At 41.3% G+C, this 121,896-nt stretch overlaps 3 protein-coding genes across 3 annotated transcripts; all 3 read right to left on the reverse strand.

The window, feature by feature from the left end:
* Positions 1-1,985: 1,985 nt before the first annotated feature.
* Positions 1,986-115,512, reverse strand: LOC309860940 (protocadherin alpha-13-like). The gene is made up of 5 exons (XM_082723365.1): positions 113,096-115,512; positions 104,926-107,424; positions 37,202-37,260; positions 33,948-34,036; positions 1,986-4,711 (listed from the first exon to the last, which is right to left on the reverse strand). Exons 1-5 carry the CDS (start codon positions 115,463-115,465, stop codon positions 4,401-4,403), a joined length of 5,328 nt encoding a protein of 1,775 aa, XP_082579491.1. The 5' UTR covers positions 115,466-115,512; the 3' UTR covers positions 1,986-4,400.
* On the reverse strand, positions 47,109-50,350 carry LOC309862030 (protocadherin alpha-C2; the record flags this gene model as incomplete). The annotated part of the gene is made up of 1 exon (XM_082725324.1): positions 47,109-50,350. The coding sequence occupies exon 1, from the start codon at positions 49,677-49,679 to the stop codon at positions 47,109-47,111; it is 2,571 nt and encodes an 856-aa protein (XP_082581450.1). The 5' UTR covers positions 49,680-50,350.
* A 2-nt stretch (positions 115,513-115,514) lies between the features above and the next one.
* LOC309860941 (protocadherin alpha-11-like) lies at positions 115,515-121,287 on the reverse strand (the record flags this gene model as incomplete). The annotated part of the gene is made up of 2 exons (XM_082723366.1): positions 115,515-115,547; positions 118,894-121,287. The coding sequence occupies 2 exons, from the start codon at positions 121,285-121,287 to the stop codon at positions 115,515-115,517; spliced, it is 2,427 nt and encodes an 808-aa protein (XP_082579492.1).
* Positions 121,288-121,896: the final 609 nt, after the last annotated feature.

Raw genomic sequence — 121,896 nt, forward strand, 5'->3', positions numbered from 1 at the left:
ACAAACTGGTCCGTTGACCACTTAAAGACCTGATTATTGTTCATGATAGAGGTAGGTAAAGTGTTATGAAACTGACTTGACTGCTTTTTCTTTGGGGGTGAGCAAAATGTAAAGGAGTAAAACTCTTTTTATTGCAGTTTAAGTTGACTTGTAATCCATCACTCACATTTTAATCAGTAGGAAAAGTGTCCTGAATGTAACAGCTACATTTCTGAAAAAGGGTGAGTGGATGGGGCACCAGGGTGGCTCAGTCGGTTGAGCGTGTGACTCTTGATTTGGGCTCAGGTCATGATCTCAGGATTGTGAGATCAAATCTCTCATTTGGCTAGCTCTGGGTGTGATGCATGCTGTCTCACTCTTTCTGGCCCTTCCCCCACCCCCCTTCATCCCACTGCCTACCTTTCATGTACATATGTGCTCTCTCTAAAATAAATAATCTTTTTAAAAAAGGGGGGGTGAAGAGATGGAAGAAAAGGATTATTAAGAATAACAGCTCTTTATTGAGCACTGTGGTGTGCCAGACATTGTGCTAAAACCTTTGTGAGATTGTCTTGCTATGTCTGCCCCACGAATCTGTAAGGTCTGTATCATGATTATTCCTATCTGATAGATGATGATACTGAGGCTGAACTACTGAGAGACACAGGTTTTTTTTTTTTTCAAGTTATTATTTAAATTCCAGTTAGTTAAGACACCTGCGTGACTCAGCGGGTTAAGCCTCTGCCTTCAGCTCAGGTCATGATCTCAGGGTCCTGGGATGGAGCCCCACATCAGGGTCTCTGCTCAGCAGGGAGCCTGCTTCCCCCCTCTCTCTCTGCCTGCCTCTCTGCCTACTTATCATCTCTGTCAAATAAATAAATAAAATCTTTAGGGACGCCTGGGTGGCTCAGTTGGTTAAGCAGCTGCCTTCGGCTCAGGTCATGATTCCAGCGTCGTGGGATTGAGTCCCACATCGGGCTCCTTGCTCCGCAGGAAGCCTGCTTCTCCCTCTGCCTCTGCCTTCCACTCTGTCTGCCTGTGCTCGCTCTCACTCTCTCTCTCTCTCTCTGACAAATAAATAAATAAAATCTTTAAAAAAATAAAATAAAATAAAATCTTTAAATAAAGAAATAAAGAAACTCCAGTTAGTAACATATGGTGTAACATTAGTGTCTCTTTCTTTAAGCAGAGTCACCATACATCTCTGTTTTCCCAGGATAGTCCCAGCTTATATCTTGTGTCCTGATTATTATTTCCATCTCAAAAATGGATTCAACAACAAAATATATGGTCACTCTATCTCTAGGTTTTTCCCCCTTGGTACTATTGACCTTTGGGATTAGAAAATTCTTTGTGGTGGGGTCTGTCTTGTGTATTACAGGGTGTTTAACATAATCCTTGGCCTCTACCCATTAGATGCCAGTAGCATTCCATCCAAGTAACAAAACCCAAAACATATCCCCAGGTGTTGCCAAAAGTCCCCTGAGGAGCAGAACTGCGCCCATTTGAGAACAACTGCTCATAAAATTTAACTACAGAAGGAAAATATAATCTATTTGTTATGGAACATAGGCTGTGAACTGAACCTACCTTGTACTGTGACTAGCATGTGTCCTGTACTCAATAAAGGTTTATTTCCTGGGGGCATTATCTGACTGCCCAATTGTGGAGGGGAGCAAAGGCTAAGCAAGTAATGAATAAAGATGCCCGGAGGGCTCTAGAGATAAAAATCAGTTTGGTGCGATTTTTCCTATTTCCTAGAGAACACCGAAACTGTGTACTGGGAAGTGACCCAGAAGCCTCCTGGCTTCCCATTCTGATCAGATTGTGGGGTGTGAGTCTTGATTCCCCTGAGTGTTTGGCCTTAGTGCTGAACACAAAAGCCCAGGAGGTAGCCAGAAAGTGATACCGTGTAAGTTTCATACTGCAAACCTCTTCAATGACAACAGCTTATGATAATCAGTGTTCTGTTTTTCTCCTACTCTTATACTTAGAAATGACCACCATTTCTTTCATACCACCATTTTCATTTATTAGCAATAACAGAATAAATACCAATAGCACCAATTAAAAATGAATCCACATGACGTGTTTTATCCTTACAGCTGTAATAACTAGTAACTAACATGGACTGGAAAGCACTTTGCAAATGTAAAAAGTGCTGTACAGATACATTATAATTATCATCATTAATAAATTAGCCCGATTCTCCTAGTATTCAAAAGGCACGTAAGGTCAGATACATGGGTTCGATGGGGCAAAATGATCACAACCTACAATGTAGCAATGGTTCACATGTGTTGGCAACAAGTTTTACCCCATGCAATCCTGCAGAGCTGAAGTTACACACCCTTCAAAATATGGGAGAATGAAGCTAAAGTAGACAAAACAGGCTTTTTTTTTGAGATTTAATGTTTTTGTTTTAATAACAGACTCCTATCTCTTTTATGATAACTTTGAAAAGATAATATAATTAAACTTCTAAATTGTACATTTTAACAAAATTAAAATTTCTTATCTAAGGTGACAGTAAATTTTATTCTTCTCTATGAGCTGATATTCCAGATGTCATTAGAATTTCAAAGCATTCTGCGACTTCAGCGAGGTCAGATTGGTAAATTTTGTGCTTGCATACCTTCAGGGAATAACTGTGGTATTCATTCCAGAATTGTTACTAGAAAAAAACAGCTTTATCCATTCTCTTGCCAGCAGGAGTCTTGGCAAGAGACAGCTCTTGGCTGACCATAAATAAAATTCCTTGAATCACCAGTGTCTTGATTTAAGAAAGAAATTTTACTGTGTCTTTAATACACAAAAGCTGATTAAACAATGGTTTAAAAAAACACTACTCCACTTTTTCACAGGTGTACAAAAGGAAATAGGATGGAATTACATTCAACAATAAAGCTTAAAGTTCACTCTAGGTAATAGTTGCATTAACATTCACATACACAAGCACAGAGTAAGTATATTTCAGGAGTCTTATAATAGCATACAGCATACATATGGGAGATTGATTTCAGGTAACATCATAGGTGTTAGCAAGATTAGCAATTCAGAATGTTCTAAAAAAGGCAAACTAAACCAAAGAGGAGGTGTGGGCTAGCACACCAAGACAAAGCACAGAATTCGAGGATTGAAAAGTCGGCTCACTGTGTGTTTGAGAAAACAATGATTTTTCTTCAATTTCAGGGTCTTGATATAGTTGGCTAGAGAAGGTTGTGTATTCAAAGTGCACAGAATTGTTTCTTAGAAAAGAGAGAGAAAGATCTTTTTATTCAGGAATTAATACATGCAAGAGGCAGCCCCAGAGTGACCTGAAAGAGTAAAGCTGTGATTGGCAGGTGGCCAGTATAATACAGATGTTCCAGGCAATTCTCTTAAAGCACTTCTGTAGCAGCAATGGTCATTTAAATGGCTGTAGATTGGATTCTCTTTTGAGGAGAGTTGAGGGGAACTGTAGTCATCATATTTCTCTTTAGAGATTTATAGCTATAGATTTTTCTCTTTTTTTAAATAAATCTATCAAACAACAAACAGCATAAAGTGAGGTGTTGGGGTTTTCTTTTGTCTTTGCTTTTGCATATGTGTTGGAAAAGGACCAGGCCTTTTCATAAACATTGTGTGCAAAAGAATGGGTAAGAAAGTGAGCACAAGGATATCCGAAAACACATCAGATCTGCCCTGGTTGGCCCCGTGCAACACTGAGCTGTTGGTTTGTCGGTGTGATGTGAGTTGTAGGGATCACGACACCACAGCAACAAACTTAAGGCCTCCTAGGGCCTGGTCAGTGGGGGGCAGTTTTGTCTGCGGGAGGGTGGCCATCGCCTCTTGAGTCACAAGGTTTAGAAAGTCTGGTCCCTTTTCATTCCGTGCTTTCCCCCTGGATTGGCAACTCCTGCCATTCTTTTGCCTTTCTTCCCACCAGCCCTCCTCATGCGGGCTAGTCTCATCTGGCCCCGCCCAGCCGAGGTCTGGCGCTCCCTCCCACACCGCCGGCGATCACACCAACCCAGTGGCCCCCGAACCCCAGCTGCTCAATCTCAAAACCTTTGTGCCTGCCCTGCAAGTGTCATCAAGACAGCATCCCCGGAGCACAGGGCAGAGAGTTTCCAACCTCTCACTGGCGGGACTGGGAAGCCTCTCCTTTGCGGCGGAGGAGAAAGGAAACTTGGGTCTGCTTTTTAGGTTCTGAAAACAAGCCAGAGTGGAGAGAAAGAGTTAACACCAGACTTAGTAAAGCTTTCAAGACAAAACCTGTTCAATGGGATCTACATAGACACAGGGAACTTTCTGCAGATTTCTGAGGTCTATAGGAGAGGGCTCATGGAGACAGGAGAAAGGAGTGGGGAGTTGCTACATGGGAGAGATTTGCCATTATTACAAAAACTGGCTAAGTGGCTTGTTTCCATGAGGTGACCTCACTGGTCACTGTTGTCAGTCGTGCTGTTCCCTTTCTCTTTTTTTTCCTGGGTCTTGTTACCCTTCTTCTTTTTCTTCTTTTTCTTGGTCTCCTCCTTTTTGCCGAAGGTTATGAAGTCACTTTTGTCAATTTGGCTGTTAGTAGGCTCCTGCCGGATGGAGATGATTGCAGGAGATCCTGGGATAATGAATTTGTCTGGCAACTCACCGGGACCAGATTGTTTGGGGTTGCCTGGTCCGTATTTAAAGGTCCAGCTGTTGCTGTTGACACCAGCCCCAACTGGAGGGGACACCTCTCCTGCCTCTGGTTCTGAAAGACAGAAGGTCACAAGTCAGTAGGAGTCAACACACGCCCTCCAGGCCACACGAGCCTGGGGGAGACAGGGGAGGCTGCACAGATGAGCCTGACCCCCACCCTGAGAAATCAAGAGTTCTTTCTTCAAGCCTGAGGGAAAGGTCAGTATTTGGAAACAATCAGGAAGGCAGATTTTCTCACCAGAAGGTCTGAAAATCTAATTTTCTAGTGACATACTTTTGGTTTCTTGTGAAGAATTTCCTAAAGAATACGGTTGTGATTCTTTTGCCTGAGAATAAGATGGGAAATGTACTGGGTTAAAGCAGACTAGGCAATAAAAGGAGTGGGAATCCATTTCACCAAGGAGGTGAAAGACCTGTTCTATAAACTCAAGATGTTTATGAAAGAAATTGAAGAAATGACCCAAATAAATGAGAAGATATTCTGTGCTCATGGACTGGAAGAATTAATATTATTACAGAGTCAATGCAATCCTTATCAAAATTCCAATGGCATTTTTCACAGAAATAGGACAAACATCTTAAAATTTGTATAGAACCACAAAGGACCCTATAGAGCCAAAGCAATCATGAGAAAAAAAGAATAAGGCTGGAGGCATCATGCTTCCTGATTTTAAGCTATATCACAAAGCTATAATCATCGAACAGTATAGTGTTGGCATAAAACCAGACACTTAGGTAAATGAAACAGAATAGAGAACGCAGAGGTAAACCAACACAAAGATGGTCAATTAGTTTACAACAAAGGAGGCAAGAATATACAGTGGGGAGAGGAGAGTTTCTTTAGTAAGTGGTGCTGGGAAAACCAGACAGCTACATGCAAAAGAATGAAACTGGACCCCCATTTTACACCACACACACAAATAAATTCAAAACCGATTAAAGCCTTGAATGTGAGACCTGAAAGCATGAAATTCTTAAAAGAAAATATGGGCAATAAGCTCAATCACATTAATCTTTTTTTTTTTAAGGTTTTATTTATTTATTTGACAGACAGAGATCACAAGTAGGCAGAGAGGCAGGCAGAGAGAGAAGGGGAAGCAGGTTCCCTGATGCAGGGCTCGATACCAGGACCCTGAGGTCATGACCTGAGCCAAAGGCAGACACTTAACCCACTGAGCCACCCAGGTGCCGACATTAGTCTTTTTGAATCTGACACTAAAAGTCAAAGAGAAAAAAGCAAAAAGAAGCTATACTACATCTAAAAAGCTGCTGCCCTTGGGTGCCTGGGTGCCTTATAGTGGGTTAAGCTGCTGCCTTTGGCTCAGGTCATGATTTCCGGGTTCTGGGATTGAGTCCTGCATTGGGCTCTCTGCTTGGCAGGGCGCCTGCTTCCCTCTCTCTCTCTCTCTGCCTGCCTCTCTGCCTACTTGTGATCTCTCTCTGTCAAATAAATAAAATCTTTTAATAAATAAATAAATAAAATGCTGCTACCCAACAAACTAAACCATCAAAAAAATTAAAAGGGAAGCTACTGGATGGGAGAAAATATTTGTAAATCGTATATCTTATAAGGGGTTAATATCCAAAATATATGAAGAATTCGTACAACTCAACAGCAAAAATGCATACAATCCGATGGAAAAATAGGCAGAATATTTGAATAGACTTTTTTTCCAAAGAAGACAGACACATGGCCAACAGGTACATGGAAAGGTACCCGACATCCCTAACCATCAGGGAAATGCAAATCAAAACCACAGTGAGAGGGCTCTCTGCTCAGCAGGGAGCCTGCTTCTCTCTCTCTCTCACTCTCTCTCTCTGCCTGCCTCTCCATCTACTTGTGATTTCTCTCTGTCAAATAAAAAAAAAAAAAAAAACACAGTGAGATCTCGGTTCCCGCTTGTCAGTACGGAGATCATCGAAAAGACAAGAAATGACAAGTGCTGGTGAGGACATATAGAAAGGGAACCCTTGTACATTGTCAGTGGGAATCAAACTGGTACAGCCACTCTGGAAAACAGTATGGAGGTCCCCCCCCCCCAATTAAAAATAGAAATACTGGGGCACCTGGGTGGCTCAGTGGATTAAACCTCGGCCTTCGACTGAGGTCATGGTCTCAGGGTACTGGGACTGAGTCCCACATCGGGCTCTCTGCTCAGCAGGGAGCCTGCTTCCCTCTCTCTCTGCCTGCTGTTCTACTTACTTGTGATCTCTCTCTCTCTCTGTCAAATAAATAAATAAAAATCTTTAAAAATAAATAAATAAATAAATAAGGAAATACCATCAATCCAGTGACTGTACTTCTGGGTATTGATCCAAAGGAAATGCTAGCTTGGGAGGTCTGAGTGTTTACAGCCGGCTGAGCCTCTGACTCTTGGTTTCAGTTTAGGTCATGATCTCAGGTGGTTGAGACTGAGCCCCATGTTGGGCTCTGCAATCAACATGGATTCTGCTTAAGAGTCTCTCTCCCAGGATGCCTGGGTGGCTCAGTGCCTTGAGCTGCTGCCTTTGGCTCAGGTCATGATCCCACGGTCCTGGGGTCGAGTCCCGCATCGGGCTCCTTGTTTGGCAGGGAGCCTGCTTCTCTCTCTGCCTCTGCCTGCCTCTCTGCCTGGTTGTGTGCACACTCTCTCTCTCTTTCTCTCCGACAAATAAATAAAATCTTAAAAAAAAAAAAAAAAAGACTCTCTCTCCCTCTCCCCCTGCTCCTCCCCCAGCGCTTTCACTCTCTCTCTCTCTCTCTAATACATAAATCATAAAAAAGTAAAAGAAAATGGTGGGGCGCCTGGGTGGCTCAGTCGTTAAGCATCTGCCTTCAGCTCAGGTCGTGATCCCCGGGTCCTGGAATCGAGCCCCACATCGGGCTCCCTGCATGGCAGGAGGCCTGCTTTCCCTCTCCCACTCCCCCTGCTTATGTTCCTGCTCTCACTGTCTCTCTCTCTGTCAAATAATTTAAAATAATAATAATAATAATTAAATAAAATGAAAACACTAGCTTGAAATTAAAGGTGCATTCCTATGTTTACCGCAGTGTTATTTTACATAGCCAAAATATGCAAACAACCAGAGTGTCCATATATAGATGAATGGATAAAGAAAATGTGGTGTATATTGTAAAAATGAGTAAAGAAAATCTCATTTAAAATGGGGTCAATAAAAATAAAATAAATTAAAAAATAAAAATAAAATAAAATGGGGTCAGGAGGGGAGCCTGGCTCGCTAGTCCCTGGAGCATGAGACTCTCCATCTCCAGGTTGCAGATGGAGCTTACTTTAAAAAAATAAATAAATAGGGACGCCTGGGTGGCTCAGTTGGTTAAGCAGCTGCCTTCGGCTCAGGTCATGATCCCAGCGTCCTGGGATCGAGTCCCATATCGGGCTCCTTGCTCCGCAGGGAGCCTGCTTCTCCGTCTGACTCTACCTTCCACTCTGTCTGCCTGTGCTCGCTCTCGCTCACTCTCTCTGACAAATAAATAAAATCTTTAAAAAAAAAAAAGGATAAAAAAATAAATAAATAAAAATTAAAAATGGGAGTCAGGAAGCCCTAAGAGGAGAGATATCTCACACCTACCACTCCTAGCAGCCTGCATTACCAGCAGAACGAAGAAAGGTGATTCTTACCTTGACAAAAAGAGATACTTTTCACATAGGAATTTTATCTCCTGCTTTTAAGGGGGAAAAAAAAAAAAAAAAAAGACAACCTCTTCCTGTCCCAGCAACAACACCCTAACCACCACCTGAAATCAAAGTGAAACCACCACAATCTCAGACTCTTGTTCTTTTCCAAAGAACTTTTTTTAGGGGCAAAGGAAAAGGGAGTGTGAGAATCTCAAGCAGACTCCCCATAGAGCATGGAACTGGATGCTGAGCTTAATCCCACAACCTTGAGATCATGACCTGAGCGGAAATCAAGAGTCAGACACTTAACTGATTGAATCACCCAGGCACCCCCCCACCCCCACACCCCCATATCCCCACACCCCGACAAAGAACTTTTGTTTGAAACAACCCTCCCCAATTTCCTCCTGAAACCTGTTAAGAGGTTATGTTTCCTTTGTCTCTTTGGACTTGCCTGTGGTTTGCCATAACTTTCTTGTCCCAATTGCAATTCCTCTGCTATTCCCTAATAAATTCATTTCACTGGTAAAATAACTGGCTATTTTATTTTTAGGTTTGACAATTTATATAATGGGATATCATTCGGCCATAAAAAGTACTGAAATCTTGCTATTTGCAACAACATGGATGAACTCTCAGGGCATTATTCTAAGCAAAGTAAGTCAGAAAGAAAAAGACAAACACTATATAATCTCACTTACATGTGATATCTGAAAAAACAAGCACGGTAACAAAACCAAAACCAAAAAGCCAAGCTCACAGATATAAAGGACAGACTGATGGAGGCCAGAGGCAGGAGGGCGACAGGTGTGGACGACATGGATAAAGGAGGTAAAAGGTATAGACTTGAAGTTATAAATAAAGCAGTCATGAGGATGTAACATATAGCATGGTGATGACAGTTAATAATACTGTATTGTATTTTTGAAAACTGCTAAAAGAGTAAATCTTCAAGTTTTCATCACACACACAAAAATTCTTTTGTAACTATATAGTGACAGACATCAACTCCACTTAATGTGATGATCATTTTACAATGTGTACAAATATCAAATCATTATACTGTACACCTGAAACTAATATAATTTTGTATTTCTATATCTCAGTAAAAAGAAAAGCAATATTATTAAAGAGAATCTCTTTCAGAAAAAGAAACAAAAAAACCCAAAAGCTCGGAAGTTCTAAGAGCTGTTGTAAACAGTGCATTCCCTGGAGCAATTAGTGCTGTTAACTTTTTTTTAGCCTTTTCTACAATGAAAGATGCCCTGGGCATTTGTTCTTATAATCATCACTGAAATACCTGAATCTCATTTGGTGTCACCAACTACAACTAAGGCTACTGTTTCTCAAGCCACTTCTAACAGTCTCTGGGGTCTTGAGTTTGCGGTCATAATTTTTAAAATGGAGGTTTCAATAGAGCTGGTAACAGAAGAGGCACCTAACAAAGTAGATTCTGTACTACCAAACGACGTCACCAAACTAAGAACTGCCAAGGGATTGCAGAACAGTTGTCTACAATTATACTCCAAATGCTTTAATGGTCTTCAGGTAATGGGGGAAAAAACCTAGATTAGAGGTACCTGATGCAGTTTCAGATGGGAAAAGAAGGAGAAGAAGAATATGCTAAAATCTTGGCATGTGAATTTTGGCTACACATGTATTTTGACACCTACTCTGTCCAGAACAAAAGATAAATTAGTTGAATCAATGATTTGATCCCTATTCTTTCACCGTGACCTTGATGGGTGGTTGGATGAAGCAGAGAAGCAATGGAAAGATGTGTGGGTGTAGGGGGATACTGACCAGCACAGGAGGAGAGCATCCTGTTGTAAACATGGGTCTACTAGGGTAAAGCACTGGGAGCCAACTGGCTTTCCAAACCCAGTCTCCTACCTCAGTGTGCTCAGAGTCTAGCTGGGACAGACACTCCAGCAATCATAAGGCAATTGGGTAAATGCAATGACCAAGGGACATGTGAAACATCTGAGAAAGTCAAAGGAGATTCCAGAGGAGAGATGAAATTTGGAATAATGAGACTGGGGGAAATTATTATGCATCCACAGGGGTTTTTGATGTAAGACTTTCCCAAGAGCCCAGCTGGAAGACACAATGACTTCTAGAAGAGTAGGGGTCAGAGCTAGAGAGAAAGAATAATGATCTGTCTGGGCAAAGTAATCCCAAAGGCCATGACATTGAAATGCTTTGACATCCCAGTAGTGTTCTTGTATCTGACACTGCTCCTTTGGTGGAATCATGAAAAGTTCTGCCAAGAAAGCATTTGTGTTTGATTGCAGTTTGGGATTCTCTACATCTGCTCTCTCCATCTCCTGACCTATCACTTCCCTGTCTCTTCTCATCTGGCATCCGTAGCACTACTTTTGTAACAGTGCCCATATCAAGCCCACTAATCACATTATTGCTAAAGCCAGTAGTCACAATTTAGTCTGCACTGTCGTGAACCCCTCAGTGGCATTTGTCAGTCCCTTCTGGAGACACTGGTTTTTATGAGTTCCCTGTCCTGACCTTTCTCTTTTGGCCCTAGACCTTCATCTCTTCACTCCTGTTGGGATCTCAGCCAAGTCCATGGGTATCCACAGTGTCCAAAGATGCTGATGAGACACAGATTTCCATGTAGAGCTCTTAGCCCTCTGTGTTCCAGTCTCATGTCTCCAAACGCCTATCCCATATCTCCTCTGAAAGCCTCACTGAGCATCTCAAGCTGAAAGAACTCCTGAGTCCTCTCATCTAGTCCTTTCTGCATCTCTCCGCTCACCTTAGTGCTCAAGCCAGAAACTTCAGAGCCATTCTGCATTCATCATCCATCAATATCTGTCATTCCTGCCTCCTCAGTGTACCTTGACTTTGTCCTCTTCTCCGCATCTGAGCTGTCACTACCCTTTTTTTTTCAGCGCACCATTATCCTGAATGTGAATTACAGCAATAGCCTCTTCCCCTTCAGCCTTCTCTCCAGCCCTCCCCCCAGGAGCCAGAATTCTCTTCATTCCTTAAGTCTGTCCCCTTTTTTAAAAAAAACCTGAGGTAGAGAGGGGGTGCCTAGGTGGCTCATTTGGTTAAGCATCTGTCTTTAGCTCAGGCCATGATCCCGCGGTCCCAGGATTGAGTCCTGCATCGGGCTCGCTGCTCAGTGGGAAGCCTGCTTCTCTCTCTCCCACTCCCCCTGCTTGTGTTCCCTCTCTCACTGTGTCTCTCTCTGCCAAATAAATTAAAAAAAAAAAAACAAAACTGACATATAGGGTACATACAGTAAGATCCTTCAAAATAGAAACCATATTACATCACTTCCCTGCCTAAAATTATTCACAAGCCTTCTATTGCCTTAACAACAACAAAAAAGGCAAACGCCTTAACATAGTATATAAAGTATATCAATAATCTATTATTTTTTTATTCTCCAATTCATCTACAAGTCTCCCTCTTATCACACAGGCCTTCTTTCAGTTCATCAAACACCCTTTGGGACTGTTTTTGCTTCACAGCCACACACAGTTTGTACACACACAGTACAACTGTATACACACAGTTTCCTTTTGTCTAGAATGACCTACCCTCCATTTTTAGCGTGACTTCTCATTCTTCAAGTCTGTGCTTAAACGTAACCCCATGGCCGAGGCGTTTTATGACCCTCCTAGCCAAGCAGCCCCTTCACCTCCATCTGTCACTGCGGCAGAAAACATAGTTGAGTTGTTTTATTCACCACTACACAGCCAACATCTAGCACAGTTCCTGGCCTCAAATAGGTGTTTAATAAATACTTGCGAAGTGGGTGAATGAAAAGACTGTATGAGAAGCGGCAGCCACTCCAGCAGCTCTCAGCTCACTGCACTTCTCCTGTCCCTAAAGACAGTGAAGTCACATGTGGAAAGCGCTAAGCCTGATCACCACCAGCTCGATGTGAGAGCCCAGTAAACCGAATCACATATGGCAACTATATACGGCACAGCTCTCGGGGCGAGGAACGTAGGTTAAGAATATTGCAAATTTAGTCCAAGTACCAGCAAGCAGTAGGGAAATGAAGCAAGAACGTTTCTTCTCTCCCCCAAACATCCTTCCCCTGGTGGAGCTTCCTTGCTAGCTCTCTGGACATAGGGCCATGAATGCCTTTTCTCCAAGACTGAGATTAATTTCTTTGACCCAGCTGAGATAAATCTGCATTTGAGCTCAGCCAGAACCTACCTGCTTACCTTCCAAATGCAGGCCTTGTCCCTGAGAGATGGAAACAAAAGCAAGACTGGGATTTGGGGCACCTGGGTGGCTCAGTGGGTTAAGCCTTTGCCTTCAACTCAGATCATGATCTCAGGGTCCTGGGATGGAGCCCCACATTGAGCCCCCCATCCGGCTCTCTGCTCAGCGGGGAGCCTGCTTCCCCCTCTCCCTCTGCCCACCTCTCTGCCTACTTGTGATCTCTCTCTCTCTTTCTCTGTCAAAAAAAAATAAATAAAATAAAATAAAATCTTAAAAACAAACAAACAAACAAAAAAACCTGGGATTTGACAGCAGGAAAACTGGGTTTCCTACCACTCCAGAGTCCTGGACTTGACCTAAACCAGGATGGAAACTCTTTTCAACCACAGCCAGAACCCCGCAGGAGGCCTCAGGAATGTCATCTGGAGATGCAGAGCTCAGAGATAACTTTATCTTGCAGAATTAAAGGACGTGAATGGCTCTGCGGGTTGGCCAAGCAAGCCCCTCACAGCAGGACTGCTAAGAGTTAATGAGCTGCTTTTACATGTCAGTGAGCTTCTGGGCGTTTGCTGGGAGCCTTGGTTGGTCTGACTCAGCCTTCAACTCCAAGAAGCAATCAGAGAGATCAATTCCCGTGCATCCCCTTCAGATCCAGATTCTGCGGCGCAGAGCGAAAGCTGGTTTCTCAAGTCTCTCACAGACCATCGCGACTGACCTGTTCTAGTTAAAGTGTAAGCAAACATCTCCAGGGTCTCATTCAGGCAAAATAATAGCTTCAGGATCTGACAAACAACATTTACTGACCTCCTAATCTTGGACTAGAGACCATTGGCGGGCTTTGCCCGTAAAATGCTGGGACTTTCCTGGCCAAATCAAGGAGAGACTCCTCTTTCAAGAAGATGAGAGAGGAAGAGAGACCAAGGCCAGCACCAGCAAATAGTCAATTAAGGGAATGTTTCCTCATTTGGTGCTGCTTCCCTTCCCCCTCCCGTGACTTCCCACAAGTCCCTCTTCTCTGGTCCCAGGGGATCTAGCTCACTGGCAAGGACAAGACTAACAGGCAGTTAAGACTGTTAGAGCCCAGGAAGAGGACTTCAGATACACACCAAGCCGGCAGGGGTCTGGATTCTTAGACAGAGCCCTTCCCTGACATTCAGATGACAACCCAATGGGATTTAAAAAGGCTTTAATAACATATAAGCATAATTACAGTAAATGGCTTTGCCCCCCCCCCCCCCGCCCCAGTATTGGCTGATTTCTCCACCATAGGAAGGAATACATTTAAAAATCAGAACAACATACATGTTTTTAAAAATGTGTATAGATCTGCTATTTAAAAAACTGCCTTCTGGAGGTAACTGCCCACAACATTTAACCCTATAAGCCACTTTAGACACCTCCTCCCTTAGGCACTGCCCCGCTTCTTTTTGGCAACATCCCTCCACTCCTTTTTTCTGCTAAAGGAACTCTGGCAGGAGTTTGGCCTCAGGGAATGGGAATGAGAGGGCTGGAGGCTTGGCCAATGCAGATACTGGGGAAGGTCCTGAAAACTGTGAAGCAAATGTCAGACTTGTAAACTCACCCCCAACCCCTATTCTGAATGGCTCCAGACTAGCACAGCGGTTTTTCTGATTGACCTTGATTCTCCCCAAAAGAACAAAACCAAGTCATTCTGACCAAGGATAGGGTTTTCAGGAAAGATCTTGGAGGGGCATAGGCTAGAGAATGCGGGAGGGTGGCTGAATTCTCTTCTCTTCCATTCATCTTGCTTCTGAACTTGAAAGCTTGCCCTGACTCTCTCATCTAATAGCACGCAGTCCTGGGCAACTTACATAAATATTTCTGAACTACAGTTTCTTCATCCATAAAATGGAGATGATCACCTTCCTGTCTACACCACAGGATTATAGATGTATTTTATGTTTACTGGGATCTTCCTATGTGTGTGGCACTGGGCTACGCAGATCTACACGCAATATAATTTTTGCTCCTTACAAGAACCATATGAAGTAAATATTGTCAATGTCCATGTCTGTTTTATAGATATGTCTGTTTTACAGATGAAGAGACTAAGGACCAACAGTCTTGCGGTTAGGAACAGGTAGAGCCTAGGGCTGGATGGACTCTAGGTGGTCTCACTGCACCACATTCTAAGCTGTCTATGAAGACCCTTGCAATTATTTTGATCCTATTTGTTTTGCCACCATCTGGGAGACAGAGATGCAGGCAGAAACCTCAAAGCTAGAATCAGCAGAAAGGGGTGGAGGCTGGGGGAGGGGCACGAATGCAGGAGTGACAAGCTCAGGAAAATCCCAGCCCATTCTGCAGGTTTCAGCCCTCCCATCTCCTCCCCATTCATCCCTTTGTTGCCATCCTTGGGATTTTGGTCCTAAGGTTAATAAAGAGCTTCCAGAAAACCCATCATTTTGATTAAAGCCGGGGCAATCTTGCCAGACAGCACTCTGGAGCCTGCCTCCCGCCTACTCTGCTACGTCCATGCAGCCAGCAAAGGCTATTAAATGATTACAGCCATTTCCGGCCCAGCCAGACAGCTCCCCTGGATTGCTCGCTTGTTATCTGGCTGGGGCTGCTGCTGCTGCCTCTGGCTGCCCAGGGGAAAGTCAAAGCACGGATGATTCTGCCCATTCTGGGTTTGCAGGTGAATGTTCAGGCTTTTTGTGTAGGGACACCCCCCTTCTCGCCATTCCTTGACTCCTCTCCCTACCCAAGCTAGCCACTGCAGCTCAAACAGCTTTGAATTTGTTTGTACCCTCCTGGCTTTGAGCAACCAGTTCATGTGTCTGTATGTCCTGTATGTCTCTCGGGTGTGTGTGTGTGTGTGTGTGTGTATAGCAGAACTTGGGAGACTGTAGAATCATACATGCTCAGCCTGACCAAAAGGCAAAAACCATCCACCACCAAACCTGTGGAAAGACTACGCGGAACAGCGTCCCTAGCTGCGTCCCCACCCCCCACCTCCCATCTGTGGGGCTTGTGGGCTGCTTGAACAAGCTCCGCCTCCTCTTCCTCGCTCAGCCTTTATGAATTGGGCAACGTTAATCTGAGTAATTACAGCCCACAAATCACAGGAGAACTATGGTCTGCAACCCAAATCCTGTCCAGGATTAGAGAGAGAGAGGGCTAGAAATCTCAAGCCACCCTGGGCTAGCATTTCCACCATTTCCGCACTGCTTCTTAGATCTTCAAATGATGGTGGAAAGACTTTTCCATGGAAACAAGACAACGTAAAAATATAATGCCTGTCCTCTAAGATATTAGGCTCTATGATCAGAATAGTAAGTTTAATAAGGCTATACCATAGGGACCCCTGGGTGGCTCAGTTGGTTGGATGACTGCCTTCGGCTCAGGTCATGATCCCGGAGTCTCGGGATCGAGTCCCGCATCGGGATCCCAGCTCCACGGGGAGTCTGCTTCTCCCTCTGACTTTCTCCTTGCTCATGCCCTCTGTCTCTCTCTCAAATAAATAAATAAAATCTTTAAAAAAAAAAATAAGGCTATACCATATAAATAATGTGATGTTTAGCAAATCACTTAATATCTCAGTTTTCATGGGAAAAGGAGATAATATATCTTTATATATTTAAATATATATCTGCATATTTATATGTTTATCTCTATACTTATATATGGAAACCCTTATATATACATAAATCATATATACATATAGCCCTTTTCTATACACACACGTATATAACCCTTTACATATATAGAAAAGAGTTTCCATATTAAAGGTAAGGAAACTGAAAGCTTAATTTGCAACAAGGTGATTTGCTCTAAATCACACAGGGATTTGGTAATAAAGCTGAAAAATTCTTCTCACACGGATTCCCCAGCTTAGTAATCGATTTGTTATATTATTTTACTTCTGTGAAGCCTTGGGGATGAGGGAGGAGAGTAGAGCTCATTCACAGACCTAGCATCCTGACCCTTGGAGTAGCCAGAGGCGGTGGTGTGAGTGTGATGGGAGAAAGGAGGATCTGAATCCAGCCTCCCCCACCGCCAGCCCAGGCTGCCACTCCTGGTTGTCTCTTGTCCTTCGGGGGTGGGGTTGGGGGTGAGGGTCTGCAGGATCTGGAAGGAGATTTTGTGGCTCTTTGTTGCCTCGAGCTACAGCTGGGCTAATTTTCAGTAATCTTGGAGCGGAAGAGATAAATCCAGCAGCGTATTTTTAAAGCCACAGCTCTTGCTTTGTGCCCGAAATAACTTTACCATTTCTAGGTTAAGAGTAGAAAGGCATCATGTGCTGTGAACCTAGATTCAAAAATTGGAATGGCTGGTTTCAAATCTTCTAAGCTCTCCAAAGTCAGCTAGAAAATAAATATATATATTTTTTTCCATGACCCCCTAACCTGGCAGGGCTCAAGCTACAAGGTTCTCTGTACCTTATTCCTGGTTGCTAGAGTCCCCCACAGTCCAGAGGGCAATTTCCCTTTATAGCTTTCTTTTTAAACTGTCCCCAGCCTCAACAGGGCTCTTATAACCTAGGGATAGCAGTAGGCTTAAAATGGAGGTTTGGGGGACACACACACAGCTTGGAGTTGGAATCCCAGCTTTATCACTTATTTGTTGTGCAACCTTGAGCAAGTCACTCCTCCTCCCAGCCTGCATTCTTTCATATGTAAAATAGAGATAACAATATCCACCTAATGGAACTGTGAGCATTAAGAGGACACAATGCTCATAAATCACGCAGAACAATGCCCGGCGTGCAGAAGCCAGAATAGAGGATAGGTATTATTACAACATAGCATCCCTCTGAGGAACCTGACTCCCCACGGACCCCGCCCGCCCCCCCCATTGATTCTTGGATGCAGTACTGCCAGGAACTCTCTTTTCCAGGGGCCCTCTTCCCATCTGGCTCTGCCCCTCCCAGAGATCATTAAAGAACCCTAGCTGTGAAGTTTCCCAGCTTCTGGAACAGGTTACTAGGTAGGGAGCCATTCTCCAGAGCCTTTGGAGGCTGGCGGGGAGGAGGCAGTTTGGACACAGTGGACCGCCCAACAGATGGGGCATCAAAAGCCTTGGGTTCAAATTGCAGCCCTACCATTCCGCCTTCCACTCTTTTTTCCACTACACTGACTTGGGTTTTCTTCACCCACAGGCTGGACACAGCAGCTACCTCCAAGAGGCACTGTTAAGCCATTAAACATATTTATCATGGACAATAAATGCGACATTGCACTAGGAATAAGGGCAGGGATATGAATAATATTAGGACACTGAGCCCTGCTCTCAAAGAGCTAAAGTGCAGGAAAAGGCAAATGAATAAACACAATGTTGTTTTAAGTGAAAGGGGACTTCACTGCCTCTGCTGTGACCTCAGACTGTACTTTCTAACCTATTAGGTTCTTCTTTCCAGCTTATCTTTCCCAGCGGGCAAAGTGGCCCCTGATAGGAACTGAAACTGCCCCCTCAAGCACTAACTAAGGCCCTGACTCCAGTAAGACCCTGAGTCCTTGACCCCCAACACAGTGAGCAGCCTAACCCTTACTGCCCAGCACACACACCCCCCGACCTTGACCCCACACTGGAGACAGCAACATCTTGGAGATGGTATTTGAGACACCAATCCGCTGTCTTGTCTTCACAGTGCTGGCCTCCCTGAAATAAATTCCTTTCTTTTTCCCCACCCCTCGTCTTTCTGCCTTTGGATTCTGTCGGCAGCGAGGAACCACACCTGGTCTGTTTGGGATCCCCGGAGCCAGGTGCCCCTGCACCCTTGGACCCCAGTTGATACATGACTTTTTTTTTTAAGATTTTATTTTTAAGTAATCTTTATACCAAACATGGGGCATAGAGTAATGGGGTGTAGAGTAATCTCTACACCCAAGATCAAGTTTTGCATGCTCTTCCGACTAAGCCAGCCAGGCACCCCCGAATGTTTTTTGCTTATTTAAAAAAATAATAAATAGGTTTTCAAAAGCAAAATAAAGAATAAACAAGGTAGAGAAACTTTGGCAAAGAGATGGCATTAAACTTTCTAGAGACAATGTGTGCAGAGCACTAGTCAAGAAATTAAAGAGGCCTGTTTCGGATCTTGTCCCCACCACTTAACTAGGCAGATATGGGAACTTACTTAACCCTACGTACCTCAACTTCCTAGGCATTAAAATGGGTGTAATAATAGACTCATCTCTGGGAGAGGCTATACTGAGTAAAGGAGATACTACATGTAAGGTGCTTAAGACAGTGCTTGGCTTAAGTAAACAAACGGTTTAAGTACTTAATACTGGTAAGCTATTACTAATATTATTTGCAAGGAAATGCACAAGGAAGTGCACAAGATAAATGTATAGGAATGTACATTGCATTATTTAAAAAACAGAGATACCAATAAGAAACTGGATAAATGAATAATAATACAGGCATACGACACAGTATATCCTTATTTTAAAAAAATGAAGTGGGTCTATATGCACTGACTTGAAAAGGTGTTTATTAAAAAACAAAGCAGTATATTACTATGCATAACATCTCATTTTGCTTTTTAAAAAGCTGTTTGTTTGTAACAAGCAAAAAAACATTCAGGAGTGCCAGACTGGCTTAGTTGAATTAAGTAATTAAAAATTACTTTGAAAAATATTTGGAAGAGGGAATCCTAGTGTGAACGATGGACTCTGGGTGATCATGCCTGTCATCGTGGGTTCCTCGAATGTGCCAAATGGACACTGTGGTCCTGGATATCAGGAGCCGGGAATGCTGTGCACCTGCAGGGACAGGGCCATATGGGAACTCTCTGTCCTCTCCACTCAATTTTCCTGTGAACCTAAAACAGCTCAAAAAAATAAAGTCTTTTGGGGCACTTAGGGGCTCAGTGGGTTGAGCGTCTGTCTTCGGCTCGGGTCATGATTTCTGGGTCCTGGGATGGAAACATGAGACTCCCTACTCAGCAGGGAGCCTGCTTCTCCCTCTGTCTGCCATTCCCTGTGCTTATGCTCGCTCTCTCTCTGACAAATAAATAAATATTAATAAATAAACAAATAAATAGTGTTAACTTAAAAAAATATTTTGAGGATACACACAAAACTGTTAACAGTGGTTGTCTCACTGAAGGGAAGCGGGATTGAGGGAAACGAATATTTTCATGCAAATGATGCTGTACTGTTTAATATTCGTACTAATAATACAATTTACATGCTATTTTATTCTACAGCACTTTGAACTTCATGTTTATCAAAAAGCTGGGGGTACACACTAAACTATTGATAGTGGTGACTTCCTGGGAGCGTGACTGGAGATGGGAGGTAAGGTACTAGTCATTTTACTGCAGTTTTGTATGGTTTTCATTCATCCCAATTTTTGGCCTTATAATTAAATCAGGGAGAGATGAAAAAGATGACTAGCCCAGCCCCTACTTAATCCGCTGCAAATTTCAAAAACTGGCTCAAAAATTAGCTGAAACAAAACATCGCTGCCCTAGACAGTCTGGACCCAGCACCAGCTACATAACTTGCAGGGCCCATAAAAAATTCCCCTAAGTACTCAAAGATGGCAACAGCATAATATTAAACCAAAGAGGCCTTTCTAGGCACAAGGCCCCATGAAGCAGCCCTGGCTGGACCAAAGAACCCCCTGCTGGGTCCCTTCTTCAGCACCACAACTAGACAGGGACCCTTCCTCCATCTTTCCTGCTGCCAGCCCCACCAGAAATTGGGAACCACAGTCCTTTCACCCAACAAAAAAACTGCTTCTGGGTGGGTCTAGCTGGCTTTTCAAACTTTTCTTCTCTCCCCTTCCCCCTCACTTGGTTGCAGTCTGCGCTTCTTAAAATTTGGCAGCAATCCCAGGCCCTGTGTTGCTGTGTCACTTCTCAGCCTTGAGCAACCATTTCTAGACAAGCAGTGATCTCCCTGCACAGAGGGTATAAAATGGAGGTGCCATCAGAACACTATAGGAGAAGGAGGACAAGAGAAGGAGTGTCATCAGGGGAAAACCCTCTGCACCACCATTACTCCACACCTTCCTGCACTTCCTATACCATTTCATTTAATTTAGCAAAACCATTTTGAATCCTGTTTTTACTGTGTGCCAGGCATTGTGCTAAGTTCCAGGAATATTAAATTGCATAAATGATAACATTTTTTGAATGTTAACCATGAGCTAAGCAAGGCACTAAGCATTCTGCCTGCGCTAGCTCATTTAATCCTTATAGCAACAGTCTCTCCCCTTCTACACCCCAATGAATTTGAGGCACAATGACTGAGCAGAACAGGGACCTGAGGCATTGTGCAAGGCTGTGCTGCCTCCCTTAAGAAGCAAACCAAGGCAAAATTTAAACATACTTGGCCTCCCTCTCCCCATTTTCACCGACAAAATCGGATCAAGTGCACCAGCATTAGCTCAAAACATTTCCAAGGCCAGTCCATTTTACAAAAATGCTGTAATCACCTCCCTTTTGGTTCCACATTTCTAAAAAGTTTCCAATCCTACTAGAAATGAAAAAGAAATTTTAAAAATACAAAATCAATACACAGAAATCTGTTGCATTTCTGTACACTAATAATGAAGTAACAGAAAGAGAAATAAAGAAAACAGTCCGGTTCCATTCATGATTGCACCAAAAACAAAAACAACCCCCCCCCACAAATCCCTAGGAATAAACTTAACCAAGGAGTTGAAAGACCTGTACTCTGAAAACCTGGAAGACACTGATGAATGAAATTGTAGATGACACAACAAATGCAAAGATATTTCATGCATATGGAATGGAAGAACAGATATTGTTAAACGTCCATACTACTCAAAGCTATCTACAGATTTAATGCAATCCCTATCAAAATACCAGCAGCATTCTTTTTTTTTTTTTTAATGTTATGTATTTATTTGACAGAGAGAGAGCACAAGCAGGGGGAGCAGCAGGCAGAGGGAAAGGGAGAAGCAGACTTCCCACTGAGCAGGACCCTGAAATCATGACCTGAGCCTAAGGCAGACACTTAACTGAGTCATCACTCAGGTGCCCTTACCAGCAGCATTCTTCACAGAACTAGAGTAATCTTAAAATTTGTATGGAACCACAAAGGACCCTGAATAGCCAAAGCAATCTTGAAAAAAAAAAAAAAAAAAAAGAACAAAACTGGAGATACCATAATCCCAGATTTCAAGATACACTACACAAAGACATAGTAATCAAAACAGTATGGTATTAGCACGACCTTCGCCCCTGTTTGTGATCACTGAGTCTCTCACTCTCAAACAAATAAATAAAATCTTAACCAAAAAAATTTACAACCATTTAAACAGTTAGTATCCTAAATGCAGGGTTGCAACCCTGAGGGAGAGAAGACAAAAGAAGCTCATTTATATCTCAAAACCCCTCAATTTAGAGAGAGCTCACTCTTAAGAAAGAAATTTCCCCAAAGCAAATATTTAGAATCAATTTATACTTGGTCCAACAGAAGGAAACAGACGTGGCACTAACGATTGATTAAACGCAACCCCACTCACTGCAGACCTCAGGGAGGACAACTGGATTAACTTCTTGGTGATGCAATCCCCTGTAGAGGGAATGCTGGCCTCTAGGGAGGCTCTGTCATGGGTCTCAGGCCTAATCACTATCAGAGGCACCGGGAGGGATCTGGTCCCTAGAAATGCTCCTAGAAAACCCACAAACAAATCCTGTGTCCTGTGTATCCACAGACTTGTCCTGTCACCATCCTAACGTTTGCCTCTGACACAGGACGTCACACTCAGGAAAAGCAGATGAATGCCAGCTGAAGTATCTCCTCCCCCGAACCGCCCACAACTCCCAAAGCACACGTGCACACCAATCAGGCTCCCCACTTTCTTCTTCAGGGAAGTCCTGAAGACCTGCTTTCACCTAGACACAGGTGCTAGATACATACACAGGGCAGGCAATATTCACTGTTCCTTATCTCCTGGCATCACCCTGGGGACAGTGACTTTCCTACTAGCTATTGTGCCCTTTAATTGACTCCTTCCAGATCAGGCTGTGGGTGATCCAAAGAGTTCCTGTCTTCTCCTGACTGCTCTAACTCTTGGCAAAATACTTAGGCCTGAGACAGAACAATATCTCTTAGCCTCTAACATAACAATGTACCATCTTCCTCCTCTCTCTCCATTTTCACCTCTGCCCATAGAGAAACACCCAGCAACCAATACTTCCATTCATGGGGAATGGGCTAGGAAATGGGTTCTCACCTTTAGCTCCATTTCCATACTTATTCTTCCCAGGAAGGAAAAGTTATCTGTCCAATTGGGGAGATTTACATAAGTCATATTTCAAATGGATCATGCTTTTTGGTTGGGGAAAGTGAGCACTAACAGTCACTGTTTTTTCACAGTATACCTCTCCTCTGACTCTTTGCTACTCTCTGCTCTAGCTCCATTTGGTAATCGAATCAGGATGGTTCCTCCTCCTCACCAAGAGAGGGGTCTGCCATTCTTGATTTTCCTCCCTTGTGTTTGGGAGGTGGAGGCTCTACCATATTCCCCACACCATCTTTACCAATAATAAATCTGATTCTGAACTTTGATTCCTCAGTTGGCTCTTTGAATCTACTCTTAATTAATTAAGACTTAGAGGGAAAGGGAGGTGATTAATTAGTCTCCAACAAAGTTCAGACAATTAATAATAGCCTCCAAAGCTGTGTAAAGTCTAATCCTCACGGACTCTCGCCACACTTCTTCATGGTCCTGATACGCACTTTATTTTACCTTTATCTCTACTGAAGTTTACAACACACAGACGCACACAGCCACAGCTGCTTGAACATGAAAGACCCTGAGCTAATGGTCCCCTTCAAAATGCTGAAATCCTAATTCCTGAAACCTGTGAATGTGATGTTATATGGCAAAAGGGAATTTGCAGATGTGATTAAACTCAGGATGTTAAGACAGATTATTCTGGATTATCCAAGTAGGCCCAATGTAATCACAAGAGTCCTTCTAAGGGAAAGAGGGAGGCCGGAAAGTCAGAGTCAAAGAGAGTTCTGCAGATGCTATCCTGTTGGCCTGGAAGATAAAGGATTCAGAAACCAGGATATGCAGGCAACCTCTAGAAGCTGGAAAAAGCAAGGAAAGAGCCCCTCCCCTACAGCATCCAGAAGGAATGGAGCCCTGCTGATATCTTGATTTAAATGCAGGGAAATCTATTTTAGATTTTTGATTTCCAGAACTATGAGATAATAAAGTTGTATTGGTGTAAGCCACCTAATGTGTGGTAATTTGGTACAGCAGTCCTGGGAAACTAACACAGATTTTGGTACCTATAAGTGGAGTCTTGCTATTAGAAATAACTAAAAATGTTGATTTGGTTTTGGAATTGAGCAATGGTTGGAGATTGGAAGAATTCTGAGAAGTACGAGATAAAGTGCCTAGCATACTTTGAACAGACTCTTAGTAGAAATGTAGTTACTAAGACACTGCTAGAGAGGATTCAGGAAGAAGTGAGAAAAGTTAGAGAAAACATATCATCATCTTAGGGAATACCTAAATGGTCATGAACAAGATGGTAGTAGAAATATGGACAATTAAAGAGGCTGTCAGTTCTAATACAGCTCTAATGCAAATGAGAAACAGGTTATTAGAAACAGAAGGAAAGTGGATACTTGTTATATAGTAACAGGAATCCACCTTGATTTAAGCCAAGTAAAACTTCTCACCTCCACAACTGTACAACAGTGAATCTGCATTGCTTTAAGCCATGAAGTTTGTGGTAACTTGTTATAATAGTAATGAGAAGGGGCGCCTGGGTGGCTCAGTCGGTTAAGTGTCTGCCTTCAGCTCAGGTCATGATCCCAGAAATCTTGGGATCAGGCACCACATTATGCTTCCTGCTCAGCAGACAGCCAGTTCCTCCTCTCCCTCTCCGCCCCCCCACCTTCAATCCTCACTCCCCACTTCCTACCCCCTGCTCATGCTCTCTCTCTCGTTCTCTAACTCAGATAAATAAATAAAATCTTTAAAAAAAAATAGTAATGTGGGCGCCTGGATGGCTCAGTGGGTTAAGCCGCTGCCTTCAGCTCAGGTCATGATCTCGGGGTCCTGGGATCGAGTCCCACATCAGGCTCTCTGCTCAGCATGGAGCCTGCTTCCCTCTCTCTCTCTCTCTCTCTCTCTCTGCCTGCCTCTCTATCTACTTGTGATCTCTCTCTGTCAAATAATAATAAAAAAAAAAATAGTAATGAGAAACTAATACAGAACTCACAGTCAGCCTGGAGCTCAGACAATGGACAGTGTTGTCCAAGTTACCAAACTATTCCCTTCACCTGGCATGTGGGACAAAGTATCAGTAATGTGTTAGAACAGGGTTCACTAGCAGGCAGACATGGGGGATATCTGCATATATGGGCAGATATGGGTGAGCAAATATTAAACACCACTATGTGCTAGACACCTTGCTTGACACTGGGACTATAACAGTGAGCAAAAAACACTAAATGTGTAAATGTATGGAAATCACTTAATTTCTATGAGTCTCAATTTCCTTATCTAAAACATGGGAATGACAATGTGTTTCTCTCTTGTTTAAGTATCCAATGCATATAAAGTGCTTGTCACAGTTTCAATAAATAATAATTCATTAAATCTTCTTCTCTCTTGTTTTAAAAGATTATTTTATAACAACAGGGGGCAACAACACAGGATTTAAAGATTCTGAAACTTCAACAAAGACCCCTCATCAACATACATACTTCCTTGCTAATAGGTTATCTGTATCCCATGGTTTATCATTAAACACAGATCCAATCTCACAGGCTCAAAGGTGTCCACCTCAGGGCTGTCTACATACCTGGTGATACTCTTTTCCCCCCAAAACTCTCTGACATGTAGTTTGGTTTGCATCATGTAAAGTAAATCATTAATTCACACAGGCTGAGGCTTTGAGCCTTGCTACAGACTTTTGGTTGACCCTAGATGATTATAGGAAAAGAGATGTGACACATGTGTTTTGGGCAAGACAGTATCTATAGTGCAGAGTCAAAAAACATAAAAGAGAAGACTTGGGAAATGCCACCTCACTGCTCAGGTTGGCCCATGATGCTAGCTAGAGCAACAGCTCTGGGCACAGGATTGGTCCAATGTTGGAAGTAAGCATTCTTAGACCATCAACAACAAACGTGTTTATTCAGACTTCCTACATTTTTTAAGTTTGTTTGGTTGTTTATTACATTCACTGGCAGCTATAATCCAGAGGCCAGGTACACTGTTGGGATTCGACAGTTAAGAGCTTCTCTAGTAACTCTAGTAACAATAAGCTTCTCATCATCCCTGTTTTCTTGTAGATACAAATTTGTTTCCTAAAAGTTACCTTTTTATACTCTAACCTTCTAGAGTTACACCTGTGAGTCTAACTTCTTCTTCTTTTTTCTTTTTAAAGGCTCGATCTATTTATTTGACAGAGAGAGAGCAGGAGAGTACAGGCATGAGTGGCAGAAGGAGATGGGGAAGCAGGCTCCCCGCTGAGCAGGGAGCCCAGTGCAGGGCTTGATCACAGGATCCTGGGACCCTGACCCGAGTTGAAGGCAGTTGCTTAACCAACTGAGCAACCCAGACACCCAAAGTTTGACTTCTATAAAGCTCTCAATTTTGTGTTTCCATCCTGGTACAAACATCATTTAAAAAAAATTTTTTTTTTGAGATTTTATTTATTTGAGAGATAGAGAGCTAGAGACCGAGACGGGGGGCGGGGGGGGGGGAGAGCATGAGCAGGGTGAGGGGCAGAAGCACGCTCTCCAATGAATAGGGAGCCCAACGTGGAGCTTGAACTCAGGATTCCAAGATCATGACCCGAGCCAAAGGCAGCACCCAACCGACTAAGCCACCTTGGTGCCCACAAACATCCTTTTTAAAAATTTATTAAGTTTTGGGGCACCTGGGTAGCTCAGTGGTTTAAGCCTCTGTCTTCAGCTCAGACTGCCTTCAGTCTCAGGGTTCTGGGATCAAGGCCCACCCTGGGTGGCTCAGTGGGTTAAGCCTCTGCCTTCAGCTTAGGCCCTGGTCTCAGGGTCCTAGGATCAAGCCCCAAATTGGGCTCTCTGCTCAGTGGGGAGCCTGCTTTCCTCCCCCCTCCTGCCCCCCCCCCCCGCCTGCCTCTCTGCCTTCTTGTGATCTCTATCTCTGTCGGGTGAATAAATAAAATCTTTTAAAAATTTTTTCTTATGTTTTTATTTTAGTTCAAGTGTAGTTAACATTCAGTGTTATATTAGTTTCAGGTGTACTTTTTCACTTTCTTTCTTTCTTTTTTTTTTTTTTTAAGATTTTATTTACTTATTTGACAGACAGAGATCACAAGTAGGCAGGCAGAGACAGACGGGGAAGCAGGCTCCCTGCCAAGCAGAGAGCCCAATGCGGGGCTTGGTCCCAGGACCCTGAGTTCATGACCTGAGCCAAGGTAGAGGCTTAACCCACTGAGCCATCCAGGTGCTCCACTTTATTTCTTTTGGTACTGCCATCCTCAGGACTGCCTTCTCCCATCTTTCACCTGCCCACTCCCTTGGAGATAAACAATTCAAGGCAGGGCCACTGCTGAGGAAACTCTTGGTCTCATTGAGATTAGAGTGGAATGCCATTGATTTTTCCTCCCTCTTCTTTTTCTTTTTTAATTTTTAAAAATTTAGTTACTTATTTAATTTAGTTACTTATTTAGTTACTCTCTGTCTTGTGACAGAGAGAGCACAAGCTGGTGGAGCAGCTGGCAGAGGGAGAGGGAGAAGCAGGCTCCCTGCTGAGCAAGGAGCCCGACCTGGGGCTTGATCCCAGGACTCTGGGATCATGACCCAAGTCAAAGGCAGTTGCCTAACCAACTGAGCCACCCAGGCACCCCTTCTTTTTCTTTTTTAAAAGATTTTATTTATTTATTTGAGAGAGAGTGAGCAAGAGAGACAGCATGAGGGAGAGGAAGAAGCAGACAGCCCTCTGAGCAAGGAGTCCAAGGTGGGGCTCGATCCCAGGACTACGGGATCATGACCTGAGTCAAAGGCAGATGCTTAAGTGAATGAGCCATCAAGGCGCCTCCCCTCTCCTTTTCTGACTGTGGGTAGCAAGCTTTATGTGCAGAGGCAGAAGAGGCATCTCTCCAGTCCACATACTCAAGTCCAGGTCTCCTAGCAATGAACTCTCTTGTGGCCCTTCCCTAAGGGCCCCTGGGCTCTAACCAGTGCTTGACCTGAATATGTTTCTCCAAATTAGGCAATGACCTTTTCAACTTAAATTTGACTGCCTCTGTGGAAATGAACATTTCAAGTACTTTTGGAATCTGGGCTGAGTTTCTTTGAAAATATTTGTCATTAAAGAGCCTTGCTATTGCTGGGGATACGCTTTCATTTCTATTTTACTAGAATCAGTGAGGCTTTAGGCAATGCTTGCTAGGGCTGCAAAGCTTAAAGTAATTACAAGCTATTACCTCTCCTCTGCCCTCAAACCAGGTTATAGGTAGGTCCTTTTTGTCTAAGCATCTCTCAGAGAGGAGTTCTAAGCCCACCAATTCCAAAAAATCCAAGCCAGCTTTCCTCCAGAATGAAGTATAGACTCATGACCACTTTGCCATAGCGCTCTCAGGCTACACAGGGAGCCTGTCATCTTTGAGCCAAGTCAGGTGGCAGACTTGGTGATTGCTGCCTTCCCTTGGTCCTTTGAGACATCAGAATCTTCCCAGTAGAAACCTGAATTTCCCTTTTGATAAGGGGTTTAAAAATTTAGCTACCAACCATGGTGTACATATACAACTAGGAGAGAAGGTAATTAGGAAACTCTACTGTTCCATGCAACACTCTTCAACAAAAGAAGGATAAAAGGGTATTATTTTCCAAAGACACGATTCAAAAGTTGTTTCTCATGATGAAGTTTTCAGGGGCCAGTCTGTATGCTCCAGTGACACATTAAACGGATCAATGATAACCTAAGGAACTATAATGAGTATCCATTGCCTGACCTGCCTTAGCTGCTTCTCTGCCTCTGGGGGATTTGAAGGAAAGTGGAGCCCAAGGTAATAGTTCTTGCTACTCTTCTTTCCTCACTATACCCTCTAAAATGTATGCCCAGAAGCGTAAGCTGGAGTGCAGATGGGACTGGATTTTCAGGAGGCATATAAACTCTGTTGGTGGGTCACTTTTAAGGAAGAAATTTATTTATTTTGTATCATGGTCCCAATCCTCACTGTATTCTGCCCTGAGCTAATCAATCCTGGAAAAAATGGTGTAGAAAAACATGAGGGAGGTGGAGGAAACACAGGGTTGAGGGAAAGAACTATCTCAGAATCCATTTATTAAACAGAAATGTTGAGGGGCACCTGGGTGGCTCAGTTGGTTAAGTGTCTGCCTTTGGCTCAGGTCATAATCTCAGGGTCCTGGGATAGAGCCTTGCGTTGGGCTCTGGGCTCAGCAGGGAGCCTGCTTCTTCCCCTCCTTCTGTGCTCATGCTCTCTCTCTCAAATAAAGAAATAAAATCTTAAAAAAAAAAAAAAAAACCCCAGTAAACAGAAATGTTCAATTGTGGGAAAACCAGGAAATTTTCATGCTAGTTTTTCATTTACATGATCCTTAAAAATGGAAGGTGCAGGGTGTTCTTCTAAAGGAGGAGGCAAAGGTGAATGAATAAAGCAAGTAAAGACTTAAGTTTCATGGTTTCTAATTCCCCATTCCCACACTGTCTTGCTCCTTCCCTCCAGGCCAGGTCAGAACACAAAACACGAGCTACAGAGAGAACTACAGCAGAACTGATGAGCCCCGAACCCCCAGAAAGTAAAAGTGCACCTTCCAAGGACTCACATTCTTCAGCTAGAGGCCTCTCAGCCTGGCCCTGAGCCTCCAGTGGCAGTGGAGGATGTGAATGAGGAAGCCGCCTCACACACACAGATGGCTGATCTCATTTTGTTTCCTAATAAGGATCTGTACACACCTCCCAGGACCGTGATTACCATGACAACAGCAGAAGTTGAGGGTGAGCAGGTTAGTGGAACAGCAGGCTTTCTAAATCCTCAAACGAGGCCCAAGGCTGCACACTCACTCATGAAGTGGGGACATTCGTGTTGGCAGCGCTCCTGAACGGATTCCGAAAAAACTCAAGGATCATGACTTCTTTCGGGAGAAGAGTCAGAGATGGATTCTACATGAAGCCCCTTCATGGAAAGGTGATTTTGCCAGAGAGGTAGGAAACCCTAAGACAAATAAAAGCACAAATCTCACTCCGCACCCCCACCCTGCATAAAACTAGGGCACATAAACTGTGTCCATCATCCACAGAGTAAAGACATCTGGCAAACCAGGGCAAAAATAATCCCCCAGGGAAAAGAAAAAACAAAACCAAAAACAGGTGCATTAAGAAAAATCTTCAGAATAGAGCCTTCCCACAGAGACAGACAACTCAGAACAACTCACCTAAATTGTCAATGTGAAAGATAGACTCATACCTTGGAAAATCACAAAAAGTGCTACCATCTACCAAATATTATTCTCCAGGTTCTGGAGCATGCATGTATTATCTCATTTAATTCTTGTTACAACCTTATTAGGTGGGCGCCACTATTATCTCCCATCTTACAGGGGAACTAGGAATCAAAAACCTTAAATAAGGGACTTAGAACAGCATAGCAGCCAAGCTAGAATTCAAAGAAGGGTTACTCTGACCTGGAGCCTGAACTCTTAGTGATTCTCTCTCTAATGTAGGGAAAGGGCTCCTGCTTCCTGCAAGAATCATGAGTAGATGCCTTCCTTGCACGGTTTCTGAGCCTCCAAAGATACCACACAACCTCAGGAATATTTCCTCTCAATTCTACACCAGTTCTTAAACCTTGGGGTACATTGGGAGAACATGGAGACCTTTTTAAAACACAGACTTCTAGGCCCCAATCTGAGAATTTCTGACTCAGAAGGAATTAGTGTGGCTGCTCCAAGTACTGTACTTTGAGAACCACTGTCCGGTCACTCTAAACTAAGGTCCCCTAGGCCTCCCTGCCTTAGCCATCCAGCCTGCCTAATTAACCTTCCACTGCCTAGTCCCGATCCCCTGGGGTCTTCCTTGACAAGGTATAGTGTTATCTTTGGCAGTGCGGTGTGTTTTTGGAAGTCCCTGAGCGCTTTTGAAAATAGGATCTCCCACTCCAAAAATAATCTGTTGCCTGAGGTAATGAAAAGTAGAAAAGGGGGCCCGGAAGAAGCACTAGGGGATAGCAAAGCAGCCTGGTGCGCTGAAGCCAGACAGGCTCTCTCAAAGTTAGGGGCAGTCTTTTTACAACCTCTCAGGCTTCCCTCTTGGAACTGATCACAAGAGGGCACCCATTAAAACCTCTTCAGAACATTCACATTGAAAAAGTGAGAGTTGTAAATGGGAATTACTGGCCCTTTAAACCACCCCCCCCCACCCCGCCCAAGAAGCTGTAACTGGATGCTCTCCCTCCTCAGCCCATTTTCTTTCCTCTGCTCAGTCTCCCGGGAAGCTGCTAAAGAAGCCCTTGTCCTGGTCTGCTCACATAGAGGTGAGGCTGGAGAAGGCGGCCAGGAATCAGGATTAACCAATTTGATCCCTGACTTGTTTATCCTGCAAGAGACATCACCTGGTGATGTCCCCATGGATCCTTTCGGAGCGTGACATCTTATCCTAGGTTTTTGTGGACTATGAAGATAAATGAACGGTTCAGTGATAAAGCAAAAGAATGCATCAATGGAGGAGAAACAAGGAAGACATGTAAATGAGGATTGAGGCACAGACGGCCCCCTCCTCTTCACAGCCGCAGGCTGCAGCTCTTTTAGGTGTGAAAAGGTAGTGGTTCATGAGGGGGTCTCAGACACACGTGTAAGAAGACCCAGGCAACAAGAGGAAACCTTCTGGAAGCAAATGCACCTTCATCATGAGGCACTAAGGGCAACAGAATCAATGAAAGGCAGGCTCTTCTTGGGATCGGAAATAAACAAGTTTTTGAAGCATTTTCCTTTTCTCTGTGGAGAGCTAATGAAGCCTCCTCATTCCATCTCCTGAAGGGCAGCTGGGGTAGGGATGTGGGGAGAGTGCCTGGACTGTACAGATGTCAGGATGATCCAGACAACCTTAGAGGGTGTGTCTCTGGGTCCAGAAATGAGAATTACTGAATTCTGGCCACCAGGTCATCACCCTAGGCCATGTCATGGGTCATGCAAAACCTTTCCAGAAAAAATAAAATAAAGTTAGGCATTTATTAACACCGCTTGTCAAGCACTATATTCAGTTCTTTCCTCTTTAGTAATCATGGCAATTCATGGGATTATCACCATACCCAGTTTACAGATAAATAACAGTAATTGGAAAACATGAATTTAAGCAATTTGCTTTTGCTCACCCAGCAAGGAAGTCTGGAATTGCAATTTGATTCAGATCTGATTCCAAATCATGATCTTAATCCTTATGCCATATTCCTTACTGACTCAGCAGAACATATATTTGAGTCCTAAAACCTAAAAATGTTGAAAGGACAGTGCAGAAAGCAGAGGGGCATTCCTTTAACTTCAAGTCACTGGTGAGGAGGTGTGTGGAAAAATATGGTGAGGTCACCCGTGGACTACGTGGTGGAAGATGGAAGCTGTGTCCAGTTCAGTCCATGAGGATGGTGACTCGTGCGTCTGGAGCCAGGCACAGTCCTGGACAGAAGGGATTAGACAATACTGAAGGGGAGCAATGGCGACTCCTTCCTTATCTTCTGTCAAGAAAAGGGGTTCCTAACATTCTTTCAGATCTGAAGTAAAGAGATCTGGGCCAGATGCAAATGAAAATACTGGCGGACGGTTCCTACTGCGCATTTGCCTAGGAACGTGCAGCCACCAGCATCATCAATGAAAGGCAGAATGTATTCCGACTTAGTTCCTGGCTCACCAGAGTGACCTACAAAGCCCCGTGAGAACAGGAAAAGCCCTAAAATGAAGGCAGGTGAGCAGGGCGTGGGTGTAGCTGCTTTCAGAAAAGATCTTAACATTCTAGGTGCCTCCCATGCTGCAGTACTGGGCAGCCCAACAGCCCTTCCTCCTCCATCACTTCTTCACTCCATCCCTGGCACTGGGGTTGCAGATTTGTCAATGAACTATTTTATGTTCCTCTTCTTGCCATCTGGCAATATTACTCTCTAATGAATTGCTTTAACTTGTGCATTTTCTGTTGTTGTTTTTTTTTTTTTTTTTTGACAAATGTGACTTTTAGTTGAATCATGCCACATTCATAAATAGCAATTGCTGGCTGATTAGAATCGATGAAAGCCCTTAGAGTTGCCAGCAAAAATGGGCCCTTAGCTGCACATGTTACTCGAATAGCCTAATCATTGAAAGGCACCTGATTATTTTTGGAAAGAATGTTTCACACGCACACTTGTGTCATCTATAATGTATCTGTGTATATATTTGAATTTGGATGGGTTCTTGCAGGCCAGCCATGCTAGGAATATAAGTGCTACACACACTTGGATTTGGAGCTAGACACACTTGGGTGTGAATCCTACTCTGCCACTAACAAACTACATGAACCTGGGTATGTTTCTTATCCTCTCTGTGTCTCCAGTTTCCCATATGTAAAATAGTCATAATAAATCCCTTGCAAGGCTGTCATGGGGGATAAATGAGATCACATGTTTAATGTGCTCAGCACAATGTTTGGGTAGATTATGGCTCAATAATCAGGAACTATTATCATCATCATCATGTTCTATTAATAGAGGATTATGATAGACACCATTTGCAGTCTCTGAAATCCTTCCTTCCTGAAAACTGTCACAGGGATGGGCCTACAAAGCCATATTTTTATTGTATGACACTGTATGATTAGAGGAGAATAAGGAAACTAAGGAATTATGAGCTTAAGGAATTTTTCTATGCTCTCCCAGCCACTGGGTTCTTGATCCAATCTAGCAGATTCTATTTCCTGAAAGTATGGATTAGAATCAGCCCTCACTGGTCCTCTAAACTAAGAAACTGTGAGACAGTCACGTGTGCAAATGTACATGTCAAGGCAGTAAAAGTCAGTCTGCAGAATGATGTAGGTATGCAGAAAGAAGCAGGTCTGACTTTGACCTGGAGTCAAAGAGAGTAGTGCCTTGGTTTTTATACTTTCCACTTCCATGAGAAACTCCACTGCATGTATCTATCTGTAGATCTATGTGTCTCCCTTTTGCTTACCACTCTGAATGGGTTTGCAACATCTTCAACCAAAAGATCTTTGCTAACAGTGTCACCTCTGCACACGAGGCCACCAGATCTTCTCTGTGTGGCTCAGATAGCCTAAGCACATGAAAGACCCCTATTTACTTTACAGTAGAACTTTATATACATGTGTACTCTTCTCTGTTTTTAATTCTTGAAGGACATTAAGTAGAAAATCAAAATAATCATGCAAGAGTATAATGAAGTCATACATGGATGGAAAAGAAGAAAACTAAAAAGAAAACCATTAGCATTCCTGATCTTAAAAAACAAACAAACAAGTCATCTAATTGTCTTCTAGAACCCATCAAGAAGAGAGACCTTGGGTCTTTACCTGGTGTTGCACTGGATACTGTTGGCCACTGCTGATCAGGCCCTCCTGGACCAGCCCGCAGAATGCCAGCCTCCTCCAGGTGCACAGAGCTGAGTAAACACAGAGACCCAAATAATGGTTAGACCATAAATGACTTTCCAGATCTTCTTCCACCCTGAGAAAGCGCATGGCTCTCTGAAGGCAGCGCTACGGCTAACACACTGTACTCATACTTGAAGCAATGACTACTGAGCAGTTACCTTACATAAACTGCAAAAGCATCATTGACTTCCTGCTTGTTATACTATTTGGGCAATAAACATGTTTTATCTTTGAGGCAATTCTGGTTGTCATTAATGACACATGGTGTTCAGTAAATCTAATGGGAAGCCCATCAGAGGGCTAATGCCATTTTAACACCTTATTGCTGAACCAGATGAGGAGAACTTGTTCTCAGAAGCCCCAGGCCTCTCTTGCTGATTCTCTTGTTTCTGAGTCCTCTATAGCAAAGACGAAAATACTTGAAAATTATTTGTTGACTGTAGCATTATTCCAAATTAGTTACCCAATTACTTCTTAATTATTTCATGTTCTACTCTTTCTGTATTTTTTACTTATAGACCACACACCCTATATTTCCTGGGACTTGAGGAAGCCTATCACCATCACTCATGGATCCCAATTTAGAAGAGATTAACTCAGCATGAAATATTGTAGGGAGTGAGGCATGAACTGGGACTCCCTTGGAGGCAAGCAGAGATAGAACATAAACGCTTCAGGTTGGGGCAAACATCATATTCATTTATATATGTTCAATGCTCACACATAGGAGACCCTCATATACTTGTGGGATGGATGAAGGAAGAAAGGAACAAACAGGATCGTAAGAGTAAACATCAACCCAAAGAATCCTCATGAGAATTAGAGGATTCTTTTCTTTTTTTAAGATTTTATTTATTTATTTGACAGAGACCACAAATAGGCAGAGAGGCAGGCAGAGAGAGACAGAGGGAAGCTCTCTGCTGAGCAGAGAGCCTGATTCAGGCTCCATCCCAGGACCCTGAGATCATGACCTGATAGGAAGGCAGAGGCTTAACCCACTGAGCCACCCAGGGGCCCCTAGAGGATTCTTTTCAAAAAGACATTGGTTCATCTTGCAAATTAAGTTACTCAAAATTTACACTACTATTTGAAAGGTTATGAGAGGCGGCGAAGCAGATGAACTATTGTGGGGGAAGCTCATCTATCAATTGAATATTCTTTCACTCTTGACTCTGAATAATATATCTAATCAAAATTCACTCATTAAGCTCTGCCCTACTGCAATTCTTCCCTTCACCTACATTCTAGAATCTTTCCCCCCAAATATTAATATCCTTCATGTGTTCCCAGATTCTTCCAGGAAATTCTATGGGTTCAGTCAGATTCATTCTGGAGATGTAACCACCCTGGAACCAGCTCAACTCAAAGCAGAATTTTCAAAAAAACAGTTACATGAGGTCTGAGGCCAGAACAGCCAAGAAGCCAAGCACATGTGTAAAAAGAGAAGAGTATTCTTTGAGTTTACAACTCTAATATATGTTCAGTATACTGTACTATGAGGAATAAGTTACATTTAACTGCACTTTTTAGTTCATTCCTCATCCTACTTATATCTTAGTTGAAACCTGAATAGGAACACACTTGCCCCCCCCCCTTTGAAAATGGAGTAAGGAAGTGATATGTTTTAGCATTTTATTTCAAATGTAGCTTTAAAGGCACATCTCGTGGCTTTGACACTTTTCAAGTAAAGCACTAGTTAGTTCAGCCAGAAGAGAAAAAGCTGGTATTATAAACCATGCTTTTCCCTACTGCATGGTTTGCAGCAGTAGCTCAGATGCAGGCAAAAGCATAAGCTGGTCACTAACAAACAGGAAGCGCCCTCCTGCCACTAGTATTTGAACATCCGCACAAGTTTTTCTGGGCTAAAATTATGACCCAGGTTCCAATGTGACATCTCGATATGCCCACTACTGATCTTCAGGCCTTCGCTGATTGGTTCTTGGTGAGAAATAGCACCCATTATAATGATCTCTGCTTGACTTATAATGTAATGCTTGAGACTATGTTAATTTATTTCACTTTAATGCATTTCTAAATGGACTTAAAACTAATTTTTCATTGACTTTTTTTTTTTTTTTTAGATTTTATTTACTGGACAGAGAGAGTACAAGCAGGAGGAGCAGCAGGCAGAAGGAGAGGGAGAAGCAGCCCGACCTAGAGCTCGATCCCAGGACCCCGGAATCATGACCTGAGCCAAAGGCAGACGTTTAACCATCTGAGCCACCCAGGCGCTCTAATTTTTCATTAACTTAACACATACTTTGTAAGCTCTCCCTTAAGAGACTGATGTAGGTTTGCTAAAGATCTACTGAACTGTTGCCCAGACATTTTGAGGGGCTTAAGTTTAGAGTTCATTCCTCCCTTGAAACAAAATCCTTTTGCGGGTCGTGATCATTAGTTTCCTGGTTTCCAAAGACACTCAAAAGTAAAGAATCTTTTATTTGGCCCTATGGCACTAAATCAGCTCTGGGGATAATGGTAGTTAATCAATTACTGTCAAAGAGACAAAGTAGAGAAACCAAAATTATATTTAATCTGAGTCTTAGAGTCATACTATTACTCTAGTTTCATTTAAAATAAGATAGATTTGGTCTCCAGATATTCAATAAAGGCCTTTCACATGGCTCATCCACTAAAGAGCCCACGCCATCGATAGGAACAAGAGAGTAACAAGATGGGAAAGATACGGAGATTCTAAAATGGATGAACATGAACAAGAATGACAGCCAGTTATTGCGGTTAATAGGATATAAGAGTCGACGTGTGACAGAAAACTAAGGTAGAAAACACGTACTTATATTCGGATCCAAAATCATCAGGATTAATTTAAATAATTTAAATAATTTCTAGGGGAGGGACAGAAAGTACAGGTGGGGAAGGGATAGAGGAAGTTGTAATTATTTCCCTACAGAACTTTTGATGGGAGAAAGTACCCAGAAGCCTGTCTCTGTAACTTTACAGGGAACTCTGATTTGCCAGCCCTTGATAAGCATTTGGCACTACTTCCAATGTTTCAATTAGAGATGTGGAGATAAAAGGAACTATTTTCTCCTGGAAAAGTATCTAAAACTTCTCAGTTTGACAGCAGTTTCCAGCCCCTGGACACAGAATGTGTCCGAGCCATACAAAGTTAAAGTTCTCCCGACAGAAAGAAAAAGGAAGGAACTACATACCTGTGCATTCCTGCTCGGAGGGAGGCAGAGTAACGCCAGTCAGGGTTGGGCTGTCGAGGCTGCAAAAAATCACAAAGGGAGGTTTTGTTAATAAGGCAGAGTGGTGATTGCCCTGTGACTGATTAGCCTATTTCTGAAATATTTCTCATATCTGAAAAAAGTATCGAAGGAGCCATTTTATGGGCAACTCTAAGATGCTATCCATATATATATAGCACTTCAGGAGAAAATGAGCTCATCGGAGTCCTTCCACAGACTCCATATCATGGAAAAACCAGATTTAATGATGCTGTGAGGACCAGCTGTGGCTTCGCCTTGCTCAAAACAGGTCCATGTTCCTAAAGCAGCCCTAGAGGGAGGGCAGGCTATTTTGAGATGGGGAAAGCTTTCATTGTTTTGCCTTCAAATGCTTCACTAAAGGAAGTTCTCCCATTTGGTATTCTAGCTAGAACAGGGCTCAGACTCCATGAGTTCTGCTGGCCGGCCACACTGCAGAGGACTGCAATCTGCCGCCAGCTTTGCAGACTGCAGCATGTCCCACCCAGGATGAATGGGGCCGCACGCCAGCGACTGAAAACTGCCTCTGCTGCTGCTTGGAGAGGAATCCCAGGGAGAAGAAAACAAACCACAACGGGAGTCTGAACTTGTTTTGCTACACAGTCCTTTTCATAAAATCCCACCCGCTCCCTGCTTTGCAGAGTGTTTGGCCTCCTCCCTCAATTACTGCTGCTCAGCTCTTACTGCTTAACAGGGAGTGCCTAAAATGCAAAAACGGTCTGGCTCAGTCTGCCGCACCTGTGTACGGGAAGGATCTGTCACCCTTTGTCCACAAACTGTCAATTCCAAGCGGAGAGGACGAAAAAGGAAAATATAGGCCCCTGAAGACTGTTGGAGGAGTTATAGGTTGCGTAGAAGGTACTCAGGAATCACTGGGGACAAAACGAACCACCATCACTATCTGGTATGTATTAGCAAAAATTTTGTTATCAAAGAATCCTGTGAGGGGCGCCTGGGTGGCTCAGTCAGGTAAGCATCTGCCTTCAGCTCAGGTCACAATCCCGGGCGGGGTCCACAGGGCCCTGCTCAGTGGGGAGTCTGCTTCTCCTTCTGCCCCTCCCTCTGTGCATGCGTGCTCTCTCTCTCTCTCAAAAATAAATGAAATCTTTACCAAAAAAACCTCTGATGGATGTTCCCCGCAACATGTTTTCATGGGCAGAGATTAAAGTGGGCTCTGTCACTGAATACTGAAGTCTATTTGAGTGGAAAGATGAACAGATGGAGATTGTATTCTAAAAATTCCTCTGGATTATAATGATCATTTTTGTAGATACAAAGCCACAGAAATACCAATAAACTACTTCAAAATGTCAGTAATTCTAGTTCTTATCCTTTTTTTTTTTTAAGATTTTATTTAATTTGACAGAGAGAGATCACAAGTAGATGGAGAAGCAGGCAGAGAGAGAGAGACAGGGAAGCAGGCTCCCTGCTGAGCAGAGAGCCTGATGTGGGACTTGATCCCAGGACCCTGAGATCATGACCTGAGCCGAAGGCAGCGGCTTAACCCACTGAGCCACCCAGGTGCCCCAGTTCTTATCCTTTTTATTGTTATTCAAAGGATGCAGAGTATTTCATAGCCAAGTTTTCCCACAACACCTAGGAAAGGAGTGATCAGCATCTCAACTCCCAGACAAACTTGCGGGTGACTGGAACGTATTCAGAAACTTAGCTGAAGTCAAGGCCCAGAAAAAGCTACAACTCTAAGATACTTCACTGCAAATGTCCCCATACATTAACTGCCCTCTTCGGTCCCTTCCACTCTGCTGGCAAGATAGGAATATCATTCTTGGTGGTCAAATTCACAGCATTCTATGGATGTTCCATCTAAAGTAGCATAAAACTCTACAGATGAAACGAAAGGGTTCTCATTTTCTACTAGTGGTGTTGCAGTGACCAAAAGAGAAACGATTTGCAACTCATTCTGTAAAGCTGGAAAAACAACTAAAATATTTCCTATTAATCCAATTATCACCATCTCTCCCCTTACCATCAGCAGCACTAGTGTCAACGGTGAGAACCTTCCTTTAGTAAAGACTTGGATATCCATTAGGTAAATGTTGCCAATTTTTCTGTGATTGGGTAACATTTGTGATGAAAACTGCTGCGACTTCATCTTTGGACTGAAAGTACCAACCTCGTTTTGCTTAAAAGCACAGTTCTAGTAGGACTGACTGAGAAACTCAGTTCCCGGAGTGCCTGGGTGGCTCAGTTGGTTAGGCGACTGCCTTCAGCTTAGGTCATGATCCTGGAGTCTTGGGATCAAGTCCCGCATCGGGCTCTCTGTTTGGCGGGGAGTCTGTTCTCCCTCTGCCCCTTCCCCATCTTGTGCTTTCTCTCTCTTTCTCATTCTCTCCCACTCAAATAAGTAAATAAATAAATAAAAATCTTGGGAAAAAAAAAAGGAACTCAGTTCACTACACAACCTCACTTCCTCAACTATAACTTGTCATGCTATTTTCTGTAATAGTCCATCAGCAACAAGGTGCTTCTCAGATTCATTTATCAGAATTGTAGTTATGACATATCTTATGGTAGTAAGACTGGGCAGGGAAAAGGAAAGGAAGAATATACAGTGTTTTAAGTTTCCACACGATATTAGGCAATAGGATAAGCACTTTAAACATACTGTTGCATTTACCCTAACACTTTTTTTAGATCATTAATTCTATATAAGGTGTATCTGTTTCGTCCATAAAACATATGAAGATCCTCAGATATTCATAATACAGAGCTATGTCCTCAGAGCTTCACATGGTTCAGGTATTGGGTAGGTTTTAAAAATGTTTCTGAACAAATAAACTATTATGCAAGAGTAACATTAATGTACTTAAATTTATAGAAATAAGAAATCTGAGCTTTAGAAAGATTAAATCACTTGCCTGATTGGTGGGTTTGGCTGATCGTTACATTTAGTTCTCCCTAACACAAAAGTTTGTGCATTTAAAAAAAAGATTTATTTATTTATTTGGGGGAGAGAGAGAGAGAGAAAATGTGAGCCAGGCAGGGGAATGTGGGGGAGTGGGGTAACAGGGACAGAGGGACAAAGAGAGAGAAACTTTCACAGACTCTTCACTGAGGACGGAGTCCATCCCAGGACTCTAAGATCATGACCTGAGCTGAAACCAACAGCCACTTAACCCGAATGAGTCACTCAGGTGTCCCACAAAAGTTTGTGTTTTAGACTAATTTACATGGAATACATATATTGTTGACTCTTGAACGACATAGGTGTGAACTGCACTGGTTCACTTACATGTCGATTTTTTTCAGTAAATACCGTATATAGTACTGTAAATGTATTTTCTCTTCCTTATGGTTCTCTTAATAACATTTTCTTCCCTCTGGCTGACTTTATTGTAAAATAAAGTATATACAATATAAATAACATACAATATATATACAATATATATATAGTATAAATACAAAAATATATTTATATTTTTATATAAATATAAATATAAATATAAATTTTTATAAATATATAATATATTATATATAACATATAAATATATATTATATATTATTATATTATTAAATATATTATATATATTATATAAATATAAATATATATAAATATAAAAATATATTTATGCTATATATATAATATAAAGCATATAAAATATATAAAAATACACCATATAAAATATTTACATAACATATAAAATATGCATTAACCAACTCTTTATATTCTTGGTAAGTCTGCTGGGCAACAGTAGCCTATTAGTAGTTAAGTTTTTGAAGAATCAAAATTTATACTTGGGTCTAGCACCCCTAACCTTGTATTGTTCAAAGGCCAACTATACTTTTTTTTTCTCTTTGTTATATCTGAGTTTCCCAGATACTGGTTTATTTTTAAATGACACAAAATTTCAAGTAATAAATAAATACATGTGTGTTTCACCCAAGCTTGATTAAAATCAGAAAAACTCAAGTTTAAAAGTTGACTACTGATATACCAGACACATTGGTGACATATACTAAGGATTTGAATGAAGTGTGATTGTTTAGTTTTCTAACACTTGATGATAAATTCCAGAACTATGCTTAATTCCTATTGGTGGAAAGCCCTACTACATTCTGTTGTTTCAAAGCTTAGTCCTTCAGGAGACTAATAGCCACAAAACTCCAGATGTGGAAAAACTGATTTAGGTAGTCCATACAGGTGATGTAGCATTAATAAAGAGCAAGAAGCCATTTAAGTTTCTACCAAAATTATAACAAAGATTTAATTTATCCTGTAATGATATTATTTATTATTTACACCATAGAATATCTGAGCTATAGAAGGGTGAACCACCTCTTTCAAGACAAATTTAAAATAAAATAGGTTTAAAATACTTTATCTCCTTCAAAAAGAAAAAAAAAATCATAGGACCACTCAGGAAACGACACTCCTTGTCATGGAAATCCATGCTGATGCTATTGGTAAACCGTCCTCTGAGACATGAAACTACATGCAATGTCTCCTTTTCTTCCTATAGGGACTCTATTAAGGATGTACCCTGCAGATTTTTCACACTGATACTCTGTGATCATTAGTATAAACTATGAGAGGCAGAATCCTAAAATTCCCCCCTCCCCAAGATCCTCACACCTTGATGTATGTGCCTTGCATAATCTCCAAGAATAAATATGATGGCTCTTACTTTGCTTGGATTATATCATATGACACACTTGGCTTTACAACAGGGAAATCATCTGGGCCAGACTGATCTGAGCACATAAGCCCTTTAAATCTGGGTGTAGAGGTCAGAGACAGAGTTGGAGAGATTTGAAGCATGGGAGGGATTCCACAGGAGAGAAGATTCTCCACTGTTAGCTCCAAAGATGGAGGGTATCATGAGGCAAGGACCTGAGCACAACCCCTAGGTAAGTATGGAGTCCACAAAGAAGTAATATCTGCCAACAGCCTGAATGAACTTGAAAGCATATTCTTCCCCAAAGCCTCTAGAAGACAGCTCAGCCAAGGTGCCATATTGACTTCAGCTGTGTGAAAACCTAAGCAGAGAACCCACTCACAACCTGTAGGACTCTGAGATAGTAAATGGGAGTTGTTTTAAACCACTGATTTGTGGCAATTTCTTACAAAGCAATAGAAAATGAATATATAAACTGTTGGGTCAATAAGGCAAGAAGGAGTATAACATTTAAAATAATCACTGTTATATTACATGCTAGTCTTCTAGTAAAGCAATTGAAAAGATGAGAAATACAAGAATTCTAATTGAACTACTTTCCTCTGAAGTCACTTGCTAATCCGTGAAGCAGGAAAGTAAAAAAATATAGTACTGAAACATACTAATGGGTTCTAGTACAACAGAAAAGGCTAGGTTTGCTTAATTCTGGAGGCACAGCCTGCTAGCACAGCAGTTACTTCCTCACTCACAGTTTCACTTCCCTGGAGCCCAAAGTCCTGACCCTGCAAGGCCAGAAAGGAACTGATGTTGTTTGTGTGCCAAGAAACTAACATTTTTCTTCACCTTCGCAATGTCAGATATTTCTTTGCATTTGTCAAGTTCAAATTCCTGAAAGAAAAAAATTGTAATTTTTAGGTGAGCAGATTTGAAATTTTGCTAAGGAATCCTCTTGCCCTTTGATTTTTGAAATCGTGATTATAGGTTATAATGCTAAAAATATGATCATATGGACAAACTAAATTTATATTCATACTTAATATACACAGGAAGTTTGAACCAGGTGAATTCCTAACAAAAGTCACGTTCAAAGACACCTGTAAATCTCCATTAAATTCATCGAAACCTCTGGAATCAGTAATGGCAAGTTTTCCTCAAATATCTGTGAAATGACATCATCCTAACCTCTCATTGAGAGCAGAAATTGGTGGCAAACCAAGGCAAGTATCCAGAACTGACTCTGCTTTTCTGTCAAGCAGACAGCATGCCAATGGGCAATTTATAATATGCCAGGCTGTGTCCCTGCAGTGGTTGGAGGTAGACCAGATGCCCATGTGACAGCTCACCCCTGGGTCAGAGGAAAGGGTAAGCCAATGACATTCAAGCTACAATAAATAGGTTTCATCATCAATCAGAATATTTGCAAGATAAGGAGACAGAGAAGAGCTCAGCCATAATTCCATCTGGCTCAGCAGATCTGCAGAAAAAGCAAGGAAGGAGGTAATTTGAAGAAATTATTACATTACCAGACCAAAGAGAATCTTTTCTCAGAACAGTCCTATAACCAATATGGAAATGGCAAAACAAAGTAGCCCACCACTCAAAAGCAGCCGTGAGAGGATGGAACACTGGAATAGAAATTCACAGATAGAATTTCTTTGCCTATTCTGACCATCACACAGATTTCATGAATTCACCACCATGTCCCTTTGCACTAAGTGTAAATTCTGATACAGGACAGAGTCACCAGATAGAAAGGTTGGTCCTAGGGGAAAAAATTAGGTGCCACTAGAAGAAGAATTAGCTCTTTCAAATCACTGCATCCACAGTTAGGGGTACAAGTGTATAAACAGTGACAGAAATACGGAAGATCCGATGGCTACAAATTGCTTGAAAATAAATGGCAGCAAACTGATTTCTGCTAGTGTTTTGTGATTTCCACATCTTATGCCACCCGCTCCCACAGAAGCACAGTTGGACAGATCTGCCCAGAGCACTCAGAGTGACTCATGAGGAGCCACAGGACCACAAAGGCACAGAATCTACTTTAAGATTTGGTTTCCTTTTCTTGGAGGCTCTGAAAGGGGCGCCAACCACATTCAATATCAGGTTTTCAGAAATCTCCAAAGAGAAATTCTGCCCCATTGCCAAAAAGTTAGTTCAGAGAGCTCATTGCACAAATGGCTCATGAAATCAGCTCACTGGGGGTAAAATCTATCAAAAGATTAGAATCTGATGTTAAATGCTGTTTAATAAGCAAAAAAGAGAAATCAGAAAAAGAACAGAGATGAAAGATCGCCACAGTCTATGCCAAAGTGAAGCAGATAAACAAAAAGATATCAGCTTGATAGTAACATTTTTACACATTGATCCTCCCCACTGTGATCTACTTTTATGCAAGGAATTACTCTTTCTCCTAAAGCAGTCAATTTACCCTACTAGGTGAACCCATACGTAGTAGCCAAAATGCCAGATAATCACATAGCAAAAGGAGTATAAACATTGGGATTTCTGTCTACGCATACTATTTGAAACAGCATAATGTTTGAAATCAGACAGGCAGGACCGAAAATAGACTAACAGAATGACTGTGTGTGTTACTTAACCTCTCTGAGCTTATTTCCTTATATGCTAGATGCTGGTAAGTGTTTCACGTATGATTTACAGGGAATGAAATCACACATATATCACAGAGCAGAACATTTTTATATAGCATAGTGGTCACTGAGCGCAGATTCCCTTACTCATCCTTTATCATCTTCATCTCATTTAACGTGCGCACACAGCATGAAGTTTCCCCGTCATCTGCAATAACTGGGTAGGGAAAAGAGAAAGCCTACCCTGGGAGTTTAACAGGTTGATCTAGCAGTCATGACTTTCAGAGCTGAGTGACTTCTGCTTCCATTCTGCCATGTTGACCTGACTCACTCCCTCCTCCTAACTGTAATAATTTCAGGAGCTAGAGATCTTAGGGCTCTTCACCGGACTTTTGAACGTGGCTGGCAGAAATCTGCCTTGATTAAAATCATGCATTCATTCTCCTGCCAAAATCCCACAGGAACAAGCACTTTTCTGACATACTCTTCTCCCTCAGTTAAAGGTTTGTGTATCAAAGTCCGTATTAACACACAGGTCAGTGTAAGACAGAAATAGTTCATGTATCAAACTGCCCCAAGCTTTGAGCCTGGAGGAGGGGAAAAGTGTCCTTCAGCTGAGCTTCCAGCTCACAGCTGGCGGCAATGCTCTCCCAGCCTTTTCACCACCTGCAGCCCACCCAGGCCCAGAGGGGCTTCACGAGAATATGTTAAGCAAATGTCTACAGCATCCTTATTGAAAGCTGAGCCTTTTTACATGCCTCCAAAAGCGATGATCTAAAGAATTCTGGAAACTCCTTGATTTTGTCCCCCTGTTCTTAATCTGCAATCGGCCTCCAGTGGTTGCTCAATATTGACTAGCAGGCTTCTCTGATACATCCACTTACAATGTACGTGGGAAATACTCTATCCATCTGGGCTTTATTCTGTATTGTATGCATTACTTTCCTCAAGATTAGGAGGATTTAGAATATGAAACTGTGGACATTAAAAAAAAAGATAGCTTTGGAATGTCAATGAAAATACATCACAAAAATATAGGAGGAACAAATATTATTAATTCCTTTTGTAGTACCTCTGAAAGTCCTAGCTACAAAGTAGTTGCTTGGGATGATAACAATTTATCACTATGGATGGAACAAAATTCTGGTTTCTGAAATACAACTTCAAAGTATCACAAAGCAGACCTCTATTTTCTATTTTCAAGCATGCGTATGGAGACACACTACCCAAATGCATCCACACATTCATGCACCATCCAGTAATTTACATACCTTCTTCATAATAATGAGCAAGTGACCTTTGCCTACTTAAAACTTAAGGGGCAGCTAGGTGGCACACTCAGTTAAGTGTCTGACTCTTGGTTTCAGCTCAGGTCATGATCTCAGGGTTGTGAGATCGAGTTCTGAGTCAGGCTCAGTGCTTAGCATGGAGTCAGCTTGGGACTCTCTCTCCCTCTGTTCCTCCCCAACCCCCCACCTTCATGCTCTCTGTCGCTCTCAAATAAATAAATAAATCTTTAAAACACAAAACTTAAAACCTGTGCATTTATCAACACCTGTCTTTGATGTACAGCAAGCCATCCACTTTCCAAGGCTTTTCTAGCCATTGCAAACTAAATCTTAGATCCAGAAAATGAACATGTGCTTTGGAATATGTTGGACTATTCCTTGAAGTTCTGTCATTTAACAAAGATAGAAAGGACTTGAGAGGCTACTTCACATCTCATTAAAACCTTTGAAACTGTCCACAGGAAGTCAGGAGATTACAGATTACATTTAATCTACTGCAGGGACATCATATTACAATGAACGTGCCCTGTGCCAAGAAAGGTGACAAACAGGAGAGTTCTTTTCTCCTTCTCCCCAATTCCAGCTTGTCCTGGTATCCACCACATCCCCACTTCCTCAGTCCACTTGTTCTAATACCTCCGTAGCCCAATCAGACAAATCCGTTCTTGGTCTCTTTGCCTTACCATCCTTCATTTCCTCAGGTAACCCCTACAGTAGAATTACCATATCAATGAGCCAAAGCACACTTGGGCAGCAAGGTGAGATCCATGGTCTACAGGACCTCTGACATGAATTGCCAGAAGATCCTATCACATCAGTTTGGCGCAATTACCAGAAATAGTAACTGGATAATTTTCAAGGTATAAACAAGGACAGCATGCAGAGTCGACCACCACAACCTGTAGAGGTCTCAGAGCTTTTTGAAAACCAACACTCCTAGAGTACTTCCGAAGAGAACTTTTCCTCTAGATGATACAGCAGAGGCCATTTCTCCTTGAATCTCAAAACATTACCCAGTATGGCATAATCTTATTCTCAAGCCTGTTCCAGCCCTCTGCAGAGCTCTGTCTTAACATCAAATATTTAAGACCAATCCTTATTTCTCCAACATTGTTATGGTCAAGGCTTCATACGTCTGGAAAGAAAACAAAGTAAAACAATTCTCTGATGTTACTTTTCTAGCGTGGGAACAACACAGATTATAATCAAGTCACAGGTACTATATATATTCAGTTTAGAAGGTAACCCCGTCACTGTTAGTAACTCAATGAAGCCAATGACACTTGGGGCGTGGGGAGGGGATGTGTGAAAACGCATGACCCCTTGACTGCTATCTCACCTCATTTTGAGAAACAGCATCATTTTTGAGAATAATCAGGTTCCCGGCACTCTGCCCACTTTGGCCTGTGAGGTGCCTGCTGTCACTCGTGGCTGCTTGGGCTCCCCCAGGCCCCAGTCCTGTCTGCGCCCCTGTGTTATAAAACATGAAAGTGTCACTCCCTGAGCCTGCTGTCAGACAGGCCTTGTAGCAGTAGGTCTTGGTGAGGGAGCCATTCCCTCGCACTTCAATGAAGTGAGGCTGCACTTTGAGGCCATGGGGTAACCTGGCATCGATATTGTTATTGGCCTGTTTGTTGAGTTCGGCGGGGCAGCGCTCCCTCACTCCACAGAAGCCCCCACAGCACGCGGTGCCGTATGCCGTGTAGCGGTAGCACTTGATGATGCTCAAAACAATGATTGTCAAAAGAAATATAAAAGACACTGTGCTTAATGCTATTATCAGGTAGAGCGTAATTTCAGAATATGTCCGCGGACTCTTAACATGTCTCTGAGTATCCGGGAGGATTCTGGAGACTCTGTCCACCACAGCCACTGTAATGGCCACGGAGGATGACAGTGATGGCTCTCCATTGTCTCGGACCACCACCGTTAGGTTGAATGTAGTTCCACTCTCATCTCCCATCTTCCTGGTAGTCCTAATCTCTCCTGTGTGTAGCTCGACTTTGAAGAGGTCCACGTCAGAAGTCTGGGCCAGATGGTAAAAGAGCCACGCATTTTGGCCAGAGTCTGAGTCCATGGCTATGACTTTGGTGACCAGATAGCCAGCAGGGGCAGTCCGAGGCACCATCTCAATGGCTGCTGAAGAGTTAGTTGAGGTAGGGTACAGGATGTGGGGGGCATGGTCATTCATGTCCACCACATACACATTGGCGGTCACAGTGCTGCTCAGTGGTGGACTCCCCTTGTCCTGGGCCTCCACGGTCACAAAGAACTCCCGAAACTTCTCATAGTCAAAGGAGTTGACAGCATAAAGGCTGCCACTGGCACTGTTAACGGAGACATAGGAGGTGACTGGCAGCCCTTGAATCTCCCTCTCCAGGAGGGAGTAGGTCACCTCCGCATTCTCCTTCTCATCTGGGTCTGTGGCTTGCACAGTGCAGAGCAACACCCCTGGCAAGTTGTTCTCCTCGATGTAGATGGAGTAGGAGTCCTGGAGGAAGCTTGGTGGGTTGTCATTGATGTCAGAGATCTCAACCCGCAGCGTCCGCTGGGATGTGAGCTGGGGTACTCCCCCATCGGTGGCCGTCACTGTGATGTTGTAGGCGGCCACACGCTCCCGATCCAGCGGACCGCTCACCACCAGTGTGTAGGAGTTTCCAAAGCCGTTCAGTCGGAAAGGCAGAGAGGCCTCCAGGCCCAGACTCACCTTCCGGTTGAGGCCCGAGTCTTGGTCATTGACACTGAGGAGGGCCACGACGGTGTTGGATGCAGCGTCCTCTGGCACTGGGCTGTACAGGTCCGTGAGCACTACCTCTGGTGCATTGTCATTCACATCCACAATGTCCACCAACACTTTGCAGTGACCCACCATGGGCACTGGACCCTGGTCAGTCGCCTGCACATAGATCTGGTAGGAAGAGGCCTCCTCATAATCCAGCGCTCCACTTACCCGCACTTCCCCAGTGCTGGCATCGATGCTGAAGAGCTGCCTCTCCCGGTCCGACGTGTAGCTGCTCAAGGAGTACCTGAGCTCGCCATTGGAACCCTCATCCGGGTCCGAGGCATTCAGCTTCACCACCAGCGTGCCTGGCGGGGCGTCCTCCCGAAGCTGGACGCGGTAAGTGGACTGGTCGAAGGTGGGAGAGTTGTCATTAGTGTCCAGGACACGCACGGAGATCTGTGCCGTGCCCGAGCGGGCTGGACTGCCACCGTCCACAGCTGTGAGAATCAGGTGGTGCAAGACGGCCTGCTCTCGGTCCAGGCCCTTCCGCAGCACCAGCTCCAGCACCTTACTGTTCTCCTGCAGGGGTTTCAGGTCCAGCTCAAAGTGCTCGCTGGGGCTGAGCTCGTAGGTCTGCACCGAGTTGGCGCCCACGTCGGGGTCCTGCGCGCTCTCTATGTGAAAGCGCGCTCCAGGGGCCACCGACTCGCTCACCTGAAGCCGGTAGTCGGGCCGCGGGAAGCGCGGCGAGTTGTCGTTGATGTCCAGCACCTCCACCTCCACGGCGCTCACCGCTACGGGGCTGTGCGCCAGCACCTCCAAGCTGAGCAGGCAGCGAGGCCGCTGCTCACACAGCGCCTCCCGGTCAATGCGCTCGTTGACGAAGAGCGCTCCGCTAGTCAGGTCCAGTTCCAGGTAGCGCGGACTGGGCGCACCCAGATGGTTGATGCGCAGGCAGCCGGGCCCCAAGCGCCGCAGTTCCAACCCCAGCGCGTTAGCCACGTTGCCCACCAGCGCGCCGGGCGCCTGCTCCTCCGGCACCGAGTATCGCAGCTGGGAGGCCGCTGGGCCCGGCAGCAGCAGTAGCAGCAGGAGAGGCGGCGGCGGCAGCAGCCAGGACATGGGCGGCCGGAGTCGGGGATGCTCTGTCGCCCCAGGTCGGGTACCCCCCAGCTCCATAGCCACCGGCCGCGGCGGAGGTGGGAGCCGCGGGGCAGGGCCGGAGGCAGCAGTTTTCCCAGCCGTGCTCCACGCCCGGGCCCCGCCTCCGCCTCCGCTCGTGCCACCCTGCGCCCGCTCCCCCACGGCTCACGCGTTAGCAAACGCCGGGGGCCGCTCCGATCGTAGGCCCTCCGGAGGGCTCCTGGCCCCTCCGCCCCCGCCGACGCCCCATATCCCAGCTCCTCCGCTTGCCTCAGAGCCGCTCAGCCTGGCTCCGCTGCCTGCCTGCCGCCGCCGCCGCTCCTGGGGGAGGGAAAAGGAAGCAGAAGGGGAGGGGGAGGAGCGCTCCGCAAGTCCGGCTCGGATTCCGCACCGAGGTGGCAGACGGCGACCGGGAGCGATCGGTCGCTCCAGCCACTCCAGCCCCGGCTCCCTCAGCCTGGCCCCGCGGGATCCCGGCAGACCGCGGGAACGCGGCCACTCCCTTTCTCCCTGCCCCCCGCTCCCTGCTCAGCCAGTCTCCACGGTCCCTCCGCCGGCTAACGCGTCTCGTAAAGAGATTATTCTAGGACAAGCAGTTCTGTTTCTAGGACTTGGGCTATCACCTTCCCAGGAAAAGATTTCCAAGCGCGACTCAGGAAAATAAACTCGGGGCCTTAGCTTAGTAGGGGCATCTGGGCGGCGGCTCCACATTCAAGAGAAACAAGCGCAAGGGAGGCGCTCTGGGGTTGCTGACCATGGGAATTATTCACCTGATCCCAACGTTTTCCCTACAATACTCCTGAATAGTGCAGAAAGTATTCAACTCCTGGGGCAAAGGGAGGAGGATGGCAAGTGCGGTTCTCTTCTGCGGCGCAAGCCCTAAACATCCTGGGATCCCAATACTCAGTTCTGCTAGTAGCCAAGTGGCGCTAGCTTTCAGCGTGTACCTTGGCAAATAACCAAGAAAACATCCAAAATTTTATTTTAAAAACTGGCTCCATAAAACTGCAGGCGAAGGTCTTATTTGACCCCTTTGTATCATAGTGGGGAAATCTGGTAAAATTTTAAAGAAATTCTTCCCTCAAGTTTTTCCTTCTTTTACTCCAAATCTTTTTAATTTATCCTCCAAGACATTTTCTTTGGTCTTTCAAGAGTGATTTAAAAATTTTTCTTGAACAGATGACAATGTCTTCAAGAGCCTGCAAAACCATTACATCAAGAGGGTGATTCTTGATCTCCCAAGCCAGGCTAGAATTTGGACTCCATGAATGCTTTGCAGTGAAAAATCTGCTGTTATTAAGCAAAATGGGGGACATTGGGATTTATCTTACAACAGTCAGCAGTTTCGATGGCTGCAGCTCCCCTCCCATAAATATGAGGTTCCTTTCCACCTCTGGCCCTCCTTTCTCCTAAGACTCAACCTTGTATTGCTACAGAGACAACCAGTTTCTCTTCAGTGAATGAGAAGGCTAAAGGATCAGAGGAAGTGTCTCTGTGCTGTGTCACTGCCTCTTCTTCTCTGTTCCAGACACCCACTCTTCCCAGGCCATCTCCTCTCTTCCACAGGAATTTAAAATCCATTGCCCCACGTGCAAAAAGCACTCACCAAAAAGTCCTGTCCCTTTCTCATCTCCCAGCATCCTCTCACTCCTCCATCTCCCTCTGTGGGTCATTTTCTAGCTATGGGCTGGAATAACGCCAGAATGAGAGCTGACATTTGGCATTCTTCCCTCCTTGAGGGGATGGCTGAAGGGGCCAAGGCAATGATCCTAACACCCAGATTTCAAAGACCTGAACTAGGACCTCCCTTCCTTCCCACCCACTAAGTGCACTTGCTGACAACACTCCACAACCCAACCAATTTGATTCCAGAGATGCTCCCAGACTCCTCCTATCACTGCTGCTTCTTATTTGTCCTCTTCATTCCTTCAAGGGTGCAGAGTGGGAAGCAATTTCCATCACATACTATTCCTGTCTCTTTTCTTAGGTCTCTGGCTTCTCCTTCTCTGTCTGCTTCCTCCCCAAATGTCCCTACAATAACTCTGTCTCTGTTTGCTGTGGTAATTTGATCTCAGAAAGCCTTAAACTCTCAAGTGCATGAATTGTAGGCCTGGCCTGTGTCTTCACCCATTACTTATTTCTGAAAATAAATGGCTTATAAGTGGAATCAAGTTATAAGTTGTCAGGAAGAGTGACCTTTTCTTTTTTCATCTCCTCCCAGGGCCTGACAGTCACTGCCACCTCTGCCCACAGCTCAGAAACCTGGCCACTGGGTATTGACCATGCATGGATCTGTGCCCCTGAAAAGATCATAGGCACTTAAGGAAGAGTGACACTTAAAGTGACAGAGGCTTTGTAAAGTCTTTAATGGAAGCCCCCAAGTGTCACATCTCTAGAGAAAAAACAAGGCTTGTCTTTTAGCAATTTTGTCATCTTTCAGGAAGGACACCTGCCAGGTTATCCGTTTTGATGTGTCAGGATCATAAGTTTCAACTAGTATTTACACCCTCAGTGATTGAGAAGGCAAACAGAAAGCCAACACAAATCAGTCATCTTTTCAAAGACATTGTCCTAGAGAGATTGTACTATATTTGGCACTACAATGATTTTGTTCCACACTCTACTGTACTAAGCCTCTTGCCAACCTTCCTAGTTGGTGGAATGAGATTGCTCAGATTGCTGGCAAGTGTCCTGTCGACAATATGAATGTTAATGCCTTGACCACTGCTTCCCTTACTTTGTACTCCTTCCCTTGGACCTTCAAGAACCCCTATTAAAAAGCAGAGTAGCACAGTGTTTAGGAACACAGACTTTGGAGTTGGTCATCCACTTGCCAGTGACTAACCATATGGCCTTGGACATGCACTGAAATGTAAGCTTCAGTTTACTCATTTTAATCAGGGAAGACAGACAATATTAAGTAAGGGTAGTTATGATTATACAAGATGTTGTATTTAAAGCAATTTACATAGTGACTGACAAGTATGTTATAACTATTATTATTATTAAAATGCAACAATTTATTATCACATAATACTTGACAGTATCTATATAGCATGGCGGAAGTCAGTGATGATGGGAAGCTGAGTGTGCACCAAAGTTAAGCTTTCCCAATTACTTCTAGAGCTTAGCCTATATTTTGAAAACGAAAACCAGTCCCTTTTTGTATCACTAAGGAAAAGGGACTTCTGTCATGAGAATTCCTTCAAGGGATTTGCTTCCTCACAAGAGATTCACCCTTTTTTTTTAAGATTTCATGTATTAATTTGAGACACAGCATGCGCAAGCGGGGATGAGAGGCAGAGGGAGGGGGGTAAACAGACCCCCCTAAGTGCAGAGCCCAATGTGGGGCTTGATACAGGGCTTCATGTGGCGGTTCGTTCCCAGGACCTGAGGTCATGACATGAGCCGAAGTCAGATACTTAACAACTGAGCCACCCACGTGTCTCCAGAGACTCAACTTTTTAGGATACGTGAAAATACTTGAGCAACAGAGCACAGCAGAGTTCCCAAACATGCTGTAATCTCCAGCACACAGCACAATGCTAGGCACTTAATTAATGTTTTTTGAACAGAACTAAATATATAACTTCTGCAATTCTCTGAAATAGAAACAGCTTCTTCTTTTTGCTCTCCCCAAGTCTTACATACATTCCAAAATCCATCTTAAAACTCATCTAATCCAAGAAACGTCTAGTCTCATAATGGCCTTTTCCCCCCTCTTCCGCAGTCTACCACATATTTCTGAATGCTGACATGTGTCATTCTTCATTCATCCGAATGCTTTAATAGTATCTCTTCACTTGAATTATAAGCAACCTGCAAAAGAAGTCTTTTTCTGTGTATTCTTTTTTTTTTTTTTAAGATTTCATTTATTTATTTGACAGAGAGAGAGAGATCACAAGCAGGCACAGGGGCAGGCAGAGAGAGAGGAGGAAGCAGGCTCCCTGCTGAGCAGAGAGCCTGATGTGGGGCTCTATCCCTGGACCCTGAGATCATGACCTGAGCCAAAGGCAGAGACTTAACCCACTGAGCCACCCAGGCACCCCACTTCTGTGTATACTTCACAGTGTGGGAAACCGTATAAACTTTCAATAAATGATAATTGTGTCATTTTCTTCAGATCCTTTTTGGCAAATTCAAGAGCTGCTACAGTTTGGGCTTGTCCTCTTCGTTGTATATGGACAGACTATGTCTAATGGAGAAGGGGCTCAAGAGTCTGAAATGAGGGCGCCTGGGTGGCTCAGTGGGTTAAGCCCCTGCCTTCAGCTCAGGTCGTGATCTCCGGGTCCTGGGATCGAGGCCCGCATCGGGCTCTCTGCTCAGCAGGGAGCCTGCTTCCCTCCCTCTCTCTCTGCCTGCCTCTCTGTCTACTTGTGATCTCTCTCTGTCAAATAAATAAATAAATAAATCTTTAAAAAAAAAAAAAGAGTCTGAAATGAATTTACTGTGAATTTTTTTCCTTTAAAATTTGATATACTTTGTATTTCATATTTGTATATACCCCTGGAGAACTGAATCCCACTAATAAAGTTGCTGAACTCTAAAAAGACTCTGCCCAAAAGTATTAAGTGATCATCGTTCTACTTTATATTATAATCATAAAGTACAAGTACTTGCTGCTTGTAACTAACAAAAAAAAGTGACAGGTTAAGAGAAGTTCCATGATAGGCAAGGTTTTGTGTCACGGTAGACACAGTTTTGTTTATCCCCATGGTAGACAATAATTTTGAGATAGTATTCCTCAATTATATCCCTTCATTATATTTGTAAAATGAGTCTATCATGAAGTCACTGGACACAAGAGCAAAACCAATCACAACACAACTGAATTAAGGCTATAAGAAAAATACCAGCACTCAGTGAACTCTCCCAATTCACATAAATTTTTCCTTTGTTATTGCATCATTACAAATAATCTCACTTTGAGATGATCAGAACCAAACCATCTGGAGTTTTTTGGCTGTGGGGCAAGGGGACATACTCCATTAGTTTGATCGGGCTTTTTGGGTGGACCATGATGAGAATATCTGCCAAATCAGGAAGGATCTTCATTAGTGCAGCCCCAAAGTTGTTAAAAATTTTCACTTTGTTATAAAGGACCAGGACTTCTGTCTTTATGCATCTCCAGAAGTCAAATACTTCCCTATATGGATACAGCATTCTCTATAGATACACCACCCAATGGATGGGGACATAAAAAAGATTTTTCATGTAACATGACAGCTAAATTTTTTTCACATTCCCTTCCCTCCAGAAGGCATTAGCTTTCAGGGAGAAACCTCTACATTTTTAGTTCTGAGAAACTAATATACTATTGATTCTGAACTGAGGCATATAAAAATTGCTTAGAATAAACAAAGGGACTCAGACTATCTTTGGATGAGTAACAGTAAAAGGAGAGACTAGGTTAAAGGATTGGGGCAGACAGTGCAACATTAACACATAAAACCAAACTGTTCATTTAGTTTCTGGCTCTGCTTCTCTATCAGTATTCTCAATGGAGATAGCCTAACAAAAATTATAGAATGTTAAAGGTAGAAAGATATTTAGAAAATGTATTGCCCAGATTCTTTGTTTTCCATCAAAGGAAATGTTTAAGCAGAACTTAAACCTCAAGATCGGTGCCAGAAGTAAGTCAAGTGTCTTTAACAAGATATATGATCTTCCAGGGTAATGGAAGAATTTACAGATGTGACCAGGGAACTAAATTTCCTATTTTTTTTTAAAGAGTGCCTTTGAATTTGATATAAATTCCTTCAAAACTCTGATATTAATAAAGTGATTGTTTATGAGCATTAGAAATGACGGCATTCATGCTAGGGACTACTAAACCAAACTGGTAACATCAAGCCAACTGCATAGACTTAAAAAAATATTTCACATTGGCATTCTAGATTTTCAGTTACCAGAGTCTTTGATAAGGGAAATTCTACAGGCACAACTTCTCTGAAGTTCACAGAGACAGTTAAACCAAATCTCCCAATATAACCTTGCAGACAAAATGAAGAAAGAAAAGCTGCAAAACAGTATAATTAGGTGATTGCTTAACTGTGTGAAAAACACTGCCAAAGAGTGTTTATTAATGGAATGCTTTAGAAAGTTAAATCTCATTGGGTGAATACAGCAATCCAACTGACTGGTCTTAGCCTATTTAACATTTTATCAACGACTCAGGACAAGGAAGCATCAAGTGTCCAAGCCAATCCAGGAACAAACTGAGTTCTCTGGAATGAAAACAACTGCCTAGGTTAGCCATGTTTGTAACTCACTGAAAATAGCACCAATATTCCATTTGAGATTCAATACCTGCCAGAAATTACCAAGTTTGTATTTAAACTAATTTCTGGCTTCTAGCATTGCCATTAAAACTTGTTCCAAGTTTCCATTCATCACTTGAGGCCTCTTATTTTAATAGAAATCCTTGTCTGGCCCTGTTTCTCCTTGTAATTCTTGGGATTTTAGCCACAGAATGAACTAAGACAGGAATCTGGCACTAACGAACATCTTTGTTCCCAAGTGCATTTTAGCCAAAACATTCATTGATTTGGATGTGTTTTTTTTTTTCTTTCTCAAAAAAAAAAAAAAACAAAAAACAAAAAACCCCACCATACATATTATTGTGGTTCTTTGAATTTAAACTGTTTTCCAAGATATGACTTGGGCTCATTCTAAGTGAAGGCCATAATTTGCTTGCTGCTTAGAAAAAAAACCAAACAAAATTGTACCTCTCAGATATTTCTCAGAAGTATCTGTTCATATATTCAAAGTATGAGGTAATTGTTGGCTTTGGGGATCCCTCTTTCACCCTGATGCCTTAGCACTTAACAGTTATTATTTCTATACGTATTATCTCATTTAATCCTCACAAGAGCACAGTGAGGTTGGTATTGATATAAATACTGGATCAGAATCTCCAGGAAATTTTTTTCCATGCCTCTGTTTCTTGAGATTCTGCTATAATATCTGACCATTACACATGTACTCCTGATTAAGAATTGTATTATTTGGGACACCCAAGTAGATCAGTCAGTTAAGTGTCTGCCTTCAACTTGGGTCATGATCCCAGGGTTCTGGGATCAAGTCCCACATTGGGCTCCCTGCTCAGAGGGAAGCCTGCTTCTCCTGCTTTTGCTGTCTGTCTCTTTCCCTTTCTCTGTCAAATAAATCAATAAAATTGTTTTAAAAATTGTATTATTTGGACTCGAGAGCTATTAATTTCCAAGTATTTCAAATGGGATTCTATTCAATTGTTTCCCTAATTACAAATTTCTTTTTCTTTTTGAGACTTTGATTGGATCTTCTGATTTTTTTAATGATTAGACTTGATAAAATTATGATACAAAATAAATTTTTATTTCCTACCCCAAGCTTTTCTTTATCATCTTCCCACCCATGATATTTTGCTTAAATTTACAAATGAAGTTTTACAAATGATTCTGACTTTTCTGATATAAATCCCACTCATGTATTCCTTGAGATAGATGTTGTTACATAATTCCTTCAGCGGTTATGTATACAATACATTGTAAGTTGGGTAAAATATAAATCCTTTAAATTAGCTAAGTTAATATGTAGTGTGTTTTCAATGAATATTAAAAGATCTTTTAAGGTATTTTGATGAGATCATTAAGGTTATCTAAAAAACTTTCTTCATCAAAGGTCTTTTTGGGGCACCTGGGTGGTGCCCAAAGGATCTGTGTTTGGCTCAAGTCATGATCCCAAGGTCCTGGGATCTAGCACCAAGTTAGGCTCCCTGCTCATTGGGAAGCCTCCCTTGTGCTATCTTTTGCTATCTCTCTCTCTCACAAATAAATAAATAAATAAATAAATAAATAACTTTAAAAAAAAAGCTCTTTTTTTAAAAGTGATTCAGGAAAGACATATAGATTCTTAAATTTGTAGTAACCTCAGAATTTCTAACAAAGCATCTTTAAGATAGTAAGATCTAAGATTCCACTAGCAATTATAAAATTATAAATTATAAAAATTATAAATTCCACTAGCAATTATAGACCCCCCTCCAACAGCTCCTTCAAGGTTTTAAATCACACTGAATGCTAAAATCATGCATCTAGGTAGGGCCCTCTTCTAGTACTCCTGCTTAAAGTAAAATCAAATTCTATGATTCAAGATCTAGCTCTACTGTTTACTAATTACGTGTCCTTAAAAAAGTTGTTTAATTTCCCTAATACTCAGCTTAGTAAAATAAGAAACACATAGTACTTACTATAAATGTTTATTGAGATAAAGCATGTAAAAATTTCAGTATATAAGTTCTCAGTGATTATTAGCCAGAAATAAGAAGGGGTAGCATGGGGATAGAAGTCTCATGAAATTATCCAAATAACCTGAGAAGAAGGGAGTAAAAAAAGGGGGGGGGATCCAACCTTCTGCATTCTCTCTCTTTTTTTATATTACAAGCAAAAAAAATGCTTATTCTACCTAACTGACAGAATAAGGTAGAGTGGAAGAAAATCTAGTACTGGTTCTATTTATACAGCATCTCTGAATTAATGGTCTCAAAAGATCTTAAAATCATTTAAGTTGAGGCATCTATAATTGGCTGATGCCAACTTCAGGTTTTCAGCAATGAACAGGAAAAAATATACATAAAATTCCCCAATCAATCAACACTTTAACCTGTGACTTTTTTTTTTTTAAATCTAAATCTATTGGAGAATTCTCCAATAAATCCAGTGAACCAAAGACAATGGAGTGGTAACTTTAACAAAGATATAAAATTGAGGCAGAGAATAGCTCAATAATTTACTAGAAATACGGAGTTTATTTCAAGAAGACATGGGTAAAAATTGCACTTTCTCTCTTTCCAATTCAATGTTACATCTATTATAACAGAGTTGTCACCCTAGGATTTTCAATATCCTTTACAATTAAAATTTCATCATAACCTCCCATGATTAGTTGTCTATAGTACCCTTAAGCAAGACTAGTATTCCTGTGATCCAATTATTATAAGCTCATTTAAAATCTCAACTCTATATGAAACATTCATGGGTTCATAAATCAATGTATACATAGTATATACTGGACAGCTCTGTCTCTTAGAATATGTGGATTTAGTGCTCCTTAAGCTACAAAGAGTTGAGGAATAAAGAGGATTTTCAAATTACAAAAAGTCATTTTTTCCACAGGTCAATATTGATGTGTTAAGAAAGTAGCAATCACCTCGATAAAGTCGGGCTATGATTTCCTGGGTACAAGAATGAATATTGCATCTCTGGTTGAAAACGCAGTTTATAATTCTGAGAACCTGGCAATTGTAGGTTGCAGACAAACACAAAATTATCATTAATTATTCCCTAATCTTACTTCCCCCAGGGCCAATATATTTTGAAAAAAAAAGAAGGGATTCAGTGGTGTTAAACAAGAAGTGCTAACTTGGAAATACAGGAAGTAGGAAATCACATTTATTTCCATATAACTTTTTCAAAAACTCTTGTATGTTGGTCTAATGAAGCTAGATTTAAATTCAAATTCATCAAGGATTCATAATCTAGTATGTGCCAATCTCATTAAAGAAATATTTTAATATGCATGAAGATTATTGAGTCAACATTAAGTATATGGCATAAATCCTGTAGGCAAGCAGACATTTCATTATTCTCCAACAAACCCTCACTCATCACTAATCTTAAAGGCAGAAAACTTTGAATGTCTAGATGGAGACATTTCTTTTCTTCCTTGATTTAGGTAAGTTTAGTGGCTCTCAATTTTTAGCATCCATGACAATTTCTCAAGGTGGTACCAATACAAGTAGGAACATTATACTTGAAAAATTTATGTGATTTTCAAGCTTACTATTATTTATTTATTTATTTAAAGATTTTTATTTATTTATTTGACAGAGAGAGATCACAAGTAGGCAGAGAGACAGGCAGAGAGAGAGAGGAGGAAGCAGGCTCCCTGCTGAGCAGAGAGCCCGATGTGGGACTCGATCCTGGGACCCTGAGATCATGACCTGAGCCGAAGGCAGCGGCTTAACCCACTGAGCCACCCAGGCGCCCATCAAGCTTACTATTATTTAGATATAATATTCACCATACAGAGTTATTTTGGAACATACCCTTGAGAAATATGTGCATTTCAGTTCCATTTAATTTTACCTTATGTTTATTTTAATTTTTAAATCTCAGAATTTTTAGAGAAAAAAATGGCCTTAAGATAGGGTTTAAGAATCTTTTTTAAAAAATATTTTTAAAATTTATTTATTTGTTTATTTGACAGAGAGAGATCACAAGTAGGCAGAGAGGCAGGCAGAGGGAGGGAAGCAGGCTCCCTGCTGAGCAGAGAGCCAGAAACAGGGCTTGATCCCAGGACCCTGAGACCATGACCTGATCGGAAGGCAGAGGCTTTTATTTTTTTTAAAGATTTTATTTATTTATTTGACAGACAGAGATCACGAGTAGGCAGAGAGGCAGGCAGAGAGAGAGAGAGAGAGAGGGAAGCAGGCTCCCTGCTGAGTAGAGAGCCTGATGCGGGACTCGATCCCAGGACCCTGAGATCATGACCTGAGCCAAAGGCAGCGGCTTAACCCACTGAGCCACCCAGGTTCCCCTAGGGTATAAGAATCTTAATGGCAGAGATAAGTCTGAACAAAACAATCTCACTATATTTTTATTAAAATAAAACATGTCCCAGCTGTCTCTCCAATGCAGATCTTCCATCGAAGAACTTACTTGGGGTGTCCAACGGGCTCAGTCCACAAAGGACGTGACTCTTGATCCTGGGGTTGTGAGTTTGAGTCCCACATTGAGGGTAGAGATTATTTAAAGAAAAGAACTTACTTGATATCTGATAGAATAATGAATTGGAATGAACTGTTAAAGTAGAATAGGAATGCTTTTATTCTATGAGCACACACAGGTGATATTCTTTATTTTCTTACATAGAACAAACATCATTTTAAACAATAGTTTATTCTCCCGATGTTTGGAATATATGCATTAAATACTTGTTTAGATATACACACACACACAAATCATGTCCACCCTCAGATGCTGGGGAACTTTTCATTCATTTGACATTTATTGAACATTAAGTTTGTGGCAAGGACTGAACTAAATAACTATATAACTATATATAGTTAACTATATATATATAATTAAATCTGTATTTAGTTATAGATATATATCTATAACTAAAGTGTTATAACTATAACACTTTCTTGGTACTTCTTATGTACAGTTTTAATTTATATGTCAAATTGAGGTAATACATGTAGATATTTTCCCTGTTCAACATGCTTAAGACACAGAGTTTACTCATTCATGCTACAAATATTGAATGAAAAACCATTACCTATCAGACAATCCGCTGGCTACTGGAGGAACAACGGCAAAAGAAACAGACATGATATTGATCATGGAGTAGTGCAGTAAGGGAGGTAGATGATAAACAAGTGAACAAATAAGTAGGCAAAATGTAAAAATGTCAGAAACAACCAAGAAATTATGATAAAGGATCCCTGAAGGAAATATATTTAGAAATAGCTATCAGCAAAGGCCTTCAGGAGGAGGTGACGTTTAAAAATTGTGACCTGAAGGATAAGAAGAGGCTAGCCAAGCAAAGACTAGTGAGGAGAGCATTCCCTGCTGGGAGAACATCAAGTGTGAAGGTACTAAAGTAGAAAAAGTCAGCCAGACTTGAAGATTAGAAAGACAGATAGTGTGGCTAAAGCATAGGGAGCAATGGGCCTAAGATGGATGGGAAACAACCAGGGGAGGGATCTTACAGTCTTGTACATTACCATAAAGAGTTTGGATTTTATTCCATTTATTCCAAGGTAAAAAGCCATTGTAGGTTTTAAGCAGTACATGAGATGATTCATTGTATATGTATATACATTGTATATACATTATATATATGTATATATTACCATAATTGCTATATGGAGAATGAGATAAGGTGCAGGAAAACTAGTCACAAGGCTATTGCATCCATTCAGGGGAGATAAGATGGTGATGTGGACCAAGGTAGCAGTTGTTGGTCGAAGATGGACACCTGTCAACTAAGTTTCAGAGGTGGAATTTATAGGACTGATTAATTAAAGAGCAATGACAAGATACCCTTTAGAGAGGTAGCTGTCAAGAATGACCCCCCAACTTCCGCCATGAGGAACTGGGTGGACAACGGAACCAGTTTCTAAGGACTATGGGAAGAGATGGTTTGAGCAGGTCTGGAAATCAAGGATTCTATTTTAGACCCGTGTGAACTGCCTGAAAAAAGCCAAGCAGAGATGTTAGGCAATCAGATAGAGTTTGGAACTCAGCAGAAGGGTCTGGGCTGAAGATTTAAAATTATAGGAGCGCCTGGGTGGTTCAGTCAAGCTTAGCTAAGCATCCGCCTTCGGCTCAGGTCATGATCCTAGGGTTCTTGGATTGAGCCCCAAATTTGGGGCTTTCTGCTCAGTGGGGAGCCTGCTTCTCCCTCTCCTCTGTCCCTGCTTGTGCTTTCTCTTTCTCTCTCTCTGCTGAATAAATAAATAAAATCTTTTTTAAAAATAAAATTACAATTGAATAAATATCTTCTGCAGTCAAATGCTCTACCCCTGAGCTATACCCCCAATAAATATCTTCTGAATGAATGTGGACACTGTGGTAAAGGGGCAGAGTTATCCCCTATCCTTTGATAGTTGCTTCCTGTACTGGCCTGACTCTCTTTTTCTGCCATAGCAATACTCCTTATTTCTTATATATAGCTCCCTTTCTGAAATACTTACAAAATTGTACAGAAGACCTACCCAAAGCAAAGTGTACTTGTGTTCTGGATATTCTTAGAAGCAACTAATAGAGGAAAAAATATCTGGGGACCACTAGCCACCAAAATATAGCTTTTATTGCTGTAAAAAAGAGCCTCTATTATACACATGTGCTTTCTGAACAAGTAAATACAACATATCCATATATTTAAGGTTTTTAAAGGACATAACTTTAGTTATACTATGTAATTTATTTTTATTTTTTATTGGTCTTGTATTTACTTGATTTAGGTTCAATAAGAGGTTCTTATACAAAATTCAATTCAAAAAAAAAAATTCAATTCACCCAGAATTGTAAAAAAAATTAAAAAGTGAAAGTCCTTTCAAATCCCATTCTCCTATAGACTACACCTTTAACAGATAATTGTACATCCCTACAGACTTTTTATTTATACACATATAAATATGTACATATATATGTATATATATACATATATATATGGTTACAAAATGTAACCATATGCTATACACTATCATGAAACTTAGGTTTTTTAGTTTTGCTTAACATATATGATGGACAGGGATGCCTGAGTGGCTCAGTCAGTTAAGTGTCTGCCTTCGGCTCAGGTCATGATCCCAGGGTCCAGACAGATCAGAGATGGAGCCCCACTCAGTTTCTCTGCTCAGCGGGGAGCCTGCTACTCCCTCTGCCCCTCCCCCACTCCTGCTTTCTCTCCCTCTCTCTCAAATAAATAAAATCTTTAAAAGAAAACAAAAACCAAACAAAAGATATATGATGGACATCCTTCCATGTCAGTGCCTAAAATTCTGTTTCATTCCTACTAATAGCTAAGGATGGATATTCAGTTATGTATGGATATTTCATAATTTATTTTTATTCCATGATTGAATATTTAGGTACATTTCTGAAAGTATGTGCATGCATATGCCTGTGTGTTTATTCTGAAAGGTACTTAGTTAAAAGTATGCACATTTAATTTTTAATTAGGCCAAAATGCTGCCCTACATTTTTTGTGCCAATTTATACTCTCAATCAATAGTAAACAAGCCAATTCATTGACTTCAGATTTGTCTCCAAAATTCTGAGTTCATGATGTAGTAAAAAAACACAGAATCACATTCACAGCAGTATTTTGTTTTCCTTAATAAAAAGATCTCACATTATAATGTATTTCATATGACTTGCATGAATCCTAAATGTTCACTGAAAAAGTCTGCTTACTTCTTTGAATTTATTTTACTTAAATGGACTGGTTTTATCATAGTGTTTTATATCATCTTTACCCTATATCCAACAGGGTTAAAGTTTATTCCTTTAAGAACATATATTTCTTGATATCTCACTCTCCAAATGCTTTAGCCAAAAATAAAGAAATTATGATATTTAATTATTGGACAAATATGACATTTAACAAAAACTTAAAAACATAAGATCTGAAGCTGAATCCAGTATATCTAAGTAAGGTCACAACAGGCCTTTCACAGAAAACAAATGTAGCCTCTGGACAAATTTATAAAGCAACTCTTTGAGAGCTCCTGAAAATAAGCAAAAGCAGGGAGATTTGAGGGGAAGTGGGATGGAGTCAAAATTTGGAAAAAGGGATTAGCATGGAGTTTCCATTGCTTTGGAATGAAGACAGTCATGATTGTGGCAAAGCTTGAGGAAACTAAAGCACAGATAGCCCTCAGTTTCTCTTGCATAAGGAACAAGAGGAAGGAGCCAGTGGCAACAAGCAAGCAGGGAGGGGAGTAGGGGAGGAGACTTGAGCTAGAGAGAACCAAAAAAGGGATCTTTAAAGTCTGTACCTGAATTCTTCCCATGTCTTTAGAGAGCCCAAACCATACATATAGAAAACAATGCTAAAGCTAAAAGAACTAAACTAAAATTTGAACTATTGCCCATCACAAACAAGAGAGAATTTATATTTCTAATTCAATCAAGTTCTTCCTCTACTAGAAAATATTAACATCCTTCAAAGGAATAAAATAGAATGCAGTCTCCACAAAATATATGTAATATCCAGGACACAATTCAAAATTTCTTAGCATATAAGGAACCAGGAAAATGTGATGTATTCTCAAGGGTAAAGACCGTTTAGAAGTTCATCATCAAACCTGAGATAATGCAGACAATGACTTAAAAGTAGCTACTATATTTAATAAAATAAAGGAAAATGTGCTAGTATGAATGGAAAGAAAGTAAATCTTAACAGAGAAATAGAAAATATAAAAAAGAGCCAAATGGAAATTTAGTACTAAAAAGCAGAATATCTGAAATAAAAATTCACTGGGTGAGCTTAGTAGAAGAATGGAAATAACAAAGGCAAAATGCAGTGAACCTGAAAACAGAGCAATACAAATGATCAAATATGAATTGAGAGAGAAAAAGAAATGAAATAAAATAAACAAAGTCTCAGACACCTATTGGACAAGAAAGGAATATAAGGAATGAATATTATTAAAGACCAAACCTTAACCCTACTATGATAAAACCAATATCAAGATGTATCATATGTAAATAATTGGAATCCAGAGTGGAGAGAGAGAAGAGAACCAAACAATATTTGAAGAAATTAAAATTAAAAATTTTCCAAATTTGGTGAAAAACATAAATTTGTAGATTCAATAAACTCTGTCAATTCCAAACAGGGTGAATATGAAGAAAAGCACAAATGAACATATCACAGTCAAACTTCTGAAACAAAGATAAGTATAAAAAAAAAAAAGCCACCTTGAAATTAGTGCCCTCACCCCCCAGAGGGAGAAACAAAAACAACAATATTACAAAAAGGGAACAATGACTCAAATATCTATAGACTTCTCATCAGAAATCATAGAGGCGGGAAGATAGTGGAATAAAATCTCTGAAATGCTGTAAGAACAGACTCTATCAACCCAGAATTCTATATCATCCAAAATACTTGAGAAATAAATACATTTTCACATAGAGGAAAAGGAAGAGAAATTGTTGCAGCACACATGCATTACAAAAAAATTCTAAATGAAGTTCTTTTGGGTCAAAATGAAAAGATACTATAAGGAAAATCAACTCTAAAGGAACAAATGGCCTTTTGACTGCTTAATCAGAAATTATAATTTTGGGGGCACCTGGGTGACTCAGTGGGTTAAAGCCTCTGCTTTTGACTCAGGTCATGATCCCAGGGTCCTGGGATAGAGCCCCACATCTGGTTTTCTGCTCAGCAGGGAGCCTGCTTCCTCCTCTCTCTCTCTTTGCCTGCCTCTCTGCCTATTTGTGATCTCTGTCTGTCAACTCAATAAATAAAATCTTTTAAAAAAAAGAAATTGTAATTTTGTCTTGTGGGGCTAATACTGTTCGGCATTTAATACAGAAATAATAACATAAGCAATAGCATAGGAAGAACTAAATGGTCTTCCACAGTTGCAAAGTTTCTATATATTTTTAAAGATATTATTTATTTATTTGAAAGAGAGAGAGATCACAAGTAGGCAAGAGGCAGACAGAGAGAGAGGGGGAAGCAGGCTCCCTGCTGAGTGGAGAGCCCAGTGCAGGGCTCAATCCCAGGACCCTGAGATCATGACCCGAGCTGAAGAATTCTGGAACACCGAAAAGAAATTAAAAAAAAATAAATTAAAGAAAAAAACGACAATGGGAGGGATGCCTGGGTGGCTCAGTTGTTAAGCGTCTGCCTTTGGCTCAGGTCATGATTCAAGCATCCTGGAGCCCCACATTGTTCTCCCTGCTCAGCGGGAAGCCTGCTTCTCCCTCTCTCACTCCCCCAGTCTGTGTTCCCTTTCTCCCTGTGTCTCTGTCCAATAATTAAAATCTTAAAAAAAAAAAAAAAAGAAATGATGGGGGAGAAAGGAAGTTATTCCACTCCTTTAACTGCATAGAGTTATGAATCTAAATTTAGGTTACTTAATACCTTGGGGGATTCTTGGGATTTAGTGCAACATTTGTGTATTATTTTAGATGTAAAACAAACTCTATTGATGTTATAACCCGCAAATGAAATCTTCAAGCACAAAAATTGATTTGAGTTTCTCCTCTTCTTGGATTTCTAAAAGCCCCTAAGTAAGCTTTTGAATAGGAGACTATGCAGCCATCGTATAGACAAAAAAGAGAAAAAAGCTCAACATAAGTTTAATCAAACCACTCTAGGATACAACCTTCGGCAGAACATTGCATGAGAACAATAGATAAGTAGATAAAATAGTTTATATAGATAAAATTAATTTGTAAATGATTTATAGAATGAAAATGGACATTGTACTTCAGAGGAGAGGCAAAAGTGAATGAGGCAGATGGCAGCTGAAATATGCCTAAAATACAGATAAGTTTTCACAGCTTATCCCTCTGCTCATTTAAATAGGTTGAATACAGAATATCGTAACTGCAAATATGAACAGGAACTACTTTCAACTCCTCACTACCCAGAGAGTAAGTCTTCTTTTTTTTTTTTTTTTAAAGATTTTATTTATTCATTTGATAGAGACACAGTGAGAAAGGGAACACAAGCAGAGGGAGTGGGAGAGGGAGAAGCAGGCTCCCCACTGAGCAGGGAGCCCAATACGGGGCTCGATCCCAGGACCCTGGGATTATGACCTGAGCCAAAGGCATATGCTTAATGACTGAGCCACCCAGGTGTCCCCAGAGAGTAAATCTTCTTGTTCGGTGGCAAAAATCAGTATGAACAAACTGTGAACCCAAGGGTCACAGATGACGAAGCACAATACGTAAGAACCAAAGTCCTTTGCTCTCCAAGGAGCATCATTATAACTCAGGCCAATCTGATTTTTAGTTCAACAAAAGTTGAGAAGCATCAGAGGTCACCAGGTGTGATTCACCACACACCAGAATGCAGACAGCACAGCTATAATCTTCCCAATACTCTAATCTTTGGTGGTGGAGAATGGGTGCTTGGGAGATGCGTTTTTTCTCAAACACCTTAATAATGAACTACCTTGCTCAGGCTGTTGTTAAGCTTAGGAAGGTATCCTGTAAAAACTTTGAAGGAGATGGAGAATATGTCCTTCTTTTTCAGAGAAGAAGACAAATATAAAATCTTTTTTTTTCCTATTACATGACATTTTCCAAATCAAAAGAACAGGAATGAAAAACAAGCTCTCTTATTAACTTCCTCAGTGTCTATGTTATTTCTGGGTACCGAATTGGGGACTAGAGACAACTTGCCATTAATTATTGGACCTAATGGACTATTTTTAATATTTTCGAAAATAGTCCCAACTCTGGCTAGAAATAGGAACCAAAGAGAATTATGTCTCAGAGAATAATTCATGACCTACAACAATTACAGAAGCAGATCCAGCAGAGAAGTTAAGACAATATTCTTAATCACAATCATCAACAGAAAGAATTAGCCAATATTAGAAGCTGAGAGCATGAACAGATGTTTTTGGAGTGATAGGAACTATACAGTGGAATAGATAATTAAAAGAAACAGAGACAGTTCTAAACTCTCATTTTACAACTAGGAAGAAATGGGCAAAGATCACTATAGAGCTTCAAAAGGCTTATAAACTACAAAAGAGATTTTAGGGGGGAAACCCAGCATTTTTCCCTTTGAGTGTAAACACTCAAGTTGCTCAGGTGTCCTAAAGTAAGATAACCTAATAATTATTATTAAAATGTGTAGGATGCAATTTACAATTATTTTATCTTCCTGACCATCTTATCATATGTAATAGTTAATTTATAACTATTAAGTTTCCTGCCTTAAGGTGTACTATGTCATGTTTGTATAGCAAATACTGTATATAGTTTCCTTTTGATAAGTGTTTGCATGAAATAATCTCTTTCCATCCTTTTACTTTCAACTTCTTTATCCTTCTAATAAAGGTATGTCTCCAATAAGCGACATATGGTTGTTTAATTTCTAACCAGTCTACCTTCATCAATTGGAATGTTTAGCCTGTTAACATTTAATGTAACTACTGATGCACTTCAATTGAAAACTATCATCTTACTACTTATTTTTTTATTCTAGCTGTTCTAATTTGTCTTCCCCCCTTTCCTGCCTTTATATAAATTAATTTAGTATATTTTTATCCTATTGTCTCCCCATTAATAACTTATTTGTCTCATACTCTTTTTTAAAAGATTTTATTTATTTGTTTATTTGTCAGAGACAGAGAAAGAGTGCATGCACACAAGCTGGCAGAGTGGCAGGCAGAGGCAGAGAGAAAGGCAGGCTCCCTGATGAGCAAGGAGCTGGATGCGGAACTCGATCCCAGGACCCTGGGATCATGACGTGAGTTGAAGGCAGTGGCCTGACTGAGCTACCCAGGCATCCAGTCTCATACTGTTTTTTAAAAATATTTTTTATTTATTCATTTGAGAGAGAAAGAGAGTATGTGTTGCATGCCCTCACACACAAGCATGAGCAGGAGGGGTGGGGCAGAAGGAGAGGACCAAGCAGGCTCCCCGCTGAGCAGAGAGCCTGACCTGGGGCTCCATTATGACCTGAGCCTAAGAAAGATACTTAACTGACTGAGCCACCCAGACACCCCCACATATTCTTTTAATATTTTAAATGGATTACCCTACATGCATCCTTGACTTATTAAAGTCTAATGTAAATTTTTACTTTTACCACTTCTAGAATGACACAATGGCCTTAGAATCTTTTAATTGTATTAAATTTTAATTCTATTAAACTCATTAATTCTATTTACCTTTCTTCAAATATGAGAACATTATCATTCTCATATATTTCAGTTCTTTTTATATTTTATTTTATTTATTTTTTAATATATATATATATATATTTGTTTGGTTGTTTATCTGACAGAGCTAGAGAGAGAGCACAAGTAAGCAGAGCGTCAGGGAGAGGGGGAGAGAGAGAAGCAGGCTCTCTTTTGAGCAGGGAGCCCGATGTGGGGCTCGATCCCAGGACCCTGGAACCATGACCCGAGCTGAAGGCAGCCACTTAACCAACTGAGCCACTCGGGTGCCCCTCTTTTTATATTTTAAATCCTACTATGTATTATTGTTGTTTTATTCAGTGACTATTTACCTCCACTACTTCATTCTTTCTCCTCTTCCTCCTTTCCTCCTTCCTCCCTCCTTCCTTATCCTTCCTTCTTTTCCATATTTTTTAAGCTTCTATCTGAAAATATTTTCCATATACCTAAAGAAATCACTGTTTACCTCAGCAAAAATTTGCTTAGGATATATTTCCTCAGTTTTGATTGAAAATATTTTTATTTATTTTCCTTTCTGAAGGATATTTTTGCTGGGCATAAAATTCTAGGCTTGCAGTTGTCTGCTTTAAGTCCTTTAAATATGTCATTTCATTGCTTTCTGGCTTCCATTTTTTTTTTTTCTCGAAGAGTCAGTTGTCAGTATTGCTATTGCTCATTTAAGGGTGATATGTCTGCAGTACTAGTGTGGGGCAGTTGATTAAGCAGTTGACTCTTGATTTCATCTCAGGTTCATGATCTCAGGGTGGTGAAATCGAGCCCTGCCTAAGCTGGGAGTCTACTTGGGATTCTCTCTACCTCTGCCCCTCCACCAAGTTGAGTGCATGTGCACATGCATGCTCTCACTCTCTCATTCTAAAAATATAAATAAATAAATAAATCTTTATATATATATATTCTCTTTCACGCTCTCTCAGCCCCTGCTTACTTGCTCTCTCTCTCTCTCTCTCTCTCTCTCCTTCTCTAAATAAATAAATATAGGTCTTTTATTTTCTGGCCATCAAAAGAAGATCATTAAAAAGGCTATTGAAGTCAATAAATCTTTGGCATAACTTATTCTAAAAAAAAGAAAGCAAAAATACAAATATGAAGAATGTAAAAAAAAAAAAAAAAAACCACCATTGGGATGCCTCGGTTAAGCATCTGTCTTGAACTAGGACATGATCCCAGGTTCCTAGGATCAAGTCCTGTATCAGGCTCCTTGCTTAGCAGGGAGCCTGCTTCTCCCTCTGCCTGTTGCTCCCCCTTCTTGTGCTCTCTCTCTCTCTGACAAATAAAATCTTTTAAAAAAATAAAAAGAAAAAGAAACACCATTATGGTTCCTACTACACTAAAATAATGAGAAATACAATAACATTAAGCCTAAATTTTATAATGTAATATATAGGCTTAATGTTATTGTTGAAAAAAAAACAACTTGCCAAACTGACAGAACTAGAAATATAAAATTTATATAGCTCTATACCTATTGCAGATACTGAATTTATAATTGAAAACATTTTCATGAAAAGAATTTTAATCCAAGAAAGCTTACTTCTGAATTCTCCACATATTTCTGGGAGAAGAAAACACTGATTTACACAAACTTTCCAAAGAATTGAAAAGGAAGTAAAACTTCTTAACTTATTAGGTGAGGCCAGGATAGCTTTGATAACAAACTCTTTCCACCTTACAAGAGTGGAAAATTACAGGCTAATTTCTATCATAGACACAGATTTTCTATCATAGACACACAGATCTTTTTAAAATTCCAAACAAAATGTTGGGAAACTAAATTCAGTCATATAAAGAAGGGTAATACATTAAAACCAACCAAGGTTTATTCCAAGAAAGCAATATTTGTTTATTAATAAATCAACCAATGTGATTAATGATTTGAATAAAAGAATAAAATCATACAATCACTTCAATAAGCAGGGAAATATATGATAAATTTAATATCCTTTCATAATTTTTTAAAGATCTCTTAGTAAATTAGAAAAGGAAGGAAGCTTCCTTAACTTGACAAAGGACCTCTGGGGAAAAAGTCTATCTCATATTAAATACAAGAAACTTTCACTCTGAGATCAGAAATAAAACAAGGCTATCATCACTTCAGCAATGCCACAAAACCATATACAGAAACTATATGATTATAAATTTAAAAAATAAATAAATAAAGCTAAGAATATTGGAAATGGCATAACAGTGTGTTTAGAAAATATAAAATAACATAAAATGTGAGATTTCAAAATTTAGCAAGGACATGATACAAACTTAATATAAAAGTTAGGTTTATATCTATATACCGGTAACAAAAACAATTATAAAATGAAATTTTTAAATGCCATTTACAATAGCCTCAAAATACCAAATATCTAATGAACTTGCACAAAATATCCCTCCACACACATTAATCACACATAAACACTGAGAGGAAAAAATAAAATAAGTAAAAGGACATATAATGTTAGCAGACCAGCTATTTATGGATATATTATTATTATGTTAATAAATCCCATATTTTTTTACACAGCAAATAAAAATCCAATTAAAATTTTGTCAAAAAGTCAATATGCCTCATATTTTCTGCCCATTCAGTGTAATTCCAATTGAAAGAAGAGCAGAGTTTTTTTGTAGGAATTGACAAGTTGATTCTATAATTTCTATAGAAATGCAAAGGACCAAAAAGAGCTAAATTAATGTGGAGGCAGAAGAACAAAGCAGGAGAACTTACACAATAATATATTAATACATATTAATATAGGACAGTATTGGGACAAGAATAGAGGACTAGACCAATGAAACAGAATCAAAGTCTAGAAACTGGCAGAAATATACAGTCACTTGGTTAATGACAAAGATAGCACTGCAGAACAGTAAGAAAGGGTGGTCTTTTTTTATTAAATGGTGCGGTATATGCAGACAATCCAACTGGATTTACACATGGAAACAATCTCAGCTCTGACAACACACAATACTCAAAAATACAATTTCAGATGGATTAAGATTCTTAAGTGTATGTTAAAATAAGAAAGCTGCTGGAACTATGGCAACCACTAAGAAGATACGGCTATTTAAACATAAGCTTGAATTAAATTTAGTAACATTAAATATTCAGTCCCGCAGTTTCACTAGCCACATTTCAAGTGCTCAGTAGCCATATGCCCTATATATGAAGATATAGAAAATTTCCAACATATAGAAAGTTCCATTAGACAGCAATGTTCTAGGAGATAATATAGAAGCATGTTGTCATTACCTTGAAGTAGGCTACGTTTCATTAAAAGGAAGGAAAGAGTACTAAGTAAAAAGAAAATACAAAAAATCGGATCTCATTAAAATTAGGAGTTCCTGGGGCGCCTGGGTGGCTCAGTGGGTTAAGGGTCTGCCTTCAGCTCGGGTCATGATCCCAGCATCCTGGGATCGAGCCCCACATCGGTCTCTCTGCTCAGCGGGGAGCCTGCTTCCTCCTCTCTCTCTCTCTGTCTGCCTCTCTGCCTGTTTGCATCTCTGTCTGTCAAATAAATAAATAAAATCTTTAAAAAAAAATTAGGAGTTCCTGTTAATCAGAAGACATCATTAAGAGACAAAGAGTAAATGGGGCGCTCAGGTGGCTCAGTTGGTTAAAAGACAAAGAGTATCTCTATACACTACTATGGAATGATCACAGGTTTATATTCTAAAGTGAAAAACCAAAGCGGAGAAGAATATGTTTTGTAGTTTATAATTTACCTGAAGAAGCTGAAGACTGACACACATATATATTTGCATATATATATATATATATACACACACACATATATATATATATACACATGCACACATATATATACATACAAAAAGAAATAGTAAAAGGATAAAAATTTGATTACTTATAAGAGGAAAGAAGGACTAAAGTAGAGGAACAAGCATAGCAAATACGAGACTTTTCTAAATATACTTTCTTTTATAAATTTAGTTCAGAACCATTGTAATATTTTACAAACTATAAAAAAATTAAATTTTAAAAAGCAAGTCCTATTTTTTAAAAGATTTTATTTCTTTATTTGACAGAGAGAGATCACAAGTAGGCAGAGAGGCAGGCAGAGAGAGAGGGGGAAGCAGGCTCCCTGCCGAGCAGAAGGCCCAATGTGGGGCTCCATCCCAGGACCCTGGGATCATGACCTGAGCCAAAGGCAGAGGCTTCACCCACTGAGCCACCCAGGTGCCCCAGTAACCCCTATTTTTTACAAATTTTTATTTAAATTCCAGTTAGCTAAAATACAGTGTAGTATTAGTTTCAGGCCTCAATTTGAAAGCAACTTAAAATAAATGAACCTAACTCTGTATGTACTTGGCAGCTTAACTACACAGAGATGAACTATTCCAAGATACTTTAATACACAATAATTTGTTCATACCTAGTGGGATACACCCTACAAATGAAAATAATGACAAAAATACTAAATTGATACTATAATCATATTGTTGGTGTAGTGCTGGGATTGTTTTCTGAGTCTGTTGTTTTAGTATAAGGTAACAAATGAGTAATTAGGTTGATATAAATGAAAACTGGGATTTTTGCTGTGGGAGAAAGGAGACATATATAATACTGAATGAAATTAACCAGACACAAAAACATAATGATACTATATGATTTAATTTTTATGGTGTTGGAACTCATGATAATGGTTAAATCAGAAGAGAATGATGATAGATGGATGGGGTGGGGTGGGTTGCTGGTATTTCTCTACTTCCTTACCTCTGTGGTGGTTACATGATTGGGTTGGCTTTGGATTATTCATAAGCTGTACACTTACGTTACATGAACTTTTATGAATGTTGTGCTTCAGTTAAAGTGAGATTTGTGTGAAGCAGCTAAAACCAAGTTTAGTGGAAATTTAGAGCTTTTTATTTATTTGTTTTTAAATATTCTATTTATTCAATAAAGAGAGAAAAGGTAAGAAACCACGAGCAGGAAAGACCCTGAATCACGAAGGAAGTGTTGAAAAAGAAAAACAAAGGTCGGCCATCACATTGCCTTATTTCAAGCTTTAATACAAAGCTTTAATTACAAAGACAGCATGGTACTCACACAAAAACAGACACATAGACCAGTGGAACAGAGTAGAGAGTCCAGATATGGACCTACAACTCTATGGGCAGGAAAAAATATCCAGTGGAATAAAGGCAGTCTATTCAATAAATGGTGCTGGGAAAACTGGACAGCTATGTATAGAAGAATGAAACACGACCATTTTCTTACACCATACACAAGGATAAACTTGAAATGGATAAAACACTTCAATGTTGGGTAGGAATCTATCGAAATCCTAGAGGAGAACATAGGCAGTAACTTCTTCAACATCAGCCATAGCAACTTCTTTCAAGCCATGTCTCCAAAGGAAAAGGAAACAAAAGCAAAAATGACCTTTTGGGATTTCATCAAGATCAAAAGCTTCTGCACAGCAAAGGAAACAGTCAACAAAACAGAGAGGCAACCCATGGAATGGGAGAAGATACTCACAAATGACACTACAACCAAAGGGCTGATATCCAAGATCTATAAAGAACTCTCAAACTCAACACACACAAAACAGATAATCATGTCAAAAAATGGGCAGAAGACATGAACAGACACTTGTCTCCAAAGAAGACATACAAATGCCTAACATACACATGAAAAAATGTTCATCATCATTAGTCATCAGGTAGATTCAAATCAAAACCACATTGAGATACCATCTTACACTAGTTAGAATGGCCAAAATTAACAAGACAGGAAACAATAAGAGTTGGAGAGGATGTGGAGAAAGGGGAACCTTCTTACACTATTGGTGGGAATGCAAGTTGGTGTAGCCACTTTGGAAAACAGTGTGGTGATTCCTCAAGAAGTTAAAAATAGAGCTACCCTATGACCATGCAATGGCACTACTGGGTATTTACGCCAAAGATACAGATGTAGTGAAAAGAAGGGCCATATGTACCCCAATGTTCATAGCAGCAATGGCCACAATCACTAAACTGTGGAAAGGGCCAACATGCCCTTCAATAGATGAATGGATAAAGAAGATATGGTCCATATATATAGTGGAATATTACACAGCCATCAGAAAGGATGAATACTGAACTTTTGTATCAACATGGACGGGACTGGAAGAGATTATGCTGGGTGAAATAAGTCAAGCAGAGAAAGTCAATTATCATATGGTTTCACTTACTTGTGGAGCATAAGGAATAACATGGAGGACATTAGGAGAAGGAAAGTGAAGTGGGGTAAATTGGTGGGGAGATGAAGCATAAGAGACTGTGGACTATGAGAAACAAACTGAGGGTTTTGGAGGGGAGAGGGTTTAGGGGCATGGGTGAGCCTGGTGGTGGGTATTAAAGAGGGCACAGATTGAGTGGAGCACTGGGTGTGATGCATCAACAATGAATCTTGGAACACTGAAAAAAAAAACTTTAATCTGAAAAAAACTTTAATCTCAATAAATGAATACAAAGAAAATATGAGGAAGGAAATAAAGTTAAGAGCAGAAATTAATAAAATAGAAAGCAAATATACAATAAATGGAATCCCAAAAGTCAAAAGTTAGTTTTTGGAAGAGCCAATGTAATTAATAAACTACTTCCCAGTCTAGTCAGGAAAAATAAGAGGTGACAATAACTAACATCAGGTTTGAAAAGGGGAATAGCACTACAGATCCTACAGATGTTAAAAAGATCACAACAAGACATTATAACAAGATCATAACAAAAAACAGCTTAGATGAAATTAACATAATTTTGGGAAATACAATTTATAAATCAATAAAAATATAAATATAAATAATTCTATTACTGATAAAGAAATATAATTTCATGACTTAAAACTTTCCCACAAAGAAAACTAAAGCACAGAGAACATCACTAGTGATTCCACTAAATAATTAAGAAAGAAATATCACCAATCTAAATAAACATGTTCAAAGAATAGAAAAGAGAGAAAAAAACCTTTGAATTTGTTTAATAACCTTGACCCCAAACCCTTGTAAGAAAAGAAAATGACAAACTTATCTTGAGGGTTAAGTATAAAGGCAAAACCCCACTATGATGATGTCTTAACTGGTTGTTTTTGTTTTGTATGAACATCATTTTTAGACTAAATAAAACAGCTGTAATTTTTGCTTAGAGATTCTAAAGAATAAGCATAATGTGCATGAATTCAGAGAACATTTTTGAGGGTATGTCATTATTACAGCTCTTCTATGAAAACAGTATGTATGTAGATGGCAAACAGATGGTTCTAGAACAGCCAAGAATTTAGGATGAAACAAAAAATTTTTTCCTTTTTCTCTGCAGCACAGGAGAGAGCATATGTGATTGCATATTCATTCCTAGATTCAAAAACAAGTTCCAGATGAATATATAATGATCTTCTGTGTTTTTAGCTTGAGGATGAAATTGTTATCCTAATTCTTTTCTTTTTCATAAATGCAGTATAAAAGAGACATACAATTTATTTGTATCCTGAACCATTCTCATCTTGTCTACTAAAACTGGGAACAAAGTGAGTAACCACTTTTATGATTTAGTTTTTGTTTTTTAAAAAAATCTTTACCCACAAACTCCTTACTTCCCATAATACTTCAGTCAGAACCCTAGGCTATGATCCACATTCACTTGACATTCTTCCAAATGTTAATTCTTTCTGATATTCATATTATATCCATTATATCCAATGTAAAAGCCTGTTCGCAATTTAATCCATCTTCACCCTAACCCTGCAAAATGTATTTAGTCTCTGGGATATTATTGTTTTCCTCTAACTGTAAATATTGAAGGCAACAAACACCAAGACTTCGTTATCAGTCATGTTGTTAAAATTTTATCATTCATATATTTTCCAGGCATTGTTTTTTCCTTCTGTTTACTCAATTATTAAGATCTTTTTCCTTCCCTCTTACCAGTTTGAGGTTTCTCTATTATACAATGAATTCTATTGTACTGTCTAGTTTTTTTAATCCAATGTATTCCTTTTTTTAAAAATATTTTATTTATTTATTTGACAGAGAGATCACAATCAGGCAGAGAGGCAGGCAGAGGGAGAGGGGGAAGCAGGCTCTTCACTGAGCAAAGAGCCCGATGTGGGGCTCGATCCCAGGACCCTGAGATCATGACTTGAACTAAAGGCAGAAGCTTAACTCACTGATCCACCCAGGTGCCCCCCAAATGTATTTCATATGCTCTGCAAGCTTTCTTAATTACAGCACTCTAAGGGTTTTCAAAGTGCAGTTATCAGTTTCAAAGTCAAAACAGATGTGAGAAAATATCTAATTAACCTATGGGAAAGCCTACTAATGGCATATATTTTAACAAATAAAAACACCTGGAAATGTCAAAAACATTCTACCACTGTTAACTAATAACACCGCAAAGGGGAAACATTCTATACCCTACCTATCCTGGCAAAGGGCAAACTGCTTCAACTCCAAAAGAACAATACACTAACATAACATTGATGTGTCCAAACTATAATTTTCACATGGAATACTTAAGTCAGTTGTTCACTGTTGAGCATTTTTGCCACATTAATATATTTATTCTAAAAAATTTGTAATTAATTTTAACATAATTAATTTTAAATGGTAAGCAGGAATTTACATCTCAGAGGTAACATCTTAGATACCAATCTAAACAAAATTAAATTGCCCATCAAAAATCTTAGAAAGAATTAACATGAGACACATGTTGTCTACTGTTGCACAGGACATCAATTTTGTTTCGATCTGTAAAATATTATCAATAGGAAAAGTACAGATAAAACTGCTTTCCTGAATTTCCTAAACTGATAGATTTTACTTTTATAAAATATGCTTGTTTTTATAAGTAAGCTCCACACTGGGCTTGAACTCACAACCCTGAGATCAAGAACTGAGCTGAGATCAACAGCTAGAACACTTATCCAACTGAGCCATCCAAGTGCCCCAGTATTGTAAAATATGTTGATATACACTGTAAACTAACAGAAGGGATTAGTGTCTAGACAGTATAATGTTAAGTGAAATAACATTCACAACAGTCAGAGAAAGACAGATACTATATGGTTTCCTTCACATGTATAATTTAAGAAACAAAACAAATGAGCAAAGCGGGGGAGGGGGGTGGTGGGAAAGGAGAGAGAAACAAACCAAGATATGGACTCTCAACTATAGAGAACACACTGAAGGTTACCAGCGAGGAGGTGGGGGTGGGGTGGGGGTGAAACAGGTAGTGGGGATTAAGGTGTGCACTTGTCCTGATGAGAACCAGGTGATGTACTGAATTGCTGAATCACTATATTGTCCACCCGAAACTAACATAATACTGTATGTTAACTACACTGGAATTAAAAATTTTGAACTTAACTAAAAAAAAGATGGACTTACTATTTGAACAAAATAGAAACACATATACATCAACATGATTCTGCATAACTCAGGCACACAGTTAAAATTGTTAGGAAATTGCACTCTTTCCAAAGGATTTTTGTTTTATAAAATTCAAGCAATAAATATTTCCTTTCTAGAATTATGTAGTCATTATTAAGGCACTCAGTGAACACTATGACAAGCATTCTTTTCTAAAGAATCATGATTGGATCAATATGCAGTTGGAGAGGAAGAAGAAAGTAACAAAGTGCCTGGGTGAATTACAAATATTCCAGCTCTCTAGAAGTTATTTTATTCATGCTCTTATACATCACACTTTATATGTAAGAAATTATCCAGTCCACAAAGTTATTGGCAGACAGTGGACTACCTAAAAAGTAAAATATCAACATTGATAGAAAAAGACTGCTCAAGTGGATGACTGGAATGGTGCAGTATTCCTGCATGTATCAACAGTTCGTCTTTGTTACTGTCACTCATTTAAGTTTAAATATTTGGTGGCTGGAGATATTTTTCTGTGTTATTAGCTATATTTATCCTTTCATTTATATATTTTTAAAAAGATATTATTTATTTATTTGACAGAAAGAGAGATCACAAGTAGGCAGAGCGGCAGACAGAGAGAGAGAGGGATCCCAGGACCCTGAGATCATGAGCTGAGCTGAAGGCAGAGGCTTAACCCACTGAGTCACCCAGGCGCCCCTTATTTATTTTTTTTTTTTAAGTAGGCTCCATGCCCAACATGGAGCCCAAGGTAGGGCTTAAACCCACAACCCTGAGATCAAGACCTGAGCTGAGGTCAAGAGTTGGTCACTTAACCAACTGAGCCACCCAGGTATCCCTACATTTTTCCTTTTAAAGAATTTTCCAACTTCCAGACCCATTTCCTTTCAAGTCTACTCAAAATGTGTTTTTCAAACAATATCCAAATCCCAAACTTCAGACATTACTGGTATTCTCATCTCTCTTGGTTAGAGAAAGCAATGAAATAAAAGAAATAAGTTATGAATTTTCTTGATAGGAAGAGAGTTTATACACTAAGTGTTCTGATACCTGAAATATTAACATTATAGCACACCAATATTCTCCCTTTAAATCAACTGCATTTTAATTTGCATCCACTGTGACTTTCACAGTGCAAAGACATGCATTCCTACTAATCACTTTGTCATCAGTAGGAACTGCAATCATATTTAGTGCCAAAACACAGCACTGAGGTCTTTCAAGCTAGCTCTAGGACCAGAAAATCCCATTATTTTGTTCTATTATATATGAGGAAGAAATAACCATTAAAATAATATATTTGAAAGTGATCTTTAAAATGTTAAATATATACATGTAAATTGGAAAAGTGAATTAGATCTTTGCCCTTATGTTGAACTGTTCTATGTTACACCCAATTCATACACTATCAAATGTATTTATTCTTTCATTCAACAAGCATTTACTAATCATATCTCATATACTGCATTCTGTCATGTGAGAATATTAAATATGCAAAATTATAAGGCATGTTAATCTATTTGCAGTTAACATCATTATTTGGAGAAGAATAACTTATAACTCACTTCTCCCCTATTACCTGGAATAGTAAAACAAGGAATCTTCCATTCCCTTTCCTAATCTCTGCGCATCTCCTTCCCTTGTATCCATGATCTCTATGAGAAGTCAGAAAGTCATCCTGTAAAATTGCTGAAGATTGTCTTCACGCTATTCAGAAAGTTTCTGAAATGTAAAGGGCCACTATGGATACATTTAAGTATTTGAATAATTTACCTTTCATTAGGTGTATTATTCTCAAATATGGTATTTACTTATTTCAAAGTATACTGCCCTCTAAAATAATACGAAAATTAATTCTAAGTTAAATGGATTTTGAATGGCAAATTTGAACACACAACTGCTTCTGATGTAACAGTTCTTTCAAGCACTGAGTAATATATGGAATTTTGAATCATTATATTGTATACCTGAATTGAATCTAACATTGTATTTTAACTGTACTGGAATTACAATTAAAAAAACAATTAACTCATCTTTTATTTTTGTGGAATATATCAATAAAAACACAAAATTAAAGGTTGTCAAGTCCTATACCCAATAGTTTTATATTCTACCAATACAAATATGTGTTCTGAGGCATGCTTATAATTTCCATATACTTAGAAACACTGTGTGGAGCTATTAGCTATATCTAATTTTAGATATTTTAGATATTAATAATTAGATAATTAGCTATTATCTAATGTTTTAGAGTGTCATTGTCAAAAAAGACTAGTTTGCCAAAATGGCATTTATTTAAAGTCTGACCTAGAAAATATGTAGCATTTTATTAAATGGTGTATCACTCAAGATTTAATTCAAATGCCATCTCTACCACCATGCCTTCTCTGATTCCCTCTTCCATTCCCAGATGTTCTCTCAGTCTCTCTCCCTTCTTTGAACATCCGTTGCAATTTATCTTTACATTTTTTTTAGGTTATCATCATTAAATCGTGTATTATTATAGTTTGAGGAAATATCTCATCTTCCATGATATTATGCTTATGTTATGCAAAGAGTATTGCACATTTTTCATTCCCACTTTTGGTATCAGAATGCCTTACACATATCTGTTGCTCAAAATATTTTTTTGAATGACAGATTTATGCTTTAAATAATCCTTAAACCAATTCCCAAAAGGAATTAAAGACTTTCCAGGTCATTTATTACCTGTACCCAAAACTGGTGCTTTCTTTCTAATTTTAGACCTTTACATTATGTTACTTTTATTGTTCTTTAATGGGTTTGAATTTCCTACCCTTTTTTCTCAAAAATAAACTATAAGTTCCCTGAGGTCAAGGACAGTCTTTTATTACTCATATACTCCCAGAATTCTTAGCACAGGGGGTGCTAAGCAGAAGTGTTCAATTCAATGGATTAAGTATTGCCAAAGACTCACCTAAGAAGCATTTCAGAACATAGCAAACAGTCACCTCCTGGCCAATGGAATAAAATCCCTCCAAATTTGCTTACCATGGCATTGACATTTAACTGATCCCCCTTCCTATTCCGAATGTGAATGCAGGCGATTGGCAAATTCAGTCCTACCCCAGTAGCCAGATTTCTCAGGTCAGCAGCACTGTATTCCCCACGCAACAGCAAACTGTTATTATCAGAACCAGGTCCTAAAGAGGCCCGATAGAGATAGGTCTGAGAAAGTCTCTCAACTGTAGTGACATCTATTGTGGCTGATGTCAGAGGATTTGAAGCCATCTTCCTCCCATACCTCAGTTCCTCTGGAGAGCCACAGCACCTTTGAGAACAACAAACTGGGCTCTGGTTCACCTTGATACACACAAAGAAAAGTAAGCACCCCAGAAATAAAAAGGAAATACAGGCCAGAGCAATCACTAAATACAGGTTCTGGGTAGAAAGGTGGCCTCCTGTTTCCCAAGTATCTTCAAAGTTTGGGAGGACCTGAGGAGCAGAGTTGCTCAAGAGTATACCCAATGTGATGGAAGAGGAAAGTGGTGGGTCTCCATGGTCCCGAACCTCCACCACCACCCTCTGCTTAACCGCATCAGTGGGAAGAATTAAGCGGGCAGTTCGGAGTTCTCCCATACTGGCTGAAATTCTGAAAAGCCTGGAGTCAGAAGCCTGAGAAATATGGTAGGAAAGCCAAGCATTAGAGCCACTGTCTGCATCCTCCGCTACCACTTTTGTGACCAAGTGTCCACTCCTGGCAGAGCGGGGCACAATTTCTACTGGAACAGAGCCATTCCTGGGCACAGGAAACAAGATGACTGGAGCATTGTCGTTCCTATCTATCACAAACAAGTTCACGATCACTGTTGCACTTCTGGGAGGAATACCACCATCCCGGGCTTCTACTTGGAAGTGAAACCCCCTGAGCTGCTCAAAGTCAAAGGAAATTTTGGCAGTGATAGCCCCGCTGGGTGATTCTACTGCCACCAAGCTAGAGACTTTCTGCCTTTCAGAGATAATATCCAACAACTCATAGAAGACAAGGCCATTCTTCCCCAGGTCTGGATCCTGGGCAAACACCCGGCCTAGAGACGCCCCAGGACCATAGTTTTCAGCCACAAAAAGTTCCTGTTGTGGTTGAGCAAAGCTTGGTGAATTGTCATTCACATCAGCAACAAACACAGTCAGTTTCCTGCGGGTGCTCAAGGGGGGCGAGCCACCATCTGAGGCAGTGATCAGGACCTGGTATTCGCTGACCTGCTCCCGGTCCAGCGGCCCATCAGTCAGCAAGCTATAGTAGTTGTCAAAGGAAGCCTTCAGTTTGAAAGGGCCTCCGCTGGACACGCTACAGATGGCCTTACCATTGGGACCGAGATCCTCATCCCTGAGACTAAGGAGAGCAATCACTGTGCCAGGGGGAGCGTCCTCAGAAATCGAACTGGAGAGAGTCAGGAAATTGACCTCAGGGGCGTGATCGTTCACATCAGTCACTTCCACCAGCAGTTTGACAGTACTAGCTAACCCGAAGGCGCCCTCATCCCTCGCCTCAATGTAAGCCTCCAACAACGTTTCAGGCGGACCTAGAGAAGCAGCCACCCGCACCTCCCCATTTCTAGGGTGCACGTGGAAGTGGTGTCTCAGCGCTGCTCGCGTGCTGTTGCTTAAGAAGTACCGGATTTCCCCGTTGGAGCCTTCATCCGGGTCCGAGGCCTGAACTCGTAATAACACAGTCCCGTTGGGGGCAGTCTCTGGTACCTTGGCGCGGTAGACTGTGCGCTCAAATACAGGCGCGTTGTCGTTTGTGTCCACCACTAGGACCGTAACGTGTGCGTCTCCCGAGCGCGCCGGCTGCCCACCGTCCCTGGCAGTGAGCACCAGCTGGTGGGTGGCGCGCTGCTCCCGATCCAGCGCTTTCTCTAATACCAACTCCGGGTATTCACTGCCGTCCACCCGCGATCCCATGATCAGGCGAAAGTGCTGGCTGAGGCTCAGACTGTAGTTTAGGACCCCGTTGCTTCCCTCGTCAGCATCTTGAGCATTGGGGAGAGTAAAGCGGGCTCCGGGCATCAGGAACTCGGGGATGTGCAGCTGCACGTCGCCAGCAGGGAAGAGAGGCGAGTTGTCGTTGGTGTCCACAATGTGAACTCTCATCGTGTGGAGCTCCAGCGGGTCCTCAAGCACCAGCTCATAGGTCAAGACGCAGACAGCTTTGGTCTCACACAGCCGTTCACGGTCCGCCGGCTCTAGGACCACCAAACTACCGCTGGCCGGATCCACCCCGAAGTAGGGCTCTCCGTGTCTGGAAAGGAAGCGAAAGTTCCTCAAGGACAGGGCGGCCGCCGACAGCCCCAAGTCCGCGGAAACATTGCCTACGGCTACGCCCCGCACGGTCTCCTCCAGCACTGAATATTCCAGCTGTCCGGCGGCAGAGCCGCAGGAGACCCACAGACACAGAACCGCCACCCTCCAGCTCACCATCCTCCCTCTCGGCGTCCTCGCTCCACCAACTGCGACCCAGGACCATGCTCCGGACTCCCGGAGAGCATGAACCGCTAGAAAGAGCAAGGGCCGGCTGCCCGCTGCCGCGGGCTAGAGATGCCCAGAGCGCCGACGTTCGGCAGCCTGGACGCACTGGAGTTGCCCAGGGCTGGCCGGCTGGAAGCTCTGCTCGCCGGATTGGAAGTGCGGCAGCCGTCTGGGAAAGCGGAGCTGGCGGGTGAGGAGGAGCGCAGCGCCGCCTAGGGGTGCAGAGACGAGGTAAACAGCTCGGGCTAGGGAGGCACCGTCTCCACTCGCCGCTGGCAGGGATCTCTCCGAAGTCCTGGCGGCCGGCGCCGGGAGGGGCACGGAAGACGCTCGGAGAAGCTAACCCATCTTCCCTCGAACGGAAGGACAACGCCCTAAGGCCGGCCTGGGCGTAACCTCCACAGCCAACACCTAAAGACCGCGCGTAACTAGGACTGAGCTGGGCTGGGCTTCTCTCGCCACGGTGTGACGGCGGAACGTCCAGTCCGGGGCTAGTCCAGGGCTCTCGAACCCCCCAGAACCCCTACGGTGCGGGCGAAGAGAGCGGAACTGCCAGAAAAACCACGGGGCGGAGGCGGAGAGAGGCGGGATCCGAGCCACGAATGACCACGCCTTCGAAGCTTAAGGAAACAGGAGCCCCCAAACTAAGGACTGAGGGGCATCGCATGCTGGATTCCCAGACTCTCCGCGGCGGGTTAAAGCCTCTCCTGCACCTTCTTTTATACCAGGAGCCAAATTTTAAATAGAGGCGATCAGCGAGGGGCAAACTGGGAAATAGATGCCTCCTCAAGCTTCCCTGGGACTCTGGCTTTTCGAGGCATCCAGGTGGGTGAGCGCAAAGCTTACAGTTTGGCTTTTTGCGGGTCAGCGGTTTCTCTTTCCCCAGGAGGTCCTGGGGCAGAGTGCCTTACCAGCCGCCCTTGACGCTCTGGTTGAGAGAGGTTAGAAACCAGTCAATACAAGCTCCTGAAACTCAGACTGACACTCATCCCCAGCAGGACGTGACAAGTGGAGTGGGAAGAAAGTCACTGAGATACTCTCCATTGTGTGACCACGGAACTAGTCTGTAAATTTACTCTCTGTAGATATTTGGAAAATAGCATTGAGGCAGGGTAGGAACTGACTAGCTGTCCATACATTCTCCAACTTCCTTTTTAGGCCGGTCTCCTGGAGGGAAATCGTAATATTGATCAGTTCTATGAAAAACATCTCTGAGCTATAAGAAATATCTCCAAATTTCTCCTTGCACCCTACAACCAGAGGATCTCCCTGAGGGGGAAGGCGATTTCCCTGAAGAGGAGGAGAGCTGAAAAAAGAGAGTGCCCTCAAATGACTATTAAGTACTAAATTTCTTCAACTTCTTTTAATACAGTTGCAGGGTCCAAAGCCCCAGGAACCAAAATTTGAAAGACAAAAGCTGAATACTGATCAAGAATTGAAGCTTTCACTGTGATGTTCTTTTTTCTTTCTCTTTCTTTTTAAGATTTTACCCATTTATTTGTGAGAGAGAAAGAGAGAGAGAGAGAGAGGACACAAGCAGGGAGAGTAGCAGGCAAAGGCAGAATCAGGTTCCCTGCTGGGTAAGGAGCCCCATGTGGGAATGGATTCTAGGACCCCAGGATCATGACCTGAGCGGAAGGCAGATGCTTAACTGACTGAGCCACCCAGCCTTACCAGGGCAATGTATTTTCTGGTCAGAAAACTGCCTAGAAGTGTTGATAATTATTGAAGCTGAAGCTGGATACTAGGGAGCTAATTACACAATTCTCTTAACTTGGGTATATGTTTGAACACTGTTACAATAGTTTCTTAAATTGCTGATAAAAATGAGGGGTGGGGAGGCAGGCTGTTTCAGCATTCTGGCTTTAAGACTGAAAGTGGGATTGGTAAATTCATTATGCCACTGGGAACCAATCACCTCCCTGGGAACAATACAAACCCAACCACTTATCTCTTCCAGGAAAGCAGGGCAAGCAGCAACATAAGGCAATTTAAGTAGTAAATGTCCTAGACTAATTTGTCTTTCTGAGTTAAGGAACCAAGAAAATCATTGACGCCAAGTTTTGGATAAAATCAAAGCAGAAAATATTCAGCCCCGTTGAAGTGTTAGGTAGAGCTGTAAGTATAGCCATCTTGCGGAATGCTCATTAGGATGTGAAACAACCCATAAAAATTAAATTTATTCACCAAATTTCAGAATCAGAATTAATTATCTTCTTCAGTGTCAGAGATTAGGATTTGCATTTCCTCATTTTCATTTAATGCTAACAGCTTTGGGGTGCAAAGCTGTACTTTTCACTTTTCCATTAGCAGCCCCTGAAATATATCTGGAGAGATGCACTCAACTTTTGGAAGGCCCCTGATTTTAAGACCTGCAATCAAGTTTCCAGTTATACTGGGTTTAGAATTTCCGAGCTCTGTCTAGGACAATATGTGTGCGTGTGGATTAGTAAGTGGGGAAAAGGAAAAACATACTGAGAATCGAATGAAAAATCTTGACAAAAATTCTTACCCCTACACATACCTCTCAGACTTCTGGCTTCCCCTCTCTTCCCATTTCTCTGTCTAACCTGCCACTGATGATTATTTTTAAAGGATTTAATTTCTGTCAAGAATAAGTGAATAGCACTCACCTAGTGGGATTTGTTCTGTCACCTGCCTCCCTATCTATCTCCCTATCTACTATCTGTAGGCATAAATGGGATTTGTAGGAAAGCAATATTCAGGAGATATTTGGGATATTTAGATATCCCGAAGATGAGAATATCTCAAGAGTCTTTCCTTTTGTATAAGATAACAAGGTGAACACTAAATCCACGATCTCGTAAAATTTCTCTTTAGTGAACTTCTCTTTTGCCATTTTATGCCATTTGCCGTAGTTTCCCCTTATTCAGACATTTTTGAGCTTTACTCAGGTACAAGTACAACTTTAAGTGGACTCAATACAAAAACAGTTTTGATTTCTGCTTGGGTTCTATTGCCAAGACATTATTATAAGTCTCTCCCAACCAAGCTTAGCCTTAAATTATAAATTCAAGAGATTTCTAGCCATAACGCGTAAGCTCCTACCAGAGATCTTGCAGCCAAATGAGAAAATAGTAAATCTAACACATACCACAAAAGTGATGAGGGATAGAAGCAGAAAAATGTTCACATTTAACCCAGAAGACTGACCACTAGCCTGCATAGTATTAATAAGGATCAAATACATCCTTAAAGGGTCTCATTACTGCCTGTATATCTGTTAGTTAATACTAAACTGAATGATAAGCACAAGAGAAATCTTACAAAAGTAGTGTTATGAGTAGAAATTCAAAGAAACATTTATGATTTAATACTCCCTGCATGTCCCCTCCCCATTGAGCACTAAGCATTTATCCACCAGCTTCATATAGCAAAAAGTGCAACTCTTTCTGCCCATGGGTCCTGTCCCATACTACTTAAATAAATTACTAAGTTACACCATATTGTGTCTTAAGAATTTCTTGGCCATTGTGCTCAATGACCTGCAACAAAAGGATATTGCTTTTAAAACAAAATTAAGATTTATTTATTTATCAGAGAGAGAGCACAAGCAGGGACAGAGGCAGGCAAAGGGAGAAGCAGGCTCTTTGCTGAGCAAGAAGCCCAATGCAGAACTTGAAGCCAGGACCCCAGAATTATGACCTGAGCTGAAGGCAGACACTTAACAGGCAGAACCACACAGATGTCTGCAAAATTAAGATTTTAAAACATATTTTATTTTTAAAGGTTTTATTTATTTGCGAGAGAGAACCAACTGAGCCACCCAAGTGTCCCTAAACCAGATTTTCTTAGTGCTTAAGATTACTCCTTGGGAACATATTACGTACTTAAAGTAAATTTAAAGACAAGATATCAGTGTCACATTAAGCAAATATTCATCCTGTAAAAGCTGATCAAGTGTCCAAATCAAGTCTTTTTTTTCTTTTTTTATCCCAAATCAAGTCTCACAGAATAGTTCTTGGGGGGTAGAGATCTACATCACTCAAATTTTGTTTCTTAAGTATCTAGCTACGCTCTGGGCACACAAATTAAGTGGCTAACACACTCTCAATATACAACATCCTATGTTACTTTTTTTTTTTTACTTGCATCTAACATATTACTACAGAATTTCTTTCTCAAATTTCTAATCCCAAGTAACTTGTTTTTCTCCATGACATAATACCATATAAAGTATCTCAAACCTTTCTTCATGAATCTTCACTCTGACTCTATATTGTGTTTATGCACTACCTTTTACAATTATTTGCCAATTTTCCAAAAATTATCTTTTTTAAAGATTTTTTTAAATTTTTATTTATTTGACAGAAAGAGATCACAAGTAGGCAGAGGCAAGCAGAGAGAAAGGGGGAAGCAGGCTTCCAGCTGAGCAGAAAGCCTGATGTGGGGCTCAATTCCAGGACCCTGAGCTCATGACCCAAGCTCAAGGCAGAGGCTTAACCTACTGAGCCATCCAGGTACCTTTTTCTAAAAATCTTTTTCTATTTCCTCTTCAAAGTGTAGCCCTCAGAACTTAAAGTCATACTCCAGGTTGGTCACATCTGAAGCAAAAAGAGATCTTTTCTCCTTGATAAGGAGAACATACATTAAGGCATGTGTAAGGTGAGGGTATAGGTCCTAGCAAGAATAGAAGAAGGAAAAGGAATTAAAAAAGCACTTTTTTTATGCAGTCCCTTCAGTCTCCCTGTCTAGATCTATTCTTACACATGCCTAATGTCCTCCTTGTAACAGTCAAAGAGTTAATGATTTCTTCAGAGTCTTCCAGCACAACAGATAACATCCAAGGAGTACCCAAGAGAGGTTATCATGAATGTTTTCCAAGACCACTGACTCCAGAGCTTCAGTAACTTACAGAAGATGTCTAAGAATTCATCCTTGTTTTGACTAATTCCTGAAATGTATGAGGGGACACATACACCAGACCACTGTCTTCGATCTAAACCCCAAATGCCAAGCAAAGAAGAGACAGTCTCCCTGTTTCTTTCTGAGTCTCCCAGACTGTCTGTATCGGCTCTCTCCACATATCTTCAATAAATTCTGCTCTCACTTCTCAGGGCTCACATTTGATTTCCATCCTGCGTGAAGCCAAAGGACCCTCTTGGCTGGTCCTGTGGGACATCCCTCTGCATCATTGGACCCAGCCAGCTGCATTACTTTCATTCTAAATATTACAAATCAAGGAATAGAGTCTAAAATTACATCTAGCTCTTTAAAACACAATCAAATACTTTTTTTCATGATGGATTGAAAACTAAAATTAATACCTATTTTTTTCTAGATGGCCTTAAGCCACAGATCAAAAAGTCCTAGACTTTTGTACTTTTTCTTTTTTACTCCAATTTGCTGAATATTACTGGGTTAAAAGCTAACCTATCTTGTTCAATTACATAATATATTTTATCTACATTCAAATTTTGTATTGCACATATTTGGTAAGCAGTCACACTAGATCTTCCTCTGATCTGTGGATGAAAATTTTCATCAAGTGTAGCTTAAAAGGAAGGCCTGCAATCATTACCAACTAACCCAACTGACATCAGTTTATTAGATAGTGCTTAACCTGAAATAAAAATCTGACAAAGATTCTATCAACATTCTCTAAAAAAGACTCTACACAAATCTCACATTATAGTTTCAAAACATGCTAAACAAAATATTACTAGAGCATCCTTATGATAGATGCTTAAAAGCAATTTGATAAAAATTTGACAGCTGTCACAAAACAATGACTACCTTCATTTTATATATATATTTTTAAAGATATCATTCATTTATTTGTCAGAGAGAGAGAGTACAAGCATGGGGAGCAACAGGCAAAGGGAGAAGCAAGCTCCTTGCTGAGCAGGGAACCCAATGTAGGACTCAATTCCAGGACCCTGGTATCATGACCTGGGCCGAAGGCAGATGCTTAACTGACTGAGCCACCCAGGCATCCCCAATCTTCAATTTAAACAATAAAACATCAGAATAATTTCCATGAAAAATCATGAGCATAACCAGATACTTCATCTCATAGTTATTATTCAATACTGACTTGGATATGCTAGGCTAATCAATATAAAATAAAGAAATGTGTATATGTGTTAGAAAGGAGAATAACATATATTGTTAGATGATAAATTTATAGGCAATATAATTTTCTACTCATGAAATCAAATAAAAAATAATTAAAACTAAAGGGGTTCAGTGACATGTACCATGAAAATTGGACCAAGATGTGAGAAAATGCTAAGAGTGAATTCGTCCCACTGGAGACTTGGGAAGAGCTGATAGACTGGAGTTTTCCAGAGTAGTGGTTCATACTGAAAAACAAAACAAATGATTCTTTGTTTGGAATGACAGGGATGCATAATTTGCCATCCCAAAATGTGTCTTTTTGGCTGGTGTATTATTTTAGGCTGATTATTTTTTCCCAAGTTTTCATTTAAATTTCAGTTAATTAACATACAGTCCAATATTAGTTTCAGTTGTAAAATTAAATGCTTCAAAGTTATATACGACAACCGGTGCTCCTCATAGGCTGGTTATTTTTAAGAAACAGAGGGCTTTAAAAAAAAAAAAAAACCTCCCCTCTCTCTGCCTAAAATAATTTACAGGATGTGTTCCAGGAAGGGAGCTATCACCATAGATAACTGCAGCATAATATGATATGGTAGACAGGGAAGAAGCTAGCAAGGCCTGTTTGATCAAAGTTTTCCCAATGTCATTTTTTTTTTTTGAATGACCCAGCACACATTTGTTTACCAGACATTTACTCTTTCCACCTTCCTATGAATTGCCTTCTGCCCCTTTGAAGCCTTAGATCCTACCCTTTTCTCTTTAGTTCAGAAAGTCATATATGTACTTCATTTTGTTAACTGTCTTTGGAATCTCTAACGTTTATGTGGATTCCCCTGCATGTATTTAATTAAATTTTATTTTCTCCTGTTAATCTGTCTCATGTTAATTTAATTCTTAGACCAGCCACAAGACTGAAGGGTGAAGGGAAAATTTACCTCCCCAGACTGAACAAAAAGATCTAGGTACATAGGCTGAATCAGGCAGGATTCTCCTTTCTTTCTTTTTTTTTTTTTTAAATATTTTCTATGCTTAGGTTTTATTTTATTTTTTTTTTAAGATTTTATTTATTTATTTGACAGAGAGAGATCAGAAGCAGGCAGAGAGGCAGGCAGAGAGAGAGAGAAAGAAGCAGGCTCCCGGCCGAGCAGAGAGCCCGATGCGGGGCTCGATCCCAGGACCCTGGGATCATGACCTGAGCCGAAGGCAGCGGCTTAACCCACTGAGCCACCCAGGCGCCCCCAGGATTCTCCTTTCATCCTATTTGTCAGCACAAAATATAAGAAAAAGCAGGACTAAATGTGACAGAGAGCAGAAGCACTATTATTTCAAGAGTGAAGCTAAGGATGTATGTAGTAAGGTGAAGAGAACATTCTGGATAACAAATTGCTCTGCAGCTGCCAATTCTCATCAGTTGGAGATATGCAGAAACTAAGGTACATACAAACTACTCTACCAAACGTTAATAAAGATACCTTCATGTTAGTCCAGAGCTCTGCTGGCCCATCCATTTACATTCTTCACCTGCAGACAGCTAGTCTTTTTTTTTTTTTTAAAGATTTTATTTATTTGACAGAGAGAGATCACAAGTAGGCAGAGAGGCAGGCAGAGAGAGAGAGAGAGAGGGAAGCAGGCTCCCTGCTGAGCAAAGAGCCCGATGCGGGACTCGATCCCAGGACCCTGAGATCATGACCTGAGCCGAAGGCAATGGCTTAACCCATTGAGCCACCCAGGCGCCCTGCAGACAGCTAGTCTTAAAGGAACTACTTTCAATAATGAGTAGTAATCAAAACTAAGCCAAAATGGGATCTCCATAAATACTACAAGAAAGATTAGAAAATAGACATGTACATATGCTCACTGCCAGAATCACAAGGGGATCTTTCACTGTGAGATCTGTTATTACATCACCAGGTTCACTCTTGGGCAGAATTATCAGACTAGATATTAAAATAACAAGGTCCAATTATATGTCATCAACAGAAGGCAACTTTAGACTCAAAGATACAGATAAATTGAAAGTAAAGGATGGAAAAACATATATTATAAAAATAGCAACCACAAGAGAGCTGCAGTGGCTATGCTAATATCAGACAAAAATATTACTGGAAATAAAGAGAGATATTTCATCATGACAAGAGTTGATTAGGAAAGTATAACAATTATAAGAATATAGACAGCTAACAAAAGAGCCCCCAAATACATAAAGCAAGAGCTAACAGAAATGAAAGAAGAAATAGACAATTCAATACTAAAAGCTGGAGATTTTAATACCTTACTTCTGGCAATGGATAACACCTAGACAGATGATCAGTAAGTAAGTGGAAGGCTTTAAAAACATTGTAAACCAACTAGACCAAAAAAGACATTTACAGAATACTCACCCACTGACAGCACAATATCTATTCTTCTCAACTGCACAAGAACATTCTCCATAACAGACCACATGCTAAGTGTCAAGCAAATTACTGTGCACCAGGTATCAACCCCAAGGGAGGACTCTAAATACTTCTGCCCATTGCATCTTGGCATCAGAGTTGCCAAGAAGAACACAATACAGTCAAGCAGGATGGAACAACATTGTATTTACATAGAGAAAAGACAGACCAAGATCAGCTTCAGTACTGGGCATCAGTATCCCATGGCCAGTGGGTTTCTCTGTGCACCCCTCCTGTACCACAGTAGAAAGACCTTTTCTCTTCTTCACAGAGGACAGATGTAACAGTGGGCTTGGTCAGATACCACATGATTCACATGCTCTAAGCAGAGACTAGAGCTTCAGTGAGTCTGAAAGAGGGAAAGATATTCCCACACAAGATAAGACTATCACAGGCTGTATAGACTCCATTTCTTGGTAAGGAAGTGTTCCAAGCCCAAGACCCATTCTTACATGACTAAGTGAAATCTGAAAGACTGCGCATGAGGGGTGCCTGGGTGGCACAGTCGGTTAAATGATCCCAGGGTCCGGGATCAAGCCCCACATAAGGCTCTCTGCTCAACAGAGAGCCTAATTCTCCCTCTCCCTCTGCCTGCTGCTCTGCCTACTTGTACTCTCTATCTCTGTGTCAAATAAATTTAAAAAAAAACTTTAAAAAATCATTTTAAAAAATGTTGCACATTAGAATGCCCTTCCCAACACTATGCCATAAAATAAACTTCAGTAAGTTTATAGGGACTGATACCATACAAAATGTGTTATCTGACCATAATGGAATAAAATTAGAAATCAATAACAAACTGAAATTTAGGGAATTCAGATATATGTAGAAATTAAATCACATGTGCTAAAATAACCATGGGTCAAAGAAGAACAAGGGAAATTAGGAAACACTCTGAGATAAATGAAATGCTGAGATAAATGAAATGAAAGACACAATATATGAAAACTTATGGAATGCAACTAAAACAATGCTCAAAGGAAGATGTATAGCTGTAGTGTTGACACTGAAGAGAAAGATATACCTCAAATCAATTACCTAACCTCCTACTTTAAGATACTGGAAAAATAAAAACAAACCAAATTTAAAGGATTAAAGAAAAAATAAATAAAAAGAGGAAAAACAGTAGAGAAAGATGACAAAGGCACAAGTTGGTTCTTTGAAAAGATCAACATAATTGACAAAACTTTACCTAGATTGGCCAAGAGAAAAGTCAAGAAAATGAAGATTACTAAAACCAGCAATGAAAGAAGACATTACTACAAACCTTAAAGAAATAAAAAAGATAATAGAATATTATGAACAGCTGAGTACCAATAAATGAGTAGTTTAGATGAAAAAATTCTTAGAATACACAAATACCAAAATTGGGTAAAAAGAAAAATAGAAAATCTGAGTGGACATATGAAAAGTAAATAGATTGAATTACTAACTAGATCGAATTAGTAAATAGATTGAATTAGAACTACACAGGAAAAAAACACAAAAGACATCATGAATGAATTCTACCAAACATTTTCATAAATATTAATAGCAGTTCTTTACAAACTCTTCCAAAGAATAGAAGAGGAGCAAGGGACACCTGGATGGCTAGTTGGTTAAGCACCTTACTCTTGGTTTTGGCTCAGGTCATGATCCTAGGGTCCTGAGATTGAGTCCCACGTAGGGCTCAGAGCTCAACATGGAATCTTGTTGTCCCTCTCCCTCTGCTCCTCCTCTCCCCTGCTTTCTCATAAATAAACAAATAAAATCTTTTCTTAAAAAAGAAGAACAAATACTTCCTGGCTCATTCTTTTTTTTTAGAAAATTTTTTATTTATTTGACAGAGAGAGTAATCACAAGTAGACAGAAGTAGGCAGAGAGGTAGGCAGAGAGAGACGAGGAAGGAGGCTCCCTGCTGAGCAGAGCCCAATGCTGAGCTCAATCCCAGGACCCCAGGATCATGACCTGAGCCTAAGGCAGAGGCTTAACCCACTGAGCCATCCAGGTGCCCCTTCTGAGGGCAGTATTACTCTGATTTCCAAAACAAAAGACATGACCAGAAAAGAAAACTACAGACCACTATCTTTTATGAATATAAACACAAAAATACTCAATGGAATACCAGAAAACCAAATTCAGCAATATATAAAAGGAATTATACACCATCATCAAGTTGGTTTAACATCTGAAAATCAATAAATGTAATATATATTAGGTTGAACAGGTTGCCATAACAAAGTATCACAGACTGGGTGAGCTAAACAACAGAAATTTACTTTCTTGTAATTCTGAAGGCTAGAATTCCAAGATCAATGTATCACCAGTGTTAATATCTTTCAAGACTTCTTTCCTTGGCTTGTAAATGGCCATCTCCTCACTGTGACTTCACATGGTCTTCCCTCTGCGTGTGTTGATGAACTAATTTCTTTTTCTTTTTAAAGATTTATTTATTTTAGAGACAGAGGGTGTGAGCAGAGGCAGAGGTCTAATTTCCTCTTCTTAAAAGGACATCAGTCATATTGCATTAAGATTCACCTCAATGACTTCATTTTAACTCAGTTATTTCTTTTTAAAATTTTTTATTTATTTATTTGACAGAGAAAGACACAGCAAGAGAGGGAACACAAGCAGACGGAGTGGGAGAGGCAGAAGCAGGCTTCCTGCTGAGCAGGGAACCTGATGTGGGGCTTGATCCCAGGACCCTGGGATGGTGACTTGAGCCAAAGGCAGATGCCCAACAACTGAGCCACCCAGGCAAGCCTACGTCAATTACTTCTTTAAAAATGGCCACAATTGCCGAACTGTGGAAAGAGCCAAGATGCCCTTCAACAGATGAATGGATAAAGAAGATGTGGTCCATATATACTATGTAGTATTATAACTCCATCAGAAAGGACGAATACCCAACTTTTTTATCAACATGGACGGGACTGGAAGAGACTATGCCGAGTGAAATAAGTCAAGCAGAGAGAGTCAGTTATCATATGGTTTCACTTACTTGGGGAGCATAAAGAATAACGTGGAGGACATTAGGAGAAGAAAAGGAAAAGTGAATTGGGGGAAATTAGAGGGGGAGATGAACCATGACAGACTGGGACTCTGAGAAACAAACTGAGGGTTTTAGAGGGGAGGGAGATGGGGGGATAGGTGAGCCTGGTGGTGGGTATTAAGGAGGGCACGTATTGCATGGAACACTCACTGTGGTACAAAAACAATGAATCTTGGAACACTGAAAAAATGGAATAAATTTTAAAAATATATATCTCCAAATATAATTCCAAATATAGGGACGCCTGGGTGGCTCAGTTGGTTAAGCAGCTGCCTTCGGCTCAGGTCATGATCCCAGCGTCCTGGGATCGAGTCCCACATCGGGCTCCTTGCTCCACAGGGAGCCTGCTTCTCCCTCTGACTCTGCCTGCCACTCTGTCTGCCTGTGCTCGCTCTTGCTCTCTCTCTCTCTGACAAATAAAAAAAAAAAAAATCTTAAAAAAAAAAAAAAGATTTATAATTCCAAATATATTCTGAGGTACTTCGGTTCAGGCATCAACACATGAATTTTGGGAGGACACAATTCAGCTCATAGTGATATATCAATTGATTAAAATACAAACACCATATGATCATCTGAATACATGCAGAAAAATCGTTTGGCAAAATCCAACACCATTTTATAATAAAATCAGCCATCAAACTAGGAAGAGAAGGGAATTTCCTTATCCTGATAAGGGCATTCATGAGATAGAGTGGAAAACTGAAGAGGAAGACAATGAAGCCAAAGTTGGTTCTTTGAAAAGATCGAGAAAACTGACAAAACCTTAGCTATATTGACGAAGAGAAAAAGCCACAAGACTAAAATTAGTAAAACCAGAAGTGAAAGAGGGGTCATTTTCAAAGACCTACTGAAAGGTAATATTATAGTTACAGGTAAAAACCAGTGTGCTTTTGCCTAAGGTCAGCGACAAGTCAGGAAAGTTTTCTCTAACCACTTCTATTCAACATTGTGCTAGAGGCTCCAGCTAGCCCAATTAGGGAAGAATACAAGATCAAAGACATTCAGATGCAATGGATGGGAAGATTAAAACTATCTCCATTTAGAGATGACCAGTCCTTGTATATTGAAAATCCTAAAGAATCCACTAAAAACTGTAAAACAAATAAATGACATCAGAAAGGTTATAGGATAAAAGATTAATATAAAAACCCATCAATTATATTTTATAGACTAACTATTGTAAAAATGAACCAATAAAAAATGCAATGAAAAATCTATTTTAAAATGTTTTTTAAAAAGGGGGCACCTGGATGGCTCAGTGGGTTAAAGCCTCTGCCTTCAGCTCAGGTCATGATCCCAGGGTCCTGGAATTGAGCCCCAGCAGGTTCAGCAGGGAGCCTGCTTCCCTTCCTCTCACTCTGCCTGACTCTCAGCCTACTTGTGATCTCGTCAAATAAACAAATAAAATCTTTAAAAAAAAGAAAATATTAAGGAATAAATTTAGCAAAAGAAATATAAAATGTGTACTCTGGAAACTCCAAAACAATGTTGAAAGGAATTAAAGAAGGGGCAACTGAGTGGCTCAGTTGGTTAAGCATCTGTCTTCAGTTCAGATCGTGATCCCAGGGTCCTGGGATCCAAGCCCTTTGGGCTCCCTGCTCTGTAAGAAGTCTGCTATTCCCTCTCCCTCTGCTGCATTCCCTGCTTATACTCTCTCTGTGTGTCAAATAAACAAGTAAAATCTTTAAAAATAAGTAATTAATTAATTAAACTAAAAAGAAGGGAATTAAAAAACATCGAAATGGGGAAAATCCCATGTTCATGGATCAGAAGACTTTACACTGTTAAAATGGAAATACTGTCCAAATGGATCTACAACATACTCCCTATCAAAAGTAAGCTGGTTTCCTTGCAGAAACTGACAAACCGATCCTAAAATTCATATGGAAATGCAGGTCACCCAGAAGAGCCAAGAAAATCTTGAGAAAAAGAACAAAGTTGGAGAACAAATAATTTCTAAAACTTGCCTCAAAAGTATAATAACGAAGAGAGTGTGGTACTGGGATAAGGACAGACATATAAATCAATGGAATAGAAATGGGAATCCAGAAATTAACTCCCACATTTATTGATCAACTGATTTTCTTTTCTTTCTTCTTTTTAAAGATTTCATTTTTAAGTAATTTCTACACCCAACATGGGGCTCGAACTCACAACCTAGAGATCAAGAGTCTTGTGCCCTACTGACAGGAAGGCATTCCTTGATCAACTGAATTCCAACAATGGTTCCCCAACATTTCAACAGGGAAAGAATAGTTCTTTTCAATAAAGAGTGCCAGGATAACTGTATATCCACTTGCAAAAGTGTTAAGGTAGACCACTACCTCACACCATCTACAAAAATTAACTCAGAGTGTATCAAAATGATGCCAGCAAAATAACAGAAGAAGAATTCCCAGCCCTTATTCTCCCACAAAAATACAATTAGCAACAATATACAGACCAAAATTCCTTTATGAGGATTCCAGAGTCCAGTTACAAAGCCGGAGTACTCCCAGGTGAACACAAGGCTGAAATAGCTATGCTGAAACAAGTACAAAGAATAAATTTTACTTGGCTCACATCAGCCCTGCACCCACGTTGACCCACCAAGAAAGAATACCCTGGCTTGCTACTGGCCCTTCCAGGGGAAAGAAAAGAGCACAGCATGTGTCCAATGTAACAACTTCTCAGAAGGCTGCCTTAAAGGACTAATTTCTATATTGCCCCAATCAGAGAACTGATGGAACTGGCATAGTTTGGATGCCTGAAGGCTATGGAGAACAAAAGATAATACCAAGGGGACGAAGGAGGGAGAAAAGTGAGGATGTGTCCAGACTTTTGGGATTTTGGAAAGCTGCCTAAGAAACTGGTATCTGTTTTATCTGACTCGGGTTGCTGACAGGAAACCAGCATACCCTGGATGCCTAGTGATCACTGAAAACAAGGGACAACTATTGCCATAGAACATAGAAAACTAAAATGCTGCAGATAGACACTAGAGGGAGCAACAAAGAGCATTTTAAATTACCAGGTTCCAAAATAAAATAAAATAAAATAAAAATCTCCAGTCAAAAGGAGCGCTATAGGAAAGAAACTGGGGGTTGCTGGAGGGGAGAGGGTGGGGGGATAGGGTAACTGGATAATGGGCCTTAAGGAGGACACGTGATGTAATGAGTACTGGGTATTTTATGCAACTGAGGAATTACTAAATTCTATTCGTGTAATAATGCACTATATGTTAACTAAATTGAATTTAAAATTTTTTAAAGATTTCATTTATTTATTTAACAGACAGGGATCACAAGTAGGCAGAGAGGCAGGCAGAGAGAGAGGGGAAAGCAGGCTCCCTGATGAGCAGAGAGCCCAATGAGGGGGATGCGGGGCTCGATCCCAGGACACTGAGAACATCACCTGAGCCAAACGCAGAGGTTTAACCCACTGAGCCACCCAGGCGCCCCTGAATTTAAATTTTAAAAATTTTTTTCAAGGAGCTAAAAGAAAAATATGTGAAAAGTAATGAAGAAAACCTATGGGGTATACAGGACTTATGGGACAACTTTATTTAAAATTTTTTTTAAAAATTCTACGTGTTTATTTGACAGAGAAAGAGAGAGAGCACAAGCAGGGAGAAGCAGGGTCTCCACTGAGCATGGAGCCTGATATGGGGCTTGATCCCAGGATCCTGGGATCATGAGCTGAGCTGAAGACAGATGCTTAACTAACTGAACCACTCATGGGCCCTGGAGACACCGTTAAAAGAAATCATCACTGAAATCTCAGAAGAGGAAAGGGGTAGAAAGCTTATTTAAGGAAATAATGAGAGAGAACTTCTTGGACATGGGGAAAGATTTGGAAATCCAAGTTCATGAAGCTAATAGGTTCACCCCAAAATGTCACTCCAAAACAATCTTCTCTATGACAAATTATAATAAAACTACATAAAATTAAAGGAAAAGAGAATTTTAAGAGCAAAAAGAGAGAACAATTTCTCTCTTATAAGTGAACCCCCAGTAGGCTATCACCAGAAACACTGCACGCCAGGAGAGAATGGGGTGATGTTATTCAAAGTCCTGAAATAAAAATAAACCACTGACCAAGAAAACATTATGCAGCAAAGTTATCCTTCGAAAATGAAAGTGAGATAAAGACTTTCCCAAATAAGCAAAAGCTTGGGGAGTTCATCACCATTAGACCTGCCTTACAAGAAATGCTGAAAGGAGTTCTTCAAACTGAAATCAAACGATGATAACTAGTAACATAAAAACATATGAAAACATACCATATGCTGGTAAAAGTAAGTATAGAGTCAGATTAACAATACCCAATACTGTAATATAGTGGTGTGATAACCACCATACTCTCAGGGTTAAAGAACAAATATATTTAAAATAGAAATAGTTATAATTTTGTTAATGGATACACCCTATAAAAAGACATAAATTATGACAATAGAAACATAAAATGGGTAGGAGTAAAAGAGTAGAGTTTTGCATGTGATGAAAGCCAACTTACTGGGGTGCCTAGGTGGCTTAGTTGGTTAAGTGTCTGCGTTCAGCTCAGGTCATGATCTCAGTGTCCTGGGATCGTGCCCCATATCGGGCCCCCAGCTTGACAAGGAATCTGCTTCTCACTCTCCCTCTGCACCTCACACCGCTTATGCTCACTTTCTCTCAAATAAATAAATAAAATCTTTATAAAAAAGCCTAGTTGTTGTCGGCTTAAAATAGGCCTATGTCTATAAAATGCTTCAAGTAAAGTACAGGTAACCATAAAAAAACTATAGTAGATACAAAATAAAGAAAAGGAAATCAAAGATACACACAAGATAAAGATAAGGAAATCAATTCGCAAAGGAAGATAGCAAGACGGGGAAAAAAGGAACAGAGATACTATAAAACAGCCAGAAAACAATGGAGATAGTAAGTTCTTACCTATTATTATTTTTTTAGAAATTTTTTTTAAAGATTTTATTTATTTATCAGATAGAGATCACAAGTAGGCAGAGAGGCAGGCAGAGAGAGAGGGGGAAGCAAGCTCCCTGCTGAGCATACTGGGATCACGACCTCAGCCCAAGGCAGAGGCTTTAACCCACTGAGCCACCCAAGCGCCCCTTTACCTATTATTATTTTAAATGAAAATGGATTAAATTCTCCAATCAAAGGCATAGCTGAATGAATTAAAAACAAGATCCAACTATATGCCGCCTCCAGCACTTTCAAGGGACATACACTGGTTTAAAATGAAGAGAAGGAAAAAGATATTCCATGCAAATGGAAATAAAAAGATAGAGTGGGAATAGCTATACTTGTATTGGATAAAACTGACTTTAAGTAAAAAACTGTAACAGGAAACAAAGAAGGTCATCATATGGTGAGAAAGAGGTCAAAGTCATCAAGAGGATGTAACAATTTTTATGCATCTACCCAACATCAGAACACAGAAATATATAAAGCAAATAATAGCATATCTGAAGGGAGTAACAGACATTACAGGAATAACAGGGGACTTCAAACCCCAGTTTCATCAGTGGATAGATCACCGAGACAGATAATAAATAAGAAAACACTGAACTTTATCTCTACTTTAGACCAAATGGACCTAGCAGACATGTACAGAACATACCCACCAACTTCAGCAGAAAACACATTCTTCTCAAGCACACATGGAACATTATCCAGGATATATCATGTGCTAGGTCACAAAATAAGTCTCAGCAAACTTTAAAAGACTCAAATCATATAGAGTAGATTTTCTGACCATAATCATATGAAACTAGAAGTTGATAACTGGAGGAAAACTAGACAATTTACAAATATGTGGAAATTAAATAACACACTCCTTAAAAAAAAAATAACACACTCCTAAAAAACTGTGGGCCGAAGATGAGATAGAAGGGAAATAATATTTTGAAACAAATGAAAATGAAAGCACAATGTACCAAAACTTATAGGATGCTGCAAAAGCAGGGCTAAGAGGGAAATTTACAGCAATAAATAACTACATTAAAAGAAATTATTTTGGGGCACCTGGTGACACAGTCCGTTGTATCAGACTCTTGATTTCCACTCAGGTCATGATCTCAGGGTCGTGAGATGGAAAAGGCTCTGTGCTGAGCAGAGTCTGTTTAAGATTCTTGCTGCCCTTCCCCCCAGCTCTCCCCTACTCTCCTTCTCTTGCTCTAAAATAAATAAATCTTAAAAAAGAAAAATAAAAGGGGGCACCTGGGTAGTTCAGTCAGTTAAGTGTCTGTATTTCGCTCAGGTTGTGACCCCAAGGTTCTGGAATGGACCCCCACATTGGGCAACCTGACCAGTGGGAGTCTGCTTCTCCCTCTCCCTTTGTCCCTCCTCCCCCGCTTATGCATGCTCTCTCTCTTTCTCTCTCAAGTAAATAAATGAAAAATTTTTTTAAAAAGGAAGAAAAAAAATGAAAAACTTTGTCACTTATGTGGAACCTAAAAAGAAAAAACTAGAAGATACAGAGAACACATTGGTGTTTGCCATTTGCAGTGGATGGGAGTAGGCCAAGTGGTTGAAGTTGGGCAAAAGTACAAACGTCTGATTATAAAATAAATAATACACAGAATAGTTACTATTTTTAATAATACTGAATTGCATATTTGAAGGTCACTAAAAGAGTAGATCTGAAAAGTTCTCATTACAAGGAAAAATTCTATAACAATGTATGGTAATAAGTATTAACTAGACTTATTGTGGTGATCATTTCCCAATATATACCAATGTCAAATAATTACATTGTATATCTGAAATGAATATAATGCTATATGTCAATTATACTTCAATTTTTCAAAAACACTTAAATTAGAAATAAATGTTTACTAATTTAATTATTGGATGATCCATATAAAAATTAAATCTTCCTTAAAAAATTAACATCTTCCTAACTAAACATGGAGACTGTAAAATCCATAAAAGAAAAATAAACATATTTTAATATAGAAATACAAAAAACATTTTTATCTGGCAAAATATACGATAAACAAATCAACATAAATTGTATAGGAGGAAAAAATATTTGTGAAATAGGTAGAAGATAACAGTTAATATCTACATTTTACAAAGAACTTTCCCAAACTGAAAAACAACAAAAAAAAAACTTTTCAAGTTTTTTTTTTTTAAGATTTTATTTATTTATTTGACAGACAGAGATTACAAGTAAGCAGAGAGAGAGGAGGAAGCAGGCTCCCCGCCGAGCAGAGAGCCCGATGTGGGGCTCGATCCCAGGACGCCGGGATCATGACCTGAGCCGAAGGCAGAGGCTTTAACCCACTGAGCCACCCAGGTGCCCCACTTTTCAAGTTTTTAATGAACAAGTAATTTACGTAACAAATCAAAGAGAACCAAATACAAATGACAATATGCTCAAATTCACTGGTGTTATATGGAATTAAAATTAAAGTAACAGTGAGATATAAAACCACGACTGATTTTAGAGACAAGAAAGGGTGCTCATAACTTGTTGGTGGCAATTAAAAGTACTTGAACAGTACTCTAGCAATACATTCTAAAATTAAAATTATTAATACACTTCGATGCGTCCATTCCACATCTGAAAGTGAATTTCACGGAAATAAAAGCACCAATATTATAGAAATATGTAAATAATAGTACAGCATGGCTTATGAGGGCTAAAGAACACTTGAAATGCGGGGTTCGTCAACAGGTAAATAACTGAATATATCAGTGATTCACTCTGCATTACGGGGAACTAGACAGCTATTAAAAATAACAGATTTGTAGGGTTTCCAAAGACATTGGTGACTAAAAAGTATAAAGTGCATTATCTGTCCTGATAAACTTTCTAAAACATATAACAAAAAAAAATCTAAAAGACATACACCTGTGTGGAGTAATTAAGTGATTGAAAATAAATATATGCAAAGAAAATCACAAGCTTCCTTTGTACTGGATACCTGACGGGAATGGTGAGATGACAAGAAGGAAATGAGAAGGGACCAAATCAAAGAAGATTTCTTTTTTTTTAAGAAACAAAAATGAACTGGGGCACCTGGGTGGCTCAGTCAGCTGGGTGTCTGTCTTTGCTCCTTCATGATCCCAGGGCCCTGCATTGGAGCCCTGCATTTGGTTCCTTGTTTGGGGGTGGAGGTGCCTCTCCCTTTCCCTCTGTGCGCTTTCTCTTTCTCTCTCTCTCTCTCTCAAGTAAATAAATAAAGTGTTTTTTAAAATGAACTTTTAGGAGCACCTGGGTGGCTCAGTGGGTTAATGCCTCTGCCTTCAGCTCAGGTCATGATCTCAGGGTCCTGAGATGGAGCCCCACATCAACCTCTCTGCTCAGCAGGGAGCCTGCTTCCCCCCACCTCTGCCTGCCTCTCTGCCTCCTTGTGATTTGTCTGTCAAATAAATAAATATAATCTTTATAAATAAATAAATAAATAAAATGAACTTTTAAAGGGCATTTTTTGTAATAAAAGGTTATGAGGTCTTTAAAATAAAACACATAGGGGTTCCTGGGTGGCTCAGTAGGTTAAGCCTCTGTCTTCAGCTCAGGTCTTGATCTCAGGGTCCTCAGATGGAGACCCCACAGGCTCTCTACCCCGTGGGGAGCCTGCTTCCCCCTCTCTCTCTGCCTGCCTCTCTGTCTACTTGTGATCTCACTCTCTGTCAACTAAATAAATAAAATCTTTTTAAAAATAAATAAAACACATATGTGGTATATCAATGAATTTTTAAAATAAAGACATTCATTTGAAATTTTTTAAATTTTTTAATGCTTTAATCAGGGGCACCCAGGTGGCTCCGTTGGTTGAGCAGCTGCCTTCAGCTCAGGTCATGATTCTAGGGTCCTGGGATGGGGCCACATCCGGCTCCCTGCTCAGCAGGGAGCCTGCTTATCACTCTGCCCCTCTCCCTGCCACTCTGCTTACTTGTGCTCTCTCTCTAGCTCTCTGTCAAATAAATAAATAAAATATTTTTTAAAAATTCTAATTAGCCTTATTAAAACAAAGCTTTCAGAACGCTCAAGTATTCATAATGTATGATTTCCTGTAAATGTGCACATAGGAAATAAATACTTACAAACTGTTACTAAGAAAAACCTTACAAATAATTTATTGTGGCTTTTACTTAACTATTTCAACAAGGCGCCGGGGGTGGGAAGCAGAGAGAGGGAGAGAGAATCTTTAAGCAGGCTCAACGCCTAGAGCTAGCCCCACCTGAGGCTCAATCTCCCGACCCTGAGATCGGAACCTGAGCGGAAATGGAGTTCGAAGCTTAACCAACTGAGCCACCCAGGATCCCCAATCTGAACAATAACTCAATCCATAATGTCAATAATACTATTAAATACCATGACGACAAGCAAAATTAAAGAATAATGTTACAACTGAGAATGAAAAACCTTAAACAATAAAGCTGTGAGTTAGGCTAAAAGAGTAAGGCAGTTTTTAATACGAACTCACCTCTTTCAAATGTTCTATGTCTGGTTCTCTTTCACCGGTTCCCTCCGTAGAACTCAGACCAGGCGGAAGACTGGGACTGAAGGCCATGAGGTCGGTCTTGGGCGGGCCCTCCCCAGAGCACACCCTCTGCCGCCTCTGCTGCGAGTACGACCAGCTCCCCACCGCGCTGGAGCACACGAGCGTGGGCTTCCCAGGCCCGCTCGCGCCCTCCCTGGGCGGAGCCGAGCACCGCAGCGCCGTGTACAGCAGCAGCGTGAGCACCAGCAGGCTGGACACCGCGCAGATGGCGACGATCAGGTACACGTTGACGTCCACCAGCGCCGTCTCCGCGCCAGCAGCGCCCGCCAACACCCGCGACGACGCCTTTGGCGCCTGGCCGCTCTCCACCAGCGACAGCAGCACGGTGGCCGTGGCCGTCAGCGCCGGCTCGCCGTGGTCCTTGACCAGCACCAGCAGGCGCTGGCGCGGCGGGTCCGCCTCGTCCAGCGGGCGCGTCGTGCTGATCTCGCCCGTGTACAGCGCCACGCGGAACGGGCTGCGCGCGCCCCCCGCCGCCGGCTGCAGCTCGAACGACAGCCACGCGTTGTAGCCGGAATCCGCGTCCACCGCGCGCACCTTCGCCACCACGTGGCCCGCGCCCACCGACCGCGACACCAGCTCGCTCAGCGCGCCGCCCCCGCCGCCCGCGCCGGGCCGCGGCAGCAGCGCGGGCGCGTTGTCGTTCTCGTCCAGCACGAACACCTGCAGCGTCACGTTGCTGCCCAGCGGAGGCACGCCCGCGTCGCGCGCGCTCACTTGGAACTGCAGCAGCTCCAGCTCCTCGTGGTCCAGCGGCTGCAGCGCGTACACCTTGCCGCTCTCCGCGTGCACCGACACGTAGCTCGACAGCGCGCGCTCGCCCACGCGCCGCTCCACCAGCGAGTAGGACACCCGCGCGTTCTCCTGCGCGTCCGCGTCCCGCGCCGACACCGTGAAGATGTGGCAGCCGGGCGGGTTGTTCTCCTTCACGAACACCGTGTACTCGGGCTGCGCGAACGCCGGCGCGTTGTCGTTCACGTCCGCCACTTCCACGGACACGCTGGCGGTGGCGGAGAGCGGAGGCGATCCTCCGTCCCGTGCTGTTACCACCAGCTCATAGTTGGACACGCTCTCGCGATCCAAGGCTCTGTCCAGCACCAGCGAATAGTAGTTCTTGAAGGTGGACACCAGCTTGAAGGGAACGTGGGGTGTTAGTAAGCAGGTCACCTGCCCGTTGGCACCAGAGTCACGGTCAGACACGCTGATCAGGGCGATGACGGTGCCCACCTGAGTATCCTCTCGCACCGGAAGTGACAGAGAAGTTATGGTAATTTCTGGGGTATTATCATTTATATCTAGTATTTCCACGAAAATGGTACAGTGACCTGCCATTGGAATATTCCCCTTGTCTGTTGCTTCCACCGATATTTCATACAACTTCTTTTCTTCGAAATCTAGTTTACCTCTTGTTCTAATTTCCCCACTGTTGGGGTTTATGATAAATGCATATAACACCGCAGGCGATATAGGCCTTCTAAATGAGTAGATTATGTCTCCATTCGTACCATCATCAAGATCTGTGGCATTCAGCTTGATCACCAATGTTCCATTAAATGCGTTCTCTAATACTGTCACTTTATAAATATACTGTTCAAATTCTGGGGCATTGTCGTTTACATCCAGAATTGTAATCAGCAACTGAACTGTGCCGGTCAGCTCCGGTTTACCCCCATCAGTGGCTGTCAATACTAAGTTATGCTCCTGAATTTGCTCTCTGTCCAATGATTTCCTCAATACAAGTGACAACGAAGACGTCTGTTCACGATCGTTCTGTGTGTCCAAAGCGAAGTACTCGTTGGGATCCACTCGGTAGGTCAAGGCCGAGTTTACTCCAATATCTGCATCGGATGCGCCATCTAGTGGAAACCGAGTTTCTGGGGGTCTAGATTCTGCAATGATTATTCTTTTTTTACTTTCAGGGAACACAGGCGGATTGTCATTAATATCCTTCACCTCCACCTCCACATGGAAAACCTGCAACGGCTTGTTCACGATCACCTCCAGGTGGATGCTGCACTCCGCGCTCCGCCCGCACAGCTCCTCCCGATCGATCCGAGAATTCACAAACAAAATGCCATTCTGCAGATTTACCTCCAGAAGGTCCCCGGGGCCTTTGGACGCCACCCGGAACAGGCGTGGCACCAGCTCCGCCAGCTCCAGTCCCAAATCCTGGGCGATGAGGCCCACAAAGGTGCCGTGTTTGGCCTCTTCCAGGACTGAGTAGTGGACCTGGCCGCTCCCAGTCTTCCAGGCTGCGAGGAGCAGAAGCAACAGCAGCCGACTCGGGATTCCTGGGCCTCCTCGCCAGAACAGCATGGTACACTCAAAAGGATTCAAAGGTAATCTGAAGTATAAGTTATACCTTACCGCAAACTGACTCTCGCGGGCTTCTGAGGGGGAGGATTCAACAGAGGTTTTCCACTATCTGACCAATTTTCTGCAGGAAGGAGGAAGCAGAGGCACGTTCTTCTCGGAAATGTTCTCAGTAAAGAGCGACACCATGTGCATGAAGGTGTAACTGTAGAAATGATTAGGTCTTCACATTTTCCATTGATGCAGAGGGTTTTGTTTTGTTTTGTTTTGTTTTCATTTCATGAGATTTTTCACTGCAAATACGTAATCGAAGATTAAATGTCTTTCTTTCCAGAAACAGTAAGTCGCTATATTCTGCCCTGTATACAATGCTAGTTGAGAATTGTTTGAATTCAGTTTTTCCACAAATATATTTTGCAAGTGTAAAACTTTCATGCAGAATTTTTTTTAAAGATTTTATTTATTTATTTGACAGAGAGAAATCGCAAGTAGACGGAGAGGCAGGCAGAGAGAGAGGAAGGGAAGCAGGCTCCCTGCTGAGCAGAGAGCCCAATGCGGGACTCGATCCCATGACCCTGAGATCATGACCTGAGCCGAAGGCAGCGGCTTAACCCACTGAGCCACCCAGGTGCCCCCATGCAGAATTTTTTTTTCAAGACTTTATCTTTAAGTAATCTCTCCACCCAATGTGGGGCTTGAACTCACAACCCTGAGATCAAGAGTCACATGCTCTGCTGAAGGAGCCAGCCAGGATCTCCCATGCAGAATTTTGAAGGAGGAGTATTTGGTATTCACTTTTGGAAACCAGTCTCCAGTTCTGCCTTTGGTGGTTTCAGTTGGGAATGTCTTTTTCCTGTAATATTTATTTAGAACTGTTCACACAATGGCCATTAAGTCCAAATGGAAATATAATCAATTATAAGAATAAAACGGATTATCGTGGAAAATATTAAGTGGTATACCAGCTGTGTAAATAAACCATTCATATAAATTCTCCCAATTATGAAATGTGGATAAAATATTTGTATCTAAACGAAGTATCTTATCAATGTGTATGAATTTGTATGTGAGCATGTGCATAAACACAATAATTTAGATCATTAAGATATAACAACATTTTAAAATTTTCTTTGCATAAAAGATGCCAAGAACTAGCATCCTACAAATCTGATGGAATTTTAATTAATACCAATAGTTAAGCTTCACTCTTCTCTTCCCCATCCCTGGGAAAAACTTTACTATCATTTCAATTGACTCTGATTTTCCAAACATCAACAGGTAGGCAAAAATGTTAACATATCTTTAGCAAAAAAGAAAGGAAGGGAATATTACTTCTACCTATTGCTACAACTATCTTTACCAAGCCACAAAGTTCCAGGCAAAATAGAGTACAGCTCCAATAATTATCTTGCTTGTCCTGTGCACAATGCTCCATGAAACAATAGTTTAGTTCATTTCTGTGTCTTTGCTCATCTCTGAAAATTTGAGTAGAGTATCTGATATTCTCTTACCTCCATCCTTCTCTCCTGTTACATTACTTTCATTAATACTTTACTCCTATCGCCGAACAGTCCCTGTATTATTTGTAGTTGTTCTTGTCTATCAAGCTCTACCTTGTTTTCCTTTCCACTCCACCTAACCTAGACTTCAGAGTCAACTATGTGAAATATGTCAGATACCCCGAAAGCACTCACCTACTTCTATTACTCCTCTAACATTTTCTTTAGCTTCCAACACACAGCCTAACCATTTTCTCCTCTTACTTAGCTTCTCCATTTAGGGATGTTACTTCACCATGATCACGATATTCTCTACAAGTTTACTCTCACATTTGATTTGGGCTTGCAAATGAATTCCTAATTAACTCTTTTCACCTGCATACAAAGATTCTTCCATATTTCCTTCTCAAATTCCCAACCTCATTCCCACCATGTCGTTCTCAGATAACTTACACAAAGAGATAAGTAATCACATATGAATTCAGAGTCTCTTTTTTTGTATCAACATTTTTCTTTCTCTATTAAGGAAAAATTATCCTTACTTTTAAAGTCAACCTTATGCTCTTAAAATATTATTCTCTCTTCTATCCTCTTCCATATTTTTCATCTTTTTTTCTGTTTTCTTTTTAAGTAGGCTCCATGCCAGAACTCACGACCCTAAGATCAAGACTCTGAGATCAAGACCCAAACTGAGATCCAGTCAGACGTTTAACTGACTGAGCCATCCAGATGCCCCTATATTTTTCATCTTCACCTGCATACCTTTTCAAAAAGATTTTATTTATTTATTTGACAGAGCATGAGCAGAAAGAGAGGTTGATGGAGAAGAAGCAGGCATCCAGCGGAGCAGGGAGCCCAACAATGACAATGACAACAACCGCAAAAGTTGATCCCAAGACCCTGGGATCATGACCTGAGCGGAAGGGAGCAGCTTAAGGACTAAGCCACCCAGGTGCCCCTCATTTTCATCTTCATTCTTTCTTCTTTTCCCCTTTTTTTCATCTTCATTCTTAATCTACCTGTTGCATCTTCAGTATCTTTTTATACTTGCTTCTTTTCCTCACACTACAAACACACTCATGTGTCCATATGTATGTATATACACACATATATATTTTACATATACACATGCCCATACATATGTACACACATTATACATACACATTTAAATTTGCTACTTCTTGTGGGAAAAGCAAGTTCTGTTTAACCCTTCTCTCTACCTTAAACTTCTAACAGTTACTTGATATATTGTACTTGGAGTTTTATTTCTGCTGTCTGTTGTATAGCCTACTTATGATTTTAAGCCTATTATAGTGGATTGAATAGTGACTCCCCTAAAAGATATGCTCAAGTCTTAATCCCTGGAACCCATTAGTATTACTTTCTTGGCAAATGACATGATTAAGTTTAGGGTCCTGTATATGTATTCAAATAATTATTGATTGAAGGAGTTTAGCCTGGACTACCCAGGTGAGCCCTAAAGTACTATCACATGTATCCTTATAAAAAAATATGGATAAGAAGATATGCAGAAAAGGAGGCAATATGACCAGGGAGATAGAGATTGGAATGATGTAGCCACAAGCCAAGAACTGCTGATAGCCATCAGAAGGTGCAAGAGACAACAGATTTTCCCTTCGAGGTTCAGAGGGTACAGCCCTGGCAACACTTGGATTTTGGATTTCTGGTCCACCAAAATTGTGAGAGAACCAAATTTTGTTAGCTTAAGCCACGCAGGTTTTGGTACTTTGCTACAGCAATCGCAAGAATGAACATACATATTCACCTCAATTCTTTACTTGGACACGTTGTTCTCATTTTTTAATCTGTCTTTTCTGATTTTATACTTTCATAGATTTTTTTTTCCCATAAGGGACTTACTCCCAAATCTAGATCTATAATCTGTCCCTGAGCTCCTGACCTGTATTTCTAATCACAATGACATTCTCTTAGCATCGAAAGAATAACATTTTCTTAAATGTTTCTATTTGCTAGCTGGACAAACATACACAAAGTATTTCTTCAACTGTATTCTACATTTTGGTTAATGGCAATCTCATCCTCCTACATGACCAAACAAAAAAGTTGGTGTCATCCCAATTTCTGTCTTTCTCTTATCATTTGTAACGAATCATTCATCATTAGGTTGCTTCTATATATGCTAATGCCTTTTGTACATGTTTCTTTCGATCTATTTTGACTGTCATGATTTGTTTCCATTACCTGATAACTAGAAAATTCTGAAAAATTCTTTACTAGATTTCTTACCTGCAGAATCTCCCCTGTTCCATCCTTCAAGTACACAGTCACTAAAGCAAACTCTGCTCATTTATTCATACTAATCTCTCCATCAGTAAAACTTTCCAGTTAAAAAGTTATCTGTCTTTCAAGGCACTCTTCGATAAAACATGCCTAATCTCTGGAACCCACCCCCACTTCTACCTTGCAGGGAATAACCTAGGTGGTTTATTTTAATACTGTATATGTATTAAAAAATTATTGATTGGGGGGTGCCTGGGTGGCTCAGTCAGTTAAGCATATGCCTTCAGCTCAGGTCATGATCTCAGAGTCCTGGGATCAAGCCCCGCATCGGGCTCCCTGCTCAGCGGAGAGTCTGCTTCTCCCTCTCCATCTGTGTCTGCCCCCTCACTCATGCCTGTTCTTTCTATCTCTCTCTCTCAAATAAATAAATAAATAAATAAAATCTTTTTAAAATTACTGATTGAACATATGTTATATTTCATATTCAAAAACTAAAGATATTTGAGACAGTAGTAGGCAAAGGCAGGAAAGTTTAATTCCTTCACTACTAGCTTGAAGGATTTAAGACTTTAGTCTCTAGTCATAGAAGCCTCTGGATATTTTTGTGGAAAAAACTACAAGATGTGAAGTAAGCTAAATACATTTTAGAAGACTCAACTGGGGGGTCCCAGGGTGGTTCAGCCAGTTAAGTGTCTGAGTCTTGGTTTCGACTCCAGTCATGGTCTCACAGGCTCTGGACTCAGTGGAGAATCTCCTTGAGATTCTCTACCGCTGCCCCTCCCCCCCCAACTTGTGCACATGCACTCTCCCTCTCTCTCTCAAATAAATCTCAAAAAATAAATAAAAGATTTAACTGATAATAGTCTCAGAGCAGTAGTGCACCATAATGGGTTTGGGATCCTCTGAAACTGAGTTTGGGCTACTTCTCATTCTCTATTTGTGGCTTAAGCTTCAGGTTCCTCATCAGCAAAGTGACTATGATAAATATGTACTCGCACCATAAGGCTGGTTTCTTTTTTAAAAGGTTTTATGATCAAGTAATCTCTACAACCAAGGTGGGGCTCCAAACTCAGGATCCTGAGATCAAGAGTCGCGTACTCCACCCACTGAGCCAGCTAAGTGCCCCAGGACTGATTAGAGAACTAGATGAAATGATACAGTTAGAGATCATAGCATAGGCTCTACAAAATAACAGGGGATCAGTAAGTATTACTGTATTTTACTGAATTCAAAAGTAGTCATTAATTCTAAGATGCACCGTTACTTATGTGCTACCAAGAAAGAAAAACAGTCAATAAAGTTATTATAAACCATCAATTACAAGATGCACCCTGATTCAGGTGCATATTATAATATATTAAATATGCAATTACTTTATTATATTTTATGTAAAGAAGAATAGTACAGTAAGTAGCCAATCTCACTTAAAAGAAAGAAGGCACTCTGTGTGAACAATAACAAAATTATTCCTTAGAATTAACAACAAAATTATTATTATTATAATATCTGAAGGACGTTGTGCTGAAATTAAAATGGTATTCAGGAGGATATTTTAGAAGCTTATGTATATAAGGAATGGTAAAAGAATCCAGTTAATGGTATCTGAAAATTATTTGTACTACTCTTGCAAATATTCTCTGATCATGAGATTATAAAATATCATAAAAAATATACTTGAGTTTTCAAACACCTATGCAGTTTTTACTCTTATGTACTAATGTTTCTCAAGGCCAATAATACAAGAAAAATGATAGAATTAGGAAGTTTAAAATGTGGTGATCCAAAGCCAGTATTTCACCTATGTATCTCACTAATACATGAAACTTCAAGTGAATTTTCAAATGCAAGTTTCAAATGAACATGAAATACACAAAAATTTCAAAATGAGAGAATGATCATACCACGGAAGATGTTCCCTGGTTAAAAGATAACACGAAGAAAAAAGAGAGAATGTATTTACATCCTAACAAAGAATTATTAAAGGAAACAAATATACTTAAATTATATTAATGACTTACTTCACTGGAAGGATTTAAACAATCTTCTCCTGACTGTGGAAGGTTGGGGCTGAAGGCCATGAGGTCGGTCTTGGGCGGGCCCTCCCCAGAGCACACCCTCTGCCGCCTCTGCTGCGAGTACGACCAGCTCCCCACCGCGCTGGAGCACACGAGCGTGGGCTTCCCAGGCGCGCACGAGCCCTCCCTGGGCGGAGCCGAGCACCGCAGCGCCGTGTACAGCAGCAGCGTGAGCACCAGCAGGCTGGACACCGCGCAGATGGCGACGATCAGGTACACGTTGACGTCCACCAGCGCCGTCTCGGCGCCAGCGGCGCCCGCCAACACCCGCGACGACGCCTTTGGCGCCTGGCCGCTCTCCACCAGCGACAGCAGCACGGTGGCCGTGGCCGTCAGCGCCGGCTCGCCGTGGTCCTTGACCAGCACCAGCAGGCGCTGGCGCGGCGCGTCCGCCTCGTCCAGCGGGCGCGTCGTGCTGATCTCGCCCGTGTACAGCGCCACGCGGAACGGGCTGCGCGCGCCCCCCGCCGCCGGCTGCAGCTCGAACGACAGCCACGCGTTGTAGCCGGAATCCGCGTCCACCGCGCGCACCTTCGCCACCACGTGGCCCGCGCCCACCGACCGCGACACCAGCTCGCTCAGCGCGCCACCCCCGCCGCCCGCGCCGGGCCGCGGCAGCAGCGCGGGCGCGTTGTCGTTCTCGTCCAGCACGAACACCTGCAGCGTCACGTTGCTGCCCAGCGGAGGCACGCCCGCGTCGCGCGCGCTCACTTGGACCTGCAGCAGCTCCAGCTCCTCGTGGTCCAGCGGCTGCAGCGCGTACACCTTGCCGCTCTCCGCGTGCACCGACACGTAGCTCGACAGCGCGCGCTCGCCCACGCGCCGCTCCACCAGCGAGTAGGACACCCGCGCGTTCTCCTGCGCGTCCGCGTCCCGCGCCGACACCGTGAAGATGTGGCAGCCGGGCGGGTTGTTCTCCTTCACGAACACCGTGTACTCGGGCTGCGCGAACGCCGGCGCGTTGTCGTTCACGTCCGCCACTTCCACGGACATGCTGGCCGTGGCGGAGAGCGAAGGCGATCCCCCGTCCCTTGCGGTCACCACCAGCTCATAGTTGGACACGCTCTCGCGATCCAAGGCGCTGTCCAGCACCAGCGAATAGTAGTTCTTGAAGGTGGACACCAGCTTGAAGGGGACATGGGGTGTTAGTGAGCAGGTCACTTGGCCGTTGGCGCCAGAGTCACAGTCAGACACGCTGATCAGGGCGATGACGGTGCCCACCTGAGCATCCTCTCGCACCGGGAGCGACAGCGAAGTGATCATTACCTCAGGGGTATTGTCATTCAGATCCAGAACTTCCACTAAGACTGTACAATGACCTGACATGGAAGGAATCCCTTTATCAATGGCGTTAACTTGAATTTCATACTCATGATTCTCTTCGAAATCCAATTTCCCGTAAATTCTGATTTCACCTGTTTCTGGATTTATTGAAAACATGCATTTCTCACTTACTGGCAAAATCAGTCTGATTCCATAGAAAATTTCTCTATTCACCCCTTCGTCTGGATCAGAAGCGTTTAGCTGAATCACTCTCGTGCCGTTTGGGACATTTTCAAACAGCACTACTTTATAGCCAGGCTTATCAAACTCTGGAGCGTTATCATTCACATCCAAAATGTTTATTTTAATCTGAACAGATCCTGTTAGCTCGGGCTTACCCCCATCCTGGGAGGTCAGCAATATATTAAGTTCTGGAGTTTCCTCTCTATCCAAAGACTTCCGTAGAACTAGTTCAGGCAATATACTTTTGTCGTTTTTCGTTATTATTTTAAGAGTAAAATACTCATTTAGACCTAACCTATAGGTCAGAAGAGAGTTTACACCGATATCCGCATCCGAAGCGCCCTCTAGAGGAAAATGAGAATCTAACGGGGCAGATTCAGAAATCAGTACCTTTTGCTCTTCTTCTCTGAACACTGGTGGGTTATCGTTAATGTCCTTCACCTCCACCTCCACATGGAAGACCTGCAGCGGCCTGTCCACGATCACCTCCAGGTGAATGCTACACTCCGCGCTCCGCCCGCACAGCTCCTCCCGGTCGATCCGAGAATTCACAAACAAAATGCCATTCTGCAGATTTACTTCCAGAAGGTCCCGGCGTCCTTTGGACGCCACCCGGAACATGCGTGGGACCAGCTCTGCCAGCTCCAGCCCTAGGTCTTGCGCGATGCGGCCCACGAAAGTGCCGTGTTTGGCCTCTTCTGGGACCGAATAGTGGACCTGGCAGCTCCCGGGTTCCCCCGCTGCAAGGAGCAGAAGCGACAGCAGCAATCGCGGGGCTCCTGGGCCTCCTCTCCAGGAAAACACCATTGTAGTTAACAAGATCTCCGAGGTGGGACTGTTGGTTTTAAGGGATCGCTCACCTGCGAACCTTTGTGAGCAGTCTCCCTTCCTGTAGGTGTAGATATAGTAAAATTTACCCAGCATTCCGGTCAATATGGAGTCGATCCTATTCTGTCAATGGTTGGAATCTGGGCGCGCAGACAAAATTTTTCCTTTTCACCTTCTGAGTGTACAGCGACATCATGTGACTGATTATGTAAGTACAAGACAGATCGTGAGGTTCTTTGTAGTTTAGCCACTTCTCGGGACACATTAAATTTTTTGACCTTTGGATGTTTTCATGGATTTTTTTGTAAATGCTTATTTTTTTTTAATGTATAAGATATTAGTAACAAAGCACAGTCATTTCTATTATACTGCAGTTTTTAAAATATTCTGCTTCAAAGTCTATCATAATCATTGAAATATAGAATGTCAGAAGCAACTCTTTGCCTATCATGGAGAATAAAATAAAGAATAATATACATCACACTTGGCCTTATTTTGCTTACAATTCTCACTTGTAACGACTTTTATCCTTCACAAGCACTTCACTGTAGGACTTTAGGAGAACCCCCCCCCAAAAGAAACTAAAGTATTTCTACTAACTAAATATTTCATTCATATAAATTATTTTATTCATACTTCCGTTGGATATAAAAATTCATCATAAATGTGGAATATGTCGTTTTTTGTTCCTTGATGCTCAAATGCAATGACTTTTCATACAATGCTCTTATTCCCATAACATATTAAAATGAAGCTTGGGTACAGATCCTGTAAAGTTTCACTCTAGCAGGAGGAAAGCATTTTCATGTAAAATGTTGAATCAAAACCTCCAGATTTCACAGTATTCTAAAGTGGCTGTGGAGCCCTAATATGAAAAACGTCTGTGAGATGTTTTGGAGCCCAGTCTCTCTAACTAAAATTAAATAAATATAAACTTCAAAATGAACTTTTGGTCTCCCTTTAAATGTGCCCTTCAGGCCAGTTAGTAGTCCCTCAAAATCTGCTTCTCTTCAGAAAATCAGAATGGAAAAAAAAAGAAAGAAAACTAAATCAGAATGGTGACTATGATGCAAGAGAGAATCAAAGGACTTTTCATAATTTTATTAATTAATTCAAGATCAGCTTTAAGGGAAAACAAAACACAGAAAAGATTCCACAGCTAACTGTAAACAAATACAGAGTTTATAAGCTCATTAAAATTCAAGTCAAAATCTTTAAGCCAACAATTTGTCACCAATCCTTTTACATATAATAATGAAGGAAAATGAGATAAGAAATCTTTATAAAACCAGGAAGTAATAATAATCATCCCACAAGTAAAAGATAACTTAAATCAACTATAAAACTGGTTCTTAAGTAATCTAAAAAATTTGAATCTTTATGCTTTTGGGCTATTTAAATTGTCTAACACCACTACCCTGATTCTTCATTTTCTATCTTCTATTTTCAAAAAAAGTCAATGTACAATGATTGCTTAGAAACTATTGAAAAAGTAGTGTGTTAGTTATGTAGTCCTCACACACTGTTAGACATAATTAAATTACTAAAGAGATAAAGAACATCTAAAATTAGCTTAATACTTAAACAATTGAACTAGAAGATGGAAATTATATTAAAATTATAATTTTACACCATTGAATTGTAATCCTCAAACTAAAAATAAGTATGAAAGACACATAATTTGTAGAAAATAGCTCATGTAATTTGGAATTATCTAAAACTGTACATTGACTACTTGTATACTGTAAAAATAAGAATTTGCACAAATTTAGCATGTACTTAAAATATTCCAATATCTTTATTAATTTACATGACATTGAGCCATTCCAAAAACTTCACCTGGAGATGGATAATAATGTGTGCCCTACCTAACATTCACATTTATACATTTACAGTTTCATAAGTGATATGATAGCTTAATCTTTTAAGTATGAAACATTTTGTGTTTTAATTTGGTTGCCTACTATAGAATAAAGAAATTTTAGCCCCTAAAGCTAAAGAGGAGCCATAGCCACATATGAATTTCATCAAATTCTCAAAGAAGGGGTGCCTGAGGGGCTCATTGGGTGAAGCCTCTGCCTTCAGCTCAGGTCATGATCCCAGGGTCCTGGGATCTGGCCCCTGAATTGGGCTGTCTGCTCAGAGGGAGCCTGCTTCCCCCTCTCTCTCTGCCTTCCTCTCTGCCTACTTGTGATCTCTGTCTGTCAAATAAATAAATAAAATATTTTTTAAAAACAAATTCTCAAAGAAATCCGTTACTCCACCACTCTACATATAGCTAGGGATCACTGAATTAGAAGAATGACCTAAGGTAAATGACCTAAGGTAAATGACCTTTGGTTATAATCATCAGAAAAGATTATAGCACATTAAAAGAAAATTTCACAAACATCGGAGATAAAGCATTTAAAGACAGGAAATTTAAATTGCCAGATAAGCGAAAATGATAACCTACATTTCACTTGAATAGACTTAACATTTTTCTTTCTAGATGAATCCACAAAATTTGGGTCAGGCTGTCAACCAGCATATATTGCACATATTATAATGCATGTCTTCTAAATGCATCTTCTAGATGCATGTCTTCAGCAAGTTCCAAGATGTGGTGGAGTGATATGAATAACTTTATTTGCCTAGTAAACTTTGTAAGCATAAATCTGGGAGCTCTGTTTGACTATGTTGTCAAAAAATCTGTACCCATTACATGCGATAAAATTAATCGGCAGAACTTTTAAGTTCCATTATTTCAATGAAACCACCAAACAATACTGCAAGACTGAATTTTTAACTGCAAATAATATGAAAACAGGTTTTATCTTATCAATTGAGGCAAAACTAAAGATTATTTAATGGAAAACAAATGTATGACCCATGTTTAACTCTACAGAAAAAGGTAAATGTTTTCAGACTTAAAGAAGAGAGTGTTCAATCTTTGATACAAGCCGGAAGTGAGAAAAGTCAAGCTATCTAATAATGTGAAAATGTTAAAGCATAAGGTAGTGTTAAAAGACAAAGAGGACAAGCAAATGTAAATAGCCACAGGAATTATCTAGAGTAGTGAGATTTAGAGATGAAATAAGTGGTCCAAGTACATAACTGAAAATTATACATTATATCTAATAAAGTGCTGACAGGAGAGTCATTTTTGCATCTTCCTTTACCATTTTCTACCAAAACATTTGGAGACATGGGGCATTTATTGGCTAAAACCCCTGGTATCGCATGATTAAAACTGGATTTTTATCAGTTGGCATTTGACTAACAGAAATTGTTTTCTAAAACATTTACAGTCGTCTAAAACGTTAATACTCAAAATACAGAATATTCATTACGTTTTTCTGTGAAATGAAGTGGATTTTAAAAATTTAACACAGACTTCAAAATAAGAGGAAATCTATAGAACTCACCTGCCCAGGGTGATTTGATCCTGTCTCCTGCCTTTCCTCTCCAACTTCTTTATCCAGACCAGGTGGAAGGCTGGGGCTGAAGGCCATGAGGTCGGTCTTGGGAGCGCCCTCCCCAGAGCACACCCTCTGCCGCCTCTGCTGCGAGTACGACCAGCTCCCCACCGCGCTGGAGCACACGAGCGTGGGCTTCCCAGGCCCGCACGCGCCCTCCCTGGGCGGAGCCGAGCACCGCAGCGCCGTGTACAGCAGCAGCGTGAGCACCAGCAGGCTGGACACCGCGCAGATGGCGACGATCAGGTACACGTTGACGTCCACCAGCGCCGTCTCGGCGCCAGCGGCGCCCGCCAACACCCGCGACGACGCCTTTGGCGCCTGGCCGCTCTCCACCAGCGACAGCAGCACGGTGGCCGTGGCCGTCAGCGCCGGCTCGCCGTGGTCCTTGACCAGCACCAGCAGGCGCTGGCGCGGCGTGTCCGCCTCGTCCAGCGGGCGCGTCGTGCTGATCTCGCCCGTGTACAGCGCCACGCGGAACGGGCTGCGCGCGCCCCCCGCCGCCGGCTGCAGCTCGAACGACAGCCACGCGTTGTAGCCGGAATCCGCGTCCACCGCGCGCACCTTCGCCACCACGTGGCCCGCGCCCACCGACCGCGACACCAGCTCGCTCAGCGCGCCGCCCCCGCCGCCCGCGCCGGGCCGCGGCAGCAGCGCGGGCGCGTTGTCGTTCTCGTCCAGCACGAACACCTGCAGCGTCACGTTGCTGCCCAGCGGAGGCACGCCCGCGTCGCGCGCGCTCACTTGGAACTGCAGCAGCTCCAGCTCCTCGTGGTCCAGCGGCTGCAGCGCGTACACCTTGCCGCTCTCCGCGTGCACCGACACGTAGCTCGACAGCGCGCGCTCGCCCACGCGCCGCTCCACCAGCGAGTAGGACACCCGCGCGTTCTCCTGCGCGTCCGCGTCCCGCGCCGACACCGTGAAGATGTGGCAGCCGGGCGGGTTGTTCTCCTTCACGAACACCGTGTACTCGGGCTGTGCGAACGCCGGTGCGTTGTCGTTCACGTCCGCCACTTCCACGGACAAGCTGGCGGTGGCGGAGAGCGGAGGCGATCCCTCGTCCCGTGCGATCACTACTAGAGCATAGCTCGACACACTCTCGCGGTCCAAAGCGCCGTCCAGCACCAATGAATAGTAATTTTTGAACGTGGACATGAGCTTGAAAGGGACGTTTGGCGTTAGAGAACAGATCACCTGCCCGTTGGCACCAGAGTCACGGTCAGATACACTGATCAGCGCAATGACAGTACTAGGGTGAGTGTCCTCTCGTACTGGGAGAGATAGGGAAGTCACGGTGACTTCAGGGGCATTATCATTGGCGTCTAATATTTCTACCCAGACTGTACAGTGACCTGCCATTGGGGGATTCCCTTTATCTGTGGCCTGTACTTCAATTTCATAAAACTTGTTTTCCTCATAATCTAAAGTTCCATTAACCCTCACTTCTCCGTTATTTTCATCTAGTGTAAACAAGAGTTTTCCTTTGGGCTTCACTGACACCAAAGAGTAGGTAATCTCCCCATTGACTCCTTCGTCTCGATCTGTGGCGTTTAGCTTTATCATAAATGTTTCTTTAGCAGTGTTTTCCATCAATCTCACTTTGTATTCTGATTGCTCAAATTCCGGATCATTGTCGTTAATATCCAAGACTTGGATGAAAAGCTGAACGGTGCCAGTGAGCTCTGGTTTCCCCCCGTCTGCAGCTGTCAATAGCAAATTAAGTTCTGGAGTTTTCTCTCGATCCAGATATTTTTTTAATGTAAGCGACAATCTTTTAGTCTGCTTACTATGTGTTGGTAATTCTAAAGAAAAAAACTCATTTTGACTTAGTCTGTAGGTCAATAGAGCATTCTCTCCTATATCCGCATCAGAAGCTCCCTCTAGAGGAAAATGAGAGTCAGGTTGCTTAGATTCAGGAATCAGCAGCTTTTGTTCTTTGAGAGAGAAGACCGGTGGATTGTCATTAATATCCTTCACCTCCACCTCCACATGGAAAACCTGCAGCGGCCTGTCCACGATCACCTCCAGGTGGATGCTGCACTCCAGACTCCGCCCACACAGCTCCTCCCGGTCGATCCGAGAATTCACAAACAAAATGCCATTCTGCAGATTTACCTCCAGAAGGTCCCCATGACCCTTCGATGCCACTCGGAACAGGCGTGGCACCAGCTCCGCGAGCTCCAGCCCCAAGTCCTGGGCGATGCGGCCCACGAAGGTGCCGTGCTTGGCCTCCTCCAGGACCGAGTAATGAACTTGGCCGCTGCCAGCCTCCCAGACTGCAAGGAGGAGAAGCGACAGCAGCAGACGCTGAGTGCCCAATCCCCTTCTTTGAGAGCCGGACATCGCATACGACATTGACTTCCAAAATAAGGTCCTTTACACTTAAAGCAGCAGAGACTCCGGTTTGGCATTAAAAATCTAGCTTAATTTTTGAGAAGTTTCAAAGAATCCTTTAACAGTAGCGTTCGGCATGATGGAGTCCTTTCTGTATGGGGCGTTCCTGGCTGTTCAGACCAACCCTTGAAACAACTATTTCCACCAAGTAAAGAGCGACACCTTGCGCCTGAATAGTGAGTACTGTGCACTACATCGTACACGATAGAATTTTACTTAAACAGAAAAATATAATTAACTTCATGTGCTTCATCTTACTTTATTCTCAAAATAGTATTTCCAAAGTGCTTATTGTGGGAACATTCATAGTATAAGTCATATTGAAAGTGATGGTATATGGAAAATGACATTTTTTTTAACATGAAATTGAAATTTTTGTTCCTACATTTGATTTAGAGTTATACAGTTGTGGTTTTACTTAGCTACATAATACACACAGAGTTTAGCTCTACAGGTAGCCTTATGAAAAACTAGGGTTAAAAATTTCCTAAAGATATTGTTTCTCATATTAAAATGTTATCAAATTTGAATTGTTTTACTTCTAAGCTCTTTTGTTAC

This window comes from Mustela nivalis, assembly GCF_964662115.1.
Source record: "Mustela nivalis genome assembly, chromosome: 3".
In the NCBI taxonomy this organism is placed as follows: domain Eukaryota; kingdom Metazoa; phylum Chordata; class Mammalia; order Carnivora; family Mustelidae; genus Mustela; species Mustela nivalis.

Excerpts from the sequence above, each read along its gene's own strand:
- LOC309860940 (XM_082723365.1), bottom strand. The coding sequence starts at position 115,465 with ATGGTGTTTTCCTGGAGAGGAGGCCCAGGAGCCCCGCGATTGCTGCTG. Across the intron at positions 107,425-113,095 it reads GTTTAAATCCTTCCAGTGAA|TGGAAAACCTCTGTTGAATC; the intron begins GTAAGTCATTAA and ends TTGGTCAGATAG. Across the intron at positions 37,261-104,925 it reads ACATAGAACATTTGAAAGAG|CCTCGACAGCCCAACCCTGA; the intron begins GTGAGTTCGTAT and ends GATTTTTTGCAG.